The following is a 107,085-nucleotide window of genomic DNA, read 5'->3' as shown; positions in this document are numbered from 1 at the left end:
GTGCATTAGATGTGTGGCACAGGGCTTAAAGTGTATTTCACTTCTTTTTCAAACCCTCAAAAAACCACAAATCAGCTAAAAGAGCCAACACTACTATATATTTTCCACAGAGACTAACCTCCACCCAATGGAACTCACTTCTTAAAAATGACAAGGGTGCTTTAAACCCACCAGAGACCAAGGTTGTTTGGCCATCTAAACCCCTTGTGAAAAGATATCTGGAACAAATCAAATCCACAAAAATCATTAAAAAAAAAAAAAAAACTTTAACGAGAGGAGTGAAGCAACTAACAGTTCTTTTCAACTCTCCCTCCATGTTATGGTTACTATATGCACCACATGCCATGGGCATAATCTTTCTAGTTGCCTGTTGAGTCAACTAAAACTAAAGATGCAAAAAATAAAACTAAAGATTAATTCTCACAGGTTTTAACATAGATGCTTTATTTAATACCATCTGTCTCGATATCAAAAAAATAAAATAAAAATACCATTTGTCTCACAAGTCACTAAGAGAATTGATGTTGCTTTACATGAAGCAATGTGATTTTCCGGCATTATTAGCAACAAACTATTTCTGCTGAGACTTGAGTTCCTTCACACTCTCTTCAGTAGCCCTCAGCACTTTTCCATAAATGCTTATTAGCTGAAACTGATAGTAATTCAGAACTTCAGAATTTTATTTTCATGAGACCCATATACTTCCAATCATATTGGAAAATCATTAGAATTACCATTTCACACCAATGTAATGATGCACTGGACACAAATTTAGGAAGAATAAGTTGCAATAGCAAGTTAGTCATATAATCCAAAACAGACTCGATTCTTCTATTCTGTAACCACTTTTTCATTGGTGGCAATTTTTTCTTAGTCACAAATCTCAATACTTTTTTCTTATGAAAACAGGCTATACATGTCTACAATGCAAATGTACAATTAGCAACAGCAAATACAGACACGGAGTAGGGAAAAAAATAGTTTGCTGAGAGAACTATAGCAATATATGATTTCAAGAAATTACTCTTAAGTAATATAATTGCGAACGTAAATTAAATTCTAATGCCCACGAGTCTATTCTTTCTTCCAATATCTCCCTAAATAATCCACTAGAAAACTTTTTTCTCTTGCAAAATCAAATTGTGAAGCAAATACAAAAGACTTTCCTTAATTCTTATTGATATTCTAAGAAGATGAGAATTAGTTCTCTAGGCTACCTCGTCAATTTCTTTGGAGGTGATAATAAATGGAGGAGACATCATTATGTTATCTCTTGATACACATACTAAGATTCCATGCTTCTCACATTGTGCTCCAAAATAAGAGCTTATCCCTGCAATACATATCATCAAGAAGTATAAGATTGAGAGAGAAAAGATTATGAAGAAAAACCTACGCATGCTTGTCTATCTCAACCAAATATTAAATTCAATCATTTTGTGAGGACCATCATAAATGAGTAATCACAACAGGACAATAGATCATTAGGGGACTTGTTATCTACAACTCTGTTCCAAGAATAAATCCAGTTCCCCGAATCTGCATATTCAGATGAGTAATACAAATTAATCTCTCATAAGTTTTCACATTAACTAAAAAAATTAAAGACTTTAGAGACAATTAGTACCTCCCCAATTATGGGACTGTCTGAGAATGCTTTTACACCATCTTGGAACTTTGGGGAAATGCTCTTTACTTGATTAGCAATTTTTCTTTCTCTGTAAAGAAGATAGATAGCTTTCACTCAAGGACAATCTTAATATATAATCTTTTTGTTGATGATGTGGAATATACAGGCATAGATATTTAGGTATATGTCGTTGCATATTTGTATATACAAGCCATGACCCACCATTTGGGGGACAATTAAAGGAATTGTATGACAAGATACAACCAGGTCCTATTCAGTCCATCTTTGAGGGGCTTCCAATGCAATATACGTAAACTAAACTATGAAGTAAAAGCTTGAACCGGTAAAATTGGATGAGAAGAAAAGAACACACTTGTAGATCTTAAGTGCTTCAATCGCATCGACACAAGATATTGGGTGTCCAGAATAAGTAAATCCATGAGAAAAAGAACCTGAAAGAAAAGTTAAATAAAGTCATATACTAAATAATCATCAATTGAGAGACTTGCTCAGGAGTGTTCAATATACCAAGTTTGTTGCTTTGAGAATGTATGACTTCTGATACTTCAGGGCTCACAAGTACAGCTCCAATAGGCATATATGCAGAAGAAAGGGCCTGGAAAATTCAAAACGTAATCATGAAAACTGTGCTTTGTGGCAGGATTTGAGGATCTGTCTCTAAGTTTAATTATATCCCAACTTTACCTTTGCAAGGGATACAAGGTCTGGTTTTATGTTGTACTTGTCGCGCCCAAACATTGTACCCAGCCTTCCAAATCCAAAAATCACCTAAGATAAACATATATGAACAAACCAGGCCTTGTAATACTATGATACAAATTAAGATTTGCACCCGTAATATTAGAAATAGAGAGTAAGTACCTCATCCGCAATTAGAAGAATGTCATATTTCTTTACAACAGATTGAATTTGCATCAAATATGAAGCATTTTATTGTCTAATGTGTCTTCTCCAACAATTTCATGGGGGGAAAGAGAGGTGTTTTTGGTATTCAAAGCATAATAACACATAATCAAAACTAAGAGGTGGCAAGTACCATCATTAAGGAATAATAATTTAAGAAAAATGATAACAAAATAAATATCTGAACTTAATTAGTCATTTTAAGTATTGAAAGTAGAAACGAAGCGGGTGTTCTTGTGTGTATAATGTACTTAAATCAAGGACTTCTTTCATGACAAAAGTAATAAATAGGTATAGGTTGGCCAGTACGAGATTGTGACGAATTCAATTTTCTATGCCAACAAAAACTGGTACCACGTGGCAAAATTTGCATCTTTACTTGCATCATACATGTTCCCATTTGTGTGACCATGTTACTGGGGATTAGTTCAACCATGAGGTTAATTTTGTCAAGTTAATGTTACAGTGTAAAATGATTTTCTTATGATCCCAGTGTCCCTCTTGGTTACTAGTAAGGAGATGGAACATATGACTTATCAAGACTCAAGATTATACAATTTTAATTGACTCAACTCATGGGAACTGGTTGGTAAAATTGAAGAAACTCAGTGAGTCAGTTAAGTTTACTTCATAGTCAATTGAAACCCCGAGCTTGTTCAGGTCCAATAACTAAGGTTGCATGGAATGTTGGATTTCATTTCCTAAGTATGTCATTCAAAAACCATCTGTATGGTCATTGTAGTATACTGGAAGGGTTTCCTTGAAAATGTGTTGATCTTAATATGTGCCATTCAAGCATTTATTTAGATGCCCCTTGAAAGTTAGAGACTCTGAGTATGACATATGGTGCATTTTAAGATACAAATCATTTACCTTGTCAAAATTTGTTGCAAGAGGAGGTATCACGCCTCCTGCCCCCGGCCATGACAGGTTCATCAATGAAAGCAGCAATCTAAAATGAGCAACCATATAAATTCAACAACAAAAGACAATCATTACAGTGGTAGAATCATTTCCTCAAAAAGTTTAATGATTTTAAATCAGTTAGTTACTGTCTATGGTCCTTCTTTGAGGATAAGATTCTCCAAATTATTGGCTAATCTGGTTTGCATGATGTACACCCCAGAGAAGAAATATATATATATATATATATATAGTGCCAAGAACACCCAACCAGAAAATACAAACAAATTGCCGAAAATATGACCCACGTAAGAAACAGAAAAATTGTACCGAATAGAGGCCAGAAACTGTGACAGAGGGCACTAAACAAATACTATAAACAGCAACAGAGGCCAGAAACTGAGGCAAGAAATAGCAATAGATGCCAGAAATAGCAATAGAGACCAGAAATAGCAACAAAAACAACAACAGAGACCAGAAACAAAGGCCAAAAATAGCAATAGAAGCTAGAAACAGCAACAGAGGCCAGAAACAGCAACAAAGACTAGAAACCAGCTCCTTAGCAACACGAAAAATTGCACCAAAATGCAGAACACGACTAGAAATTCCACAAAACAGCAACAGATGGTGCCAATACCCACAACCCTAGCAACGAAAAAGAGAAAAAAAATTTCAAACTATGAACCTTGCTCTTGATATCATGTCAAAATACTCATAAAATCAAGAATATTTGGAAAATTGGCTCAGTGATCTCAGCCTTCTCATTCACAACATAAAAACAGCCACTATACAAGAAAAATAGATTATATGCTATACACAAAAAAAAAAACCTTACTGATCCTTAATTATCAGCCTATATACATGGTAATATATATCGTACAGCTAATATAAAATAGGAGTCTTAAATGATATAACTTCCTAAAATGTTATACAGTAACATCCCCCCTCAAATTGATGCTGGTAAGTCAACCAGCAATAATTTGCCAACAAGAAATTGATGCCGCTGTTGAGTCATAACTTTGGTGAAGATATCAGCCACTTGGAGATCAGAAGAGATGTGAGGAAGAGATATCACCCGACTTTCCAAGTTGTCTTGAAAAGAATGACAATCTACTTCAATGTGCTTGGTGCGTTCAGGGAAAACGGGATTAGTGGCAATCTGAATAGCACTAGTGTTATCAGCGTGAAGAGAGATAGAAGTAGTCTGAGGAAACCCAAGCTCCTCAAGAAGACCGCATAACCATACAATTTCAGAACAAGCAGTAGACATGGCACGATACTCAGCCTTAGTAGAGGATTTAGAAACACCATCTTGTTTCTTACATCTCCAAGAAATTAAGGCTTCACCTAAAAACATACACCAACCTGTAGTAGATCGACGTGTATCCGAACACCTAGCCCAATCAGCATCACTATAGGCAACAAGTTGAAGAGAGGAGCCGGTAGGAAAGAACAACCCACGAGTAGGTGAACCTCGAAGATAGCGAATGATGCGGTGAACTGCAGCAAGATGGAGATGCCTAGGAGAAGACATAAATTGAATGACCTGATGAACAGCATAGGAGATATTGGGTCGAGTAGTGGTCAAGTAGATAAGACTTCCAACCAGGCGCCGATAAAGAGTAGGATCATCCAAAAGGTCCCTTTCATCTTTCCTGTATTTGACATTTACCTCCATAGAAGTATCAACAAAAGAAGTGTCCTCCAAACCAGCCAAAGTGATAAGATCTTGAATATACTTATTCTGGTTCACCAAAATACCATGGGCTCCATGATGAACTTCCAATCCTAAGAAGTATGTAAGCTGGCCAAGATCTTTCATATGGAAAGTTGCATGTAAAAACTGCTAAAGCTTAGTAATCAAACCATAGTCAGTGCCAGTAATGATAATATCATCCACATAAACCAAGAGAATAACTATACCCGACGTAGACGTGTGGAAGAAGAGAGAAGAATCATACTGACTTTGTGTAAAACTGAAGGAAAGAAGTGTACTGCGAAACTTCCCAAACTAAGCGCGGGGCGCTTGCTTGAGCCCATACAGAGAACGCCTTAGCTTACAAACATTATGAGGAGAAGAAGTAGTCATACCAGAGGGAAGCTTCATGTAAATCTCTTCCTGGAGATCACCATGAAGAAATGCATTCTTCACATCCATCTGATGTAGCTGCCACGACTGTGAAGCTGCAATAGCTAAGATAGTTCGAACCGTGGTCATTTTAGCAACAGGAGAAAATGTCTCCTCATAATCAACCCCATATTCCTGCTTGTTACCTAGAGCTACAAGGCGAGCTTTGAACTGGTCCAAAAAGCTATCAGAACAAAGTTTTACAGAAAAACCCATTTACTCCCAATAGGTTTGACTGTAGGAGGACAAGGAACAATATCCCAAGTATGATTCTCCTCAAGTGCTTGAAGTTCTGCTTGCATTGCAATTTTCCAACACTCATGTTCCATGGCCTGTTTGTAGCAAGAGGGAATGGAAATAGTGGATAAAGTAGCGACAAGAGAGACGGGAGAGAAGAAACCATACCAATCAGGGGGTTGAGAAGGACGAGTAGACCGACGAAGAGTGGTGGAAGTAGGAGTTGGATCAGGATCAGGTGTCGGGTCAAGATCGGAAGGGGGCACAGAGGAAGTGGAACCAGACTCATGTCGACGACGTATTTCATATACAAAACCCAGGTTTAAACATTTCCACAATTGTTGGGGAATTAGAAAAACTAGACAGAAGAGATAAAGATGCATATGGTAGCTCAACATGAGATGAAAAGAAATATTGATTTTCAAAGAAAATCACATTCCTGGAAACTCGTATACGACATGCAAGGGGATCATAACAAACATAACCCTTTTGAGGGATAGCATAATCAAGAAAAACACACTTAACCGACTAAGCAATAAGTTTATGTCGTAGGGAGATGCACAAAACAAACACAACCAAATGTATGAAAATCAAAATATAAAGGAGAATGACCAAACAACTTAAAGAAAGGAGAAACATGATTTAACGTAGGAGAGGGTAAGCGATTGATCAAATAAACTGAAGTAGAAAGTGCTTCACACCAAAAACGGGGAGGAACAGATGATTCAAGTAAAAGAGTACTTACCACATCAAGAAAGTGACGATTTTTCCTCTCAGAAACACCATTTTGCAGTGGTGTCGAAGGACAAGAACACTGAGAGATGATCCCTTTGCTTTGAAGAAAGTCTTGAAACTCATTAGACATGTATTTACAGCCAGAATCAGAGTGCAAGATCTTGATGCTAGCGGAGAATTGAGTCTCAAGAAGTGCAAGAAAGCGCTTAAAGACTGAAAAAACTTCGGCCTTAGCATGGAGGAAGTAAACCCAAGTAAAGCAACTAAAGTCATCAATGAAAGTAACAAATTACTTGTAATGCGCATGAAAAACAACAGGTGCAATCCCCCAAACATCACTATGAATAATATCGAAACATTGTGAGGCACGAGATGCATGATGAGGAAAAGGTAAAACTTTACTTTTTCCAAGTTTGCATGATGTACAATCAAAAGAAAGATCAAGAGAATAACATGTTTTATTTCCCAATAATCCATAGTTAAACAAAGTACGGAGTACATTAGAGTTTGGGTGGCCTGGACGTTTATGCCACATCTTATTTCCAAAACCAACAAAATTACATGCAAAAGAAAGTAAAGGAAAACTAGGAATAATAGTGGAAGGAGAAACGTGAAGAGGAAATAGTCGTCCCACTTTAGGCCCCTTCGCGATCATCTTCCCTGACACTTGATCCTGCACAACACAACCAGAATGAGAGAAATGGACATTACAATTATTATCAACCAATTGACCAACAAAAATAAGATTTGTGGAGAGGTCAGGAGATACAAAAACATCAGTTAAGGAAGATGAAAGATCAACAACAGAACTAATAGGCAGGGAACTGCCATCAGCGGTGTTAATTTTCATATTTCCATCATAATTTTTGACATTGGAAAGAGAAACAACAGTATTGGTCATATGGTTAGAGGCTCCAGAGTCAAGATACCATGGCTTAGAAGAAACTTTATGATTACCTTAGAGCCCAAAAGCAGAAAGAATAATCTATTGTACCATTTCGGGAGTAAGTGTGTTCGGGTTTGCTAAGGCTGGAGGAGTAGGAATAGGAACAACCGGTGAGGCAACAGGCAATGTAGCAGAACTAGAGGCACTAGCGGAGGCATGATAAGCAATACCCTGCTTCCTTTCAGGTCAAATGGGACAAGCAGATATGATATGACCCTGTTTCTTGCAGTAGTTACAGAACTTCTTGGGGCAATCCCGAGCAATATGACCAAAAGTTTTACAACTAAAGTACTGGACAGCACGCATGTCTCTACCCTTATTCCTTCCCTGTGCGGCATAAGCCACAAAAAACAGGTACTAGCAAGAGCGTAATGTGCCATCGAAGTGTGAGTGAGTAGACACTGCTCCTCATGAAGAAGTTCACTCAAACAAACATCTAGATATGGAATAGGAGCACAATTCATCATATTAGAACATACAATGTCAAAGTCGGGTCATAGCTTCATCAAGAATTGATCTCACTTGCTAGTTGCATGCACTACTTGGACAGCAGCGAGAGCGGCAGCGGGAACACTAGCATAAACAATATCAGAATAGTTAGCCCAAAGGTTTTGAAAACCAAAATAATATTCCTCAACGGAAAGACTTCCTTGTGTGAAATTAGCCATCTCATATTCCAATTGAAATCGCCTAGTGGAGTGATCTTGATTGTAAACCATATTGAGATAATTCCACATGTCAGCAGCAGTTTTATAAGGTTGTAGATTGAGAACAAGGTGAGGCTCAACGGAGCCAAGGATCCATGTCATGACCCTAGCATCCTTGATTTCCCACTTTTACAAGGTCTCATCCTGAAGTGCGGGAACACTCCCATCAATATGACCCCACAATTCTTTTCCTTTGACAAATAATTGAAATTGAAATGCCCAAGCAGAATAATTTTTGCCATTAAACTGAATATGAAATGATTCTAACTTATCAGATGACATGATTCACCCCAGAGAAGAAATATATATATAGTGCCAAGAACACCCAACCAGAAAATACAAACAAATTGCCAAAAATATGACCCACGTAAGAAACAGAAAAATTGTACCAAATAGAGGCCAGAAACTGTGACAGAGGCACTAAACAGATACCAAAAATAGCAATAGAGGCTAGAAACAGAGGCCAAAAATAGCAACAGATGCCAGAAACAGCAATAGAGACCAAAAATAGAGGCCAGAAATAGCAACAGAGGCCAGAAACAGCAACAGAGACCAGAAACCAACTCCTTAGCAACACAACAGATTGCACCAAAATGCAGAACACGACTAGAAATTCCACAAAACAACAATAGATGGTGCTGATACCCATAACCCCAGCAACAAAAAAGAGAAAAGATTTCAAACTATGAACTTTGCTCTTGATACCATGTCAAAATACTAAGAAAATCAAGAATATTTGGAAAAATGGCTCTGTGATCTCAGCCTTCTCATTCACAACATAAAAACAGCCGCTATACAAGAAAAATAGATTATATGCTATACACGAAAAAACCCCTAACTGATCCCTAATAATCAGCCTATATACAATATGGTAATATATATCTGTACAGCTAATATAAAATATGAGTCTTAAATGGTATAACTTCCTAAAATGTTATACGGTAACAGGAGCATCATAGGCAAGAAAATAAAAGTGCCTTACTTATTATCAAGCATGCAGTAGTAAGGGTTAATTTGTAAGCAGAAACTTAGTAGTGAAGCAATATGTTTCTAAATGATAGAAAACCAAGTAGAATAACATATATATATAAAGAACACGGAGTCACAGAATAAATGAAAATGAAATCCAAGATATATTAGTAAAACTAGAAATTTGAGAGAATATAAAAATACCAAGGAAGGTTTTGTAGTACGATTCCGAAAGGAATGGTAGAATGGCAACTTCTATTCAATTGCAATAGCAACAAGTCGAGGTTCACTTCCCCCTGCAAATATTCAACATTGCAAATCAAAGTACTTATTGTAGAGTACTTAGATGGAATTATGGTATACCATGTTAGACTTTTGGTTTTCCTAGAAAACCTTTGTCTTCCCTAAAGTGGTTCACTTAATCTAAGATGATACACTTCATCTATCAAGCATAGGTAATTGCCCTTCATAAATAAAGTGGTGACTCTCGTTATTTTTTGATGGATGAAATAATGAGGGTAGCCTAAAGGTTGTAGGAATAATAAATGAGGGTCCCTAGTCTTGCCTATATAAAGGGGCTTGTGTTTTCCATTAGAACCACCCAAAAAGTTCTAAGGCAAAAGACTAGAAGTCCCTTCCATACAAAATCTCTAGTTTCTTTTGTAGATTTGAAACTTTCCAGTTGTCAAGCACAAATGGCCGGAGGTAAAAGATCCTATACATTTTTTTTAAAGTTATTTTCTTACATTTGGTATCAGAGCGGTTGCCTTTCAGGTTTGTGTTTGAATTATTAGTATTTCATTTTGTTCATATAATGGGCTTTTGAAATCTAGTTTTGTTCTTTGCATGATCAATGAATTTTGTCATAATCTATGTCGTGAGAAAGGAGCCGGGTCATGATTTCAAACTTTTGTGGGCTCAATTTCAAGTTCAATTCATTTTGTTGGGCCTTTGGGCTAATTTACAGTTTTTTTTTTTTTAAGGAGATGTCCAGTTGTATATCTTTTAATAATAAAGGTAATGCCACAGCATCCTTATTATTTAAAGGAATACATATTAAAAAATAAATTAGAATCTTATTGTAATTTAATCATAGGTTTTAAGGATTTATCCCTACAAGGAAATCTTTAATTTTTGTGATTTAATTAGTATAAGAAAATGATTTTCGGTATTAACAGTTAAATTTATCTTCTGCCTACAGGTGGATAGTTTTATTTGTTAATATTTGGAATAATTTGTCTTATAAATAAAGATGAGTAAATTTATGCTGTTATGCAACCTTTTCCCACAGGAAGGTTAAAATTTACTTGAATTCATAGTATTAAAGTTTTTCTTGGTTTTGCAGCTGTTTTACCACAATCCTTAACTGATGGTGTTTATTTTATTCCAATGCTTGATGGCACTAATTTTTCTGACTGGAAAGATTCGGATCAATTTACCTTGGGGTATATGGATCTTGACTATGCACTCCGTGTGGAGCAATCACCTGCTGCCATGGATACGGATGCACAGGAAGTTATTGAAAATCGCCAATGGTGGGAGCGATCTAATCGCCTAAGTCTAATGCTCATAAAGTCTCGCATGAGTAAGAGCATTAGAGGTTCTATTGGTGATTGCGCTACAATTAAGGAATTAATGCAGGCAATTGAGGAACAGTTTGTTCGCTCTGACAAGGCTTTAGCTAGCACTCTTATCAGGCAATTCACTACTAAAGCCTTTGACAGTTCTAAAGGTATGCGTGCATACATTACAGAAATGAGAGACATTGTTTCTCAACTTAAGGGCTTAAAGATAGAGATATCTGAGCCATTCTTGGTCCAGTTTATCCTTGACTCATTGCCATCTGAGTATGGACCTTTCAAGATCTCTTATAGCACACATAAGGAAAACTGGTCAGTTACGGATCTTCTGACCATGTGTGTGCAAGAAGAGGAAAGGATGAAGCATGATCGACCTGAAAGTGCAAATATGGTCGTGAATGATAAAGTTAAGACCGAGAAGGGCCAAAGTGGACCTCAAAAGAAAAGGAAGTATAATGTGCCATCAAAATCCAATGGATCTAATGGCAAAAAGGTGACCTGCTTCTTTTGCAAGAAAGAGGGACATGTAAAGAAGAGCTGCATCAAGTATAAAAAGTGGCTTGAAAAGAAAGGTAGCTCTATATATCTTGTGTGTCATGAATCTTTTTTCATTGATGCTCCTAAAAATTCATGGTGGATTGACTCCGGTTCTTCAATTCATATTGTGAATACATTGCAGGGTTTTCTCACCAGAAGGAAACCAACAAGAAGTGAACTTTGGGTTTTCACCGGAAATAAAGGGCGTTCACAAGTTGTTGCAGTTGAAGTTTTTAGAGTGATTCTCAAATCGGGACATGTTTTGGATTTAAATAATATTTTTTATATTCCAGAATTTTGTAGAAATTTAATTTCTATTTCCAAACTTGTTATCAAAGGATACAGTTTCCTTTTTGAAAATGTTATGACTGTTTTTAAGAATAAAATTCCTGTTGATTCTGGAACTTTAGTTCATAACCTTTTTAAATTAGATATTCATCCCGATTTTGAAAAGAATTATCTCTCTCTGCATTCAGTTGGCATTAAGAGAAACCTTTTGAATGAAAAATCTTCTCTACTATGGCATAAGAGATTGGGACACATCTCTATAGAGAGGATGAGACAGTTAGTAAAAGAATGGGTCCTACTGGATCTTGATTTTACTGACTTCAGGAATTGTGTGGACTGCATAAAGGGTAAGCAGACCATCAATAATTCTAAAGGTTCAAGAAGGAGCTTAAGTGTTCTTGAGATTATACACACAGATATCTGTGGACCATTTTCTACCCCTTGCTTGAATGGTCAGAGATATTTTATCTCATTTATTGACAACTATTCTAGGTATATGTATCTTTATCTTCTGAATGAGAAGGCTCAAGCACTAGATGTTTTCAAAGCCTATAAAGCAGAAGTAGAGAATCAAAGTGAAAAGAAAATCAAGATCGTAAGATCTGATAAGGGAGGGGAATATTATGGTAGGTACACAGAACATGGACAAATTAAGGGTCTATTTGCAAATTTCCTTCAGGAAGAAGGCATTGTTGCCCAATATTCAATGCCTGGTACACCATCACAAAATGGTATTGCAGAAAGAAGGAATCGTACGCTAATGGATATGGTAAGAAGCATGATTAGTAAATCTAATATGCAACTTTCCTTGTGGAGTGAAGCTCTTAAAACTGCAGTGTATATATTGAATAGAGTTCCATCCAAATCTGTCTCTAAGACACCTTTCGAGTTGTGGAAATGGTGGAAACCTAGTTTAAATCATATACACATATGGGGTTGTCCTGCTGAAGTTAGGATTTATAATCCTAACATAAAGAAGTTAGATCCAAGGACAACTAGCGGTTTCTTTATTGGGTATTCAAATAACTCCAAAGGATATAGATTTTACTGTCCCAAAAATAGCCATCGAATTGTCAAATCTAAAAATGTAAAATTTCTTGAGGATGTTGAACCTAGTGGGAGTGTGAATCCTCAAGAGGTCACTTTTGAGGAAATACCTGAACATGCTAATTTGCCTTCTTTTGGAGAAAGAATGTTTGTCTTAAGGCAAAATAGATCGCAAGATCATGTAATGACACCAATTCAAGTACAGCATGTTCCCGTAATTGAGATTCAATCTGAAGTTATTTCGCATTTACAGTTTGAGCCAATTGTGTCATCTCCAAATGATGAAGTAATGGCTCTAAGAAGATCCTCAAGAATACGTAGGCCTGCTATTCCAGATGATTACATTGTATACCTAACTGAGTCTGATTTTGACATTGGACTTCCGGAAGACCCAATTACGTTTTCACAAGCCATGAGTGGAGCTAAATCTACATTTTGGTTGGATGCCATGAAAAATGAGTTAGAATCCATTTATAAGAACCAAGTCTGGGATCTCGTCGAATTACCAGAAGGGGCGGCAACAGTGGGCTGCAAATGGGTTTTTAAAACCAAACGAGATTCTTCTGGTAATGTCAAACAATATAAGGCTAGACTTATCGCTACAGGATTCACTCAGAAGGAAGGCATTGATTATCATGAAACCTTCTCTCCGGTCTCTAAGAAGGATTCATTGAGGATAATCATGGCTTTAGTAGCTCATTTTGATTTAGAGTTACATCAAATGGATGTGAAAACTGCTTTTCTTAATGGGGATCTTAATGAAGTGGTATACATGAAACAACCTGAGGGTTTCAGTAACGACAGTAAGAAAGCATGTAAATTGAAGAAGTCTCTTTATGGACTAAAACAAGCTTCCCGTCAATGGTATTTAAAGTTTCACAAGATTATTATCTCATACAGTTTTATCGAGAATCTTGTTGATCAATGTATATACTTTAAATTCAGTGGGAGCAAATACATTTTCTTAGTCCTATATGTAGACGATATTCTTCTTGCAAGCAGTGATTTGGGATTGTTACATGAGACTAAACAATTTCTCTCCCAAAACTTTGAAATGAAGGATATGGGTGAAGCCTTTTATGTCATTGGCATAGAGATTCACAGAGACAGGAAACAAAGAGTCTTATGACTGTCTTAAAAGGCCTCCATTGAAAAAGTTTTACAGAGATTCGGTATGAAAGATTGTAAAGCGTCTGTAGCTCCCATAATCAAAGGTGATAAATTTCATAAAGGACAATCCCCTGAAAATGCATTGGAACAAGAGCAGATGAAAAGTGTACCTTATGCATCTACAGTGGGTAGCTTGATGTATGCTCAAGTTTGTACCCGTCCAAACATATGTCTAGCAGTTGGATTATTGGGTCTTTATCAAAGTAACCCAAGACTTCAACATTGGATAGCTGCAAAGAAGGTGATGCAGTATTTGCAAGGAACCAAGAATTACATGCTAACCTACAGGCATACAGAAAATTTGCAAGTGGTTGGCTATTCAGATTTGGATTTTGCCGGTCGTGTAGACACCAGAAAGTCTACTTCTGGATATATCTTTCTTCTTGCTGAAGGAGCTATATCTTGGAAGAGTAAGAAGCAATCTATAGTTGCTACGTCTACTATGGAGGCAGAATTTATTGCATGCTATGAAGCAACGACACAAGCCATATGGTTGAAGAATTTTATTTCTGGTCTTAAAATTGTCGATTCCATTCAAAGACCAATAAAGATTCTTTGTGATAATACCCCTGCAGTGTTCTTCTCAAAGAACAATAAGAGCAGAAGTAGAAGCAGGCATATCGACATAAAGTATTTAAGTGTGAGAGAGAGCATCAAATATAATGTGGTGTATATTGAGCACACCAGTACAGAATTGATGTTAGCTGATCCAATGACCAAAGGTTTACCGGTAAAACAATTTCAGGGTCATGTGGATCGTATGGGCTTAATTAAAGTGTAATCTCTCATGTTACTATATATTTCACAAAGAATAAAGTTGAATTCAGTTTTAGTTTTGTGCATAAAGTAACGAATTCGTCATATCCATTGGGTGATTAAGTTGGACCCAAATGACTTTTAATAGTTGTTCATAAAGTATTTTTAAGGGATACTATGTATTGTGACACATGGAAGGGAAATGTTCACTATAAAGAGTAATACCACCATGGTTCGTATATAGGATACCTTAACAGAATTAAGGGCATTATTTGGGCCATTTCGGTTTTACCTATTAAGTGAACCAAGTGGGAGAATGTTAGACTTTTGGTTTTCCTAGAAAACCTTTATCTTCCCTAAAGTGGTTCACTTCATCTAAGATGATACACTTCATCTATCAAACATAGGTAATTGCCCTTCATAAATAAAGTGGCGACCCTTGTTATTTTTTGATGGATGAAATAATGAGGGTAGCCTAAAGGTTGTAGGAGTAATAAATGAGGGTCCCTATTCTTGCCTATATAAAGGGGCTTGTGTTTTCCATTAGAACCACTCAAAAAGTTCTAAGGCAAAAGACTAGAAGTCCCTTCCCTACAAAATCTCTAGTTTCTTTTGTAGATTTGAAACTTTCCAGTTGTCAAGCACAAATGGCCAGAGGTAAAAGATCCTATACATTTTTTTTAAAGTTATTTTCTTACATACCAGTGAGAAGAGTGAATGCCTTGGCATAAGAATCAAGAGGGTCATGGGCATGGGATATGTTTCAATATACCTTTCTAATATTTACCGAACTTACAGTGGAAGACCAAGGAATTTTTCCTTTTTGAGATGGAGTAGGGGAGGACATCATAAAGTAGCAGAAAAATGGACCACAAGAACTATCACTTAATTTCTCCACTTATATAATAATATATGTACAGCCTAATCTGGTTAAGCAATTTAAGGATTAATATCAATCCAATGTTTCATCTATTTACCTCATTGTATACCAAAATTACTTCCAAATATATATGCTTAGGGAAAACCAACTCTTCCCCCCTTCCTCAACTCTAGTGAGGTTAATAATATTGAGATATGAGTCGTAAGAAACTAGAACAAGCTCATTCTAGCTATAGGCAGGGTTTGCAAGCATGCAGGAAATAAGGATGAAAGGAGCTTGAGTACTAATACAAACCAGTATAGTTGCCGAGTGTGGTAAGAAACAAACAAATTTAGTATACTTGAAGAGCCTAGTGATACTGTTTTATTCTTTAGTCAACCTTCATGACAATCAAATTAAAGTCAAGCCTATAAATCCTTGTCAACTAATTAAGATGGCCACATTTTTTCCTGTCCAAAATTATAGCCCCTGTTTCCTCCCTCCTTTGTAACATATACTTCACTGTTGCCACTATTATTTTAGGCCTCATATCTTCCACTTTTGACTCCATCAGTTTGAATTAAATAACCATTTTTCACTCGTACACTAATCCAATCACCATCATACATAAAAGAACCATCTTAAGCAACTATCCCTCATATTTTCCTCAATAGGAGCTACCCCTACCCATGAACAGATCATTTTGTTCCCCGTCTCATCATCGTCTTTTTTTTTTCTTTTTTTTTCGTATTTATGTCTTTTCAACAAAATTACATTCTATACCATTGAGCATGGCTAGTCTATAGCCTTCCAAAAAAATATTATGTTCAACTTGATACTCCCAGTGCATTTCACCACTTAACATAAACCCTATTCTTATCATTTTCCCATATTGCAGTAAGTGCCGTTGTTGAACATACTTTGTGAGACAACACTTCATTTTCACTCATTTAGAAGAGAGATGAACACTTCAGCAGTTTACCGATGTTTCCATAAGTTCTTCGTCTAATAGTAATATACAAATGAGATGCCAAAATAGTAGTGTTAAAACATATTCTTGGAACAAGCCATTTACCACCTTTTCATGTGGATTCAGAATAGTAATATTATAGAATCATCTTTAAAAAATGAAATGCAAGTGACATGTGGTCTCATGTGTTGAATTCTTCATGTAACAGCTGCATCCTTATCAGGTGGAACCGTGAGACCACTCGGAAATTTCTCTCCTCCGTCTGAAATTGCCATATGAAATTTTAGACTCTACTTTGTTTTCCATCAAACATCAAGTCTCAAACAAACAAAACTTTCCCAGTCAACGCTGGCGGCTGGGTGTTCCCTTGATGATTAATTTTCTATTCACGACATTCCTTTTGTTTTTTTTTCTTTTTGTGTTTTTTTCCTGGAGAAATTCTACAGACAACAGGCCTGCGTCCCCACTGCGGCCTCGTGGCTGACGTGGTAGTCAAATTATTTAAAAAATAAAAAAATAAAAGACAGAAACAATGAAAGTTGCTCGATATAAAACTCTTCGTCTTCGAAGCCCTTTGTCCATAAAGCTACTTGGGATGAAAGAATGAAGACGGAATAAAGCTCACAACTCCATTCATTAAAACAGAAGGATGATGACTTCTATCACCATTAAAGAATGTTGGCAAGTATTTCCTAGTTATTCCATAATTATAGAAAATACTTGTAAAAAGTTAGATGTGTTCAACAGATGAACTCAAGAACAGATACAATACAATAATGGAGACAAATAGTTCTAAACAGAACTGAGAGAATACTTTAAAAAAATATTATTTACACACTTTCGGTGGCAGAGACTTTTTGGTTTCTAAGTTTGGGAGAAAAAAAAATATATCAGTGAAATGCAGGAGGGTCTTGTGCAGGACTTGTGTCTAATTTAGTACTTCAGATCTCTTACATGCTTGAAATCTCTTATTTCTATTCTCAACTACCTTGCAAAAGATGGTACATTTGCTTGAGAATCCAAATTGTTACAGCTCTACCTTTCCTTATCACAACAAAATTCATTCCTTCCATTCTCGCGCGTCCCAATTTTAATCTCAGAAATACTCCTCCTTGCACCCACATCTCCATTCTTGGCCTTCAAATCTTCTTCAGCTACAACACTCCGGTGCACCGGAAACCGGAACGAGACCACCAACCTGGATGCATCTACTAATGCATTCGACTTCTCCTTCTTCCCTCGGAGCCAAATCTTTGAAACGAAGAAGCTCTCTCTTTTGCTCCTTCCAATTGCACTTGGCAACAACCTGAGTGTGTCTTCGGGCTCAAATTCACAGAGGCAGACAGCGCAGTCAAAGGGGTTCTTCAACCCTATAATAGTTTTGTAATGGAAGATAGGGAGGGGTTCTTCAACACTTGCAAAATATTTGGGTTTCTGTCTTTTATTTTTTTTATTCTTTAAATATTCAGTTGCCACATCAGCAATGAGGCCACGTTGGGGACGCAGGCCAGTTGCCTATAGAATTTCTCTTTTCCCCTGTCAACACATTTCATTGTATTAACTTGGGACCAAAGTCACCAAACGCTTGAAGACTTTCGGACATCATCAACAATTTGAATAGATGTGTCCAAACTCTCATCACAGACAAATGGAAACGGCATATGATATTAAAAATAAAAATTTTATATATAATTATTTTTTTCACATTTTATTGATGTGATTGATTGTATATTAAAAAAATTGATATAGTCAATCACATTAGTAAAGTACACATATAACACTAAAAAATAACTGTATATAACATTACTCTATTAAAAAATGAAAACTATTGAAATTGTTAACCCGATAATACTGACAAATTATTTGGTTCATCTTACTAATAAAATAAAAAATTATTTGTGATGTGAAGTTGATGAGTAGGATTTTTTTTCTTAATAGATAAGAGAAAAAAAGTTGAATAAAAATAGTATAAAATTTAAATTTATTATAATATAATTTTTTAATATTTCTTTTGTTATAAAATTTGAAAAAGTTGAATTATTTTTTGTATTTTATTTGGAAGTTTGAAAAAGTTGTAATGATTAGATAAAAAAGTGGAAAATTTGAAATTGAAAAATATTTGTGTTTAAATGGTGTTTTGATGTTGAGATGAGATGAGATAGATTGAAACTAGCTAAGATATAGTTAATTTAAGATCATTAAAAAATTTAGTTCTTTCAAAAAAATTATTAAGAAATTTACAACTTAAATTTATTTTTAGGATACTTATAACTTGAGCTTATCATGTTTGACCCAATTTATATACAAAAAAATCTTTAAATAAAAAGAATTAGTGGTGTGATCCCGGATTATCTTTGAACATCTCTTAGATTAATGTTACTCATTATCCTAATTATTATCATCATTTTATAATTTCATGATGTGGCATTAAATAATTTGAAGCTATTGACATATCTTTTTTTTTTTATCATCATATAATCTAATGACATATCATAAAATGATGATATGATGGTGAAAAAAAAAGATGATGAATAAATTTTTGAAGTACTTTAGATATATATATATATATAAGCAAAGACTTTCTCCCCACACACACACGTATAGACAAAAATGCTAGTTTGACACCTCATTTTGTATTTTTCTTAAATATTTTTTTATTTGATAGTTAAATAAATTATTATTAATTTATTTATATTTTTTAATATTTTTTAAAATTATAAAAAATAAAAATAAATAAAAATTTAAAAAAAAAAACAATTTGATGATTTTTGGCCTAGTAGTAAAATGAAGCAATCACGGCAAGTAGCTTGGCCCATATATATATATGATTATTGCAGAAAGAAATTATAATTTATTCAACCTTCGGTGAAAAGGACGTATGGACACTTTTGATATTCACAAATATTATGAGATAATAATAAGCATGGTCGTGATGTCCTCTTTTTCTTAGCAGGCAATTGACGCTATGACCTGATTTTCTAAATTATAATAAACGGGTATACTTCGTTTTCCATCAAATATTCCTAGTCATGACTTGGGAGTTTAAAGCCAAATATAATGACTTTATTAAACTTTCCTGAAATCATTAGTACGTATTAATAGAGCCATCGACCTACCAACCATGAATATATATATATATATATATATATATGACGTACGTATAGTGGGTCGTTAATTCAATATTCCAACTTGAGTCGTCATGATAAGTCCGACGACCTACATGTGGCGCCCTTGGGACCCTCATGAATTCAATGTGTGTAGGCCAAGTCCGACGAGTGTTGATCAAGTGAATTTCTACAAATAACATTAAACGTTGGATATATAATGATAATACAATGACTGAAGGGAAGCAAAGGGTTAGATATTTGGACATCAATCAAGAAGTGGATGGCCGATCCTTCAATTTTTTGATCAAATTCCATTTTTTTTTTTTTTTTTCCTTTTCTCTGACTAGTTTTATTAATTGAATCAAACTTTTCAGTCAGCTTGTGTAGCCAACTTTCGTGGAAATTCGGATAAGCATAGCATTGTAAATTTGATCACGTGCTGGACAGGATTTTTCCCCACTAAAGAAAAAAATAGTCTCAAGATCAGAGAGAACATGACTTGGCTTTACAAATTCACTTCAAAGCCTAATTTTTTTCCTTGTATCTCATAACTTTCTTTTATACTAACTTCGTGTTGGGAGCTGTTCTGACACAGAGATGATTCTAAATAAAAGAGGGACGAAATTTAACGTGGTTCGGCAATTGCCTACGTCCACAGCTGCTGTAATTTCACTATAAAATAATTTTTACAGAAATATCTCTTGTAAACTCTCTCTGCTCACCCACTCTGTTTTTCTCTTCTTTCTCTCCCACTGTCTACACCATTCTGCACATTTAAGCTCTCCTATTCATAGGAGAGCAGACCATTTACGGTGCAGCAATCTACTGCAGAAACTAAGGGGTGGGTGCCTAATAAAACAAAGAGAAAAACGGTGCTGGGGTGCCTAGTATGCCAAAGGAGCAAACGGTGCATAACTCACCGTTCACCATTTTGTCTCTACCCATAACAATCTCCCACTTGGAGACAAATGAGTCTACATATCTTCATAGCAACCATCACAGCAATTTCAAGTCATGCCTTTAAGTACGAAGGCCAACTAAAGTTATACACAGCTTCAGTTTGTCAGCAGTAACTACTTTTGTAAACATGTCTGCTGGGTTCTCTACTCCTCGAATCTTCTCAAGTATTAGCTGTCCACTATCGAGAAGAGATCGAATAAAATGGTATCGCAACTGTATGTGTTTTGTTCTGGAATGAAAGGCTGGATTCTTTGCAAGAAAAATAGCACTCTGACTATCACTGTGCAGAATACCTTTTTCATTCTTCTTTCCCAATTCCTCCAAGAATGACTGCAACCAAACCATTTCCTTCCCTGCTTCAGTTATAGCAACGTATTCCGCTTCTGTAGTTAAGAGAGCAACAATCTTCTGTAACTTAGAAGCCCACGATACAGCTGTACCACCCAGCGTATACACAAATCCAGTAGTACTTTTTCTGCTGTCAACGTCACCTACTAAATCAGCATCTACATATCCCTATAGTTTTAAACCTGCTTTTGTAAAGCATAGTGACGTATCTGAAGAGCCTTGTAGATATCTTAAAATTCACTTGACTGCTTCCCAATGCTGCTTTCCTGGATTACTCATGTACCTGCTCACAGCTCCCACTGCTTGTGCAATATCTGGCATTGTACAGACCATGGCGTACATAAGACTACCAATAGCAGATGCATAGGGTATTCTGTTCATGCATTCTTGCTCTTCCTCCGTCTTTGGCGACTGATCCTTAGTTAGTCGAAAGTGACTAGCTAAGGGTGTGCTCACTGGTTTCGCCTTGTCCATGTTAAACCTTCTAAGCACCTTCTTTACATACTCCTCCTACGAGAGCTTGAGAGTATCATTAGACCTGTCTCTAATAATTCTCATACCAAGGATTTGTTTTGCAGCACCCAAATCCTTCATCTTAAACCGCTTTGACAACTGCTTCTTCAGTTTATTGATCTCCTCGATGCTTGACCCTGCAACGAGCATATCATCCACATACAATAGTAGGATAATATAAGAGTTGTCAAAGTTCTTCATATAGCAACAATGGTCAGCCTGCAGTCTTGTAAATCCATTACTGCACATGAAGTTGTCAAACTTCCGGTACCATTGTCGTGGAGCTTGTTTTAGGCCATACAAGCTCTTCTTCAGTTTGCAAACTAGATTCTCTTTTCCCTTCACTGAGAATCCTTGTGGCTGGTGCATATAGATGTCTTCCTCCAAATCACCATGAAGGAATGCAGTCTTCACATCTAACTGCTTAAGATGTAGATTCTCTGCAGCCACAATTGCCAACACTAGCCTGATCTTAGTCAATTTTACAACTGGGGAGAAAATGTCTGTGTAGTCGACGCCTTCCTTTTGTTGAAACCCCTTCACGACCATTCTGGCTTTGTAGCGCTTGCTACCATTGTGTTCTTCCTTAATTCTGTACACCCATTTATTGTGCAAAGCCTTCTTGCCTTTTGGAAGCTTAGTTAGCTCCCATGTCTGATTTGACATCAGTGACTCCATCTCATCTTGCATGGCTTTCTCCCACTTGATCGAATCTTCAATTTGTAGAGCTTCATCATAACTTTCCGGTTCACCACTATCTGTTAGCAAGATGTAATGTAGAGATGGTGAGAACCGCTGTGGTGGCTTGATTGTCCTTGAAAATCTTCGAATAATAGTGAGTGGTGTACGTTGTTCGATCTGTGTATCATCATTTTCTTGATCCTCGTTCTGATCAGTGTTAACTCGAGTAACATCAAAATCAACAACCTCAGGTTTCTTTGGCTGTTCCTCAGGTTCAGCTTGTGACTTAGCTTTGTACAGAATCTGCTCATTAAATATCACATTTCTACTTCTGATGATTTTGCGATTTTTATCATCCCAAAATCGATAGCCAAATTCTTCATCACCATAACCAATGAAAAAATATTTTCTAGTTTTGGCCTCTAACTTGTTACGATCAGTAGAATCTATGTGAACATATAATAAACAGCCAAAAACTTTCAAATGGGAAAGATTTACCTTCTTTCCGCTCCAGACTTCCTCTGGTAGATCGAACTTTAAGGGAACTGAAGGTCCAAGATTAATCAAATAGGCTGCAGTGTTAACTGCATCAGCCCAAAAACATTCAGGCAATCCTGAATTTAGCCTCATGCTTCTGGCACGTTCGTTGAGAGTTATGTTCATGCGTTCAGCTACGCCATTCTACTGCGGTGTCCCGGGAATAGTCTTCTGAAATCTAATCCCATTTGCAACACAGAATTCTTTGAACCCTCCGTCGATGTACTCTCCTCCATTGTCTGACCTCAGACATTTTAACTTCAAGCCTGTTTCATTTTCAACCATAACTCTCCACTTCTTGAAAGTATTAAATGTGTCAGATTTATTTTTCAAAATATAAACTCATACTTTCCTGCTTGAGTCATCAATAAAGGAAACATAGTACCGCGATCCTCCAAGAGAAGCGACTGGGGATGGCCCCCACAAATCTGTGTGCACCAACTCCAACTTTGTAGACTTTGGAGTTCTACCATTTTTTAGGAAACTAACTTTTTTCTGCTTCCCAAAAATGCAACCTTCACACATATCGAAATTAGTTGATTCCAACTTTGGTAACTTCCCCTTGGATAATAGTACTTTCATTCATTTCTCACTCATGTGACCAAGCCTTTGATGCCATAGGTTGGCATTTGCATCAGCAATTGCAACAGTATCTCTAATACTTGAAGTCATGTATAGAGTACCTGTTTTTGTGCCTCGAGCTACTACCATAGCTCCTTTTGTTATCTTCCATGTGCCACCGGTAAATAGTACCGAATACCCATCAGCATCAAGTTGTCCTACAGAAATCAGGTTCCTTATGAGCTTAAGAATATGTCGCACCTTCTATAGTAACCATGCACTTCCATTGGGCAGATTGATTGGTACATCTCCCATGCCTTCGATTTCCAACGCTTCACCATCTGCTAAGTATACCTTCCCGAAATCACCAGTGACATAATTCTGCATGATTTCTCGGTATGCTGTAGTGTGGAAGGAGGCTCCTGAATCTAACACCCAAGATTCAATTTGGTTGTCGACTGAAAGGAGTAAGGCATCTCGGAGATCTTCTGTTGTGGCATTAGCAGAGTCATGCTCATTTTTCTTTTTAGCTTCCTTGCAATTATTTTTGAAGTGGCCAATCTTGCCACAATTCCAGCACTGTACTTGTTTTCTGGACCTAGATTTACTTCTGCCTCTTCGGGACTTCGACCTGCCCCGATTTGAACTTCTACTAGCTCCTCTACCTCTCATCTCGAGGTTTAAGGCAGAACTGGAAGTTGATGCTTCTCCTATATCTCTTCTGCGAACTTCCTCGCTAAGAATATGGTCTCGGATATCTTGATACTTCATCTTTGTTTTGCCATAAGAATTGCTAACAGCTGTTCTCATGGCCTCCCAGCTTTTTGGCAATTGAGCTAGAGCAATCAGTGCACGTACTTCATCATCAAATTCAATCCCCACTGAAGCTAATTGATTGATGATGGTGTTGAACTCATTCAGATGCTGAATAACTGGAGTTCCTGCTGCCATTCTCAAGTAGAATAGCTTGTACATCAAATGTACTTTGTTATTGGCTGATGGCTGCTCGTACATGTCTGATAGAGCTTTCATCAAATCCGCTGTGGTCTTTTCCTTTCCCACATTGTGTGCAACTGATCTTGACAGTGTTAGTCGAATGACTCCCAACACTTGTCTATCAAGGAAACTCCAATCTTCATTGCTCATGTCATCTGGCTTTCTTCCTAGGAGTGGAAGATGTAGTTTCTTCCTATAGAGATAATCCTCTATCTGCATTCTCCAGTAGACAAAGTATGTACCGTCAAATTTCTCGATACCAACACCTTTAGCTTCTTCTCCAGCCATAACTTTACAAATGAGTTCAAATTCAAACAAATAAAGATCACTGTTGTGTCTGAAACACTCGAATTAGCAGGAAACGAGTCCGGAATGATCCAAATAGTTTGTCAGCACTATTTGATCGTCGCGATGGAACTCCAACTGGCGTGATCTAGCCCAAAATGATCTGCAACACGTGGATGGTTTAGATCCAATGTATTGATGATGAATCTCAAAATTTTGACCGTACGGATGAGTCCGGAATGATCCAAATAGTTGAAAAGCACTATTTGATCGTTGAAATCGGACTCCGAATGGCTTAGATCTAGCCCAAAACAAATCTGAAAAAAGGACGGTTCTGATCTGTCTGGCACGTGGGATACACGCGCTGCACAGTGCGAGTGGACAGCACTGTGTGCGTGTGGGAGAGAGTGAGGCGCATGTGACACACGCGCGCAAACCTCTATAGGGCGCGTGGGTGCGTGTCCGTCAGGCGTCTTCAACCTCTGGAGCGCGTGAGGGCGCGTGGGCGCGTGTGGATCATGCGTCTTCAACCTCTGGAGCGCATGGGGGAGCATGGGTTGCAGCAGATGCACGCGCCGATCTTCTTGGGGCGCGTGTAGGCTCGTCCGACCTCCGTTTTTGATTCCGTTTGCGACAACGGATTCTTCTCGACGCGAGGAATACCGTGGAGTTGTCAAAAATTAATTTTGAACAACTTGAATTTTCAGACAGCTCGAACCAGTGCTCTGATACCAGTTGTTGGGAGCTGTTCTGACACAGAGATGATTCTAAATAAAAGAGGGATGAAATTTAACGTGGTTCGGCAATTGCCTACGTCCACAGCTGCTGTAATTTCACTATAAAATAATTTTTACAGAAATCTCTCTTGTAAACTCTCTCTGCTCACCCACTCTGTTTTTCTCTTCTTTCTCTCCCACTATCTACATCATTCTGCACATTTAAGCTCTCCTATTTATAGGAGAGTAGACCATTTACGGTGCAGCAATCTGCTACAGAAACTAAGGGGTGGGTGCCTAATAAAACAAAGAGAAAAACGGTGCTGGGGTGCCTAATATGCCAAAGGAGCAAACGGTGCATGACTCACCGTTCACCATTTTGTCTCCACTCATAACACTTCGGCGCTCGAGGCAACTTCCAGCTTTGAAATATCTCAAGTACTACGTATAATATAAAACCGATCGATCGAGAGCTTGATCGAAATCATCATAGAAAGAGATCTTGATCATGGAATTGCAAATGGTACTGTTTCGGATGCTCGTGTTAGTGATCATTTGCTCAGTTAATCCATTCGTGCGAGCATCGAACGTAATAAACAATTCATGTCAAAAAGACTCTGGGAATGTAAGCATTTCATACCCTTTTGCAATCGGAAATGGTTGCTACGTCGAAGATTGGTTTGAGATAGTCTGCAGATCATCGAATAACTCTTATGATCTGGGATTTCCAAAGCCCTTTTTGAAGAAGTTCAATTACCTGGAAGTGCTGGAGATTGACATAGATAAAGCCAGAGTTCGAGTCAGCTATCCCATATTTTCGAGTTGTACCAATGTCACGAACAGCACAAAGAATCTGGTGTTAGAGAAAAGTCCTTTCGACTTCTCCGCCGGCAAGAACAGCTTCATTGCCATGGGTTGCAATAACTCTGCCTCCATGTGGTCCATTTTTCCCGATGACTCGGTTTCATATGGTGGGTGCAAATCCCCTTGTGACAGAGCTCCATTCACAAAAGGAATATTTGCAACACCACAAATTGTTGCCAAACTACACTTTCTTCTTATCTCAAAGCATTCTCTACAACTATAGAGCCGAAACTTAGTTCCTCCCCCTATAATGGTAGTAGTGAGTGCAAGTATGCATTTTTAGTAGACCAGAATTGGTTTGAGACCAATTTCACATAGCCGAATCCAAATATGTTCGTTCCAGTGGTATTGGACTGGAGCCTTGACAATACTACTTTCAATTCTCTTCCCATACGGAAAAACATGACGGCAAGAGAATACAAGAACTCAACCTGTTCTTGTTATCGGTGGCTGATGTTGCAAAACATTCCTACTATTTTTTGTCGGTGCGAGAGTGGCTACCGAGGAAATCCGTATCTCGTTGGAGGATGTGAAGGTAAATTTCTCATTCGTAACAACCTATTTAATCCATTTAATTCTTGAAAGCTTTTGTTTTGGAATTGGAAGTCAACGTAGAAAGGTGCAAAATAAATTTAATGAGCATAGTTATTTTTGAAATGATATTACGTCGACATTGACATGATCTGCAAATAAAATTTAAAAATGAGTTTTATTGCAAATTAAGTCATATTGGAGTCGTTTTTGTTTTTTTATTATTATACATAAACAGAACATCATTTTACAAATTAACCTGCATGCATTTTTTATGAAATGAAAGTATAAAATACTTATATTTACTATTTATACCATTGTTGAAAAAACCGGCCTTATATATATGTTCAGCGTTAATTGGAAAATGATATAAATTTAAAAAATTGAGTAAAGTCGTCCATGAAAAACAGAAAGTAGAAAATAACACGACAATCGTAAAAGTGACTCGGAGGACATTAATAGAGAAAGATTACGCACTATAATATATAGAGGTATGTATATTTTTTTTAACCATAAATACTTTTTTTTTTTAAGAGAATGGTACTCTAATTTTATTGAATGTCCTCACTTATGGTAGAGGAAAACCGTAGTTATAACTCAATACCTGAGGTTACATGAGATAAGACTAAAATCCCAAAACCCAAGTATCAAAATGAAGTATATTAGATAACACAATTAAAGGAGAAAACACTAGCCATAATGCACCGAACCCGCATCAAATAAACAAACCAAAAAAGTGCATGCTTAGCAAATAAAACCTGCAATCAAAATAAAACAAAGTAGCAACAAAACTGTTATCAATGTCGTATAACTTGTAAATCTGCTTGGTCCATTCGAATATCTCCTTTATTGACTTTTGGAAGATTGTCTCTAGTATTGAAAACTAGATCAATGCCTCTAGTGCCCAATTTAGCTAATCTGTCTACTACATGGTTCGTTTCCTAAAACGAATGGTAAAGACGTATCACCATGGAACGAGCCATCTCTGTAGCCTCTTTCTAGTATCTCTGACTCAGCCAAGGAACTTGCCCACCTTTCTCCCACCAGTTAACTACTAGTTTAGAATCTATTTCCATCTCTATATGCTTAATATGCATTTTCGCATATAGACTAAGGCCATCAGCTAGTGCTCTTATTTTCACCAAATTGTTAGAATTAATACCATAAAATCGAACAAATGAAAAAATCATATGACTATTCTTATCGTGCAGTATCCCTTGACCTCCACTTCTACCATGATTACCAAGACTGCTGCCATCCACATTAAGGTTAGCAAAACCCTAAGCCAGGTGCATCCACTTCATGATAACCTGCATTGACTTTTTCTAGACAAGCATATTCTTTAAACCGAATTGTTGTAATGTCACCGCATCAAAGTGTTTGGTGAATATTCATTTTAGTGTTCATGAGTTGAGCTAAAAAAAAAAAAAAAATTGATCTTGTAGCACACTTGCTTTCTAGTTTGTCTACCCTCCATTCTAGATTTACATATGCATAACCACATACACCAGCTTATTAAAGAAGGGAGAATGCCAATCGAAACGTTGATTTGCTAAACTGCCTAAGTCTTGGATAACCATTGTTGAATTTTACCACGCCATGTATTGGTAGTTTCAATATTTAGACCCAGAGCTGCTTCAAAATATTTCCAAACAATGGTAGGAATCTCTCCTAAAAGTAATGAATGATTTAAAGATTCACAACTAACCTATTGACAACATTCACATTTAAAGGGCATCAAAATGTTCAACTTCATAATATTGTGGTCAAAAGTCAAAACGTTAAACATACCTTTCCACATAAATATAGAGACTTTACTCGGAATTAATTTATGCCAAATCCATTTAGCCCACAAAACTTTTTCTTTAGGATCATGGTTGTATAACCAAGCTGACGAGGTCGTAAAATTTCCATTTTGCTCTGCTCTCCATATCAGAATATCAGGACCTGAAGAGAGACAAATGTCTTGTAACTTTAGCTCTTCACAGATATGGTTCCCCAGCATCTCCTGTATTTTCTCCCAATTACCTCCCATAAAAGAAAAAATCTCAACTATAGTCAACTCAAGGTCTGTTACTTCAGAGTGTTCTCCAAGAATCCCCAAAGAAAACCAGTTTTCATACCAAAAGAAGAAATATTTTAATCAAAAAAGGATTACATAAAAATAAATTTATAAACTGACGTGCCTTGATGCAGTACGTTAAATTGTAAAATATTTACTCTTAATGTAAAATTGATCTATGCATCACATGAAACCATGTCAACTTGTAGATTTACTTTTGTGAAATTTCTTTGTGTCTATAATAGTTCTCTTTCAGATATGATTACAACCTTAACCTTTCAACCCATGCATGGGGTATCGTCAACCATCATATATAACCAGATTATCCCTTTGCAAAAGATCACCTCTACTTATTTTGTGTAAAGGTTTTTCAGATCTAATTATTGTATCATAAGGAGGCAAGCCTTCTCTCAATGTTGGATTAAAATATTTTCAAATTGTTTTCAAAATTTAATAAATTTCAAGTAGAAGACACATGATGAAGTAGACCTTACTCATCATGTATTTGTTATTTATTTAATATTATTTTAAATATTTATACGGAAATCAATAAATATTACAGAATACTCTATTCTATGCATAACTCTTTCTCTGTTACTTAGACCCTGATCAAATCTCAAATTACCTATGAAGATTTTTTCCCTTACATGAGTTATGGCAATAGTTGCTTATTTACACGCTTGCATGCACATGTTAAGATCAAAACCTGATCTATCCAACCTGCATGCATGAGTCGCGCAAAACAATATAATTAAAAATTAATGGCGTCTTTTGGACGAATCTCTCTCTCTCTCTCTCTCTCTCTCTCTCTCTCTCTCTCTCTCTCTCTCTCTCTCTCTCTCTCTCTCTCTCTCTCTCTCTCTCTCTCTCACTGTAGGGACCATCCCAACCGAACGGCCCTGAAATGTACAAAAAAGCCCATAGTACAATAAAAACCAAGAAGCTCAGAGTATGGGTCCATCATAGAAGGGTAGTCAAGAAGAATTCGAAAAGAGATATACATGGCACCACCTCTCGCCTAGTGGGGGGTCCATCTGGTGGGACCCTTCCCACCAGGAAAAGGTGGTGTTAAATTCATGATAGTCGTCGTCAACTATTTTACAAAATGGGCAAAAGCAGAGCCGTTAGCAACGATCACAGGCAAAGCTGTGACAAAATTCTTATGGAAGAATGTCATCTACAGGTTCGGGATTCCCCAGAGTATTATAACCGACAATGGGTGCTAGTTCGACTCAAATCACTTCAAAGAATGGTGTGCGGAGTTAAGGATCAAGGCAAAGTACTCCTCTCCAGGCCACCCCCAAGCAAATGGTCAAGCTGAGGCGACAAATAAGATGTTACTCTCAATCCTAAAAAAAAAAATGTCACAAAGAATAAAGGAGACTAGGCGAAGGAGCTGCCAGGGGTACTCTAGGCGTACAAAACTACAGCAAAAACTCTAACAGGGGAATCCCTGTTTACGCTGGTGTACAGATGCGAGGCGATTACAGCAGTGGAAGTAGGGCTGCCAACCTACAGAACGAGCCATTTCTCGGGTGCCCGAAATGACAAAAAGATAGAAGAATACCTCGACTTACTCAAAGAAGAAAGAGAGATAGCCGAGACTCGGATGCTGCAAGAAAAAAGGAAAGATGCGCAGTACTTCAACAAAAGTGTAAGACCCAAGACCTTTAAAGTAGGTGACCTGGTTTTAAAAAAAAAGCGAGGTGACTACCCAAGGCAAAGGAAAAATGGGACCCCAATAGGAAGGTCCTTATCTAGTAATAGCCAATAACCAGCCCGGATCGTACCGATTAAAAGACAGCGAGGGCAAGGAACTACTGCAACCATGGAACGCAAAGCACTTGAAGAAATTTTATCAATGATTTTTAGTATTTATTGGTTTAAACATTCCTTCTCTTTATTTTTATTCAATGTTTGCGACATCACTATTTATGAATATATTACGTTTTGATCATTAAGAATTCTGCGTAGAGAAAAAAGTTCCCAGGGGTGAATATAAACGCCATATAAAAAAAGGGGGCTAGAAAGGTCAGGGACCGCTTGACCCTAAACACTAAAGACAAGCCTTAGCAGCTTCTGGTGCCATGAAAAAAGGGCGAGAAAGGTCAGGGATCGCTCGACCCTAAACACCAAAGACAAGCCTTAGCAGCTTGTGATGCCATGAAAAAATGGCGCATAGGTCCTCAGACCACGCCGACCCTAAACACCATAGACAAGTTTTAGCAGCTTGTGGTGCCATGAAAAAAGGGCGTATAGGTCCTCAGACCATGCCGACCTAAACACCAAAGACAAGCCTTAACAGCTTGTGGTGCCATGAAAAAATGGCGAGAAAGGTCAGGGACCGCTCAACCCTAAACACCAAAGACAAGCCTTAGCAGCTTGTGGTGCCATGAAAAAAAAGGTGAGAAAGGTCAGGGACTGCTCGACCCTATACACCAAAGGCAAGCCTTAGCAACTTGTGGTGCCATGAAAAAAGGGCGCGTTGGTCCTCAGACCACGCCGACCCTAAACACCAAAGACAAGCCTTAGCAGCTTGTGGTGCCATGAAAAAAAGGCGAGAAACGTCAGGGATCGCTAGACCCTAAACACCAAAGACAAGATTTAGCAACTCGTGGTGCCACGAAAAAAGGGCGAGAAAGGTCAGGGACCGCTAGATTCTAAATACCAAAAGCGAGCCTTAGCAGCTTGTGGTGCTATGAAAAAAGAGCGCGTAGGTCCTCAGACCAAATACAAGCCTTAGCAACTTGTAGTGCCATGAAAAAAGGGCGAGAAAGGTCAAGGACCACTCAACCCTAAACACCAAAGACAAGCCTTAGGAACTTGTGGTGCCATGAAAAAATGGCGAGAAAGATCAGGGACCACTCGACCCTAAACATCAAAGACAAGCCTTAGCAGCTTGTAAGGTCGTACTTCTGTATCCTTGAGTTCTAAGGAGACAGGACCCCAAGTCTGGTTGATGAGACACGACCGTGCGACCAAAGCGTGAGTAATAGCAGCAGCATGGTCAAAGTGTCATGCAATGGTGCAGTTGAGGATAGTTTATAGCCATGAAAAAAGAGCACGTAGTTCCTCAGACCATGCCGACCCTAAACACCAAAGGCAAGCCTCAGTAGCTTGTGGTATCTTGAAAAAAACAAGAATTAAAAGAACACAGTGGCCAAAACATTCAACAAAGCAAATCAAAGTCCATTGTTACAAATATACAAAATATAGAAGTACCAAAAAAAAATTATCCACAGTCAAATACACAAAAAGAGAAATTAATCAAGTGGTATCATTAGCCGGGAAGGCTCGGGGCACGTTGGCAAAAGCATCAGGCATCTCTTTTCGCCCAAACTCATCAACTATGCAGCGGGAAGTTTCCTCAGGATAGAACAATTCCCAGTCGAGAATCCTAAGGTTGGTGGCAGGATCAACCAAAAGACGGTCCCTTAGCCTCAAAATGCCACAGCCATACCCGTAAGCAAAGGCATTGTCCCTTGTAGCAGGGACATGTGCCAACTAGGCGAGAAGCCATGCGACCTCCTCCTGAGCAGCAGTCAGCTCCCCCTCCTTCTCAGATAGACTCCGCTAGCTGGCTCCAAGGGCCAAGTTTGCCTCCCGAAGAATATTCTCGAAGGACCTGTAGCTGTCTTGAGAACGGGACAGGTCACTACGAAGAGAGGACAATGCTTTATCGCGGGCAGCAAGCTCGGTGTTCAGACGAGAGCTCTCAGCCTTAAGGCTCTTCTGGGCCTCTGAAAGTTGCCGCCTAGCTGAGTCCCTCTCTGAAAGGAGAATTGACTAAGCGAAGTCAACTTTGGCCTTGGCCTCATTTGCTAGGCAGACTGCTTCATGCAGTGCAAGAAGTTCAGCCTCGTGAATCTCAAGATCACCTTGCAAAGAATGGGAGTAACCCTCGTATTGCTCCAGTAGGATCTTCAGCTCCTCCCTATCCTCGGCCAAAGCTGCCAATTCAACTCTATCAGCCCGCCATCTCTCAGAGGCACGTTTGGCTATGTAGCACAACTGGCGACGCTCCTTAACCTCCTCCTCGAGATGGAAACGGTCAGCAACTATCCAGGCGGCCAAGTCATTAATCCCCTATGAAAAAGAAAAACAAGCAACCAACATGAAGAAAGGTGAAGATACTAAAGAAGTATATGTAAAAGGGGACAAAAGGCATAATACCTCAGAAAGCCAATTTTTGAAACGGATAGCCATCTGGGTAGTGGCCTCGACCTGGGAATTGACTCCTGTTGAAGAATCACCACTGCTAGCTTCCCCCCTCACGAGCTCACTGGGGGCTGGACGGGTCTCTCCCTCAGGCCTCACAGGCGAAGCCATCGTCTTCCCCGACAAATCAACCAGGCGCAATGGGGGCAGAGGAGGTGCTGGTTGAGCTAGTTTAGCCTCACAAAGACGAGCGTCTTCCTTTAGGAAATTCACCCACTCCTCCTCAAGGAAGGAGTTAGTGTCCCCGCCAAAAGAGGAGGCATGGGTAGGAGGAAAAAAGAGTCCAGGCCTGCTACCAACTGTCAAATGGGTCTTTCCCCCAAAGATGGTATCCGGTAAGCTCTCGGGGGAAGTTTGGCTTGAATCAATCTCGCCGCCTGTTTCAGCCAGGCGTGGAGGGACATCCCTTGTGGCACCTTCCACCCCATCCACAGGTATGGCACCCAACATTTCCCTATGGCCACCTGTGGGCAAAACAGTGGCCACCTTAGCAGGGGCAGCGGTAGAAGAAGGGGGCGAGCAAGCTCCCACCGCAGTGATTGAGTCAAGATTAGGGGCCGCAACCACTCTTGCGCCCAACTCGAACTGACTCACCCTCCCTGCCAGCACAGGAAACTCAAACACAGGGGCAGGCTCTTGTGTCCCAAGCACAACCTAGGGGGAGGCGGCCAGGCCAAAAAGGGCTAGGTCGGCTAGACTCTCCACATCTCTTAGGCTGCGAGAACGTGGCGACGATGGGTAGAACCCTGGCTGTGGCTTTCCCCTACAGTTACGGCAAGGACCTCCGATTGGGGCGACAGGGGCTCAATGGCGGTCAGCTTCGTAGTCGCCTGGGAAGGGGTGCCCTTTTGCAACACCGGGGCCTAGACACCTCCTGAGGGCGCCAGGGCCTCCTGTTGAAGAGAAGAAGGCGGGGAAGAATCTCCAGTGCGAGCTTTCTTGGCGGCCGCGTGCCTCATTCTTTTTCTTACTCTTCTTCTCCCTCTTCTCGGCGGCCACCTCCTTATCTCCATCGTCCTTCTTCTTGCTTCTTTTTTCTCTCTTTTCGGCAGCCTCCTCCTTCTCCCCCTCTTCCGAACGTATTTTCCTTTTGGAGGGTTCAGACCTCGTGGTCTTCTCAATGGGCTTCACCAGGGGAGAAGGAATGGTGGCAAAAATCATGAAGTCACACCCTTGAACATAAGACCGATTGGGAGACTTCAAGAACCGATCAATATGGGCGGAGGTCAGCAAGCTATCAGTCCAAAGTGCCTCTAGATTAGCTTTGGCCAAAGAATGAACTGTCTTGATTCGAGCCAATTCACGATGCGACAGAGGCACCATTTTAAGCCATAGTTTCTTTTCATCAGGAATAGGGCGCAAGATCGATTTGACTGGAAAGTCATGGAAGAATTCTTCTGTGCCAGGGTATTCCCAACCCTGGCCGAAGATGTAAAAGAACTTGAAGGTCCACGCCTTGGCATTGGAATGGCGGGTCTCAAACCGGGCCAATGTTTGCCCATCGTCCTTCTTACGGAAGTTGAGAATGTTGCCTTTGGAAGCTTCCCTCAAGCTATAGAACGCCAAAAATTTTGAAGCAGTCAGATCAGGATAAGGGTCCCCAAGAGGTTCCAAAACCATACAAAATACAATGCAGATGCAGAGGTACGCCCTCAATGCAAAGGGTGCAATTCAGTGAGAGCAAGGTTGAGGATAAAAGAAACAGAAATAGCTACTTTAGTAGCAAAGCCCTCATCATCACAAATTTCAGTTTCAAGAACGCTTAAAATAACGGTTTCAGGAATACGAAAGTCTTCACGAATCTTGGAAAAATTTTTCTCTCGGATGCCTAAACGCCATCAGTGTCCAGCAAAGACTGTGCCCTCAGGAATCTCAAAAGGGCTTTCAGAAACCTCACCTTCGCGGTAGGGGGCCATTGAAATCGGTGGGGAAAGGGTAGCAAGAAAGAACAAGATAAGCGAAGAGCAAAGATAGGAATGGAATGGCAGAGAGCGTAACAGAGGAAGGAATGAAAGGCAACCGAAAAATAAAGTTTTGAAGGTTAGTGGAATGCGAAGCACCAAACAGACAAAAAAGGTGACTCTGCAAGAAGGCTAACCGGCACAAGAAAACTGTCAATCTTCTCTGACACAATGGCGAGAAATGATATCAAATCTACGATTCTTTATAACAAAATCTTTATGGGGAGAAGGAAATAATATAAAGCGGCAAGAAGGCATAATGGGCCAGAAGACACCGAAAGGCCGTGGGTCGTTTGGGCCCATGACCATATCTACATATTTTCCAAGCACCCAGGCCCATGCGATCACACCCAGCACTTTCACAGCGACAAGATTGATCAAAAACAAATTCCATCTACCAGAAGGCAAATAGAATTGGTAGGATAACTGGAGGGACTATCCCAACCAAAGGTTCCTGAAACGTACAAAAAGGCCCATAGCACAATAAAAACCAAGAAGTCCAGAGTATGGGCCCATCATAGAAGGGTAGTCAAGAGGAATTCGAAAAGAGATATACATGGCGTCACCTTTAACGGAAGGATCAAAACAGCGAGAAGTGATAGGATTATTCAAAATCCTAAGCCTTGATCTGTTCCGATAAACTTGGACGAGATATGTATAGCAAACGAGCCTATATATACAGGTAATCTTTGAGATTTCAGGAGGATAACCACTTAACTAACTTTAGTATCGGAGTGTTCGCAGGAAGAGCCCCCCTCAAGTTTCATCAAAGAAGGTAGGTCGAGTAGTGGAAGATTGGAAGTGAGACACGTCCTCAACACACACATTAACAAATTCCATTACAATATTGGCAGATATTAATGAATGTGCAAATCCCAACCTCAACACTTGATACACGCTGTGAAAATACTAAAGGTTCTTACCGTTGTGTCACTGCTAAGAACACAACGCTTTTCATAATCATAGGTATATCTTCCTTCTCATTATACGTATTAATTGCATGTACAAGACCTTTCCCTTATGTTTTTTGTAAATTCTCTGATAATTTTCATGCTAATTAATAATCAGTTGTCCCATGCATTGTCTTGATCCAAAGAATAGTTATCGGTTAATCACGTACAATTTGTCAAATTCAACTTCATTTTCGTGCTCCAAGCACACAATTAATACCCCATTTTGTTTTGTTTTGTTTCTTGGACTTTTATGTTTGGGGCAACTGGAAATTTAAGGATTAATTAATATATTAATTATATATATAAGGTAGTCAATATCTATGCAGTTTATATATTAAAGTTATATGCATAGTGCAGTATGCATAATACAGTAAATACAGCTCGGTCCTAATCTTTTATTCCTCTTTTGGAAAATCGATCAGCCAAAAACGACTTGTAAACCGTTCTCATATTGTTATTTTGCTTCGTTCTTTGCACTTTTTTAAGAAATACGTATACCACATTTTTAAAGAACTCATAGAATTTAGGTTGTTTATATTAGCTTTTAATCAATATATAGAGATTACATGATATTTGCTGTTGAGTAATATTAGATACATTAATTTTATGGTGCGCAAACTACTCATACTTCATTTTATGGTTACATGATATAAGTTTTTCGTGTAGGTCCGATGATTTTTCCACCTTTTTAAAAGGGAACATGTGAGCCTTGTAAGTACGTACATGACTCCAAGACCGTAAACATGATCATTTTCATATGTTGTACTGTTTCGGACTTTTTTCCTTATCATAAAAATGAGCTTGCACACACATATGTATTTCATATAATATATATTATCCCAGTGAATTCTAGAGTCATAAAAACTCATATTCCAACATTTGAGAACTTATAACACAGGTTGAGTAAAAAAAAAAACATATACCACAGAGTTCTTATTGTCTCCAAAGTGCAATCACCTACTAAATTAAGAAAATTAATTTGCTAGTGCTGATTGTCCGAAGAGTTGTCTCAAGTATAATCGGTCTTGAGATTAATATATAGAGTTCTCCAATCCGAAATCTACATTTTTTTTTTTTCAGTTTAATTATCATTCATCTTTTGGAGTACTTCTAGTTCAATTTTATGTGAACTTGCTTTTGGCACAACATAGTTCATTGGCAATATTCTAGCATTCATAGAAATCATGTCCATCTAGTACTCAATGCTCCTAATCAGTCATTTTATTATTTTACCATTAGTACTACTGCAATGAGTAATCTTTCAATTTCATTGAGTCAAATAGGTGTTAGCACAAGCCTTGGTGTATTATTTCTGATTTCCGATGGATGGCGGTCATACAAAGTCATAAAGAAAATGATGAGGATTAAACGCAAGGAGAAGTTCTTCAAACGAAATGGTGGACTACTGCTACAACAACAACTATTTACAAACATGAAAAAAGTCAATGTTGAGAACACCAAATTGTTTAATTGAAAGGAATTGGAGAGGGCGACTAATCGTTTTAGTGCAGATAGAATAATTGGACATGGTGGACAAGGCACCGTTTACAAAGGTATGTTGGCTGATGGAAGAATTGTTGCAATAAAAAAGTCTAACGTAATAGATGAAGAGAAACTTCAAGAATTCGTAAATGAAGTCGAGATTCTTTCACAAATTAATCACGAGAATGTGGTTAATCTGCTTGGCTATTGTTTGGAGACAGAAGTTCCGCTTTTAGTTTATGAATTCATTCCTGACGAAACTCTTGCCCAATATCTCAATGGCCAAAATGAGGAGTTTCCACCAACATGGAATATGCGTTTACGAATTGCTATAGAAGTTGCAGGGGCTGTTTTCTACATGCATTCAGCAGCTTCTTCACCCATTTACCATCGCAACATTAAGTCTACAAACATCCTCTTAGATGAGAAGTATAAAGCAAAAGTAGCAGATTTCGAAATTTCAAAATCTGTTGCTATCAATCAAACTCATCTAAGCACATTAGTACATGGAACTTTTGGATATGTAGACCATGAGTATTTTTGGTCAAGCCAGTTTAGAGATAAGAGTGACGTTTATAGTTTTTGTGTAATTCTTGCTGAACTCTTGACCAGATAAAAAGCTATCTCATCATCAAGAACTAGAGATACCAAAAGTTTAGCTGCATTTTTCGTGAGTTCAATGGAAGGGAATAATTTATTTGACATCCTTGATAATCGAGTTCTGGAGGAAGTTGAAAAATAAAAAATCATTGCGGTTGCAAACCTTGCTAAAAGATGCTTGAACTTGAACAGAAAGGAACTACCTTCAATGAGAGAAGTTGCAATGGAATTGGAGGCCAACCAAATGTCGCCAAAAGTTTCTAACCTTCAAGAGAAATATAGAGAGATTAAAGATGTCAGAACTAAAATATCCAAGCAATATGATGTTGTTTCAATATCAACAACATCAGGTATGGATAGTATGCTCATAACCTCATCTTTAGATTCACAGCCATTAATATTATCTTCTTAATCATCAAGTAATGTTACACCTTGATTTGTGTTGTATTGTTTGTTCAATTTCATCTTGTAAGTTCCATAATTTGCACTTTTCATTGTTTCACAAAGATAATCTTATATATGGTAGTATAAAGCATAAACGTCCACTTTTCTTTTCGATTTCTTAAGCATCTATTTTTATATACGAATAAAATGGTTCCTCGAGCTGCACTAGGATCTGATCTCTACTGAGGGGAAAAAAAAAGAAGATCAAAGAACTAAAACATATCCTCCATATTATATTACCCCCTGGATTTATACCGCAGTTTAGAGTTAATAGCAAAAGAAGAAATTAGCTCTTCTTTATTTTGATATTTAATAGCCACCTTTGACTTTTTCACCTTTTAAATCTTGCCTTTCTCAAGCCGATAAAAACAACAAAACCCTTGGCGTAATAGGCTTAACAAATTTAGACCATTTTCTTCATGTTCAAAGAAAGCTTCAAGCTTCATGAACAACTAAAAAAATAAACTACGTAACATCTTGGTTTATAAAGAAGACCCATCAGTCTCAGGTGACCTTTGATCGCTTAAATATTTATCTACTATTACAAGGTCTTTTGCTTAATTTGGTGTTGTGCATTAGATGTGTGGCCTATATATTTCCTTGGAGACTGACCTCCACCCAATGGAACTCACTTCTCGAGAATGACAAGGGTGCTTTAAACCCACCAGAGACCAAGCTTGTTTGCCCATCTAAACCCCTTGTGAAAGGATATCTGGAACAAATCAAATCCACAAAAATCATCAAAAATCTTTGACGAGAGGAGTGAAGCAACTAACAGTTCTTAGCCACTCTCTCCATGTTATGGTTACCATCTGCACAGACTGCAGCGCACACAGCACCACATGCCATGGGCATGGTCTTTCTAGTTACCTATTGAGTCAGTTAAATCTAAATTTGAAGAACCGGATTAGGAAAAGATGCAGAGAAATAAAGCTAAAAGATAAAATCTCACAGGTTATAACATAGATGCTTTATTTAATACCATCTGTCTCGATATCAAAAAAAAAAAAAATGCCATTTGTCTCACAAGTCACTAAGATAATTGATGTTGCTTTACATGAAGCAAGGTGATTTTTCGGCATTATCAACATCAAACTATTTCTGCTGAGACTTGAGTTCCTTCACCCTCTCTTCAGTAGCCCTCAACGCTTTTCCATAAATGCTTATTAGCTGAAAATGATAGCAATTCAAAACTTCAGAATTTTTTTTTCATGAGACCCAAAAACTTCCAATCATATTGGAAAATCATTAGAATTACCATTTCACACCAATGTAATGATGCACTGGACACAGATTTAGGAAGAATAAGTTGCAATAGTATGTCAGTCATATAATCCAAAACAGGCTCGATTCTTCTATTCTGTAACCACTTTTTCATTAGTGGCAATTTTTCTTAGTCACAAATCTCAATACGTTTCTCTTATGAAAACAGGCTATACATGTCTACAATGCAAATGTATAATCATCAACAGCAAATACAGACAAGGAGAAAGGAAAAAAAATAGTTTTGTTAGAGAACTATAGCAATATCAGATTCCAAGAAATTACTCGCAAGTAATATAATTGCAAATGTAAATTAAATTCTAATTCCCACGAGACTATTCTTCCTTCCAATATCTCCCTAAATAATCCACTAGAAAACTTTTTTCTCTGGCAAAATCAAATTGTGAAGCAGATGCATAAGACTTTCCTTATTTCTTATTGATCTTCTAAGAAGATGAGAATTAGTTCTCCAAGCTACCTCGTCAATTTCTTTGGGGGAGATAATAAATGGAGGAGACATCATTATGTTATCTCCTGATACACGTACTAACATTCCATGCTTCTCACATTGTGCTCCAAAATAAGAGCCTATCCCTGCAATACATATCATCAAGAAGTATAAGATTGAGAGAGAAAAGATTATGAAGAAAAACCTAAGCATGCTTGTCTATCTCAACCAAATATTAAATTCAATCATTTCGTGAGGACCATCATAAATGAGTAATCACAACAGGACAATCTTTAAGCAGATCTACAAGAAGTTCTGGCTTAGTTGAAGAAAGAAATTATAGGTAATTATGCAGCCTTAATCTAACCAATTTATCCCCTCAGTAAATAAATATATTCATGTAGTAAACTTTAGACAGAAAATTAAGATGGAACTTACCCCATTCAGGAGGGAATGGGTCACTAGGGGACTTATTATCTACAAACTCTGTTCCAAGAATCAATCCAGTTCCCCGAATCTGCATATTCAGATGAGTAATACAAATTAAATCTCTCATAACATAAGTTTTCACATTAACTAAAAAATTAAAAACTTTAGAGACAATTGGTACCTCCCCAATTATGGGACTGTCCGAGAATGCTTTTACACCATCTTGGAACATCGGGGAAATGCTCTTTACTTGATCGGCAATTTTTCTTTCTCTGTAAAGAAGATAGATAGCTTTCACTCAAGGACAATCTTAATATATAATCCTCCTGTTAATCATGTGGAATATACAAGTATAGATATTTAGGTATATGCCGTTGCATATATGCATATACAAGCCAAGACCCACCATTTGGGGGACAATTAAAGAAATTGTATGACAAGATACAACTCCATCAGGTCCTATTCAGTCCATCTTTGAGGGTCTTCCAATGCAATATACGTAAACTGAACTATGAAGTAAATATTTGAATAGGTAAAATTGGTTGAGAAGAAAAGAACACACTTGTAGATCTTCAGTGCTTCAATTGCAACGACACAGGATACTGGGTGTCCAGAATAAGTAAATCCATGAGAAAAAGTACCTGAAAGAAAAGGTAAATACGGTCATATACTAAATAATCATCAATTTGAGAGACTTGCTCAGGAGTGTCCAATATACCGAGTTTGTTGCTTTGAGAATGTATGACTTCTGATACTTTGGGGCTCACAAGTACAGCTCCAATAGGCATATATGCAGAAGAAAGGGCCTGGAAAATTCAATACATAATAATGAAAATTGTGCTTTGTGCCAGGATTTGAGGATTTGTCTCTGAGTTTAATTATATCCCAACTTTACCTTTGCAAGGGACACAAGGTCTGGTTTTATGTTGTACTTGTCACACCCAAACATTGTGCCCAGCCTTCCAAATGCACAAATCACCTAAGATAAACATATATGAACAAATCAGTATAATACTCTGATACAAATTAAGATTTGCACACGTAATATTAGAAACAGAGAGTAAGTACCTCATCCGCAATAAAAAGAATGTCATATTTCTTTACAACAGCTTGAATCTGCATCAAATATGAAGCATTTTATTGTCTAATGTCTCTTCTCCAACAATTTCATGAGGGGAAAGAGAGGTCTTTTTGGTATTCAAAGCATAATAACACATAATCAAAAATGAGAGGTGGCAGGTACCATCACTAAGGAATAATAATTTAAGAAAAATAATAACAGAATAAATATCTTAACTTAATTAGTCATTTTTAAGTATTGAAAGTAGAAACGAAGTGGGTGTTCTTCTGTGTATAATGTACTTCTAGAAATCAAGGACTTCTTTCATGACAAAAGTAATAACTAGGTATAGGTTGGCCAATACAAGATTTTGACAAAATCAGTTTTCTTTGCCGACCATAACTGGCACCACGTGGCAAAAATTGCATCTTTACCTGCATGATACATGTTCCCATTTGTGTGACCATGTTACTGGCAATTAGGTCAAACGTGAGGTTAATTCTGCTGAATTAATCTTGAAACAGAAAGGATTATAGTGTAAAATGATTTTCTTACGATCCCAGTGTCCCTCTTGGCTGCTAGTAAGGAGATGGAACAGAATGACTTATCGAGGCTCAATATTATACAATTTTACTCGACTCAATTCATGGAAACTGGTTGGTAAAATTGAAGAAACTCAGTGAGTCAGTTGAGTTTACTTCATGTCAATTCAAACCCCGGGCTGGCTCATGTCCAATAACTAAGGTTGAATGGAATGTTGGATTTCCTAAGTATGTTTAGAAACCATCTGTATGGTCATTGTATACTGGAAGGATTTCCTTGAAAATGTGTTGATCTTAATATGTGCCATTCAAGCATTTATTTAGATGCCCCTTGAAAGGTAGAGACTCTGAGAATGAGGTGCATTTTAAGATACAAACCATTTACCTTGTCAAAATATGTTGCAGGAGGAGGTATAACGCCTCCTGCCCCCATGACAGGTTCAGCAATGAAAGCAGCAATCTGAAATGAGCAACCATATAAATTCAGCAACAAAAGACAATCATTACACTGGTAGAATCATTTCCTCAAAAAGTTTAATGATTTTAAATAAGTTAGTTACCGTCTCTGGTCCTTCTTTGAGGATAAGATTCTCCAAATTATTGGCTAATCTGGTTGAGAAGTCCTCCTCTGTTTCTCCTGGAATATGCATTCATATTCCTAATTTAAATGATATCCAAAAATGATAACAAAAAAATCTTAGGCATCAGATGTGGTGATAACCTGGAAGATGAAAGCGCCAGTAATGAGGGCAATCAGTATGCAATACAAATGGAGCTGGCAGATCAAATTTTTGGTGCAAAGCAGGAAGGCTGTGAAAAAAATCCTCCAGTAAAAGGAATATAAGAATGTGCACGAGTACAAAAATGTCTAAAACTGAAAAAATATTTCTGTATGTAAGCCTACCCAGAAAGACTAGCTGATATCAAAGTTGAACCATGATACCTGTCAGAATTCATAGAAGCGTAAGCTACTTGGGGCACAATGTCAAGAGAATATAAAGAACAACACATCAATTGAGTGCTCTACATACGACTTCTCTCGAGCTATAAATTTCTTTTTATTTGGTCTTCCAAGTGCATTATTGTAATACCAAACCAGCTTCACCTACAAGAAAAAATTCAAGTTGTTACAGAGGCATTATTTCTTGAATTTAGACACAGCGCTTTTTTTTTCTTTTTTTTTTTTTTTGGGGGGGGGGGGGGGGGGGGGGGGGGGGGGGGGGGGGGGGGTTGGTGTGGTTAGCAACATTTGTCCAATATCCACATGTTAATATATCTATCAGTTTCTTTTATTGTATTTTACATTTACTGATAAATTTGTCTTGATAATTATAGACAACATGCATGAATGATATCTTGCTAGAGAGTGACATCTATATCTTTGTTATTACAGACTTTGAGAATATTAGAAATTGAGATATGATTGATTTATTTAATTACTCTCCCCACAACTCCATGTCAGATGCTTCCTTAACAAAGTAAACCTGAGTATCATTGGCTTCTGATCCACTGTTTACAAAGAAGGCTTTTGCCATTTTTGTTGCCGTAAAAGTTTCTAAAAGTTCCCTTGCCAGATCCTGTAAAATGGAAGAATAATGGAGCATCATAGCAAGAAAATAAAAGTGCCTCACTTATTATAAAGCATGCAGCAGTAATGGTTAATTTGTAAGCAGAAACTTGGAAGTGAAGCAATATTTTTCTAAATGATAGAAAACAAAGTAGAATAGCATATATATGTATATATATATATATATATTTATATAAAGCACACGGAGAAACAGAATAAATGAAAATGAAATCTATGATATATCAGTAAAACTAGAAATTTAAGAGAATAGAAAAATACCAAGGAAGGTTTTGTAGTACGGTTCCAAAAGGAATGGTAGAATGGCAACTTATTCAACTGTTCAGTTGCAGCAGCAACAAGTCGAGGTTCACTTCCCCCTGCAAATATTCAACATTGCAAATCAAAGTACTTCTTGTAAAGTACTTAGATGGAATTAAGGTATACCAGTGAGAAGAGTGAATGCCTTGGCATAAGAATCAAGAGGGTCACGGGCATGGGATATGTTTCAAGATACCTTCCTGACAATTACCGAACTTACAGTGAAAGACCAAGGAATTTTTCCTTTTTGAGATGGAGTAGAGGAGGACATCATAAAGTAGCAGCAAAATGGGCCACAAGAACTATCACTTAATTTCTCCAACTTATACAATAATGTATGTACAGCCTAATCTGGTTAAGCAATTTAAAAATTAATATCAGTCCAATGTTTCATCAATTTACCTCATTGTATACCAAAATTACTTCCAAATATATATGCTTAGGGATAACCATCTCTTCCCCCCTTCCCCAACTCTATTGAGGTTAATAATATTGAGATATGAGTTGTAAGAAACTAGAACAAGCTCATTATAATACAAACCAGTATAGTTGCCCAGTGCGGTAAGAAACAAACAGATTTAGTATACTTGAAGTGCCTAGTGATACTGTTTTATTCTTTAGTCAACCTTCATCACATTCAATTAAAGTCTAGTCTATAAATCCTTGTCAACTAATTAAGATGGCCACATTTTTTCCTGTCCAAAATTATAGCCCGTTTCCTCCCTTTGTAACACATGCTTCACTGCTGCCACTATTATTTTAGGCCTCATATCTTCCACTTTTGACTCCATCAGTTTGAATTAAATAACCATTTTTCACTCGTAAACTAATCCAATCACCATCATACATAGACGAACCATTTCAAGCAACTATCCCTCATATTTTCCTCAATAGGAGCTACTCCTACCCATGAACATACCACTTTGTCCCGTCTCATCTTTCTTGACATGATGGCTCGTCCAGTTAACATTCTCACTAGTCATTTCATCTGTCTTCCTTTCTTTTTTTCTTTTTTTTTTTCTTTTTGTATTTTTATCTTTTCAACACAATTACATTCTATACCATTGAGCATTGGCTAGTCTATAGCTTTCCAAAAATAATTATGTTCAACTTAATACTCCCAGTGCATTTCACCACTTAACATAAACCCTATTCTTACCATGTTCCCATATTGCAGTAAGTGCCGTTGTTGAAAATACTTTGTGACACAACACTTCATTTTCACTCATTTAGAAGAGAGATGAACACTTCAGCAGTTTAGCAATGTTTCCATAAGTTCTTTGTCTAATAGTAATATACAAATGAGATGCCAAAATAGCAGTGTTAAAACAGATTCTTGGAACAACCCATTTATCACCTTTTCATGTGGATTCAGAATAGAAATATTATAGAATCATCTTTGAAAAATAAAATGCAAGTGACATGTTCAAGCAGACAGAGAGAGAGAGGAGAAAGAAAAAAATACATCAAAGTATGTACCTAAAGCTGTGCACCACAGACCAGCGAGAGAATCTAGATATTTTTTCCCATTTATGTCATAAACATAGCAGCCCTGAAACCATCGATCAAGTTAATCATATAGATAAACTGCTCATATATATACACACACACACACACAGACAATATATTTACACACACACACACAGACAATATATTTACACACACACACATATATATATATCGATTGCAGACTCTGGTTAGGTATAATATCTCATGACAAGAAGAATGAAAATAATATTGCGAAGAGATATAAAAGAGAGTGAGGTCCATGCACAAAAGAAGTACACAAAGCCAACACCCCAAACAACGAAGAAAAATAAAGTGGTTCACCAATTGCTGAATTAGGTCCTAAGTTTAAAAAATCAATACAATGTAGAAAGAGCCCAAGATACAGGAAGGATGAACCTCCCCTTTTATGCTAAGTTCAGAGAAAACTCAGTGGAGGTCGTTCAAATTGACTTCTCTTTCCTCTTTAAAGCCCCATTGTTTCTCCCTAACCAATTGGCAACTGGACTATGTATGACAGTAAAGGATCGCTTTCCATCCTTCCAGAGCTTTCCCCCTCCAATTTTTCTAACCTGAGCAACTAACAATTCAATAACAGAGATGGAGATGACCAATGCACTCCAACCATGAAAAGATCAATGGCCATAGTTCATGAGCATCAGAATAAGGAAGAAGTTAAACTCATTGATTTCGTCAGAAGTAACTAATTTGTGGATTTGATCCCATTGAAATAAGTAGACCCAACTAATAATCCAGTAATTATTAGAAAAATTCTATTTATCATCCTCTCAGCATCCCTTGATGTGGCTACAAATAATTAGCCCACAAGTTAACAAAAAGTCTCCAACTATTTTATACCACATCATTTTTTTAAAATTAATTTTATATAGCATATAGGATCATGAGAGAATGACGATAAAAGGGATGGTGAATAGTATTACTCTTAAGTATTATGCTTAAACGTGGACTGGCAATACCTCAGACTTTTCTATTACCAAAGGATTCAAATCAGAAGACTGCCACCCTGCCGTGAAAGGTGCAAGCATCTCGTGCCCCTTAAACCTGAGATAATTAAGATATCTTAGCACCTAACCATATATTAGATTGAAATACCGTGCAAGCACATGTAACAATAAGGGGATGTTTGGAAATAATTCACATCCCATCCCATCTCATCCATCTCATTTCCTTCCCAAGCATCACTCAAATACAAACACTTTCAAACTAATCATTACAATTTTTTCAAACTAATCATTACAACTTTCCCTAACTTACAAACAAAAAACAATAAAACTTTCTCAAATCTCAAAACAAAAATTATACTCTAACAATATTTTAACTTTATAATATATTTTATTCAACTTTTTCTCTCTCTTTTCTCAAAACCCAAAAAATACTTAATTCAAACTATCTCACTTCTATTCATAAAATTTTCATCTCATCTCATTCCCCTAAGATACTCTACAAACACATTGGACAAGCACATATAATGTTCCATGTACAAAATTGCACATGAGAGATAGAGAGAGATATACAGGGACAGAGAGTAATGAAACACAAGTTACAAAATTACAAACGCCAGGTACCCTTCATCATTTTTCAAATCTGCTGTTTTATCTTCCTTTTGCAAAGATGCCCCTGTACTGCTTAATCTGGCTAGTATGGGAAGTGGAAGCAGACGCTCCTGCAAACTTGTGGTGGCGGCAAATTGTTTTACATACAAACCAAGCTGTAAATAAAAAAAAGAACATATATTATGAGTGAATATAGAGAATGGATGGCTAGCAATTAAATTTTTCACAATTAATTTGACTAGAATCTGATAAGGTTCTCAACTTGCCCCGATTTTAAATTAAAAAATAAAAATTGCAGAAAGTGAAAAGAATTTCGATAGTCTTTGGACCAAATGAAATCTACTTCTTCCATATACAAAGGATAAACACGTAAAGTCATGGGTGCAGTACCTTCCAGGTGAGATGAGCCCTACTTACCCATTAAAAGAGCTATACAAACATAATTCTCAGCAATCAAACGGATTCAACATATAATATACCGACATGGGTATACAGTGTCAACCTCTTCTCATCAACTTAAATTTTTGGGATAAGAGAATATACCAAAGCAAGAAATAAAAATCAACCATAAGGCCGGGAAAATGGCATAATTGCCAAGAAAAGTCATTTGGACGGAGTTGGCTGACTGACTAGTTATCTCTTCCAAAAAATTTTCAACCTTGGTTAAACTTCCAACAAAGTGATCGAAGCAAGAAAAATTATAACAATTTCTAACAGAATCATAAGAACCAGGCATGATTAAATATAATGATCAAACAGCACGAACTGATCCACAAAGCACTTTTGAAATATGTGAAAATACTATTATATATATATATATATTGATGGCGAACGAATGGGTGTTAAAGATTTGATACCTGGGCTCTGAGAGTGGATCGAAAGAGGTTGTGGATGCCCATTTTTCCAGCTGTACGAACCAAAACATGCAAGAAAGGAGAAGATGTTGTTGTTGCAGAGGGAGTGCGAGACTGAGAAGACAATTTACCTCTCGATTCAGTCTAGATTTAATAATTGAAACCCCTGAATACGACAAGACTATGGCAGTAATCGACAGAACGAACCTATCCCAGATTAAGGCTTTACCATATTGACCATTTTCAGCTCGTGTATATCAAAAACTACCATTTCTACCCGAGCTTAAATCTCGTGGCCAAAATGCTTTGGTTTGCTAGGCGGTACATATCAAATCAATCTAAGTTGATTTGATTTAGTCAAAGGATTTCACGTGAATGGATTGGAATAAACTCAGGTACCTGAGCCTCCCAATCCATTCTCGTAATTTTAGTAAATTATATGTAATTCCATAATTTTTCACACGACATTTATTATTTTGTCGTGAATCATTTACTATATATTATTTACATGTGTATCCTTAAAAAATTTGATACAGTTACCTATAAAAACTCGATTGGAATAAAATATTATTTTAAAAAAAATTTATTTATCGTCTTTACACCATATTTTATTTTTTATAACAAGTTTAATGTAAGAATGATGAGTTTAAGAACTCTTATTTAAATCTACATCAAAGTTCTTGAATATTATTTATATAAAGATAATATTATATACAGTTATGGGTTACACAAGTATTCTTTCGCGTATCTCTTCTCCAATGTTGAAATAAATTTTAGAGAAAGATTCTACTCAATTTTGGAAGATCTTGATTTGATTCTTTTGACACGTTTTTAGATTTATTGTAACATATTTAAGTGTTGCATGTGTTATCTTTGGAGAGGTGAAAGGGGAAAATATGTTTATTAAATCCCTCACCGCAAAGGCATTATTGGAAAGCTGGACATGATTTAAAATAAGGTAATGTAGATAAAGGTGTGACATAAGCGAGCATGGTCAATAATTGAGGATAGCCATTGCAATGATTAATTAACTATAACTTAGTGATACAAAAAGGCTATGATTAAAGCATTTTATAATCCCATTATTATGACTGACTTTATTACGTCATCAACATTTGATAAAGTGCATACATTACATTATACTTTATTTAAATTATTAATTAGATAATATATTTTACTATCATATTATATATTGGTATTCTATTTCCTAATTAATGAATATACAATGACCACTTCACATATAACTATGTATATATATATTTATACATATTGTAGGCACTTAATTAAGAAAATCAATTTATATTTTAAGTTATATGTTTTTTGCCCATCCCAGATCTAGCTGTATAAAAAATGATCACTTTGGTGATATTATTCAGTCTTAAAGTATGCAAGTTTCGTGTACATTTTTTGAAAAATAGTGAGTTCATTATTAAAATAGGGATTCTTTCAGGTGAATCTCATAATTGTCCATATTTTAAAGAAAATCTACTTGATTTGCACACCTTAAAATATATACAAATCATTCTCTATTTGTTTCACATTCTATATATCACACTCATTGTAGATACATTATTTACATTGCATTCTCAAAAGTGAGAAGGCACTCCCATTACAGAAATAGAAGAATTATAAGTTACAAGAAAATCAAATCTCAACATAATAGAGAAATAATTCAAGATAATGGGAATCAAACACAAATTAATAAGGTCAATGGGATATAGTTAATAAAATCTCATGATAAAATGTGTAACGCCAAATTCATGAAAAAATTAAAAACTCCCAAAAAGAGTATGGGTAAAATTTTGAGGAGATTCAAAAACAGTCTGTCAATTATTTATTTATTTATTTATTTATTTATTAGTGATGGTGAGGATGTAGAAGTGATTGATGAGATTTATCAATTCTCATTCTCCACAAAATTCATCAAAAGAACTTTATTGTAGTTTCTGTTATAAAGGTGCCTACCTGTCTTTTGGAAAGATATGTCTCAAGATTGGTGAGAGATGGGCCCTAATGTTCCTTACAATAATAATTGTCTATTTTTTTACATACAAGTCATAAAATAGCCTCAATTTAGAAAAAGACTAATGATAGATATAATTTTAAGAAAAAAATTTAATTGCAAGTATAATTACGTACTAATATGATTGGTCAAAAAATAGATTTTATTGAAAATAATGATAATTTAAATTTTGAATATGAAAGAATCAGTATTGATATGCAGATTAGTATGTGACTTTGCTTATACGCAACAAAACTCTAGTTTTAAAGTATGCAAATCATGCGCACTTCTTTTAAAAAAATTGCATGGTTTACTATCAAAAAATAATTATTTTTATTTTTCTTAAATTTATTTACTTTTTTTAAAACGAATATGCAAGTCTTACAAACTCTATATCTGTAAATATAATTTCTCGTAAAGTTATTGGTTGCTTTACCAAAAATGAAAAATATTCCCAGGCACGTGGAGATGGATAAGTCTTTATTCTTTTCCAAAGATCAGAATCATATTCCTGTAATAACAAGGCTATAATAAAGCTAAACATGAATCTATTCACTCTTTTAAAACAAAATAATTTCAAATATTAAAAATGGGGTTGTTAATCACTTCAATGGACGAAAAACTCATTGGAATGGCTGATGAGGGTGGATCGAACCGCCTCCAATGGGTGGCGAGCCACCACCCTCATAGGTTGATTACATCTATCTCTCATGCCATTCGATCAAATTTGAATTGTCAAAATGGGTATTTCATAGCATTATTCATGAAAAAGATCTAATAATGCAAAAGATGTACAATGAGAAAAGCTATTCTCCATGAAATATTGTATTTATCATCCCTATACCACACACAAATATATGATTTGTTATGTTTATCTTTTTATTTAAACATACATATTGATGTGTAAATATGTATATTTAAATCAAATAATAAAAATAATAAATTACATTGAAGATGATAAAATATCTAGGACCAAAACGAGGCTCAGTCTACCAAGCCACCACTAGGAGACAAGAGAAAAGCTATCAATGGGGGACAAGGAGAGGACAATAAGAGAGAGAATGTCAGAGGAAAAGCAAGAAAAAATAGGAGGAGAAGAGAAAAAAATGAAAAAGAAATGAGAATGTCAAACAATCAAAGCGTAAGTTCTTCACCACTATCGAGATGCACGCGAAGAGAGGGTCAGATAAAAAGCAAGCGGTTAGACAACTTGGAGACCTCTCTAGCTTCTTCAACTTCTCAAGAGGGAGCTCCAGCGAGAAGGTTTTCTCCAGCAAATATATTTAAGATCTCTATTGTATAGTAAAAAATGAGAGGTTATAAGATATTGTAAACAAGCATATTATATATATTTTCCCTCTCCTAAATGCTCTGTGGACTTAGGTAACATGCCGAACCACGTAAATTTGTGTGTTCATCTTTTTCTACTTTCTCTATACTTATTTTCCTTTCACCACTATGGATGTACACACTGACACCATACTGTCATATCAAACCACTGCTGGGGTCTCCAGATCACATCGATCAAAGTTCGAATCGTCATAACAGGTCAAGAATGACTCTTTCTCCTCTTTTAGCCTGTTGTGTGATTTTTTACACATCAACACATTGAAATGTGGTATGGAGATAATAAATAGCATTTTTCTCTCCATAGGACCATATTTGAAACGCAAGACCATGAAAATAAAAGCTGAGGAAGTGAAAGGACAATTAAAGGCTGAGAAAGTGGAGATAATGACACTAGTTATGTGTGGGTTTCCTGTGAGAGAATGAGAATTTATTATCCCCAAGGTCAAGAGAAATTGGTGGTAGATGTTCCACCGGTAGTAAGGTTGATTTTGAGGTTATATGAGAACGGTTCTCATACATACAACATACTTTAGGTCCGAAAATTGGTGGATTCGCTCAATTACCCATTGCATCAGTAGCTGAAATGTTGCACCCAAGTTAAGATAACATTAAAAGAAATTATATTTGCACTCATAGAATGCGCAAGCACAGCTTAATCCTTTTTTCAAAAATTAATTTTAAATGGTAGGCCCTACTCTTTTTTAAAATAACTACACAGCAATTGCACAACCCATAATTGTATCTAGCATACTAGCAATATTCTTAGCCATGTTCTGCAACTGTAGGTCGGGTCTTAGCATCCCTTGCAATTGTAAAGAAGAAAACCTTTCATACTTCTGATTGTTTTTTGCCTTCTCAACTGATGCTTGGAGCTGAGGTCCTGTATCTGCATCTCTCTGTGTATAGAAAGTGGGTGCGCTCCTACATTAACAAAGTCCATATCTAAAAGAAGATGACATAGAGTTTGGGGATGCCTTAACGGATCAAACTGGGTAATAAATTTGCATGATCTTCCACGATGCTTCTTGCAAGCTAATTCTAAGCTCGAACTTCGTCTGAACTTTCAGATTTTGTGCATAGAAGATGTTAGCCAGCGATCGAGGACTTCTCTAATTCAATCTTTGTTGCACATTAAATGCAACCCGTAATCTGTCAGGAAACAATAATGAAATCGAACAGACCGGTTTATGCGTGGATGGTGGGAAACATGACAAGGCAGGGGCAAACTATGAATCTTATGTCGGGCGCCATCATGATCAAAAATCAAAAACAAAAATTATTTGCATAAATCATTACTATCTAAAAATTACGCAGTAAATTTAGAAACTTTTAATTCATATTAAAACACTCTTAAATGTGGAATATTTAATTAAAAAACACTCTTAAATGTGGAATCTTTAATTAAAATGAGGAATAAAGTATGGAGTAAACAGGGAAAATGGAAAACTAATAATGAAAATAATGAACACAACAATGGAAGAGAAAAAATCTTGAAACAATTTTCTAAAACCCGTACATGATGAAGCTCAGTCACACAAAGGACTCATCCAGTGGTACTCTTTGGTCAAAATATTTAGGAAGTGTGAGTGACATTCCTCAGGACTGCGTTGGCATTTACAAACTCCACCTAAAATCTGACGCATAAAAGCAAACAAGATTTGATATAAGCCAGCGTATGACTTCAGAAGTTCATATGCAAGAGATGACTTGAACATGTTGATACAAATGTGTTTGCAACAGTTTCAAAATGTAACGTTTTAGGAGTTATGGAACAGTTCCTGTCAGAGGTTTCCTCAGCTTCCACAGCCCATTCACTAACCAACACAGCTAACCAGAAGAAAATTGTCCGTGCATTTTGTTAGAAGTTCAATCGTAAGGTTGTAGCTACTTTGAACCAGAGCCAGATGATGGGTTATGCTCGAAACCTGTCGGGACAAACACGGGAAGCTGGTTTGATGCTGAATCTCTTTTGAATCTGGACTCCCGAGACAAATTAAGGGCCAATCTCTCTTGGCCCTCTCTACCTCGTCCATTCTTCAAATTATCCCTTAATGGGGCACTCAAAAGTGGACCACCAAAGAAGATAGAGTCTCCTGTGTACATCAGCTTTTCTACCTGTGGAACTGGAGGCTTCGCTGCAGAAGATGAAGATTCTTGCAGTGGAATAACTGGCCTTCTGCTATAACTGCTTGTTTCTGCAGTAAAAGTTGGCAATCCTGCTTGCGTGGATGATCTGTTCCTAGCTTCTGAGGCTGTTACTGGAACTGAAACGTATCTCCCAGCTTCTTGGTCCCAAACAACAGATGTTCTTTTAACATCTCTGAGAAGAGAAGTAGCAGGAGCTGAAAGCAGTAAAGGATCAGTACTTCCCTTCTGCATGATCTTTTCATCAAATCCCAAAGGATGGGATGTGGAGGTGTTGACATTCAGTAAGGCTGCCTTACTAGTTAATTGACGATCCTGAACTAAGCTAGGGAAAGAGGTAGCTGCACTAAAACGACCCAAACCATGACCTTGAGGTAGAGGGCTAAGTGTTACTCCTTCATGAACATGGCTTGGACTGCTGAAGCTGCTCACACTTTGAGTCCCAGTTTCATACTCATCTCGGCTGACTTGGCTTGGAGCAAAAGAGTTCCTCAAGGGAGATGATCTCAGATCATTCTTTATGTCTTTATTTGTTCCCATGTCAGTGCTCACACTACTTCTGATGCTCATATTGCCACTGGAGCTTAAATCCTGATCCTGTAACCGATGGTTATCAACTGGTCGTAGAACAGAGGATGATGCCCTGGCTTTTGCTGCCGCTCTCACGGCTTCATTTGAATCTAACTTTGCCAGCTTCCAAGCACTTATACGAACAGGCCTTTTGGGTCCCTTCAGCCCTCTATCTGCAATTCCAGCTGCGTCTGGATCGACAGTTGATGGAACCATTCCGGGCTCCAAGTGAGGAACAACTTCATCCTATTGTAGCCACGTTTTAAACAAGTATCCACTAATCAGGTCAGAAGTTTGTTTCTACTTTGACGCATAGATGAGTTTTTCTTCTTCAAAATTTAAAAAAATAATAAAAATAAAATAAAACTAAAACGTAAAATTTGAGCCCATTGCAGTCAGTTCTTACACCCAATTTTACATGCATGGTCCAGGAGTCATCATGGTACAAAGACTGTCATAAACCACAAATAGAACACCACCAAGGGTATGCTTGGTACACGGAAAGACAAATCCATGGGAAAAATGAATAACTATTTCTAGGAATGAAAGAAGTTAGAATGGAATAACCATTCTTACGACTAGAACCCTCAATGGGAAATGAAATTTATTAAAGCAGCACGAGATTGTGAGATGGCTCTCTCTTTTTCATCTGATGCCCAAATGTACTTGATTGGGTTAAGACCAGGTAGTGAAGACTGGTTGTGTGAATCCCCTCCAAGAAAGGAGTCTTTGAATTGAAATGCATGCCGATTCCCCCCATGAAAGTTTTCATTTTGCATGGAAGATTATTTGGAGAAAAGCTCCCTTGAGAGTGACACTCTTTGTTTGGGCGGTGGCATTGGGAAAATACCAAAGTTGGAGATCTAAGAAGGTGATAAACTGCCCTTGTATTTAGGAGTAATGGAGAAACCGTGGATCATTTATTCTCCGTTGTGACCTTGCTAGTCCTTGTGGCAAGTTGTCGTTAGCCTCTTGAGTTTGAATTGTGTAATGGCAGTTAAAAAAAACAAGCTTGTTCCCTAAACAATAAAAATAAGGTAATGGTTTATTTTTCATTCAAAGAAAGGTATTTTCTCTGTTGGTTCTTTTTATCAAGTGCTAATGAGCTCGGGAATGACAATGCTCCCATGGAAGAGCATATGGCAAACGAAAGTTCCTTCAAAAGCAGCTTTTTTTGTTTGGACAATATCTTTGGACAAGATCCTTACTACAAATAATATGAGGAAACGACAGGTAATTGTGCTAGATTGGTGTTGTAAGTGTAAGAAGCATGGAGAATCAGTTGATCATCTACTTTTACACTGTGAGGTGGCCAGGATCATGCGGGATGATTTTTTCTCAAGAGTCGGATTGTCTTGGGTTATGCCTTGTAAATTGGTGGATTTCCTCGCAAGCTGGAGGGGACTACATGACAATCCACGGGTAGTGGCTATTTGGAAAATGGTCTCAATATGTATGTGTTGGTGTATTTGGAGGGAGAGAAATGCTAGAAGCTTTGAAGATCAAGAGAGAACAATGGATGAGCTAAAAGTTTTCTTTCTTAAGTCATTGTTCTTATGAGCGGGAGCCATACTTTGTAACAGACTAAGTGTCCATGATCTTCTTTTTTCTATTGTAACCTTTAGCTAGGCGTTCCTTATGTATACTTCATGTGTACCGGGGCTTTGCCTATTTTTATGAATATAATATCTTTGATTACCTATCAAAAAACAAAAAAAAAAAGGTAATGACAAGATTTAGGTGTACATTGGTTACAAAAACAAAACAATCTCATCTCATTTCATCTCATCTAATCATTACAACTTTTTCAAATTCTCATACAAAATATAATAAAACAATTCAAAATTTTCAAATCCCAATACAAAATTAATATTAAAAAATTATATTATAATAATATTTTATTTATTACTATTCAAACATCTCATCTGAACTACGTAACCAAACGGGACCTATGTATTTCTAGACCCTATTTCATCTAAGATTTGTTTTACTTTCATCTTTAATGTTCCCAAAGATATACAGCTTAAAACAAATTAAATAGTAATTATCAAAGAAATCAAGTAAATAGTGAATACCTGATAGTCCACAAATACCCTAGGAGGAGTGCACCATGCCCCCTTGTATTGCAAACCTAGGGAACTTCCACCGCTCAAACCTGTTGTAGCAGACCCTGATGGAGAATACATTATATTTGGCAGTTCCTCATCGACGGATGCTCCTCCATGTACCTCACTCATGGCTCTCATTGCCACAACAAACTCGTAGGTTGTAATGCCCTAATTCAACATAAAAACAAAAGGGTAGATGAGAACACTTATATGGCTAAAAAAATTCCCTCTCTAACCCAATCTTTGCCTCTCCTCTTTTTTCTGATCTAGCTACTAGCCAAAATGGAAGAAATTTTACGACTTTCCAGCCCCAACTAGGATTTTTCAAAATGTTAAAATCTATATGACTAACCAGAGCACCATGAGAGACAAAAGTAATACAGCAAGTTTCTCAGCCACTAACCTTTCTAATTAAAATCATGTGGAAAAAAAATAGTTCGCCCAAAGGTATACATGCCAGCATGGAAACTAAAGTACATACAGCCTACATAAATGAGATCTAGTGTTAGCATAAGAATTCTAGTTAAATCGATATAAACAACTAAATTAGGCTCGGTTGAAAGCATATTAGATAGTAAGTGTACCACAACTGCTGCAAATGGGGGACGAGTGAAACCATTTCCAAGTCTATCAACAATTTCATTCTCCATGCTTTTCTTATGAACAAAGCAAAGCACTAGAACAGCAATACCAACTCCAGCTTCAATAACAAGCTGAACCACAGATAGAGGGGGAGTCATTAGCCACCAAAAAACGTTTTCTTTCCTCATTGTTGACAGAATTCAATACATACCCAAACAAGACTAATGGCCATGAGAGCAACAAAAGTCACATAATTTTTGTGCCCTACACAATTGTTAAGCCACTACAGCCATAAAATAAGTAGAGATTAGTCCCCCAAAAAAAAAGAATATAATTATATGACATGCTTGCAAGAACATGGAGCAATATGGAGTTATACCCGGCAGTGGTGATCAAAACCATCCACACATTTGTCACAACTTCTACAGTGTTTGCTGAACTTACGAACCTGCAACACGAAAAGCATCCATGGTTAATAACAAAAGCAGATTGCTAATGTTTGTTCCTCCAGGGCTCCAATCAGCATACAGCCAATTTTTGGAGAAATGGCCATGTGCTCATTTTGCACCAGAACATGCCATGCATTCACCATGGCCAGAAGAGATTGGATCTAATTTTAGGAGACAATCTGTCAGCTCAAAAGAATTTCCGTAGATGTACGGTCCTTGGCAAGCAGACAAGCAAAAAGATTGGAACATAAGTGACAAAACAAAAAAGATTTCAAAAGTCCAGGAAAAGTAAGAGATTGGCAAAAAGAAGATTGGCACACAAATAAAATGATTTATGTAATGGCATTGCTACCCTTAACATATATTGAAATGTTCTTAAATAAAAATAAATTCTTCATTTATTCTTTATGTATATTACTTATAAAAATATTATTCTTTATGATATATCAAAATGCTTCTCAGCCATATACAGTTTAGGTCCCAAAATATTTTCTCTGTTTTTGATGAGTAAAAATTAAAATGAAGGGGAATTGCCTGAGTACACAGGCTGTAGACAAGAGACATGCCTGCAATTATAACCTAAAATTACAATGCTCCAGAAATCACATGGTGAACAAACTGAAAGAAGATTTCGACTTACCTAAAATTATCTCAATGCCACTAAGAGTTCTAGACTTCCCCCCCCCCCCCAAAACCCCCACACAAAAAAAAAAAAAAAAAAGCATCCATGAGACAAGGGCATTGCCAATCATGCATTGAAACACTAATTTCACCACGGTGGTGGGCATCATCCACCTAGCAACAAATCTAAAACTACTCTTCTCTAATGTTAGTATGGTGTGGTTCAATGTGCACTGACAGACACTTTAGTCATGAGTCTCAGACTCTCAGGTGAGAATGGAAAAGGTACCATGGCTACTAGGAAGGATGGATGGAAAGGTAGTGGTGGGGCAGAATAGCCAGCAGTGTGATGGTGGGATTGTAGTTCAGTTGGCGCAGGCTATTGAGTTCACGTTCGGTTAAGGTTAAGTGGGTATTGAATAAGTTACTTTAGAAAGACTTAGACTCGTTTGGGAACCCATCTCATCTCCTTCCCAAACATTACTCAAACACAAACACTTTTCAATTTCAAATCTTCAACTTTTTCATCTAATCATTACAACTTTCCCAAACTTCAAAACAAAACACAAAAAACAATTCAAATTTTTCAAATTCCAAAACAAAAATTATATTAAAATATTATATTCTAACAATATTTTAACTTGTAATATTTTTATTCAACTTTTTCTCTCTCCTTTCCCAAAACCCAATAAAACATCTTAACTCAAACAATTTCACTTCTATTCAAAGATTTCTCATCTCATCGCATTCCCCAAACGAGGCCTTATAGTATAAATATGGATTTCCTGGAATTATTCAATGGCCATAAGTTATCATCTTGAAATGAGAATTCTATTTAGAGAGTGCTATATGGTTATATCTATAAGTAGCTTCAAGACTCCAATACCATATTATTGAAAATATCTCTTGGTAAGTACATGATTATAAAGATGACACAAATTTTCAATATTGTTGTCTAACAAGAAACTAGAGAATAATATGAGGAACTACAATATTGCAAGGTGTGACAAATATTGACTTTAACAAACTTTTTTTTATGAGTAATATCGACCTTAACAAACTATATCATACTTATTATTATGCTTATACCTCAGCATTGCACAATGTGCAGAACAAGGCATCTTCACCAGTTCCCTGCTCCTCAGCTGCCCCTTCCTGTTTGCGGCAATCTTCATGAACAAACAATGCGCAGAAGATTCCTCCAAATCTTAAACAGGATTTTCTACTTGTTGGTTCCAAGGGATTATTCTCTCCCCCAATCTCATTCACTGACCCTTTCTTACTAGAGTTAGCCCCTGCAACAGAACTTTTGGAAGCCGATGATGGAGAAGAATGATGCTCCCCACTTTCCATTTCATCAAATTTTCTAGGCAGGTCTTTTGCCGATAAGCCATAATTTGTATTAAATTTATTTGTTCCCACAGGATAAAATCTAGACATAATGCCAGGATCTGCTGGGTTAATTGCAGTACAACGAACATAAAGAATGAAAACAAGGAGGGCCTGCGACACCATGAAAGGGGAATAAAAAACTAGGCATAATTGCTAAATTTGATGGAAGAAAATGAAATTAGGAAAATGTAAATGCCAAGACTTTATAGTTGAGGTAATGCATAATATGAGGTACATGAGATATGTAAAATGAAGCTCTTACCCATTAGTATCTTCCAATCAGAAGGACATGAAAAGTGTTAATCAATAATTAAAGTCAGTTTCTTATAAAAAATAATAATAATAATACTTAAAGTCAGTACACTCCAAAGCCAGGATCACTCAGATACTCTGCAGTTAAGATCCAGTCTACTACAGAATTTGTGGCAGCCTTTAGGGTTGAAAGTTGGGGTTTTGGACTAATGATTATAAAACAGATGTCTTTAAGGGTTGTATAAAGAAGTACGTTTGGAAAGGATAAGGTTAAAGATGAAGAGGATAATTTTTAATAGCAACCAGTTTGTGTCGAAAAGGAAGAAATCATAAAGAAAATGATAGTTTTTATAAACTGTGACATGAACAGACAGCGAGAGAAAGAGGAAGAGGAGGGTCACTTGGCGGAATGTATGCTTTCTGTAACCCAAAGTACTCAATTATCATCATTCAACTTTGAATTCTTAAACTAAAATAAACCATATTCATATAGACCGATTTACTCTCACTAAATTTCAACATTAAATATAAGAAAAAGACTTCTTTATAGATTAAAAAAAGACTTTTCTTTTATAGGTAACTAACTAAGGGGAAAAAAAGACATTTAAAAGCTAATAAAACAAATTATCATACTACTAGAAATTCTATAAGAATCAAGACCAAAGTCACCTTAAAAAATTAGGTTCAGGAACCTTATGAAATCCCAAATCCAATCAGGCACATAAAAATGCTCATAGCTGTAAACTAATTACTCAATTGACAAAATTGCTTTTAACCCTAAGAAACTTAAGTTTGGAAAGCATATGGGTATTGCTTGAATTGGACATCGCATGTGTGAAAGCACAATTTGTCCCAAAAAGTTAAACTAAAATTAGAGATAATGTATCTTTTCATGCCAGGGAATAGGAGGGGTGGGGGGAAGGAAACAAAGAAAAGACCTTAACGTATGGAAATGAAATAAAATCACATACCACTGGAGTATAAGTGGCAACCAGAATGTACTCCCACGTTCGGCCTCCAAGGAAAGGGGCAAAGAAAGCATAGAAAGCAACCACTAACAAGCAGAATACAGTAATTGCAACAACCTATCCATGCAAGAACCAAAATATTTTAGTATACATGCAACTACAAAGCACAGGTAGTCAAAACAAAAAACGAATAGAATGAAACATCCACGATCCAATAAACTACCTATAACAAATGCCACTTTCATACATAATGTTAATTTGAGATCACAGAACATTAAGAAATTAATCAGCGTTCAATGGGGAACAGTTAGCTGAAAAACCTACAGAACATTTTTTGATCGGTAAAATGGGACAAATCTACAGAAGATTGTAAGTAATCAAGCCATAAAATGACACATACTATAATACAAGACTGAAAGTTCATTGATAGTAATAGCAAAAATGATAAAACCATAACAATCACTGGAATAGCCTCAACCATCTCAGGTTCTGTTGATACAATTTTTTTCTTGATAAGATAGATAAATTTTTATCAAAACAAGTAAAGAGGCATTGCACAAGTACACATGTAGCATATGAAAGAGAACACATACTACAAGTTAGGAGCTAGAAAATGATACAAGAAAGTCACAAGGACCAGATCCATCGGGTACAATGATAGAAGCCCAAAGAAATCTGATCATACAAATCAATGACATAAAAACCACCGACTTTCGTGCATTTTTCTATCAGTCTACTTTTATAATTAGGCAAAGAGGGCGTTAGCCAAGTACACATGAAGTATACAAGAAAACGCCTAAACAGATAAAGAGAATAGATGCTAAATGATAAGTGATAACTCAAGTCTATAGTCCGCACTACCAAAAAAAATACCTGCAGTCTACAGTCCTAACTCAATGCCTGCAGTATAAGCAGGTTGACCCAAGCAATTCACAACTTAACCCTCTTACTATAATGCTTAACCTTAACCTGCTTATTTCTGGCAGAGCAACTGGTGGGCATCAGCTTTTCCATGGTTTTCGACCTCAGTAAATAGAAATCACAGATTTAGGCTTACGTAGTAACATAATGACCAAATCATGGACATCGGGTTTAATTTTAAGAAAATTGAAATGAAAAATGTTGATAGGAAATTTATTTTAATAGGTAATCAGTAGGTTCTATTAATTGAAAACAACAGGCATAGCCCAAAAGTGTTGATAGGAAAATACTGAGCAAGAATGCCACATACCTAAAGGTGCTGGCTTGACCATGTTCTAGGAATGGAAATATCCAATGGAATACTAAAACCGCCAATTGACCTACTGGCTTCTAGTCCAATGGTACTCTAGTTCAATAGCTCAGGAAATATCCTATTGGCCACAAGACGTTTGAGGATTTTGTTTAAGATAAAAACAAATATATCTAAAAATTTTCTTCTTCTTAAATTTCCGAGAAAACGTACAAGAGCATTCAGTTAAATTCAATGCTACTAAGAGAACTAAGATAACAAAGAAACGACCTAACTTAAAATCCTGTAAGTATTTTCCCAAAGGTGAATTACCTCCGAGAGAGCAGAAATATCGGCTACGCTACATAGACAACGCTAGGAAAACAGACATTAGCGAACATGGAAGGAAAAGTCTACCCATTATCTTTGTTGGATATAGTGAAGAACATATACACAAAGGGCCGTTTGGATCGGTTTGATGACGGTTGATTATTCTCGCCTAACGATAAACTCTCAAACAAAAAAACAGTGACACTCAGGTACTCAAAATTACAATCCATCCTTCACACTGGAAAACAAAATAGCTCGGAATTGATCTTGAAGCTTCCCACAAAACTAAACCAGTACATGCTTCAGAATATCAGAGAACAATGCTGGGCAAAAGGACGCACCATTAATGAATTGAGCACTACAAAACACTTAAAAAGTTAAACGCAAACAAAGTTGGAGCATATTCTAGAATATATGGAAAATCAAAGAAGAACCCACATCAAGAAAGTAGTGTTTTAAACGAACATTAATCAAGAATAGACAGAGTGATATGGAGAAATGAGCACGCGAAATCATTTCAACGGAGTTTCTATATGCAGATACCTGAAAGGTGTGAGCAGGTAGCTGCCATCCGTGTTTTCTCACCATAACTACCCCAATTCAGACCCAAAACCCCCACCCTACAAAGAAACCAAAGCCCCAATACAGACGGCTACCCACCTAGAGCCAGCAACACGAAACAGAAAAAGAAGGTTTAAAGATAGAGAGAGAGAAAAATGAGTTTCCTTTCTTGTAACCTAAATATACGAAAACAAAAAGTAATTACTTTCCAAGAGAACCCAACAAAAAGGAATGTCGACTTTTAAATTCTGGTAGCTCGAACTCCATTAGTCTCGAGTACTCCCGTAACGAGTTTTTTTTTTTTTTTTTAAGAAAAAAATACTGCAAATTTATAGTGGAAAATATCAATAGAAAGTAAAATTAAAAAAGAGATAGAACCTAGTAGTGGAAGGAGTTCAATCGGTCAACACAGAGAGAGGACTGCGAAAAGAAAATGAGACCAATTTCTCTTTTTTATAATAATAAAAAAAAAAATCCTTGTTCTTTTGCTTCTTCGGAAAAATAAAACAAACTATTGGTGAAAAATATGAAAATATAGAGAAAAAAAAAAGCGATGGAACTAAAAGAAGAAGAAAAATAAAATCCAGCAAGAGAAGGAGGCCGATGAGCACAAAGAGAGAGTGAGCAAGGGAGGAATGAGAAATAAAAAAGAAGTGGAAAAGAGAAAAAAGACAAAGAGAAATTGTCTACAGAGAAGAACGTGAAAGAAGACAGCAAGGAAGAGGGAGTGAAACTAAAAACCAAAAAGGCAGAAACACATGAAGGAAAGTAAGAAGCGTTGACACGCTGTCAGTTCTGACAGGCCAATGTTATAGAATTTATGATGTTATCGGTGGCGATGATGCAAACTTTGGAGGAAGTATTTGTTGAGTATTAGGTTTGCTTTTTGGTGCATCTTATTTATTGTTTTCGTTCCTCTTTCTGGTCCCCATTTTTTTTCCTTAATTTTTTCAAATTTATTTTTTGTTCATACAGAAGAAAAGGATCAAAGCAATTCCCCTTTTGTTTTATTTTTTTTAATTTTCTCTTAACTTTTCTCCATCCTCTTGTCTCTTTATGGCTTCAATTATCGTCAAACAGATTCTTTCATGGTCATAATCTTTCATTAAAATAAAATAATTTTTCTTAACAGTTCATTATAGTTATAAAAAGAATAATGCTAGATCCCGCTTACGCTCTTAGTTTTTTTTTTTTTTCTTAATGATTAAGAAAATTTTGTTTAATATTATTTTGAATTTTTTTATTTTTTAAAAATTTTAAAAGTATTAAAAAATGATGTGAAAAAGAAAACAAAAAAAAAAAATTCTAAGCCTAGCGGAGCCCCCAGTAGTGGCTCTAGATAGGAGTGAAAACCGATCTATCAACGCAGTTTTTCGTCCAAAATCGAAACCGCACCGATGGGTAAAAATGACACAGATCTCGACCGAAACCGGTCGGAGAATGGGGAGGAAATTGTCGTCCTCGGTCTCGGGGTAACTCCGGTCAGTTTGTCGGCGTCATCGGTTGCTGTGTGCACCGTGAGAGAGAGCGAGAGAGGGCGATGAAACCGCAGTAACTGAGATTTTTGAGAGAGAGAGAGATATGACGCTGCGATGTGAGATTAGAGAGAGAGAGAGAGAGAGAGAGAGCTGGCGACATAGCTAGCCTTGCGTGGCTACGCGCTCCGAGAGAGAGAGAGAGAGAGAGAGAGAGAGAGAGAGAGAGAGAGAGAGAGAGAGAGAGAGAGAGAGAGAGAGAGAGAGAGAGAGCAAGAGAGATAGGAGGGGGCGGCGTCAAAATGTTTGAGAGTAAAAAGAATAGAAATGGGGAAGAAGATGAAGGGAACATGCGCTGTGTTAACCCTAGGGTTAAACGGCACCGTTCCTTTTATTATTTTTTTCAAATACTAAGTCTTAAAACGATGCCGTTTCATATATGTATAATTAAAAAAAAAATATTTAAACCATCGGTTAGTTCAGCGGTCCGGCCCAAGTTCAAACCGGGACCGAAACGTTGGACATCGGTTTTGAATAAAATCTACCGTGCGCCGACCGGTTCTACTTCGATTCTGGCCAGTTCCGATCTCTGGCCGCCGATTTGAGTCGGTTCCGGTCGGTTTTTCGGTAATTTGTACAGCCCTAACTCTAGAAACCTAGAAGGGTCCTTACAAAAATATCAAAAACTATTTGTGTAGTCACTTTTACATATTTCTTACGCATTATGCTAATGTGATTAGTTACATTACTTTTTTAATATAAAATAAATATTGAATTCCACCACATCAATGAAGTACACAAAGAATCTGCAAAAATGATTGTATATAATATTACTATAAAAATATTAATTCACCAATAATTTATCATCCACTCACTTCAACAATATGTTGGAATTGTAACTAAATTTTTTAAAAATTAAATTTATAATTCATCTTTTTAAAATTAAATCCACTCTTCATTTCATGATTTTTTTTAGTCATGTTTGCTTTCATTTCATAATTTTCTTTTATTTTGAAAATATTTGAGTAACGAATTGTAGTTAAAGATTGTTAAGAACAAATAATCAAATAGTTATAAACCCCTTTTTTCCTTTTTTTTTTTTATATATATATATATATGTATATAATTTACAAGAAGAAAGATGTTATGAGTAAATGGCATTATATTGAATCACTCTCTCCACTATAAAGATCCAAGAATATGACCATATTTCCTTATTCATACATAAATTTGTTGAGTGATATTAGTGGAGGGGCAGATATTCTCCTAATAGGCTAGGCCCGACCCACCTCGCTAGAGCCCAATAATCATGTGCAATAAGCCCAGTGAACGAGAAGTAAGGAGGGTCAGCCGCCAAGATATTTAAGTCCTATTCCAGATAGAGTAAATCCCGAGTATTTCTCGTAAGGATGTGTATCCGAGATATTCACCAATAACATTGTAGTCTTATACGGTTATTGCCTAACATCATGCAATTACACTATTTTTATTAGTCAATTCAATGCTTATATAATAAGCACCATCTAATGATTTGAGGTACGCTTTACGACCATATTGAATCCTTATTTCATTATTCCAAATACTGGTTTGGTTGCTTACCCACCGAGCCCTCATAATTCTTTTGGTGCTAGTTGATCGAGTCCGATAGTAGTGATGCGAAACATGTTCTTAATAATTAGATATAATCTTATGGCATGTAAGTTTCATGTATTTTTTTTTTTTTAAAAAAATAGAGTCTATCATTAAAAAATTATTATTTTTATATAGATTATAAATTTATCCATTTTTCAAAATAAATGCATAAGATTTACACATCTTAAAAATATATTTTTTGTAATATGTTTAGTCCTCTAAGATGGGCTTGCATTTATTTTTCGGTATCGGGTGTTAATGAGAACGCTGAACATTCTCTTTGGACTCACTGTCCACTTGATTGGAAAAAGATTGGTGGACCTCCTTTTCCTACCTATGATTTATTACACATGAGTTGTTTCTTGAGCAAAGCTCAAGCCCCCCCTCCTATATAAGTTTGTTTGTACTTAGTTTTGACTATATGGGGAGGCATTTGTAAAGCTTAAAAGTTAAGAGAGTGTTATTTTAATTAATTAAATTAATTAATTAAATACAATGCTAATTTTGATTTACCGATACCAATTTTTTTTTATTTAAAATGAATAAAAAAAATTTTTTGAGATAGAATTTAGAAACTAAAAAAAATTATAATTAATTTAAAAAAAAAAGGGAGCAAAAATTTGGCCGTTTGGTATGCTAAGATTTTTCTTATAAAATCATCTGCCACGCGTCCCACGCAATTGTCATTCTTTGTTCAGCACTAGCGAATGGGATTTTGGAGCTACCCGATAGCCAAAAAGTCAAAATAATTCGTTTCCTTGTCCGTAATGAAAAATATAATTATAAGTATAATTATGTATTAATTTATATATTAATATGATGTAATTAATTAAAAAATAAATTTTATTAAAATTAATATTAATTTAAATTTTAAATATAAATAAATTAATATCAACATATAAATTAATACGCAACTATATTTATATATAATAAAATTCTTTCTAAAAATTACGCGCACGCACGCAAGCACGCGAGTTTTAAAACAGAACTGAAGTAATTATCAAAATTACAAAGTGTAGGGGCAGGCACGCGCGAAGGCGTGTGTATAGAAAACGGGAAAACGGCGAGTGGGGGCACGGGGAGGAGAGTGTGTGTGACCGATTTTCCCAGAGGGAAAAAGAGATGGCTTTCGAAAGCTCGAAACCCTAAGAGCTACTCATTAATTCCCAATAGCGAAAGAAAGATCGAGTTTTGATTCCATTTTTGGGGAGGAGGAGATTGCTTGCGTCGCTCTCGGGCACTCTTCAATTTGTTGTTACTTGTTGTTGTTCCCCGCAATCTCAAACCCATCTTGTTCCAGTCGAAGCTTGGTGTTCGTCGGGTGGAGAGTGATAATAATTGCAGTGAGAAGCTCTTTTTTTTTTTTTTTTTTTTTTTTTTGTATGTTATTCGTTTGTTTGGGGGGGGGGGGGGGGGGGGGTGAGTAAGGAGGAAGGCAGGCAGGCAGGCGGTGAGTCACACACAGACAGACCCATCAAACAACACAAAAACCAATCCTCAAAATTGACTCGCCATAGCCACTCGCTCAGCGTGCGTGGGACAAACCCTAAAAACATTTCCCCACATTTCAACACGAACGCTCCTCTCCACACGCGCAAGCCTTCCCCACTCGCCCCCTGCTTCTCGGCTTTTCTTCCCAGATGCTATACTTGAATTTAGGTCTCTCTCTCTCTCTCACATTTCTTTATCTTTATCTTTCTTTTCTCTTTTCTACTGAAATTCGTTTGTTTCGGTAGTCGTTATGTATGATACCATGTTGTCTTAGATATATTTGATTGACGGTCTGTTTCATGCCGAGAATGTCTGGGAAAGGAGAGGGGATTAATGTTTTCCTTTACCACATGAAACCAATAGGGAAACTATTGAGCTGAGTTAGGGCCATGGCCAATACTGTCAGACTAGATAATGTGAACTGTGAAGCATACTAATTGTATTCCTGTAGTTATTTCCTTGTTGAATTTACATCAGTAATATGAGTACCATGCGATGAACTGTGAACGTTTCAGTACTTTTATGAACATTATTGTATTTATGCAATGATCCTATCAAAAAATCTAATGGCAATATTCTTAATTTACGCTAGTCTACTTTTATGAATATTCAAGATTTCAAGAGATATTCTGGTTTGAAAAACGTCTTGTTAATATATAAATGGGTCATTTTATGTCTCATTTGGTTGTAGAGATGAGAAATTCGTGAATGGTAGTAAAATAGTTTGTAAATACTAATGAAATAGTTTGATTTAAGATGTTTTAAGGAATTTTGGAAAATAAGAGAGAAATAGTTTGAATAAAAATATTATAAAGTTAAAATATTATTAGAATATAAGTTTTTAATAGTATCTTTGGTTTGGGATTTGAAAAAGTTGAATTGTTATTGTGTATTATTTGGAAGGTTGGCAAAGTTGTAATGATTAGATGAAAAAGTTGAAAATTTGAAATTAAAAAGTATTTGTGTTTGTGGTGTTTAGATGTGGAAATGAGATGGGATGAGACCATCTTGCAAGCCAAACGGGCCTTAGTGTTGTTTTCTAGTTTTAGATTGTATGTAGTATTGTTATAATCTGGTTGATTAAAATAGTGAGTTCTGAATTATATTATTTTGGCAACTTCAAGACCGATTAATCTGAAGAAGATTATCAAAGTTGAATGGATGACGTAGATGTTCTGTATAAATAAATAATGTGCGTGTGTACTGTTGTGTCAGATACTTTCTAAGTCGGTGCACTAATATCAGGAAACAGCACAACCAGGTGTTGAACTTGCCCATCATATCATATTATATGCTCTAAGCTACATTCCTTATAGTTAAGGTTTGATTATATTCTTCTGTCGCTGCATTCCTGAAAATGTTGAATCATTTTACCAATCATAAGCGTTTTTTGGATTTCAAGCTAAGGGTAATTTTCTCGAACTTATAAATTGCAGGTGTGTGAGTGGTGATCAGAGTCGAATTATTGCTGACCTCTTGAAGTGTAGTTTATCTATATAGATATATGTCCCAACTTTGGTTGGGTGAGTAAAAATCTACCAAAGGAACTCATTTATTTTTTAATTTCTTAAATTAAAGAGTGATTTTAAAAGATCATTTATGTGTATTCTGGTGGAGAAAAATGGCTTTCATATTGGATGAAGGACACATGTAAACACTCAGTGCGTTTGTCTTCTTCTAGGACTTATATGACATTTGTAGGTTCCTTAGGGTGGGCATCTTATCCTTTGCTATTCATGGTTGATCCATCGAAGAGATGAAGTCAAAGTGTTTTGAGTAGCATTTGGTGCTTGTCTTTAAATTCTATAAGAATAGTCTTATGAGTCTACTGTCTACCTGCCTTGAGTTTGATAGCTCAGCATGGACATGACAAATTTCATCCTCTTTCTTTATGGTCTTTCCATCAAATGATGTATTATTTTGCTACAAAAATTACAAGAAGCTTGTATTGTAAGTTGGTGGTGATTGCCAAATGATACGAGTAATTAGGTTGCTGTTGATTTTTTGGGCATTACCTTTATGTAAGAATATCAAATTTTAAGTCTTGGACCTTCCTTCCACAACCAGATGTGGAAAAGCTGTCTTCTTCTAAAGCTGTATGAGATTTTTACTGGAACCTGGTAGCTCTCATTTGGTTAAATAGATATGAAATTGATTCTTTCTAAAATTTTGGAGGGTTCATGCCTTGAAGAAATGAAACCAAGAATTTTTGCTAGGCATTTATGCCAGTTCAAAGGCAGTAGGTTGAAAGTTATATGTGGACGTGGAAACTGAAGAGGGCTTCCCTTTTCTGGTTTTGACAATGGATTTGAAAGCATCAAAATTATTTATAGACAACATCTTCAGTTAAATCTTGTTGTATTGGGGCTAGTCATTGTTCACCTAATTTGGGTTAATAATTTCCTGCTGCAGAATGGTAACACGTTAACTTTGGTAGTGATATGAAAGTTCCTCTCAGCACACAAAACCTAACGTATGGAAAAAGTGAGAAGCACAAAGCAGGTCTCAGAATGTCTTTTGATGAGTAGGATAAAGATTTCATTAATGATGAAAGGGGATGTTCAGTACATAAGAAGTACACTTAACAGTCAAAGGTGATAGAATGTGAACTGGAGCAAGAAGAGACAGCCTGTCAAGAATCAAGGTTATGAGAGTTTTGTCTATAATTGTGTATCAAAACATTTATATGTGTGCACGGGTATGAACCCCAACAATCAACATGTATATTAGAAGTTGCATCATCATGTGAATAAAAAAAAAAAAATTAACATAGTTAATTCATATGAAAACTGGGGACTTGTTTTCTGGAATGGAAAACCTATGCAAAAAGGTAGCTAGTTGTTATTTTTCAGATTTGGAAACAAAGGATTATTATTTTCTTTAATCCCAGCTGTGAGTTATTTTAAATACATAAAACAAATTATTTCCTTGACTGGTTGTGCTTGTCTATTTGTGGATGGATCAGTGAATTTCTGTTACGAGAAATCTTGAGTGCTTTGAGCCTAGTAGTCAAAAACTTTGAACTGCGCTCCCAAATCTGCACTCACTTGTGTGTGAGCCTATTGTGCCTAGAGACTTAGGCCTGGTTTGGATAGTGAGTTGAGATGAGATGAAAGTTGAATAAAATATTGTTAGAATATTATTTTTGAAAAAATCTATTCATCATCAATTTTCTCACCATCCCATGATGTGGCATTAGATAATAGGTTCACAAGTGAAATATAATAAATAGTTTCCAATCATTTAATGCCACATCATGAGATGATGAAAATTGGGATAATGAGTAGTATTATTCATTATTTTTTAATATTATTTTTGTTTTAGAATTTGAAAAAAACTGAATTGTTTATTATATTTTGTTTGGGAGTTTGGGAAAACAAAGCCGCTTTGCAACGGTCGGGCTAATAAACGCTCAAGAGCAGCCCTCCATTCAGTGGTTGCCACGTAAGAAAAAAATACAATAAGAGAAATAGACTTTACCACACACAAACCATTCAAGCACCCACACAGAAATAGGCTTTTACCTCTTTGCCCCTCTCTTCGTCTTTGTCGATGCCCATCTTTTCTGTCTCTAAGCTCTAGCAAAGCTCCCGTTAAACATTTTCAGCCCATAAATGGTTGCTTTCAGGATCTTCGCGATGGCAGTGAGCCACCAGTGCATGAAAAAATGGAAACCCTTCAGAAAGATCAAATCTTTTTTGGCTTTAGCTCTTTGTGGCTAAAAGACCCTTTGATTTTGTGCACAGGAATTGTTGAGGTTAGGTTGGAGAGGCCAGGCACTAAAAATGTGAGGCATGTTGAGAGGCTTACAGGAAAGGCTTTCAAGGAATCTGAGTAAACAATCCTGAACCTTCAAAAACCCTTCGTCTGGGTAAAAAGCATTAGCATCACTTGTGAGAAATTCTGTGATTCATAGGAGCGATTTTTCAATTTTTTTTCTGGAGTTTCCAAATCTGAAAAAGGCCAATTCCAATTCCTTTCTCTCTTGAAGAACACCGGCCAAGATTCCAGTTCTGATTTTTCATATTTTTCTGGGAATTTCGGCATCTTCTCCTCTCTCTTTTCCTCAAATTCTACTCTCTCTCTCTCTCTCTCTCAAATATTTTTTCATCCCCCATTAACTCATGTTTTATCTTTCCACTCAGACCCTTTAGTTTTTAAAATCTTGCAAATCCTATGTGATTAGAGGGGGCCAAGAAGCTTAGATAGAGATGATAAACTTTCTACTTTGCTTCTTGCAATTAATGGGTTCTGTTAATTATAATTTGAAAAGGTTTGCTGATAGTTTGGGGTACCTTAATAGGGCCAAGCGGTGAGGATTTTAGACCAGTGCTTCATGCAGTGCAACTAGAGTTGGAAAACGTGAAGATGGCAATGGGAAGGAGAGGGAGATGCGAGAAAGGGGTGTGAAAGGTACGAGAGCCTATGTCGAAGGACTTACTTGTTTCTGAAATATACAATGATCAGATGTAGTGCAACCATAAAATAGTTGTGATGGAAAGCTTAAGTGTCAATTATTTATTGGTAGGCTGCTTTTGAGCTATTAGAAGCCCGACCGTTTCTAAGGTATTCTCTTGGGAAAATTGTAATGATTAGATGAGGTGAGTCGAAGTTGTTCTAGTATCCAAACCAAGCCTTAAAGAGTCTCATAATATTGATAGATATTGTTAATCATAGCTTGGTGAGAAGTTAGAGGCCCTAAATGCACTTAGCTGGAGTCGAACACGCCAAGGATTTTGGTATACTTGATTTTCTGTGGTTCTAAATTAGTTTATGGACTACTTTTTCCATCATTATTGTAGGGGTGTCAAATTGTGTTAACGGGTCATGTTTGTGTTGTGTCAATACATATATATTATACCATATGGGTAAACCTGAATCCGACTCTTTAAGTTTATTGTGTCAAAATATCAAATCCTAACACGACCCATTAACATAACGAGTCGTGTTGTGTCAATCCGTTTCAACCCATTTATTTAAATGGATTGAAGAAACTCGAAATTAACTAGTTTGACATGATTAAATTTAGTATAATTTTATATAAATGTTAAAATAAAAATATCTATAAAAATTATAAAACTAACTGCAAGTCCAAAATTAAATCCAAACAATAAAAATGTCGAAATTAAAATTCTAAAAATGTTACTTTTAGACATAAGGGTATAATTATAACTTTAACTTTCTTAATGGGTCATAACAGGTTATATCGTGTCAAAACGGGTTGACCCATTATCAACCCGTTAAATAATAGTGTCTTAACGGGTCAACCCGTTTTGACCTAGACCCGTTAAGACTAAACCTAAACCTGCTATTACCGTATCGTGTTCGTGTTGGGTTAACTGGTTTTGTCATATATTGCCACCCCTACATTATTGTTTGGGATCCTATTGTAAGATTGAAGTTCATGTATGACTCAAGAAGATTATATACTTTTATTCAATCATGTCTTGTTATAACTCTAATCATTGTTAATTGTGTGCTTTTAGGTTGTTGTCTTATTAACACAACCTTGTTGTCTTTTCCCTTTTCAGCTAACATCAGAATCTCAGGTAATAGTTTGCTAGATTTGGTTTATTCTCATCATGGACATAGATCTTAGGCTACCTTCTGGTGAGCATATTAAGGAAGATGAAGAAGCAAATGCAATTGATAACATCTTGAATGGTGATGAGAAACTGCATAATGGAGATGTAGAGGGTGACCATAAGGTTGATGTTGGAGTTGAGGTATGCATTGAAGATGGTGGAGATTTGAATTCTCCCACGTTGGATATGGTAGTGTTTAATGAGGATATGAATCTTGAGCCACTTTCAGGTATGGAATTTGAATCACATGGAGAAGCTTATTCATTCTATCAAGAATATGCTCGGTCTATGGGATTCAACACTGCAATACAAAACAGCCGGCGTTCAAAGACTTCAAGAGAATTTATTGATGCTAAATTTGCTTGTTCTCGATATGGGACCAAGCGAGAGTATGACAAATCCTGCAATCGACCACGCACTAAACAGAACAAGCAAGATTTGGAAAATGCAACTGGTCGACGGTTATGTGCGAAGACAGACTGCAAAGCAAGCATGCATGTGAAGAGAAGGTCAGATGGTAAATGGGTTATACATACTTTCATGAAGGAGCATAACCATGAGCTACTACCAGCCCAGGCTGTGAGTGAACAAACAAGAAAGATGTATGCTGCAATGGCTAGACAATTTGCCGAATACAAAAATGTGGTTGGTCTCAAGAATGACAAAACCCCATTCGAAAAAGGTCGCAATTTGGCACTAGAAGCAGGAGATGTCAAGATTTTACTTGATTTTTTCACACAGATGCAAAATATGAATTCCAATTTCTTTTATGCTGTAAATCTGGGAGAAGATCAACAACTGAAAAATTTTTTCTGGATTGATGCCAAAAGTAGGCATGACTATAAGACTTTCAGTGATGTAGTGTCATTTGATACTACTTATGTCAAGAACAAATATAAGATGCCTCTTGTTATAATTGTTGGGACAAACCAACACTATCAATTCATGTTGCTTGGATGTGCCTTGATATCAGATGAAAGTGCAACAACATTTTCCTGGTTAATGCGAACATGGCTGAAAGCAGTGGGTGGGCAAGCTCCGAAGGTAATGATCACTGACCATGACAAAACCATTAAATTAGCTGTTTCCGAGGTCTTTCCAGATGCTCGTCATTGCTTTTGTTTGTGGCATATATTGGGGAAGGTTTCTGAAAATCTTGGTCATGTAATCAAACAGCATGGAAATTTTATGGCAAAATTTGAAAAATGCATCTTCCAGTCATGGACAAATGAAGAATTTGAAAAAAGGTGGTGGAAAATTCTTAATAGATTTGAACTCAAAGAGGATGAATGGATGCAGTCACTATATGAAGATCGGAGACTATGGGTGCCAACATACATGAAGGATGTGTGTTTGGCTGGGATGTCTTCAGTTCAGCGATCAGAAAGTGTAAATTCCTATTTCGATAAGTATGTGCACAAGAAGACCACCATACAAGAATTTGTGAAACAATACGAACCAATTCTACAAGATCGGTATGAAGAGGAAGCCAAAGCAGATTCTGACACATGGAACAAACCACCTGCATTAAAATCTCCTTCCCCTCTGGAGAAGAGTGTCTCAGGGGTGTACACACATGCATTATTCAAGAAATTTCAGGCTGAGCTTCTAGGTGTAGTTGCTTGCCATCCTAAAAAAGAAAGACAAGATGACACAATAACTACTTTCCGAGTTCAAGAATTTGAAGGGAGTCAAGAATTTATTGTTATATGGAATGAAATGAAATCAGAAATTTCCTGTATATGTCGATTGTATGAGTACAAAGGTTATCTTTGTCGGCATGCAATGATTGTTCTTCAAATTTGTGGCCTTTCTGCCATTCCACCCCAGTATATTTTGAAACGGTGGACGAAAGATGCAAAGAGCAAGCATTTTTTGGGACAAGAATCGGGACTAGTGCAATCTAGGGTGCAAAGATACAACGATTTATGTCATCGGGCGATGAAACTGAGTGAAGAGGGATCTCTTTCTTCGGAGAGTTACAGTTTTGCAATCCATGCACTAGATGAAGCTTTGGGAAGCTGTGTGGATATGAATAATTCTGCTAAGGACCTTGAAGAAGCTGGCACATCAGACACTCATATTCTACTTTGCATGGAAGAAGACAACCAAAGTAGAAGTATTGGGAAGACAAATAAAAAAAGGAATCCAACAAAGAAAAGAAAGGTTAGTAATTGACAGCAACTGGCTATTTTATGTCATTATGCATGTGATATTTGTTAACTATGACCTCCTTCATATACTGTAGGTGAACCCTGAATCTGATGTTATGACTGTTGGGGCACAAGACAGCTTGCAGCAAATGGTTTGTCTCTTCTCATGAATGGCTTAGCCTGTTAAGAATGACCATTTTATATTAAATTATGTACACTAAATTGTATCAATCCTGGAAATAATGAGTTTGCTCTTACCTAGAAAAAAAATAATGAGTTTGTTCTTCTTACTTATTAGAAAACATAACGAGTTTGTTTATACGTGGTTCAATTGCACCCAGTAGAATTAACACAGAAATGTCCTGATGCTACTGAGTGGATTGTGCTATAGAATGCTATTGGAAAAACAAAGAAATTAAAATTGAGGAATTTTGTAGGAGAAATTAAGCTCAAGAGCTGTAACCCTTGATAGCTACTACAGTACACAACAGAGCATGCAAGGAATGGTATGATGCACTATAGTTCCGTCTCTATTATACATTACAAACTTCTTTTTCAATTGATGATTTATACCCAGTTTTTTTTTGCAGGTACAACTGAACTTAATGGGACCGACACGTGATAATTACTATGGGAATCAACAGACCATTCAGGGGCTGGTACATCATATACATTATTGCCACAATGAATTAACTAGTGATAGTGCACCATAGATGATGTTCATTATGATATCTGGGTTTCACATTTGTAGGGGCAATTGAACACAATAGCACCAAGCCATGATGGTTATTACAGTGCTCCTCAAAGCATGCATGGGCTGGTATAGCACCTATGATGCTAGACGTAATTATCAGTCTATATTACCTTGTTCATATGGCATTCTCTTACAAATTGGGGTTTTATGTTTGCAGGGACAGATGGATTTTTTCCGAACACCAACTGGCTTCTATGGCATTCGAGTAAGTTTGCTTGATTATTCTTACAATTCTGCAAAATTATCCCACTTCTACTCAGGACTTACAGTGGGTAAAACTTCCTCATGGCAGGATGATCCCAATGTGAGGGCTGCACAGATGCATGATGATGCATCCAGACATCCGTGAGATGCGCAACTTTCTCATTATGAAGGTAGTTCGCATTTGAAATGAATTTTATCTGTTGGCCCCAAAAAGTTTTTGAAAAAAAGGCTAAATTAGAGTTCTTTACCTTGTAGGTGGGGCTTAGCTAATGTCTACTAAGAATGATATGTATCATGCCTTGTAGAAGGAAGGATTACGGTAGAGCACCTTCCTTTGTTGTCTATAAATTATATGATAAGATGGAATAGGCTGTTGCTGTTTATTTTCACCATTTTCTTTCGAAATTTCCCCGAGAGTTGGAACAGATTTGAGGTAGGGTTGCATCTCTTGTAAAAGTTGTTGTATTGATGATCTGTGACTGGTAATTCTAGATAGGAGCAATCGAAATCAGTGTTACATAACGATTGGCTGATCAATGTATTTTGCCACTCCACAAGTGGTAACAGGAGCAGGAATGTTGAAAATAGTTCAATTTGATGTCCATTTCTATTTACTCTCTACCCTTGTATCATTAGGATCCTCTCTTTGGGGAAGGGACTTGGGGTTATGGTGGGTTCTGAACACCCCCCCTCCCTCGTTTCCAATAGTAAACTAGATCAGGGCTTTAAGATTTATTTATTTTGTCTTCCCTCCCTCAAGTGGGCAAGTTTCAGATTTCATTAAAACGGTAGCACATGGCCCATGCTGAGTTACCCATGATGTAAAGGATAGCATGTAGTAGTTGAATTTTGATTCACTTGAAGTTAAATGAGAGAGAGAGAGAGAGAGAGAGAGAGAGAGAGAGAGAGAGAGAGAGAGAGAGAGAGGATGTTGTGGGGCACCATGTTGTGTGCAGGACATTTTTATTCATTGAGTAATGTTATACACTAGACTACAATCTTACTTACATCCTACTATATATATGATGTGGTGCATTTATCAGCATTTGGTGAACACTACACTACCATCTCACTTATATCTTACTATATATGATGTGTATTTATCATCATTTTATAATAAAGAAGCATGTAATAAATGATCATTCAATAGTGATAAATGTGCTACATTTTATTTAGTAGAATGTAAGTGAGATAATAGTATGATATATAGAATTTTCTTTATTCTTTACCGGACATACCTTTTCTATAGTATAGATGTACGATGCACTTGAGCTAGAACTTTGAAGAAAATAATATGGTTATTAATCAATTGATGTTATGGGAAATGAATTTATAATTTATAAGTAACTGTATGTCTTCAAAAATAGGAGGTATTGGGTCTTTGGACAACACCTCACTCTCTTTCAAGCGAGAATCACTTGGTTTTGGGTTTTGGCTCGTACTGTAAACTCCAAGATCAAGACAGCAATTTGATATATTTTTCTGTTTTGCGGCCGTTTGGACATAGAAATAGTGTCGTTTCATTTTATTTTATCATTATAATTTTTTAAAATTTTTACGTAAAATATAATAAATAATTTAACTCCTTTAAATTTTAAAATAATAATAATATTAAAAAATAATATTCTAAAAATATTTTATTCAACTTTCAACTTTTATCAAATCATTTTATTTCATCTCATTATCTAAACTACACATAAATCTCCACCCCATGAATAACTACTCTTATGATAATATTATGTGTTAAATATTAAATAATAACTACGCTTATAATAATATAATGTGACAGACTTTTTGATAAACTGGTCATTTTTAAACTCCTAATACTCTCAATTTTGATGGAATCAATTTTTCAATTAGTACAGCATTACCAATCTAATAAAATTTTAACGTTAGCCCAATGATTGGGTGGCGTATGTCGTTTAAGGATATAAAAGAGTACATAAACATACAAAGAAAGAAATCTTCAGCTTTCTTGGATAAACCCATGTGTGACCAGGTAGTGCCTTAGTACCCAAGTATTATTTGTGTTACTTTTAAATACGAATAATAATACATACAGTTATCAAGTACATAAATATTATATAATTATTTTGAAAAAAAATAAAATTTTTATTAAAAATTAATTTTTTTATATAAATTTTATATTTATTTACTTTTTTAATGTGTTTGTAGAGCATTTCCATAGTCATGATATAATCATAATTTTTCTTTAAATAGATATATATATATATATTTTTTAATTTATTTTTATCATTGATGCTAACCGGATATTTGATTGATAACAGTGCAGTAGTGGTAAGACTTATTTGAAATAATAAGTTTAAAAGTCAAACTTAACATAATATTAAAAAAATCTAATTATAAGTATAATTATATATTAATATATATATCAATTTAATGTGATTGGTTAATAAATAAATTTTATTAAAAATAATATTAATTTAAATTTTAAATATAAAAAATTAATATTAATATAGAAATTAATACGTAATTTTATTTGTATATTACAAAACCCTATCCAAAATAGGGATAATCATTAATCACTCACCAAACACGCGTGGCTCCACGCCACGTCCATGCACGTGTGAATTTGAAATCTATCCATCTACCACAAACCCATAATTTCATAAAGCACACTTTATCCTCGTCAAGTCTCGGTCCCCAACGCGCTGAGAAAGAAAAAGCCACGAAACGCCAGGGCCCCAACCTCTGTTCGCTTGTCTGTTGACTGAGTCCCAAGCCCTAAATATTTTCCCTTTTTGAAAAACCCTTCTTCATCGGCGCAAAACCCCACTCGCCCTGTCTTGAGTCTTGAGGTCTTTCCCTCTCTTTCTCTCTCTATCTCTGAAATTGTCGTTTTATTTTACTTTTTTTTTTTTTGGGTGACTGCAATTACTTTAATTTTGGTTTTATTTATTTATTTACTTTTTCATAAAAAAAAAAGGAGCTTTTTTGATTGCTTAGAAATGTGGGCAAGGGAGATGGGCGTTTATGAATTTCCAGATATATTGTCATCTCTGAACCCGTGGCCGTGGGAATTGGAACCTCTAGTAAGCAAATGAGAATTTGTTAGGTCTAGCGTATCAGTAGTTTATTATGACACTTCAGCTTAAAAGGTTTAACCAAATTAGCTTTTGTATTGAGTCTTTAACATAGTTTCTAGCTGATTATCACCTATCTATTTTTTTTTTTTTAATCAAGAATGTGAGTTGGGAAGCATTTTGGATTTATAATTTTTCTTCCCATTTTGCCTGCTTTCTCGGGAAACAAGCAGAAGCCAGAAGGCTAAGAAGAGCTAGAAATATCAAGTGGATAGCTGTTTACTCACTGAATTAGTGCATGTTTGGGATTACGGTGTAAAATATAAACTTATCGATTTCGGGCTTATAGTTTATAATTTAAGTAATAAGTTATACTATTAAAAAGGTCTTTTCTGTTTGGTAACTATATGTTTAAACTACTTTTAAACATATTACGTTTGTTTGGAAATAAATTAAAAAAGTGTTTTATGAATTTCTAAGATAGAAATAACGATTATTTGAATTTTTAAAAATTATGTCTATATTCTTAAAAGTTTAAAAGTTGTAATTATCTTAAAATTGTATGAGTATTTTCATCCATTAACAGTCTTTTTAAAATTCAAATTAGTTCTGCATTATTAAACGTACTTTTTAGCTTATTTGATATTTAAAGTATTTTAATATATAACATCCAAACAACTTAATTTTTTTTATTAAAGAACTTTTAAGGTTATTTAAGCACTTTTTAAGACTCTTACCGCAATCTCAAATAGGCCCCTAATTGTGTAATTAGAAATTTAGAAATTCTATTCTGCATAAAAAATGAAAAGATTACCGTGCAATGACCATTTTTTTGCTATTATTGAGCATATATCCTCTACAATCTTGGTTCCTTCTACAATATGAAAACTTGAATTGTCCATTGAGTTTCGTGCAATTTCGACATTACTTCATATCAGGTGTAGTTTCATACAACGAAAACCCCTTGTGGCAGTGTTAGAAACCACGTACCTTCACAGTATATATGACTATCTGGCTATTCGCATCTTCTAGACAAGCTGTTTAACCTATATTCTTAATACCATCAGAATTGCTTATTAAGTTGAGTTGTCTAAGTAAATTACATGCTTAAATGACATTTTCCATTCTACTTTTATTTGATATAAGGAAAAAATCCATGTCAACCTAAAATGAATATAAGTTCATGGATGACATTTTCCTGCTGAAAATTACCGTTGTGATGAGCAGCAGGCACTACTTAGGTTTAAGGTTTGATTGAGTTAAGTTTATGTTGATATCTATATGAGTAATACTCGCTCAAAATGGTTACCTTTTCATGGGACTTGGTTTTTGAGATCTTTAGAATTTGATGAGAAGGTCTGAAGATGTTTTGACAATTTGTTCACCTGCATTGTGTTTTAAATTTCTTTGATCAATTCTCGTTTTTTGAAAGTAATATATTCTTGTTCATCTTCAGGTTGTAAATTATCTTGGGAAAGATTGAACCTTCCTCATGGAAACAGGTCGTAAATCACGTCTGCAGAAAATAAGGGTGGGCAGGATTTAAAATGCAGTTGTAACTATGTTGGACTGCTAAGACAATGTGCATCATGTTAGAGTAAGTGAAAACATGTGTGACTTTGTGGAGGAAGTGCATAATAGAGAAGGTGGGGCTGTTAGTTCTTCTAAAAGGGATGTTGTAGCATTTGAAGAAGATACAGATTTTGAGCCATGCAATGGCATCGAATTTGAATCGCACGAGGTCGCATACTCATTCTATCAAGAGTATGCCAAATCTATGGGGTTCACCACTTCAATTAAAAATAGTCGTCGCTCAAAGAAGTCAAAAGAATTTATTGATGCCAAATTTGCATGTTCCAGATACGGATTCACTCTGGAATCAGATAGTGGGAGTGCTCGGTGACCAAGTCTGAAAAAAACAGACTGTAAAGCCAGCATGCATATGAAGAGAAGGCCTAATGGGAAGCGGATTATTTATGAATTCCTTAAGGAGCATAATCATGAGCTTTTACCTGCTCTAGCATATCATTTTCGGATTCATAGAAATATAAAGTTAGCTGAGAAGAATAATATTGACATTTTGCATTCTGTTAGTGAACGAACAAGAAAAATGTATGTTGAAATGTCTAGACAGTCTGGTAGGTATCAAGATATAGGGTTTCTTCAGAGTGACACAAGTTATCAGTTTGATAAAGGCCAGCAATTGACTTTGGATGAGGGAGATGCCCAAGTAATGCTCGAGTACTTTAAGCGTATCCAAAAGGAAAATCCTAACTTCTTCTATGCGATGGATTTGAATGAAGAGCAGCGTTTGAGAAATCTTTTTTGGGTTGATGCCAAAAGTAGGCATGATTATGTCAGTTTTAAAGATGCTGTTTCTTTTGATACATCATATATAAAAAACAATGAAAAGTTGCCATTTGCTCCTTTTGTAGGGGTGAATCATCACTCTCAGTCCATGTTGCTTGGATGTGCATTGGTTGCAGATGAGACTAAATCAACGTTTGTTTGGTTGATGAAGACATGGCTTAGAGCAATGGGTGGTCAAGCTCCAAAAGTAATGATTACCGATCAAGACAGAGCCTTGAAGGCAGCCATCGAGGAAGTCTTCCCAAATACACATCATTGTTTTTCTCTGTGGCATGTTTTGGAAAGAATCCCTGAAAGTCTAGCTTATGTGATAAAACGGCATGAAAACTTTCTGGCAAAATTTAACAAGTGTATTCTCAAGTCATGGACAGATGAGCAGTTTGACATGAGATGGTGGAAAATGGTTACTAGATTTGAACTTCAAGATGATGAATGGATACGATCCTTGTATGATGATCGAAAAAAGTGGGTGCCTACTTATATGGGGGATTTTTTTTAGCTGGAATGTCTACACCTCAGTGTTCCAAAAGTAGGAACTCTTTTTTTGACAAGTACATTCATAAGAAAATTACACTGAAGGAGCTTGTGAGGCAATATGGGACAATTCTACAGAACAGGTATGAAGAGGAAGCCAGAGCAGATTTTGATGCATGGCACAAACAGCCTGCGTTAAGGTCTCCTTCACCTTGGGAAAAGCAATTATCAACAGTTTACACGCATGCAATATTCAAGAAGTTTCAAGTTGAGATTTTAGGTGTAGTTGGCTGTCATCCCAAAAAAGAAAGTGAAGATGGAACAACTACTACATTTAGAGTTCAAGATTGTGAAAAGGGTGAATATTTTATGGTAACATGGAATGAAATAAAGTCAGAGGTTTCTTGTTTCTGCCACTTGTTTGAATACCAAGGTTTCCTCTGTAGACATGCAATGATTGTTCTCCAAATCTGTGGTCTTTCAAGTATCCCATCTCGATATGTTTTGAAGAGGTGGACAAAAGATGCTAAGAGCAGGCAATCAAAGGATGAACGAACAGAAAGGATACAGACTAGGGTGCAACGTTACAATGATTTATGCAAACAAGCCATTGAATTGAGTGAAGAGGGATCATTATCTGAAGAGAGTTATAGTGTTGCTTTCCGGGCAATATGAGAAGCTCTGAAACATTGTGTGAATGTGAATAACTGTACTATTAATGTTGCAGAATCTAGTAGCAAAGCTCATGGTCTTCGTGAAGAAGAGGATAATCAAGGAAGTCCGAGGGCTAAAACAAATAAGAAGAAGAATACATACAAGAAGAGAAAGGTTGGTTCTGAAGTTAACGTTTTATGTATTTATGTTCCTTTTATATCTCTGTCACTACATTTTATTTTTGAATAAACGAATACCTCTTTTGTTTAGGTACCATCAGAGCCAGAGGCTGTACTAGTCTAGGTGCAAGACAGCTTGCAACAAATGGTTTGTCTAATCTTCATTCTTGTTATGATCCAATTACAATCCTTAACAGAATGCATGGGAGCATATTAAAAATGCTATAATAATTTCATCAAATGCAATCCACTCTAAACTGAGAACGCCCAGGATCATGTAAAGAATGATAATAAATACATATATGTGGTTGAAAAGTAGTGAGAAAGGTGTGCATTTTTTTTTTCTTGGGAAAGTAGAAGTTTCGCAGATATGATATATCTCAGGCTTTCTTGCTTGTAGGATAACTTAAGCTCAGATGGAATGAACCTTAATGGATACTACAGTGCTCAACAAAATGTTCAAGGACTGGTACATATTTTTGTACTGGGCCAATTTTTTTTTTAAAGAACTTTTTGAATTTTTTGTATAAAAAATAGTGACAAATTATGATACTTGTAAATGGTACTGATTACAGGTGCAGTTGAATTTGATGGAGCCACCACATGATGGATACTATGTTAGTCAACATAGCATGCAGGGCCTGGTAAGTCATGCCTAAGTTAAGACAATGCTATTCTTCTTCTTTCTTTCTTTCCTTTTTTTTTTTTTTGTTCCCTTCAAATCCAAACAAAGCTGTTGTTGTTTTTTTTTTTTTTTTCATATGGGGGGAATTATATGCTTTTAGGGACAATTGAATTCAATAGCACCCAGCCATGATGGTTTTTTTGGCTCTCAACAAAGCATTCACAGGCTGGTATAGTATCACATTGTATTTGTAGAGAATTTTGGCCATGTAAGTATTATTTATGTGATGAAACTTCCTCAATCATGATTTCATTCATACAGGGACAATTGGATTTTTGTCTGACATCAAATTTCAGTTATAGCCTTCAGGTGTGTGTGCAAAATGTGGCAATTACGTTGGCATCTTGAACTGCAATTTTTCATGCTTTTACTCGTTTGTTTTTGTAACCCTACTTGCAGGATCAGCCCCATTTAAGATCTGCACAGTTGCACGATCACGATAGTGCTTCAAGGCATGCATGAGGAAGAACAAGATCCCTAGAATGTCAGTTGCCCTGTGGTGGCGACTAAATTTATATCCACTGTCATGCTGGGTAATCAGAAAGGTGAGGAAGTGGTTCCAGAAACTCTTTTTGCCTTGGTTTCTGCATCTGGAAGAACATTCGTACTCAAAAGAGTTGATGCGATAATTTCCAGGTTAAAGGTAAGAGCTCCTGTCTACATGGGATTACCTTGCAGAATTAAGGCTGGTTATATTAATCCTGCAGAACAGACAAAAGCATAGAAAAATAATCAGATTTTTTTGCATCATGGTTTAGCTAGTATAGGTATCAAATGCTTGCAAGCCATGAGAAGAATCGAAGTGGCTGACGGGTTGAAAAGATTTCGATATGGCCCTGTGGAACAATATAAAGAATGCAATTTTTCTTGCACATCATTCTTCATAGAATCAATGGAAGAGACTCTTCCTCTGTAAATGCTCTTTGTATCATTACTTAAATTGATATAGAGTTGTGGGTTAGATCTGTTCCGCTGAATGTGTATGCTTATTGCGTATGTATGTATGTGGTGGCACGGGCGTAAAAGAGTCCAAAAGTTGGAAGTATTGAATGTTTGATTTGATGTGTTTAATTAATGAGTCGGATTATATATAGTTTATTCATAGACAATATGAACTCAACTTATCAAAGTAGAACTTAATATGCAACGTTTATTACGTTTAAAGTTGATAATTTTTTACACAAGCCACAAATCTAATATGATATTAATGAGTTTGGATCGACCTAATTAAATAAAGGAATTGTGATTGATTCATGTACAACTCGAAATTATAAACTAGACGTACGTTCATGATACAATAACAAGAATTGCAACTCTGATCGAAACAATGAGTAATTAGTAAAAGCATTAATCAATATATTACATTGCATCATACTCCATAAAAACAAAACGCCATTAAAAGCATTAATCAATATATTACATTGCATCATACTCCATAAAAAAATTGTATGCCACAATATTTCCTGTTAGACATTGACCATGTCATGATCTAGTACTGGACCCGCTAATATTAGACCTGTGCGTGGATTTGCGTATTTTTTTCACCATCCAATATAGGCTGATTGCGTGAACCACAACAAGAATGACGAGCAATTCAATCCAAGTGACTGTTGAGAAGCCAACCATAAAATCAAATTTAGGCAGCAGAAAACGTGGGGTGACCAAAACCACTGCGAAAATATAGGTGAGTGCCATGAACGTGACGGTAGTGATCATGGCTGATGTTAACCATATAGCAAACTTGTTCCTCAGAGGAAATCCGCTTATTATCAGAAGCATGGCACATAGAGATGCAACGAAAGAGACACTGTTGAAAGCCAAGAATATTAGGTAAGTTAGCGGCCAAGCATAAGACAAAACTGCAGTGCCTGCTTCACACTCAGGTTGTGAACAATTAAAACCCCCCCTTGGTTGTGTTTTCTTGCCAAACACCACCTGGTGGGGTGATCCCAGCTTGGAAAGCCATGGTTGCAATCACAGTCGCCACTACCATCAATGTGCCTCGTCTCTCTTCCATCCAATTACCTTGGTGTCTCAGATATTCAACCCATGACCACGACCGGAGAAACCTTGATGATTGAGATGCTTGTACTGCTTCATTAAAGGTGTTTTGTGCTGTTTGTGCTTCAGCACCTGGGCGTACTGTTGGTCCTAATGAGGAAGAAGTACTGATCATCAGATTCGTGCATCTTCTTGCGCCAGCTTCTTTGAAAATGTCTTGGATTCTAAGATATTTGAAGTCTCTAGGAGAGAACTCTAAGACATCCAACGCTGTGTAACCCATTCTGTTCGTGGCATTGACCTCTCTTTTTATTTCCGATATTGACAGCAAGTATTTTATGGTCTGCACAAATAAAACAATTCAAATAACCTTTAGTGGGCCTATATTCTCCTTTATTTTGCATGATGTTTACAAGAACTACATGCTTGATTTGTCTATTTTTGGTCATGTCTATCTATGATAGAAAAATTTATGATTCTTTCATAACAAAGCCAAGGGGAGGGGGCCAGCACCCCAAGGAAAAAAAAACAGAAGAGAAAAAGTGTAATATTCCATGCATGTCTTCTTTATACTAGAATGTTCTTCCAATCTAGATCATATTTGGTAATATTTTCTGCACTAAATAGATGTTTGTATACGAAAAGAAATGTGTATATAAATGAAATTAGCGGAAAATGAAAAGAAAAGAAAGGAGCTTTAAAAGTGCTGGTCATGATTGTAAACAATAAACACAAACAGTCCGAGGATAAGACCGAAGATCTAGGAACAAAGAGTTTATCTACAGCTCAAACACTAGATAATGTATTTGTATACTATACAGACTCTATTAATTGATTCTCTATATATAATATATCCCCTGCAAAATACAAGTAGTGCAGTGAATTCAACCTACAAACACTCTGATATTTTCTATACTCTATCAATGATATGTAAATCTCATATAATTTTTAAGAACACGATAATGGTACTACGTTAGAAAGAGAATTCATAACATTTTCTCTCGTCAGAATAGAGTAATTTTAGAGAATATTAATTACACAGTACCTTCGTTTGCTTGAGCATGGTGGCTAAATGCAATATTGAGTTACCGTCACTGTCTTTGGAGGTGAGGAAATCATCCTCATTAATGGAGGATTCCACAAGTAGTTTCAGAGCATCCAAATGATTATATTGAACACACAAGTGAAAAACCTTACAGCCATCGAGCTCCACCCTGATCGAGTCTGGTTTGGCAAAAAGCAACTCTTTCATCGCCTCCATTCGTCCTCTCATTGCGGCTAAATGGAGAGGAATTCTTCCATCTTCATCACAAACTAGGCAAATTTCTGCATTTGTTGGCAGCAATAACTTTACAATCTCGGTGTGACCTTCTGCAGAAGCCAAGTGAAGGGGGGTTCGACCCAATGAGTCAACTTCATTAGCAAGATTTGGTTTCTTGCTGAGAAGAGCTCCAGTAAATTCGACATGGCCAAGCAAAGCTGCTATATGTAAGGGGGTTTCAGCGAAGGATGTCAACGAGATTTTATGAAGAAGCATTGCATCCCTTTGGATCGACGTGTTCAAGGTGCTTACACAGCCATTCAACGAGGCTTCGTAGACTGCAACTACATTATTATTTTCTTCATCACGCCTTCTATCCATCCCTGAAAGCTAAACTAAAGCCTGATTTTGGTGATTGCCAAAATTGAAGCGACTTTAACCAAGAAGTTTCCCTTCGTAACAAATGGGAAAGACGACCTTTCTAAGGTCAAGTCAAATTACTCCAAGGTGGGCAAAGAAAACGAGTGGGTAGATAATGGCAGCAGACTTACAGCTAAGAACAAAAAAACTGGGTTCCTCGATGCAGGTTTAACAAGTGGGATGATAACACAATTTTAAGCTTATTTCATTTTATCTCACTACTACCGGCTTATTACGCTATCCGACGTGACTTATTTTTTATTTAGGAAATAATAGAGTTACAATTATTCTATTATTCATTTATTATTATTTTTATTTAAATTTTTTTATTTTTTAATTTTATTTACTAATTAAAAAAGTAATTATTAATAAAATTATATATTTTTTTAATTATTTCTTAATAATTAAAGATGTTATAAAAATATATTAAAAAAATAATAAAAAATTAAAAATTTTTAAATCTTTTATAACTAATAAATGAATAGTGATAAGGCTAAGTCTATCACCGTTCTTTTTATTTTAATTTTGTTACGTACAATCAAAATTACATATTAATATATGTATTAATATTAATTTTTTTATATTTAAGATATAAATTAATACTATTTTTAATAAAATTTATATTTTAATTAATTATATTAAAATAATACACATATTAATATATAATTATACTTACAACTAAATTTTTCTTGTAATGATTCCCTTACGACGTTATACCGCTGCTTTACCACTCATCCGACAGGGCTTTATTCTTTCTTTTTCTTTCTTCTCTACAACGCTGCCTACTTCTCTGCCCAAGGTCTCCATCAGTCTTATGTGTCCGAAACTTTCGGTGAAATGCTTTTATTCAAAAAAAAATTCTTTTGGTCTCTCTCAAAGCCCGCCCAAACCCCCCGCGAACTCTCTCTCTCCTCTGCTCTCCCTCCCCGCCCCTCTTCTTTCACTTTCAGTGGCCACCGTGCAATGTGCCTGTCGAGCGCACCCAGCCCAGACCTCCACTGGCGTGGGAACAATGACACCGTCGAATGTTTCAAAACCCCAAATCTCAGAGAGAGACCCCTTTTCGTTTCCTTTCGTCCCCACCTCTCCGAGCGCCTTTGAAGGTGAGGATACTTCTCTCTCCATCTACTTCGCTTCTCTCTGTCTAACTCTCTCTCTGTCTTTCTATCTGTCTCGAGTTTGGGGTATTTGGTAGAAATCACAGCAGGGTGCTGATGCTGTCGTCGCCTCGCACAGCCCCTCCTCCCAAGCCTCCAGTTACTTCGATTCCTTTCGCATAAGTTTTTCCTTAAGGTGCTTGGTCATTCACCCCCTTCAACAACTTTTCTTTTGGTGTCCCTCCTCTCATTTGCGTTCCATTGACATATAATCTGATATGTGGACAGATTCTCCTAACGCAAGTTGAAATAACTTGAATTTTTATATTGTCGCACCACTCAAATTGAAATATTTAGACCGAAATGAAATAACTTTTGAACCCTCCTGTACTTGATGTCTTGATTGTAGTTTCCTCGGAATGCTGTTGGCACATTTACAAGTAAGAAAAGAAGATGAAATGTAAGATAGGGAAGTGAGATGATACCGTGAAGGCAATCAAAACAAATAGAGGGATCAAATCTATTTTTGCTGTGGCAGGTTATAGAGGGATTGGAGCTTGAGGAAAAGGTCTAGTTTGAATCATAACTATCTTTTGAGTGGTCACTTATGCTGCAACTTAGCTTAACAGAAAAGCAAAAAATGAAGAACTATAGGCTTAGTTTGCTTTTGGATCAGTAATTCCTCATTGGGAAGTTAGATTATCATCAGGCCTAGCCTATACTTTGACATTGCCAATTACATATCTATAAGTCATGTTCAATATTGATTCATGGTCTTGGTTTTGAGGTTCATTTCTAGGATTTTCTCATGTATGCAGTCCTATTGTGTAGAGTTTATAATTTTGGAAGGAGATAATCTTACCAAACTATTCCTTGGAACATCATTGGATTGGATTGGGCTGGTTGAGGGATCTCCTGCGTGAAGTTTTTAGTTTTCAGGTGTTGCAAACCATTTCTGTAAGGCCTCCATTGGGTTGCTGAGATGCTGTATATGGCTGAATTCTGATGATCTATTTTACAGCTGGTGGACAACCGTAAGTATGAGATTCTCAGTTCTCTTGGAAATGAGTTTTTCATCCATGTACATGGGTTGGTGGACATTTAGCTTAGATTTCTTGCCTTATGCCAGGTTAATAATCATTGCACTAAATGTAATATTTTCAGAATACCAAGTTTAGTCACACCGTCTTGTGATATTTTCAGGTGGTTTTGATGTTTTGTACACTGGAGGAAAAGCCAATTTGGTGCTAAAAGTATGCACACAGGAGGAAACAAAAAAATGAGACTACTTAGATTAGAATCTTGGATTCTCTTGTATTCTTGGAATGAATATTATGACTAAAGGTTGTAATAAGCTGCTTTGTAATGTTGTATCCAATTGGAATGAATATTATGACTCACTATTTTACCAGATGGCTTAATCCAAGGATTGTGTTATTTGACGGCAGTGTGAATGCAGTAGTTATTTGTGTATTGAGGATTGTTTTGCACAATATGATTTGTACGTAATCACCATTTTGCATGATCCAAATATGTATGTGAGATGTATCAAGGATTCATCATTGTAATACTGTAAAAAATTGTGCACAATTTGACTTGTACGTAATCCTACTCAATGTACAATGGGAATGACCTGCCCAGATAAATCATAAATAACACTTTTACGGGATTTCTTTGGTGAAGAAATAAAATTTGTATAATTTCTGACTTGATACATAAACATCCCACTAAGTGGGATCAAAGCAGTCCCATTTTCTTTATAAACAAGATTCTATATAAGCACAAGGCTACAAGAGAATAAAAAAAACTACATTAATTTTAGATAGTTGAGCTTTCACTGATATCAATTGCATCTCTTGTTTCTTTATAATCGTTGAAACAAAGCTGGGGTTACAAAACATCATGATCCTGAAAATATCACAAGACAAAGAAGTTACTGAAAATCCATGTTTACAATTCCTTGCCTCTATAATTCATGCAATTGCATAAAAGAGATGAAATCAGAGTAATTTATTTTCCTATTCCCTATTTCAGCTTCATGATTTATCTAATGCACTGGAGGAAAATAAAAAAATTATCTCTTTGACAGAACTGATGATTCTAATCATGCCAATAACTAATAATAGCTTCAACAAGGACGATTACATCAACAAATAATGCCATTTCAGCATGCAGAATATGGTTTCAACTAGATGCAAACAACAAATACACTTGCAATAGACACTTGAACATGCAGAATATTTGGTTTGATATATCCTATGAGGAACCCTATACAAATGCTAAAGTAAACTGATATATCCTATCAAATGAGGTCATGCACAATATATGAGTTGGTTTGATATGATGCACACTAATCTATATGCGGACTTTGCACAAGCAGACCTGAGTCTATGAACAAATGATTACATTCATTCAAATTTATGTTCACATATCTGATGCAGAACCTAACTCAAGAAGGGTATTTGCAACACAGCAAGAAGTTTATCATAGTTCAAGATAGCTTATAAGGTGTTATAAGAACGACAATCAAAAGAGAGAGCAATAAAATTTATCAAGAATTTAGAAAAGAAGCATAAGTAGAGTAACACCCCGATTCCAGGGCCCTCCATGGCAAGGTTTTGAACTAGAGTAACAACAGTCCCCGCCCCCATCAAATTCAACATGCTCCACGACAAGCGTTAAAATTGATAGAATGATTGGTTTAAAAAGAAAAAGAAGAAAAAAGTAATTTAATTCAAATGACTCAAAGGCAAAAGACTACTAGCAACTAGAAGATACAGGACATGCCTTCGATGATCACCCTGAGCATCAATAAATTTCATCTGCCAAAAATAATGTACTGAAAAAAGTGTCAATAGGCAGACCTTAAGGTCTCCTTCACAGCCATTACGATTGCCGTCTTTCTTGGACCCAAAGCTTAAAGAAATATATAAGAAATAAAAATAAGAATAAACTAAAAAATCAATGATAAAAATAAACGAAATTACAGAAGATTTGGTGTTCAAAAGACTTTACACGGGGAGGTTAGACCTTTTGTCCTCTCAATCGAGCAAAGCGCGGCAGCACTTATCGTGATTTCGTCCAAATCGCCCAAATTCGAGACAGCTAGAGAAACAAACAGAGAGAGAGTTAGTGTGGGAGAGAGGCGAAGGAGAGGAAGAGAGAAGTACCCTCACTTGAGACGGCGCAACACGATGGGGAGGAGGAGGGGAGAGGTGCAAAATGTTTCGGGCGTCTGAGAGCACTAGCATTAGACTCATCAAATTTATCTTTAAAATTTGATCAAAAGTACACATTTTTCATAAATTCAAAACCTTCATATTTACACTTGCATTCTATCCATATAACATAAAAACTATCCTATGCTCCGGCGATTCCGGGCGATTCAAGGTAACCGCAAGTAACCGTTTGATACTTTGTTTTGGTTGGTGCAGTTTGTCTCTCTCTCGAGTTGATGAGAGTCTATTCTTGCCTCTGGTGCAAGTCACTTTATTGATTCATGTTGGTGGGATTTGTTTTCTATCTTGATTTCTGTTTGCATATTTACGATTTATTGCGATGACAGATGATCTTATGGAGCATTGGCGATCTCTCTCATTATCTGAAACTGAGGTATCTCCTCTTCATTTACTGAAACTGCGAACTCCTTCTTATTTAAACTGTTAACTGTTAAGTTTTACAATAAGGAGGCTTTCAAACGGATGATGCATAACTTATGGCATCCATCCGGGGGTTTTAAGATTTACGATATGGGGGATAACTTATATTTGGCCGCTTGCTCTACGTACGGTGAGAAGGAGAGGATCCTGTCTAATGGCACTTGGACTTTTGGGAATAATCTAGTTATCTGTACAAATTATGATGGAACTTTGCAGATCACTAGGGTGCCTATGATCTTCGTTTTTTTTTTTTTTTTTTTTTTTTTTTTTTTTTTTTTTTTAATGCGCATTTATGATTTACCTCTAGATGGGATGCATGCACGGGCAGTTCAGAAAATTGTTGAAACCTTGGGGGATGTTCTTGATGTTAATCTCATTGAATCAAGGCCTGGATGGGGGGAATATGTTCGTGTGCGTATTTCCTTGGATATTTGGAAATCGCTGCCTCCTGGGAAACGAGTTGTTGTGGGTGATGCCGAGTATGTTTGGGTCCGTTTTAAATTTGAACGATTGCCTCAGTTCTGTTATTTTTGTGGAATATTGGAACATGGTGAGTGTGACTGTCTACAATGGATCTCTGTGAAGGAGGCTAATGGTACCTCCAAGTTTCCCTATGGACCTTGGCTGCGGGTAGGGAGTGCTATTGTGAAAACGAGGCTTCGTCCGGATTTGTCCACTGAGGATGGCCCCAGCCAGTCTTCATTTGTTGCTGTTGATTGGTTCGATGAGCTGGCGACGACTAAGGGGGTTGTTTTAGTTTCTCCACCACAGTCGTTGACGGTTGTCGACAATACTCTCTCGGGCGAAAATGCTACTGCAGTGTGTTCCATCCTCTCTGCTGGGAGGCCTGATGGGCTCGGTATGGGCTTTGGGCCCAGTCCTTTTTCCACTCACCCGGGTTCGGCTTCTTTAGAGAAGCCCCAATCAATCAGCGCCACTTTCTCTTCCCGTAAGGAAAACCAGCCATTCTCCAATGTGGGATGTGCCTGTCGTGCTCGGCTTCCTCGCCCTCTGCTGACTCCATCTAAGAGGCAGCTGCATTCTAAATTTGTTGGCAACTCAAGTAGGTTGGTTCCATTGAAGAAACAAAAATCTGGTGATGATAATTCTCTGGTGGAGGCTCCGGTCATATCGGCGGAGGTTGAGATTTAGCCTCGTCGAAGCCCATGAAAATCATGAGCTAGAACTCCCGAGGGCTTGGGAACCCTCGGGGCGTTTGAACCCTTCGAGATCTTGTTCGGAGGGAAGCTCCTGATGTGGTATTTGTCATGTAGACTAGATCTGGTGTTTCTTGGCATTTGTCTGCAATTTATGGTCATTCAGAGACACCTCTTAAACAAAATACCTGGAACTTGTTACGTTTACTGAATGACCAAATGTCTAGGCCATGGTTATGTTGTGGGGATTTTAACGAGATTTTGGATCTCTCAGAAAATTTAGGTGGTCGGGTGAGGCCGGCTAGTCAGATGAGGGGTTTTCGAGATGCGTTGGATTACTGTCAATTACGTAGTATACCTGCTGTAGGTCCTTTGTATACTTGGAGTAATTTTCAGGAGGGCCCTGCTCTTGTCCATGAATGGCTAGATTACTTTATCAACAACATGGATTGGTTGGATTTATTTCCAAATTGTCGAGTTTCTAATCTTCTTACCCCTGTTTTTGATCATACCTGTTTGGTGTTAACTACGGAGGTCTCAGTACAACCTGCACCCCGGACAACTCGATTGTTTAAGTTTGAATCTATGTGGGTGGGGGAACAGGGCTGTGAAGAATCGATTGCTAGGGCTTGGTTTTTATCTTCCACCTCTTTATTGGTGGATAAAATCAAACAATGTAGTCGTCATCTGTCGGATTGGAGTAAGCCATGTTTTGGCAATGTTCGACATGAATTGGCTAAGAAAAGAAAGGAACTGGAACAGTTACAGAGCATCTCCTTCCCCTCTTATCCTTTGCATGAAATACGAAGGGTCAAGCATGATCTTAATTATTTGATGAAGAAGGAGGAATTGATGTGGCAACAAAGGTCCTGTGTGCAATCGTTGGTCGATGGGGATCAAAACACACACTTTTTCCATTTTAAGGCTTCACAACGGCAACGCCGTAACTCTATTTCCAGACTAAAGGATGATAAGGGAGTTATGCATGAAGGGTCGACAATGCTTCAATTAATATATGATTACTTTTCCACTCTGTTTTCTACAACTCACCCACTTGATTTTGATGCAGTACCATAGCCTATCCATTCTCACATTTCTGAGTCTATGAATAGAGAATTGCTGCGTGTGTTCACCGATGCTGAGATTAAAACAACCTTATTTCATATGCAACCATTAAAAGCACCCGACCCCGATGGTATGCCTCCATTATTCTTTCAGAAGTATTGGCATCTAGTTGGTAATACTGTTGTTAGCTCAGTGTTACAAGTGCTTAATTCAGGTGTCATGCCCCCTGATTTAAATCTAACCCACATTGTTCTAATTCTGAAAAACAAACATCCTGAGTTTTTAAAAGACTATCGACCTATTAGTCTATGTAATGTGATTTATAAGGTCATTGCCAAAGTTCTAGCTAATAGGCTGAAATCAGTTTTACTGGGTGTTATCTTTGAAAACCAATCAGCTTTTGTGCCTAGACGACTGATTACCGATAATGTTCTTGTGGCTTTTGAAACCGTGGATGCTATTCGGAGGAGGAAGCGGGGAAAAAAGGTGGGATGTCTATTAAATTAGATATGAGCAAAGCCTATGATCGGGTTGAATGGATTTTTCTGGAAAAATTAATGCAGCGCATGGGCTTTCATTCTAACTTCATTCACTTAAATATGATGTGTATTACTTCCGTTTCTTATAAGGTGCTTGTGAATGGTCTCACCACTCAGCCTATCACGCCATCCTGTGGCCTGCGTCAAGGGTGTCCTCTTTCTCCCTACTTATTTGTTTTTTGTGCGAAGGCTTTATCTTTGCTATTGAAGCAAGCTAATGAGCAAAATCATTTGAGAGGGGTTAGTGTCTGCCATAATGCTCCCCGAGTTAGTCATCTCTTGTTTGCTGATGATAGTATTATTTTTTGTCGAGCCTCTGTGTCTGAAAATGAATATATCAAAAATCTGGTCTGTTGTTATGGGATGGCATCGGGTTAGCAGCTAAATATGGGGAAAACAGAACTTCTTTTCAGTCGTAATACGGAGCCATTTATTCAATCTACTATCAAGGAAGTGTGGGGTGTTCAGGATATTCAGCACCATGCTAAATATCTTGGCCTCCCTTCTTTTGTTGGCAGATCACGGTTTCAGTCTTTTAAAGCAATTAAGGATAGAGTTTGAGCAAAGTTGCAAGGGTGGAAAGAGAAGTTGTTGTCACAAGCGGGGAGAGAGGTGTTGATTAAAGCTGTTGTTCAGGCCATACCGACATACACTATGAGTTGTTTCAAGCTCCCGAAGGGGTTTTGCAAGGAACTAGAAGGAATGTTAACTCGCTTTTGGTGGGGTCAAAGGGATCAAGAGCGAAGGCTTCACTGGCTGAAATGGGGTAATCTGTGTCAGTCAAAATTCAATGGAGGTTTGGGATTTCGGGACTTAGAAGCTTTTAACTTGGCATTATTGGCTAAACAAGGATGGCGTTTATTTCACTCACATGGGTCTCTTTTTGCCTTTGTGTTTAAAACGAAGTATTTTCCCAACGCTGATTTTTTAAGCTCAGTGCTTGGATCTAAACCTTCCTACGTATGGCGTAGTATTTATGAAGCGAAAGCTGTGATCACAGCGGGTAGTTTATGGCATATTGGTAAGGGCGACAAAATCAAGCTTCGGACTGATCATTGGCTTGCCGATCCTAGTCCAAGGAAGGTTATTTCTTGCTACAATACACTTGCCGAGGATGCTTGTGTAGCTGATTTGTTGGATAGCTCCTCTCCTAATGGATGGAACATTGACTTGGTGAAACAGGTATTTCTTCCTTTTGAGGTTGCTTCTATCCTCAAAACTCCTTTATTCCTTCATTGGGGTGATGATAAATTAGTGTGGAGTGGCACTAAAAATGGAGTTTTTACTGTAAAGTCAGCCTATTATACTGCCCTTAATCTGAAAATTGCTTTAGAGTGTGGTTCAAGTAGTCCATCTTTGGATTTCCCTTCCTTTTGGCGAGTTTTGTGGAACTTACAGTTACCTCCTAAGATAAAAACTTTTATTTGGAGGGCTTGTAAGAATAGTTTACCTACAAAGAAACTTTTATTCCAACGACATGTTCTGCCCTCTTCCACTTGTGATTTTTGCCATGATACTTATGAGGATGTTTTCCACATTCTATGTAAGTGTCCTTACTTTATTAGTGTGGTAACTGTATTTTGCCAGGGAGTTCGATTGTTACATGGCTATTATGGGTTTGTTAATGTTGTTAAAGCTATTATGAGGTGTAATGATCCTCTTCTCTTAACCTGTTTTGTGTTGATTAGCGTTGTGGTTGGGAATTGTTTGGATTATGTTGACAACTACCAGTTCATTCGTAAGCATATCAAGGTTCATTCTAATATCTCCTCTTTGTGTTGGATTCCTCCTCCTACTAGATCTTGTAAGCTCAATATCGATGGGGCTATTTTTAGCTCCCTGAACATCAGTGGGGTAGGCGCTATCTTACGGGATGATAGGGGTGGTATGGTTATGGCACTGTCTCGGAAGGAGCTGGGTATTCATGAGGTAGAGGATATAGAGGCACTTGCTATTTTACGGGACTTACAAATGATCTCTCACTTGGGTATTTCTCACTTAATGTTGGAAGGGGATTCCCTTGCTATGGTCGAGGCTTTACGGTCCCCGGGGGGGGGGGGGGGGGAGGGAATCTGCATAAGCATTTTAATTTGTGAGGTACTGAAGTTGCTGTCTACTTTTCCATCCTATGAGGTTTTGCATGTTGGACGTCATGGCAATCTGGTTGCACATTCTCTAGCACGCCATGCCCAATTCGTGAATGACACCCTATAGTGGTGGAATGACCCTCCAGATTTTATATGTAACAGACTTGAAGTGGATGCAGGCGTTCCTATGAGGTTTTGCATGTTGGACGTCATGGCAATCTGGTTGCACATTCTCTAGCACGCCATGCCCAATTCGTGAATGACACCCTATAGTGGTGGAATGACCCTCCAGATTTTATATGTAACAGACTTGAAGTGGATGCAGGCGTTCCTTATTGCTAACTGATGTTTATTTTGTTGTTATTGTCGTAAGCTTGGTCTTATTATGTATTTGACTATTACTTCTATGAATCTTATCGAAGTGTTCTTCTAAAAAAAAAAAAAAACCTTCATATTTATAATTCTATATTGGATTAGCCATTAGATTCATCAAAATAATAATATAATATTATTTTTTAAGAATAATATTTTTAATTTTTTTTTCTTCATATTTTGTAATTATACTAACCATATAGACATTAATAGTTTAATTTAGTACTTAAATAATTGATTCCCAACTAATATAGAATAAAATAAAATAAAACTATTGCCTATTAAAATTAGAATAAAATATTAGTTTAAATGTGGAATAGTAGCCATTCAAATTTGAAAGAAGAGCAACAATTACTGTAACTTAAAGTTTTACAAATACCTATTTGATGAATTCAATATAAGTTCATTTTAAATAAATTTATTAAAATTTAATGATGAATTGACTTTTAATGAAGTCAATACTAATGTTTCGAGATTGTTTTAGAATTTCAAAATGCAAGACTGACAGGAATTTTGAAACTCAAGCACAAAGGCAAAAGAAAAAAGCGGGAGCAGACAAAAGTCAGAAGCGTCAGCAATAGAGAAGAAAAGAAAAAGAAAAAATAAGACACATCAGATGGTAAAGTGCCAAAGCAGTGGTATAACGTCGTAAGGGTATCATTTACCCATTTTTATGGGGCTGAACAATAAACGAAGCTATATGAGACAACATTCTAAAACTTCTTTGCGGCTTCTTCTTCAATCTTATTGGTTTGTTCAAACTGCAACATTTAAGAGCGGCGAAAGAATTGAAGAAAATGAGGAAATAAGAGAATGTCAAGTTAAAGACAAACAAGAAAATGGCAGTTGGGTTCTTCTTCTTTTGTTTGTACTTTTTTATAATTACAAAATGCCCCTTACCGTATAATCTTTTGGTGCACATTTGGTATGTGAACTACTTGTACCTAAAAGAACTGGAAAAGAAATTGGAAAACTCTATTTGTAGTCAAATTTGAGCACCCTTGCGCACCCCTAATGACATGGAATGGATTTAATGAAATGGTGCGGATTGCACTTTAGGTGGGAGACGAAAAATTGAAATGCAGCGGATTGCTTTTGACAGATTCTTTCTTCCCCAACCCTTCTCCTCCTTCCCCATTCCCCAGAAACTCTTCTCCTTCGTCCCATTCCCCCTGTAGCCTCTGCAAGTTAAAAATTGCAATTTATCTGGCATCTTGTGAACAAAAGTGCTCTCCTCCTCCCACGAACGATTTCCTTCGGTATCTTAGCTGATCCAACATCTGGCGAACGAAAGTGCTCTCCTACCTCCCGCGAAAGATTTCCTTCAACCTCTCTCTCTGTCTCATCAATGAGACCCATAATTCTCGGAGAGATCCGGGTCCAGGTCCAGGTTCATTCACTTCCTATCTCTAAATTTTATGGCTGAAATGTAAATGGAGAAATATGTTAAAAACCCATAACTAATAATTTCCAACAATTAAAAGTAGAGCTGCTCTTGTCACAACCCCACCCTATCAAGAGCGAGACTGTAATCCCGTACCTATTTTTTTTCCTATTATAACAGTAATTTATTTATAAATGAATGCCCATATTGTTATTAGTATTATTATTATTATTATTATTATTATTATTTTAAAAGATAATGCGTGACGGTTCGAACGCATCATTCTAATTTCTAGCTGAAAGAAACATCTAATAGACATACCTTTACATTCCTTTACAAAGGACTCTCAGAGTCCATCATCCATTTATTTAAGATAACTACTTTAAACAAAGAGGGACTCAGTCCCTTCAGTCTTTACAAAAGAAAACTAACTTAAAGCAGGAGGGGTTTCCATTATCCCACGATATACCTTATACCCGAAGGTATCTTGTTTAGAAGTTAACTCAATAAAACATTCCCATGTGGGGTCCAGTATTAAAACGTAAGAAACATATATCGTCATAAAAAGAAACCAAACTACCCAGGGACTACTAAACATTGGCCCCTCCCTCCTCAGCAATACTCAGCTCCTCAGTAGATTCGTCTATACCTAGACGTTTAAAACATAAACACAAAGTGAGTCTAATACTCAGTAAACAGTACACCATGCTGTTAACTTAATAAGCATATAGTAATTTCTTTTGAAAACATGCAGCTATAAACCAATACTAATTCTGACAATACTTACATGCATATGCTTTCTTTATAACATCATGCGTACACTTACTTCCTACTATCATGCATATACTCACTTCATACTTTCATGCAAAACTTTATTTCTTATTTTCATACATACTTAAATATCATATCTTCATGCATACACTTAATTTAATCTTTCACTTTCTTTTGGCCAATACACTATTACGCCCAGTGTGTCGGGGTTAACGGTCCTAGTGGACCTGGATTCCACCTGTGGCCACAGGTTAGGAACCCCTTTCTGTCAGGGAGCAGCACTGGGTGCACTACCAGTACTACTTACCCGGCATTGCAATCTGCCCATTTCTTTGATATCATTTCCTTTCATGTGACCATTACATATTTTCATACATTAATTCATTCATTTTCTTTCTTTGAAATCAACATTTTCAGTATCCTCCTTAGTCTGATGAATATGCATTTATTTTGAAAAAAAGTATTTTATGTCATGCTTACATATAAATAAAATCTTAGTTATTTCAAGAAGCATGTATGAAAATTTCATGATTTAGAATCTACATGCATGCATTACCATATATACATACAATCAATTATAATCGATAAGATACTTAACAAGGGCTACCAAGAAAGACTTGTACATAATATAAATTCATTTATTCTTTAATTAGAAGAATGTTTGGAAAGAGATAGAGATATATTCTTCCATAAGAGAACTTGGTGTGGGCGCATGGTCATAACTACTTACCTCGATCCGCTGCAATCCCTTTAACTTCAGAAAATCCTAATCAAATAAATAACAAGTGTGTTAAAACTCATCCAACATCCTTTAGATCCCCTTTTTAACGATGGCTAAAATATTATAAATCTAACGTCGTTTTCTACCCTTAATGTTACTTCAAATAACTACCCTCTCGACAAATCCTTATAAGAGTAACATAAACGATAGTTAATTTAGTTAACATAACATCAAAACAACTCCATATATGCATTTAATCACTTAAAACAGAACATAATTATATATATATACAAAACACAACATCAAAACAACCCTATATATAATTAATCCCTTAAAGTAGAGCATATATGTAGATATGCAAAACATAACATCAAAACAGCCCTACATAAGTACTTAATCCCTTAAAACAGAGCATATATGTATATATATAAAACATAACATCAAAATAGCCCCACATAAGTACTTAATCCCTTAAAACAGAGCATATATGTATATATATAAAACATAACATCAAAACAGCCCCATATAAGTACTTAATCCCTTAAAACAGAGCATATATATATATATATATATAAAACATAATATCAAAACATAAGCTAAATAATTTAGTTATTTTCCAAAACCACATTAAAATCAATGGAGTCAAAATAGGATTTTTACCTTAAGCTCCTAGATTCTTTCAAGAGGTGAAGTGCAAGTCCAAAGCTTGAAGAAAATGAGAGGAGTTTGATTTCTTGAAGAGGAGAAGAAAAGAGGGAAGTGGCATTGGCTAGCATGGAAAGGGAGGTGAAGAAAACTTGTTCTTCATTTCTTGGGTGTAGATCGACGGTTTGAAGGGGAAAAAGGGACTTAAAAATTGGTTTAATTGAACTTATCCCATAAGTCTTCAACTAGCCGATGGAAAGGAGGTTTCATGCTTATCTCATAAGCTTGAAGATGAGCCAATCAAATTTAAGGAAAAATAACTAGTCTTGGTCAAAACTTGACTCACATGTTTGCAAAGGTGACCAACGATTTTAAGATGGATTAAAGGTACCAACAACTTTTAGTAAAGGAGACCTACGGATTTAACATGGAATAAAGGTTTAAAACTTGGTCAAAGCTTCATTTAGAAGTTTTTAAGCTTGATGACCGATGGTTCATAAGAGAAGAATGCTTAGTTAAATTTTTGGTCATTAAAAACTTAAGGAAATGGAGGGTTAGGATTAGATTTAGGAAGATAACTATTCCAACTACCAATCCAATGGTGGAAATCATTTGTGCTCTTTCATAAATAATAAAATTTTAGGGTTTAAAGAGAAAATACTATTAGGCTTTAAAAATCATGTACTTAATTTATTTTAACAACCCACATAAGAATAAAAACACACCCTTCTAAAATAAAATAATAAAAATCTTTACATGAGCATATTTAACTTAAGGAATAAAATAAAATGACGTAAAGACTCACGTAGTAAGACTAGGGTATTACACCTCTCCCCTACCTCCTCTCAATCCCTAATCTTCAAGCCTCTCAATATTTTCAAAAACTCCGAAACACCATCAAAACAATTACTCTCGTTCTTCTTCCTCGTCAAAATTGATGGCTTTCACGCTTGTTTGAAGCTTTATTGCTCTCTCTATACCTATATTCTTGAAAAAAAAAAAAAAAAGCTAAGTTCTTCAGTTATGCGGAAAACATTTTATATTATATAGAAAAAAAAAACTTTCCTTGAAGTAGGAGAATATGATCGTTTTGTCTATCTGAGTTAAAACAAATAATTATGGGTAAAATCTTGCTCAAATTTGGGTTTTGATAAAAACACAATGCATGATAAAAGGAATTGCCTTTTGATGCTCGGATTTACTGGGTTGAGAGTACTGTGCTCCTTGAAACTGTCCTCAAGAAATCATATTTCTCTTTGTTGATTTTAAGTTTCTTCCGAGTCGGCTCATTTTCATCATCAGCCCTGGCTCTTTTAAGTATCAACCTCCTCTTCGTTTGTCCACCATTCCTAACACATAAGTCCATCTGAAATGATGAAGCTGTATTGTTTGGAGAGCATCTCCTTAGTTCAGCTTCTTTTATTGTTTTCTTTAAATTTACTAAATTACCCTGCCAGGTCAGCAGGGAGTGCGCAAATTGGACTACCCGTAGCAGAATTGAAAAAAATTGCCCTCCTATTACGCAAAGAAACTTTCAAAAAAATGCAAAACAAAACCAAGCTCTCCTTCACACACACACACACACTCTCTCTCTCTCTCTCTCTCTCTCTCTCTCTCTCTCTCTCCCGTTCATCCGTAAAGGGCATTTGTTTTCGTTTGGGTTTGTCAATCACCATGTTTGTTTTTTTGGTGGATTGCCATTGAAAAGCCCAAACGACAAGAACCCAAATGACATGAGCCCATCCCAAGAACCCAAACGACTCTAGCCCACTTTTGAAATCCAGACGACGCACCTCCTCTAATGAGGATAACTGACACTGTCCTTCATTGTATATGGTGTAATCAGTTAATTCCTCCAGTAAAATTACAATTGCTACCTATCAACTATCACGTACCCTTCAATTTTTGAGCATTTACAATTTATTTGAAACTGTAATTTTTGGACAGGAATATTCACAAGTCAATTTAATTTATTATCATAATTCTCATTTTTACTTGTGTAATCAGTTGAATATTTTTGTACAATAAACTACATGTGTATTTTCCACCTGTACAAGTGAATGTTGTATAAGAAAATACAAGCATAATTTAAGTTAAACCAAAATTAATACAAATGTTAAATTAAGTATGGGTCAAAAAATACATATCTGGTTCACTTCTAAGTTAAATAGGATTTTTTATGACAGTACAAGTGAAACTAAACAAAGTAATCATAACTTTTATACATATCCTAATTAAATAATATGATAATTATGCATACAAGCATATTTTTTAATACATGTTTTTCTCGGAAACCAAATATGTGTATTTAATTTACAAGTGAAACCAAAAAGAGTTAAATAGAACTTGTTTAACTTCGCACAATGAACCAGATGTGTTGACCCATAATTAAAGTTAAATCAAAATTAATGCAAACGAAAAATTCACAACTTCAAATTTGCCTCTTATGAAGTTCAATAATGATATATATGAAAATACATTGGATGTGTGATGTATGTATTTTTGTTGTATGTATGCCATATTTGATGTATTATTGACGTTTTTTCACATGCTTCATTATTTTTTTTTTTAAGGGTTATTATTATTATTATTTGGTCTTCATTTTTTATGTTATGTCTATGTAGATGGAACAAAATGATAGAAATAAGGATGTTATTGAAGAGCCAAGGGTAGGAATATCATTTTCATTAGTCGAGGAAGTAACGACATACTACACGAAGTATGCAAAACAAGTTGGGTTTGGAGTGACAAAGCAAAGCTCTAAAATTGGAGATGATGGGAAAATAAGGCATTTCACCCTTGCTTGTGTCTAACAAGGCACGTCTGTGAGCACAACGTCTAATATTCTTAAACCGAGGCTAATGGAACATAATGGGTGCAAGGCAAAGATCAATGCCATATTAAGTTCTAAGTGAGAGTTTTGTTCGACTCATGTTGTCCTTGAGCACAATCATGCTCTCAGTCCTGGAAAAGCAAAATGTATTAGATTTCATAAAAGGTTGGATGAGTCGAGCAAGAGAAGATTATAATACAATGATATGGCTAGCATTCAATTGAGCAAAAACTACAGTTCTAACATCGCTAAGGTAGGAGGATATGAAAATCTCACATTTGGAGAGAGAGATACATGTAATTACATACGTGAAGTGAGATTACTTCGGCTTGGGTTAGGAGGTGCCGAAGCACTACAAAACTACTTCACTTGTATGCAATAGAAAAATAATGATTTCTATTATGTCATGGACGTTGATGATAAAACCAGATTGAGGAATGTGTTTTGGGCAGATGTTCGTAGTCGAGCTGCGTATGAATCGTTCGGTGATGTAATAACTTTTAACACTACGTACTTAACCAATGCATACAAAATGTCATTTGCTCATTTGTTGGGAGTTAATCATCATGGTTAATCAATCATATTTGGATGTAGCTTGATTTATGGGGAGAATACGGATACGGATACGTTTGTTTAGTTATTTGAATCATGGTTTAAGTGTATGAATGGCTGCACATCACAAGCCATAATAACAAATCAAGATAAAACTATGCAAAATGCAATTGCAAAGGTGTTTCTAAAATCTCGATGTCAATTTTGCTTGTGGCATATAATGAAAAAAGTTTTCGAGAAATTTGAAGCAAACAGTCAATATGATGATATCAAAAGTCAGCTACATAAGTATTTGTTTTCCTTGATTATTTATTGAATTCTATATTATCTCCTTGTGGCATATTACGGGTAATTCAACTACTGATCTTTGGATTGTTCACACAGGCGTGTTTATGACACATTGAGTCGTGATGAAATTCGACAAGTGTTGGTTGCAACTTCTTGACAATTTTGATCTGCATGATCATTCATGGCTTGAATGGTTATATTTTGAACATCATCTGTGGGTGCCAACGTCGTAAGTAATGACTTTTGGGCATGAATGTCATCTATTCAGAGAAGTGAGGGTATGAATACGTTCTTTGATGATTATGTAAATTCAAAGACAACTTTAAAGCAGTTTGTAGATCAATATGATAATGTACTTAGACGCAAGAATGAGAATGAACTTGCAGCTAACTTTAGTTTATTCTACACACAAATTCCATCCATTACTTTTTATTACATTGAGAGACAGTTTTAAGCAGTTTATACAAATGCAAAATTTAAAGAAGTTCAAGAAGAATTAAGAGGTTTGATTTATTATTGCGCATCAATGGTTCAAAGTGAATAGGGGATTTTTACATATCCTATAACTAATCAAGTCCAAGTTATGGATGAGTTTAGAAAAAGTACAAAATATGTTGTTGAGTTAAACGAGGAAGAGTGCGAAGCAAACTGCACATGTCAGTTATTTGCTTTTAAGGGCATTTTGTGCAGACATGCCATCCGTGTGTTGATATTCCATGACAAGGAAGAGTCGCCAAAAAAATACATACTTGATAAGTGGAGGAACGATATAAAACAAGATTACACACTTGTCTAAAGTAGCCGTGATGATCTTAGTTATAGTTCGAACATGCACTGAATGAATAAATTGGACAAGACTTTTTATGAGATTTCTTCAATTGCAGGCACCTCAGATGAAGGTTGTGTGAAGTTAATGACTCAATTAAGTTGAAGCTGGAATTGGTTGAGGTCCAGCCAGTATGTGATAATCGTTCTACTGAGTCATTAGGGGTGACAAAGGAGTCTGACAAATTAAAAAGTCATGTTACTACTCGCAGAAAAGGTAGACCAGTTTCTAAGAGGAAACAATAATTGGTTGAGAAGACAGTGAATAGATTGAAAGTAAGAAAATCTCAAAGGCTAAGTCAGGTAGTTTTTGTAGTTTATGTTTCTAATTATATTTTGTAATCTATCAACATTAACTATCTATCTTGAAATTTTTTATAGAAGAATAGGCCATGCCTTGATAGAACCGTTGTCTCAAATGTTGGCTTGTTTAGCTTGCCCGAGCGTCATTTTCCTATAGCTTCTATTGCCCAATCAACCGTGGTATTGTTCATTTCTTTTATAATCATATAATATTGATTCTTTGAGTATATTAATTATGGGTATCTCTTGTCTTCTCTTGATAGGTACAACCGTCTTTCTAACTCTTGGACGATATTAACTCTTTTGCTACTCCTACATATCAAGATTTAGATGTCGATATCCATATGTATCTTAAATTAATTATGCTGAAATTAAATTCTACTCAATATAGTACAATCACTAATGTAACAACATACTACAGGCTTGGGATTATAGATCTATTCTTTAGCGCCATTTTGCAAGGAAGGTGTTATAAATGACAGATGCACAATCCACTTCACCACTGCTCTTTTTTCTTCTTCCAATGAAAAAAGTCGGTCCATCTTTTGATACTTTGAGATCCATATTTCCATTTCTGTCATTTGTGATAAAACCATTGTCATCGATTTGTAAAATTTCCAACGTTTCTTTCCATCTTTCTTTATGGCAGGCACATCAATCTAACCAAGAAGAATGAATCCCAATTAGTATTACAACTCTACACAATCTATGGTGGATTTCATAAAGTTTTGAGCCAATTATTATGATAACTAAATTTTCCATAAATAAAAGCCTAAGTAAATAAATAATCCATGTGCCTTATCTTTCTTACACAAGCACAGTGAATAAATAAACTAAGAAACGAACATGAAAATTGTGACTCCCTGAACAAATACATGCCATAGCCTATGCTCAATCCAAAACAAAGCAATGTGTGGCCAAACCAACAAATCAGAACTATAAACAGATTTGGACCTAAGGCAGTATGCAAGGGGCTACCAACTCTTTACAGTAAGCACATTCAACAATGTTTTATTGTGACTCTTATGAATTTGTATCATTTGCAGTGTACATGAAAAAAGATAGTGAATGAATGCTATAAATCCCAATAGCATTTCATGTACCTTACAATCATGATGAAGATTTAAATTCCTTTTTTCGAATGTGAAGATCGCGTATAAAGTACTTGGATTCAAGAGTCTGCACCAAAACTAGAGGAGTAAAAATAAAGGCCGCCCATTTTGCTTGAAGAATTCAAAAAATAATGTTTTTGATAAACTAAAACCTCAAAGAAAAATAAAACCCCAAAGATAACAAGATGAGATGATTAATACCCACTCCAAAAAAAATGTCTAGGCAAAGTACTCAAGAACACGAACAACTGCACAACAATCTCAACTCACCAAATGAAATTCAGACCCAAACATTGCACGGTTAGATTAAATCCCCAAGTCCTTTCAAATATCCATATATCCTTTTTTTAGATATTGCTTAATCCAATGTGGTTTTTTTTTTTTTTTGTCAGTTAGAATTATCTGTGGAAATGGAAATGGATTCAATTGAAAGCTTCAAGTGTGAAGAGGTAGAGAGCCAAAGACACAACCAACTCGGGGAGAAAATACTTAGTAATCACAACCAGCCACCAAATACGCAACAATCACAACCAAATCAGGGGAAAAATGGGTAGACACTGAATGAATCACAACAAAACTTGACCAAAACAAGAGGAAGATTCAGTTTAGGGACATAAAAATGCCCATGCAGGAATTAATCACAATAGACTCCTTGGTGGCCATATCAGTCACAAAGATAAGGAGAGGCAGACACTACCTATAGTATGGTGTGTGTTGTTGGTGGAGAATGGTTGGTTGTTGCTATATAACAAAAATATGAAATACCAAAGCAAAACCACTCAACACAATTATGGTGCTGGAGGTTTATTAAGGTTCTCTAAGATTGATATTGTTCATGTAAAACAATGCCATGCCTCATGGTGAGTGAGATTTACACCACTAGTGTGACAGCCTCATGATACACACGCCTATATAAAGGGTGGACAATGGCCAAAGCTAAATCTTAAATAAGAAAAATTAATCATGTAGCTTCTTTGAAATACAAAA

At 36.4% G+C, this 107,085-nt stretch overlaps 8 protein-coding genes, 2 long non-coding RNA genes and 2 pseudogenes across 21 annotated transcripts; 8 read left to right on the top strand and 4 right to left on the bottom strand.

The window, feature by feature from the left end:
- Positions 1-420: 420 nt before the first annotated feature.
- Positions 421-3,666, bottom strand: LOC122306200 (annotated as a pseudogene).
- Positions 3,667-13,805: 10,139 nt separating this feature from the next.
- On the top strand, positions 13,806-14,582 carry LOC122306199 (secreted RxLR effector protein 161-like). The gene has a single exon (XM_043118638.1). The coding sequence runs from the start codon at positions 13,806-13,808 to the stop codon at positions 14,580-14,582; it is 777 nt and encodes a 258-aa protein (XP_042974572.1).
- An 11,016-nt stretch (positions 14,583-25,598) lies between these two features.
- Positions 25,599-26,177, top strand: LOC122306198 (wall-associated receptor kinase-like 10). Its single transcript, XM_043118637.1, has one exon. It carries the CDS (start codon positions 25,599-25,601, stop codon positions 26,175-26,177), a length of 579 nt encoding a protein of 192 aa, XP_042974571.1.
- A 10,818-nt stretch (positions 26,178-36,995) lies between these two features.
- On the top strand, positions 36,996-37,777 carry LOC122306197 (wall-associated receptor kinase-like 6). The gene has a single exon (XM_043118636.1). The coding sequence runs from the start codon at positions 37,235-37,237 to the stop codon at positions 37,775-37,777; it is 543 nt and encodes a 180-aa protein (XP_042974570.1). The 5' UTR covers positions 36,996-37,234.
- Positions 37,778-39,158: 1,381 nt separating this feature from the next.
- On the bottom strand, positions 39,159-48,052 carry LOC122307084 (gamma aminobutyrate transaminase 1, mitochondrial-like). The gene is made up of 20 exons (XM_043119706.1): positions 47,996-48,052; positions 47,770-47,880; positions 46,925-47,067; positions 46,316-46,400; positions 45,312-45,384; positions 43,794-43,891; positions 43,432-43,524; positions 42,979-43,052; positions 42,852-42,890; positions 42,669-42,757; positions 42,508-42,584; positions 42,333-42,407; positions 41,414-41,461; positions 41,241-41,324; positions 41,064-41,151; positions 40,908-40,986; positions 40,527-40,617; positions 40,355-40,433; positions 39,947-40,062; positions 39,159-39,375 (listed from the first exon to the last, which is right to left on the bottom strand). The coding sequence occupies exons 1-20, from the start codon at positions 48,035-48,037 to the stop codon at positions 39,301-39,303; spliced, it is 1,659 nt and encodes a 552-aa protein (XP_042975640.1). The 5' UTR covers positions 48,038-48,052; the 3' UTR covers positions 39,159-39,300.
- A 4,540-nt stretch (positions 48,053-52,592) lies between these two features.
- Positions 52,593-63,106, bottom strand: LOC122307157 (probable protein S-acyltransferase 19). Of its 4 annotated transcripts, XM_043119840.1 has the most exons (10): positions 62,512-63,103; positions 62,289-62,405; positions 60,209-60,322; positions 58,683-59,096; positions 56,903-56,971; positions 56,735-56,806; positions 56,526-56,654; positions 56,345-56,425; positions 55,909-56,109; positions 52,593-54,079 (listed from the first exon to the last, which is right to left on the bottom strand). In XM_043119840.1, the coding sequence occupies exons 2-10, from the start codon at positions 62,331-62,333 to the stop codon at positions 53,003-53,005; spliced, it is 2,202 nt and encodes a 733-aa protein (XP_042975774.1). In that variant the 5' UTR covers positions 62,334-62,405; positions 62,512-63,103; the 3' UTR covers positions 52,593-53,002. The 4 variants fall into 4 exon arrangements, with proteins under 4 accessions (XP_042975774.1, XP_042975773.1, XP_042975776.1 ...); XM_043119839.1 differs by having other exon boundaries at positions 62,289-63,103; XM_043119842.1 differs by lacking the exons at positions 62,289-62,405; positions 62,512-63,103 and adding an exon at positions 61,833-62,064.
- Positions 63,107-66,461: 3,355 nt separating this feature from the next.
- Positions 66,462-76,214, top strand: LOC122307080 (protein FAR-RED ELONGATED HYPOCOTYL 3-like). 9 transcript variants are annotated; one of them, XM_043119698.1, is made up of 12 exons: positions 66,818-67,072; positions 68,120-68,225; positions 68,341-68,427; positions 69,317-69,548; positions 72,436-74,655; positions 74,738-74,794; positions 75,080-75,148; positions 75,233-75,301; positions 75,394-75,462; positions 75,554-75,601; positions 75,689-75,770; positions 75,856-76,214. In XM_043119698.1, exons 5-11 carry the CDS (start codon positions 72,487-72,489, stop codon positions 75,743-75,745), a joined length of 2,538 nt encoding a protein of 845 aa, XP_042975632.1. In that variant the 5' UTR covers positions 66,818-67,072; positions 68,120-68,225; positions 68,341-68,427; positions 69,317-69,548; positions 72,436-72,486; the 3' UTR covers positions 75,746-75,770; positions 75,856-76,214. The 9 variants fall into 9 exon arrangements, with proteins under 9 accessions (XP_042975636.1, XP_042975633.1, XP_042975634.1 ...); XM_043119699.1 differs by lacking the exons at positions 66,818-67,072; positions 68,120-68,225 and adding an exon at positions 66,463-66,756; XM_043119697.1 differs by lacking the exon at positions 68,120-68,225.
- A 2,035-nt stretch (positions 76,215-78,249) lies between these two features.
- Positions 78,250-82,470, top strand: LOC122307836 (annotated as a pseudogene).
- A 422-nt stretch (positions 82,471-82,892) lies between these two features.
- LOC122307839 lies at positions 82,893-84,115 on the top strand. Its single transcript, XR_006241835.1, has 3 exons — positions 82,893-82,965; positions 83,107-83,315; positions 83,406-84,115. It is a non-coding gene; the product is annotated as an uncharacterized LOC122307839 (long non-coding RNA).
- Positions 84,116-84,386: 271 nt separating this feature from the next.
- On the bottom strand, positions 84,387-86,957 carry LOC122307837 (ankyrin repeat-containing protein ITN1-like). Its single transcript, XM_043120944.1, has 2 exons — positions 86,053-86,957; positions 84,387-85,350 (listed from the first exon to the last, which is right to left on the bottom strand). Exons 1-2 carry the CDS (start codon positions 86,647-86,649, stop codon positions 84,901-84,903), a joined length of 1,047 nt encoding a protein of 348 aa, XP_042976878.1. The 5' UTR covers positions 86,650-86,957; the 3' UTR covers positions 84,387-84,900.
- Positions 86,958-87,403: 446 nt separating this feature from the next.
- LOC122307838 lies at positions 87,404-89,246 on the top strand. The gene is made up of 2 exons (XR_006241834.1): positions 87,404-88,819; positions 88,989-89,246. It is a non-coding gene; the product is annotated as an uncharacterized LOC122307838 (long non-coding RNA).
- A 2,288-nt stretch (positions 89,247-91,534) lies between these two features.
- On the top strand, positions 91,535-93,678 carry LOC122306196. Its single transcript, XM_043118635.1, has 3 exons — positions 91,535-91,634; positions 91,752-92,584; positions 92,719-93,678. Exons 1-3 carry the CDS (start codon positions 91,535-91,537, stop codon positions 93,676-93,678), a joined length of 1,893 nt encoding a protein of 630 aa, XP_042974569.1.
- Positions 93,679-107,085: the final 13,407 nt, after the last annotated feature.

The sequence above is a fragment of the Carya illinoinensis genome, chromosome 4 (genome assembly GCF_018687715.1).
Source record: "Carya illinoinensis cultivar Pawnee chromosome 4, C.illinoinensisPawnee_v1, whole genome shotgun sequence".
Taxonomy (NCBI): Eukaryota; Viridiplantae; Streptophyta; class Magnoliopsida; order Fagales; family Juglandaceae; genus Carya; species Carya illinoinensis.
This window is presented reverse-complemented; position numbering and strand designations above follow the sequence as displayed.

Excerpts from the sequence above, each read along its gene's own strand:
- LOC122306199 (XM_043118638.1), top strand. The coding sequence starts at position 13,806 with ATGAAAGATTGTAAAGCGTCTGTAGCTCCCATAATCAAAGGTGATAAA.
- LOC122306198 (XM_043118637.1), top strand. The coding sequence starts at position 25,599 with ATGGAATTGCAAATGGTACTGTTTCGGATGCTCGTGTTAGTGATCATT.
- LOC122306197 (XM_043118636.1), top strand. The coding sequence starts at position 37,235 with ATGTTGGCTGATGGAAGAATTGTTGCAATAAAAAAGTCTAACGTAATA.
- LOC122307084 (XM_043119706.1), bottom strand. The coding sequence starts at position 48,037 with ATGGTAGTTTTTGATATACACGAGCTGAAAATGGTCAATATG. Across the intron at positions 41,462-42,332 it reads CTGCAACATATTTTGACAAG|ATTCAAGCTGTTGTAAAGAA; the intron begins GTAAATGGTTTG and ends TATTTGATGCAG. Across the intron at positions 39,376-39,946 it reads CCCCCAAAGAAATTGACGAG|CTAATAAGCATTTATGGAAA; the intron begins GTAGCTTGGAGA and ends TATCATTTTCAG.
- LOC122307157 (XM_043119839.1), bottom strand. The coding sequence starts at position 62,333 with ATGGTGAGAAAACACGGATGGCAGCTACCTGCTCACACCTTTCAG. Across the intron at positions 59,097-60,208 it reads TTGCCACTTATACTCCAGTG|GCCCTCCTTGTTTTCATTCT; the intron begins GTATGTGATTTT and ends ATGGTGTCGCAG. Across the intron at positions 56,655-56,734 it reads TGGCCATTAGTCTTGTTTGG|CTTGTTATTGAAGCTGGAGT; the intron begins GTATGTATTGAA and ends TCTGTGGTTCAG.
- LOC122307080 (XM_043119702.1), top strand. The coding sequence starts at position 72,487 with ATGGACATAGATCTTAGGCTACCTTCTGGTGAGCATATTAAGGAAGAT. Across the intron at positions 74,795-75,079 it reads AAGACAGCTTGCAGCAAATG|GAGAAATTAAGCTCAAGAGC; the intron begins GTTTGTCTCTTC and ends GGAATTTTGTAG. Across the intron at positions 75,302-75,393 it reads AACAGACCATTCAGGGGCTG|GGGCAATTGAACACAATAGC; the intron begins GTACATCATATA and ends TCACATTTGTAG.
- LOC122307837 (XM_043120944.1), bottom strand. The coding sequence starts at position 86,649 with ATGGATAGAAGGCGTGATGAAGAAAATAATAATGTAGTTGCAGTCTAC. Across the intron at positions 85,351-86,052 it reads CCATGCTCAAGCAAACGAAG|ACCATAAAATACTTGCTGTC; the intron begins GTACTGTGTAAT and ends TTATTTGTGCAG.
- LOC122306196 (XM_043118635.1), top strand. The coding sequence starts at position 91,535 with ATGGGGGATAACTTATATTTGGCCGCTTGCTCTACGTACGGTGAGAAG. Across the intron at positions 91,635-91,751 it reads TGGGAATAATCTAGTTATCT|ATGGGATGCATGCACGGGCA; the intron begins GTACAAATTATG and ends ATTTACCTCTAG. Across the intron at positions 92,585-92,718 it reads CTCCGGTCATATCGGCGGAG|ACTAGATCTGGTGTTTCTTG; the intron begins GTTGAGATTTAG and ends TTTGTCATGTAG.